Genomic DNA, 105,405 nt, shown 5'->3' on the forward strand with positions numbered 1-105,405 from the left:
GAGAAGCCATACGAGTGCGATTTGTGCGACAAGGAGTTTACGACAAGCAGTAATTTGAACAAGCATCGGATGATACACAAACGAGAGAAACCGTCTATTAGTTGCTCTATCAAACAAGAAAAAACCACTTGAATATAACCTAATATTATTTGGCAATTCGCTAGCATGATGTCAGATTTACCCAAAGGAAAAAAATCGATATGATTTTAAGGTGGTCGTTTGATGTAGCGCTTAGAAATTCTGAGATCTCCACATTACCAGCCAATCAGAGTCAAGAAACTGTGACGTCATAGAAACGTCACAGCAGACCGCGAGGCTACCGCAACTTTTGATCCATTCGGCGTCACCATATTTCCTGGCGACATTTAGTAATGGATATACTAAATTCAACTTCAGCTCGGCAACCACCATTGGTACAGTGGGAAGTTCACGGGACGCTTAAAACGAAGGTTATAAGTTCGAGTCCCTTCGAACCCGTCCAATTTTTTTTCCTAACATCTTCGTTTGAAAAATTTAATATCTTATTACATTTAATTTCTTTTAACCGTTGCACAGGATAAATATGATTTATTATATTATAATTCGCCACAAATTGTCAGATGCACGGGAATGGGTGGGGGGTTGTTCCCAAACAGCGAACTTGGCGATACAGGGGAATGGGGGGCCACCCCCGTATAATAAGTTATCGTTTATTGAATCACTATAATAAGTTATCGTTTATTGAATCACTATAATAAGTTATCGTTTATTGAATCACTATAAAAAATGTTTTCATTTTTTTTCTGATTTAATCCAAATGTGGTTCAGTTGCATCAAGTTGACAATAATAACGGCTCGTGAAGCTGGGCCCTGCTATTGATTCATAGAGTGCCGACCCATTCCTTTGTTATTGGTTCATAATGATAATAGATTCATTAGGAAACCAAACATAGAACTTGTGTTTCGGCAAGCCACTGTATTCATTGCATGTCAATATAATTATTATTATATAATATATATCATTATTATTATGATCGTTATATTATAGTATTGTTAAATTATATCATTGTAATATTATCGTGTGAGCAAATGAGACATAATGACAAAATAATAGCGAAATCGTTAATAGACGCTGGTGTTTGGCGATAAGTTGCCAAACGTAACAGCAGGAGGTGCACTTTACAACGTCACAGTAGTCTGATTCTGATTGGCTGATAATGTGGTAAGAATAAAAACTTAGAATTTTTAAGCGTTAGTGCCGTTTGATAAGTAATTTAAGAAAGGGTGTTTAAATATAATTTTTCCAATTGTTTAAAAAAATTTTTCAATATTATGGCCCTCAAGCTCCGAACACGTTCTTCAATTACGTTAAAATCTCTATCCCGTCAGAAAACTATATACGTTTTATCTAACCCCTCAAAGCTGCGATGGCCTCTTCCTTATTGATGAAATAATTTTCCCACCGAGCCAAACTTTCATGTTTAGGAATAGAAAAAAAAAAAGTTACATATGAGGCCAAATCTGTAGAATTCAATGGACGAGCAATAGGTGCAAAGTCTAACTCGTGTATAATTTTTCCATTGTAACGGGATGGATCTGTGAGATTGCCTTAGTGAAATAGAAGTTTATTTGTGCGCCAATCTTTGTCTTTTCACCCGCAGATGTTGTTTCAAATTTCCCAGAAGCATGACATAATATCCTCTTTATTATTGTCTGACCCTTCTGGAAGTAGTCTATGTAGACATTGCCTTGAGAATCCGTAAAAATTTCGCCATCACTTTTCCAGCAGACAAAACAGCCTTTGCTTTGTTTGGTACCGTTTCAGCCTGCTCCATCCACTGATTTGGCCGATGTTTCGACTCTAGTGTACAGTGGCAAATCCATTTTTCCCTCACAGCCAGAAATCGACGGCGAAAGTCTTTATGAGCCAATAACAAGCTTTCTTTTAAAATGCATTTTGCTTTCATTTTTGATGGATTCCGACACCCATCTCGTACAAAGAAAGCTTTTTCATTTTGATTTCTCATGGAGAATATTGTAAACCCGTTCTATTGTGAAATGCCCACATTATCAACTATCTCATGCACCTTGACTCTGCGATCTTTTCTGACGATACCATGTTTTTTTTTCACTGATTTCCAGGGTGGTGACATAAACTGGGCACCCAGGGCGTTCTTCTTTGGCCAACGTGCGACCCGTATAAATTCGTTGATCCACAAATAAATGGTCGTTAACGATGGTCCCATGAGCTTTGAATTGTAATTCAGCTATGATCAAGGCAATCTGCAACTCTAAACTGAAAGTGGTTCGATTCATACACATACATTTTCAGAATAACTGGAACGGCGCCAAAACATAAGCTACAAAGCTCTCTTTGTGCATTAAACTTGTTGTGACGGGTTTTGAAGTAATGATACATATATAGTTGTAATAATTTGAAACTGGTCGTGCTACTATCTCATAGATTTATCTTAACTTACCAAACTACCGTAGTATTTTCATTGTTCAAAAATCCCAACTTTGTTTTCAAAAAATCCCTCTTATATTTGTTTATGTTCTGTTTTTGGATGGAAAATCCAATCCACGCTGAACAGCACCACCTAGAGATAGACCTCTATCTCTAAGAGGTGTTGCGCTGAAGCTCTTTAGTTCTCATTGTCCAAGGTCGGCAGCAGTGTAATGCAATTTGTTCGAAAATCTGCCTCGGTGTTATAAGGGCTACTTGAAACCCCAGGCTGAATTATCCGCCATCTGTGAGCAAAGTATGACGTCAGTGTTATCGCTATAGCCAAGCGCTGTTCCCTGTTCTGCTATTTTTAATCATTAGACGTCACACGGACTACCAGTTTTTTGTTCTAAGATGTAGGACGATGAGTCAACCCTAATTTCTAAGTGTCTGAGGCATCTAGCATGGGTTGGTCTCAGCAAAAACATGGCTACGTCATTGAAAGAGATGCCATATTCTCTCCAGTCCTTGAGTGCTTCATGAAACACGAATAACTCTGACATAAATATACGTCAGGGCAACTAGTATACACACAACTAAGACTTCTAGAGGGGCAGGCGGATTATTCGTCTTCATCTCGAAGCGACAAAACCAGTTTTCTGTTCAAAATAATCCAGTTGTTAAAAAAAAAAAAAAAATAGCTATAATACACTGGCGTCGCACTTCGCTGAAAGATGGTGGATAAGTCAACCTGGGATTTCAAGGATCCCTATATATATAAATTGAGACCTACTTTTTTTATTTGATTTGCCTTTTTGTGTTCGAAATGTATTAAACGATCGTTTTATTTTCATAGCATTTCTTGCTTTATTTTTTCTTGTGTGTGTATGATTTAGAGTCTATGGGCACATGATGTTTCCATACTTGAAAAGCGGGTGAAAAATCGCCAAAATAAAGGGGCCATGATAAGTTTCCGATGACATCACATAGTCCAGTGTTTCGCAGTGTTGCGTCTCCTAGAGGCACCGCAACGAACTGAAGATATTTGTGTGTGTGTGCGTGCCCAGGGCCCTCTTAAGAGCATCATGAGGCCCCGGGCCAAGTGGTTTTTCTGAGGCCCTACCTGGTGAATTCTAGAAATTTTCAACCCGATCTCAGTTTTGTGAGGCTTCTCTTCTCTTGAGGCCCCCCGGGCCCATGCGTTAAGACGGTACTGTAAGTGCCTATTTATGCTTTGAAGACCACTTCATCGCGCGAATTTCTTTTCTGTCTGAACAGACGTATTGAAAATAAAATTTCAATACACAAATTATCTAATTAATTAGAATAAAAAAATTACAAAAATTTATGAAAATTGACCACACTGGCATCTTGGAATGAAATTTTGTTTTGGCGCTCTCCTAGAACATTCGATCAAGAGCCGCCACTGCATTCAACAAATCAATAGCGGGGACTGAGATCTCAGTTCAACTTCATCTGACTTAGAATTTAAAACTCGTTCTTTCGCTGCAGAAAGTTTTCGAGGGTGGAATCCTTTGTCACATTTTTAAAACGAAGGAAAAGAAATGGTGTTCGGATTAGATCTTTTTTGCTCCCCTTAGTCTAATTTTAGATGTGAAAAAGTATACGTGCAGTATATAGAGTGTTCGACGTATAAAAGCAGGGCCACAACTAGATGCTTGGTCACTCGGGGCAAGCGCACATTTTGACGCCCCCTTGCAATGTTGAAGGAGAGTTTTCAGAATGAAATTGGCGCCCCCTCGGGTCTAGCGCCCGCCTGCTCTCCCCCCCCCCCCCCGTTCGTCGTAGAGGTATGGTTCTAATTCAAAAAATGCTCAAAATGTGTTCACATCAAATCACTTCGTACCAGTTTCGAGAGTGAAAATAGTGTCTCATAAAAAAGTCCAAATTTTTATACGGTCCCCCTGTGCTCCAACTTCCAATAAGAGGTCCAAGGAGAGACAAGGCAATAACTTTCTAATTGGAAATTAGAGGACAGGGGAACCATATAAAAATTTGTATTTTCATATTTTATGACACAATGCATTTTTACATTGTATGCAATTCGTGCACACATTTTGAGAATTTTTAAAAAAATTAGAAACTCCTCCATGATGAGATAAAGGCTGAATTAGGACTTACAGGGACACCTTGTATAATCTATATATCTGTATGACAGAGGAAAATTTGCAGTGCATTCGTTATTCCTACACATAGGTGTAAGACAAAGTCCTATTTCAATGAATAGCAGATATTCACTTTATAAAATAAGTGTGCCCCATAGAAAGGCATACTTAAAAAAAACAAGTTTTTAAAGGGCCCCCCCCCCCTCCTCATAAAATGTCTCCTTTTTGACAGGGTGTCTTTCACCTCCGGCATATCTATAAATATTGAATTGGTTTTCTGTGTGCGTCTATCTGCACATATTTGTTCTCTCCATGGGCGGAGATAGATGACGCGGGGGGGGGGGGGGTCGACTGATCTTATGTATATATGAATTGTCGTCGTCATCATCATCATCTTGGGCCCCCCCCCCCCCAGACTTCCAAGTCTATCACCGCCTATGGTTCTCTCTACAAAAATCTACAATTTTGAACCTATTTCTGTAAAATTTTGCATTTACATGAAACTGGGCTCGACTTGAACGACAGGCTACTTTAAAGGTTTGTCAGAGCTGGGCAACAATGGTTCTCGGTCTCAAAAATGACTTTTTGAATGCTTACCGTGGTTTCCTAAAGCCCCAATCCCACGATTACTTGGTACGCGACGCAGGGCAAGATAATTTAAGTAAAAGATAATAAAAAGTGTTTGTTGGACATAAACCGCAAACACACACCACAGACGGCTTGAAGGAAATCCCGTACTTGTCCGGAAAAACGTCACGTCGGCTGTGGTTTTTGCGGTTTATGTCCAACAGACTTCTTATTATCTTTTACTTTAATTATCTTACCCTCTGCGTGGCGTACCAAGTAATCGTGGGATTGGGACTTTACGATAGATATCCTTTAGATAGATTTATCCGTTTACAATGATTGGCCACTGCTTCAATGCTGCCAAGAAAATAAAGAAAACCCGGGCAATTCCAAAAGGTAACAAACTACTTTTGACCGACACAGACCGCAAAATGGTTCAGGCCTTCAGAAATAGCAGACCGACTGCAAACCTTGCCCTCGTGGTAGCTCTGCTCGCTGTTATCCCATCGTAGGGTCCTTCCTGACGCGCTCATTTATTATTATTATTGTGTTGCAGTTGGTTTTTCTTGAGTTTTTTTTCGTGAAACACAAAAATGCACCTACTCTGATTAAAAAGAAAGGGTTAAGATTTTTCCAGCCGATGAAGAACGTAGCTAGAAGTGGACCGTGAACTCCAGGAGAGCCGATTTCACACCGGAAAAAGGAAGCTTGCCTGTGTGTGAAGTAAGTGAAATTCAATTATTTTATGAATTCAATTTTTTCAAAATCGTACGTGTGATAAGGATTTTAAATAAGAGCCAAATGAAAAAATTCAAATAAAAAAAAGCAATCGAGGTTAGCAGACGATATTTGGCGCCATAGTTTTGTGCTGTGTTTAGGCATAAGAGTTACGGCAATTTTAAAAAAGGAAATCATTTCCGGTTTTTTTTCCATTCCGTTTGCTTTGGGAGAAATGATGCATAAGTACATGATTATTGACTAACAGAACTTGTTGAATCTTGAATCAGGGCCGTCTTAAGAGTATCATAGGCCCCCGGGCCAAGTAGTAGAAAATTTCAACCGGCTATCATTTTTGTGAGGCCCCCCGGGCCGTGCCCATGCGTTAAGACGGCACTGGTTAGATAGGATTTGATTGAAATTATAGATTCAATTCATGTGGCTCAATTTATTATATTCATTATTAATATATAATATTGAATTATCTAGATCAGCGGTTCTCAATCGGTGCTCCGTGGCTGCTAGAGGAAAATAGAAAAAAAACAGTAAAACCTAAAATAATAAATATTTCCAAATAGTAAAAATAAATGAGAAGCTTTGATGAATAATTTAAAAATTGGCCTACGGGGCTCCGCCATAGAATTTTTTTACTTAATAGGGCTCCGCAAGTCAAAAAAGGTTGAGAACCGCTGATCTAGATCATCATTGAAATAATAAAAACGGTACACTTATTGTGTATAACGGCAGTTCTCAACCAGTGCTCCGCGGATCCATGGCTGCTCGAGGGAAAATATAAAAAAACGGTAAATTTGAAAACAAATTATAAATAGTTTTTAAATAATATAAATAAATCAGTAAATTTGATGAATAATTAAAATTAGGCCTACGGGGCTCTGCCATAGAAATTTTTTACTGAACAGGGCTCAGTGAGTCAAAAAAGATTGAGAACCACTGACGTATAACATTGGAATACAGCTAGCAATCAAAATACAAAATTGTAGGACTAAAATATCCTTTAATACGGCAGTGCTGGCTTGTATGCAGGGCCGTCTTAAGAACATCATGGGTCCCCGGGCCAAATGCTTTTTCTGAGGCCCTACCTGACAAATTTTCGAAAATTTCAACCGGTTCTAATTTTTGTGAGGCCCCTCTTCCCTTGAGGCGCCGGGTGGGCCCATGCGTTAAGACGGCACTGCTTGTATGTGATGCTTAAGAGATTCCTGTGAATTTGTTCTTTGTGCAAAAGTAAGAATAAGTTTGACTATGATGTGACATATTTACTAGCATTTACAATGCAACGTTTTTCCAATTTCGAAGCTGTATCTAAATTTGCAAAACAATGCTTTGTGTGTATCAAGTCCTGTCAGCTCTGCTTTGACTTGAAATATTCTTTAAAACTCTGAATTTATACAATCTGACCTAAGACATTTTTAGGTGGAAATAAATGAATTTAATTAGTGAATTAACAAATGTTGCACGAGAGTTTTCAATATGGGATAAACTTTTGGGTAGATTAGAAAATTTAAAATATCAAAATAAAGAGATATTTTGTACTCTGTAATTATATGATAATTAAAAATATAAAACAATTTAATCTGCATAGCAGTAAGTTTTTGTAATGTAAAATATCTATCAGGTTAAAAAAAATATTTGACCACATTGACAGTCAGTTTTTGGCTGTTTGAATACTGAGCTCGTTTCTGAGGTCAAAAACCTAACCTTGATCTCTTCTATTTCTGCATATATTTTGAATAAACAGCTCTTGATTTCACTTAGTAAATTGAACACAGATAATCAGTAGTTTAGAAAAAAATGGACCATAAAATTATATATTTAAATTTATTTATGCATATTTAAATTTATTTATGCATATTTAAATTTATGTCAAAAAATTATTATATTTTTTGTTTTAATGACATGTTATGTCATTATAGCAATGCTGACTTGCTTTACTATAATTTTCTTTCGATGTTTACACACATGCATAGGCGCCAGAACCTAGGGACTGAGGTCATTTGAGCTGCCCCCCACCAATAATTTCTGAAATAATGTGATGCACCTTCTTCATCCTACGTATGTGCTTGAGTCTCATATATACGAGACGCCCAGCACCCTTCAGCCACACCCTTAATGTTATTTTCATGTCGCTGCCTCGGCACGCATGTCCATGGTATTAATGCCCACGAACACAAAGACGTATGCATGTATGTCCCTTGTGCCAAAGAGATTAAAGATCTGTACCGCATGAATCACTTGGAAATATTTATAATATTCATGCATACATGTTAAGCAATATGAATATATCTGACATTATTTTGAATTGAGGTAAAAAAAAGGTTTTGTGTTAATTTTTTCATTATTACATCTTTAAAATAGGCACATTTTGAAGAAAACTATTTCGAGCTGAAAAGGCAAGATGACTGGAAGAAACTGAAGCAAACTGCTGCACCTACCTTGTTTCAGGTTCCCAACTCTCTCCAAAACCTCTCGCTCCACAACGAAAGAAGGGTATCAGCCTTCCAAAAGTTCAGAGCAATTATTTTGTAATTGTAATAGTAATATGCTAAAATAACCTCTTTTTTTTTTTTTATTCACACTATATGCATCACCAGAAAATGAACGGTTAACAGTTTCATCTAGTAATCTTCATAGATCTGAAACCGTTTGCCGATAATTCTCATTTGTAGGTGCTGCTAATTTGCATAATACTAACTACAATGAAGCTATAATTAGTAAAGAATTGCATTCTCTTGCATAAATGACTATAATAAATCAAATATTAATGCGAACTTCCTCCCAGATATTAGTTTTACGTACAGATTTTACAAAACAATCTCTTTATCTCTTTTAAATTATTTAATAGGCCTGTTAGTTTCACTTTCCCTGAATAATGTTTCAAACCTTTCTTTTACAGCATTAGGAAAGAATTAGTGAGCCCATTACAGAGGCAGGACCATTCACATCAAAAAGCTTAGAAGACCTCGAAGCTCAGCTTAGAAAGTTACAGGAAGAGAATGAGAAGTTGCAGGAAAATCTAGAGTGCATGGAGAGCAAGGTGGAAACATTCTTGTTGCCAGAGCAAGTGAGTATTTTGGGTAAAAACTGCTGCTCCATTTTTGAGTGGTCTACTGCACAGATAGAACTGGGTTTAAAATGTTTTGCTTTAGACAGACATGGATACAATTTCATGAGATCAACCGGGTGCCCTGCTCCTGCATATAGCACTCGTAATCGAAGAGTGGAGAGCATTCGGGTTGAGCATGGAGTGGTGCAAGATATTTTCAACTTATTGCAAACTAAAACCGGCAGTATGTCTCCAGCTCAAAAAGACTGTTCTTCTACTAGATGAGATGGACGTTTCGGGCGCACCTGACTTTGGTCTATCAAAAAAAAGTTTGTTTTCCAAACGACAATTGGTTCACCTGGAGTTGCTCTCATTCACTAGTTTTTGTTTTGAGGGGCAAGCAGATGCCATGGAAACAAGTAGTGGCTCATGAGGTGACTGGTCCATCAGTCAAAGAGATGAATTAAAGCGGGTGGTATTGAGTATTTTTTCAGCTGCAAAGGTCGTCGGCCTGGCAATTAGAGTCATTGCTTCTGACATGGAACCATGTAATGTTTCTCTTTGGAAATCATTATCCGTGCAAATGTCAAGGGATAATCGGGAGAATTCTTTCAGGTGGAAAGATGATGTTTTTGTCATAGCAGATGTTCCTCATTTGGTAAAAAATTGAAGGTGTACAACTCTTGAGACACTGCGTTTACTTACCAGAGTGTGTTACAGTCTGAAGACCTCCCTACTAATGTAGTTTCTGGTGGCTACATTAAGCAGCTTTGGCAAGCAGAAGTGAAAAAGCAAGGTTGCCTCAGATCTTTACATCATTTGAGCAATGATTAGCTTTTTCCTACACCACCATGAACGTAGCTCTAGCAGTGCAGTTAATGTCACTTAAAACTGCTTCTGCCCTTGAACAGGCACTGAAGCAATTGCCAGCAGCAGCTTTAATTGCCAAAGCACTGTGTTTGGCAGAGGTTAGAAGTCATTAAATACTGGCTTCATAATGTACACTCAGTCCGTCATCCATTTAGCTGAGGCATCCTCCTTGCAAGGTTATGATTTCCTTTTTTCCTGGGCGACTCAGCACAGATGCTCTTGAAAATATATTTTCACAAGTCAAGAGGAAAGCAGGACAGACCAACAGCTCTGTAGGTGAAGCGAGCCATAAAGGGATCTGCATCTCGCAGTTCATATCTGATAAGAAGCATACCAATTACTCTGCTGATAGTGATAGCTGCTTGGTTTCGTATGCCAACTGTGAAAGAAAAGCAAGCAGACCATGTTTTTGACACCAGTAAATACAGGTGAGCCCATTATTCCTAGACTGTCATCAAGCTAGAGAAATGTTCTATATGTAGTAGGTGCAGCAGTAACAAGTATTTCCTCAAAATATAATATTTGCTTGACAGCCATGAGAGAGACTCCAGGTAACGACTTATTCATGGCAATGATAAGCTTCTTGTGAAGTATGCAGATATGGGAGGCCTTATTACGCCATTAGAAGCGATTTTCCTAACATGTCTTGAAGTCGAACAAAATATTAAAGCAAATTATGTAAAGATACTCAATCACAAAAAATAAATAGATAAAGAATTTGTAGCGACATTGTATAAAGGATAGGTAGAGCGCAGGAGAAAGAAAAATTCAATGTTTCTATCTATAAAGAAAAGAAAAAAAATCCAAAAAGATTAACTAGTAATGACATCTGCTTGCGTAAAATCCTCCATTTGAATTCATCTTGCAGTGCTGTTCCAGAATCACTCCTCCATAATTGCTCTACTTGAACTGTTGCTCCTAGCTTACTTCAAAATTCAAAATCCTACACACACTCACCGCTGATCAGGATTTGCTCTTCCTGTACTACGACTCATGAATTCCTTAAACTACGCTGCTGCTGCTCCTTAAACGTTCCTTCTGTATTCATTGTATACAGGCGGAATGTTTCTTCTTCTTATTTATTCCTTTTAAATTCATAATTATGCACTACTCCAGACTCAATCCTTGATCTGCACTGATGTTCCAGAATTGCTTCACCCAATTTCCTTTAACATACACCATCCCTACACTAGAATTATTCCTCCTAGACTGCTCACCCAGCACTGCTGCATCTTAATCATTCCTTCTTACATTTATCATCACTCACTGCTGTTCCAGAATCGCTTCTCCTAAATTCCTTCAACAATCATTATCCTACACCACTGTTCTAAGGTCACTCCTCCAGCACTGCCGCTCCAAAAATCTTCTGGCACTGCTGCTGCAGAATTGCTCCCACATTCGTCATCCTACACTGCTGCGCCGAAATTATTCCTCGTAGACTGCTCATCCTGCACTGCTGCTCCTTAATCATTCCTTCTTACATTCATCGTCATGCACTGATGTTCCCGTAATCCATGCTCAACAAATATTTCTCAAATTTCTTTGAGAGTCAAATTTAACTTGTCTCTGCAATCTAGACATAAGCTGCATAGCATTCATACACTGAATGATTTGTTCTCTAGTGATTCTGAGGTAACACTGGTACAATATCATCAGAAATCCCTTTCATCTAAATCTTGTTACTCTCCAGTCTAGCCTGTCACATTTGATTGTTTACAAATGTTAAGGTTGAGTAGGTCATTGTGCCCGTTTGTGTGTTTCACAGTAGAGGTGGGACCAATATTTGGCTGCTATTCGACCTAGCAGAATAATGCTTAAATATTTGGCCGAATATGTGTAAATCCAAGTACATCAAACTAATTTAAAAAAATTATAATAATTGGAATTCCCTCCAGAAATTAAAAATTTACCGATTATTTCATTTTGTGGAGCACATATCCTTTCATGTGAAAGAGGTTATGTCAGGGTGAATTTCTTGGATAAGAAAAACATTAAACTGGGAATAGAATCCTGCTGCGATAAGGTGAAAAGGAGCATGAATTATACACAAGTTCACTAACTCAAAGATGTTACCTACACAAGATGTGTATATTAAGCTCAGTAGCTTAACCCGTCCAGTGTTGCTGACATAATATCATGTTGGAAGTTCTACGAAAGAAATACAAACACCATTTTTTGCTTGCCAAGTATTTGCGTCAATTTGAGATAAAAATGTAACCTTGAGAATTTTTTGTGTAAGTAGATAAAAACATGTTTTTCACTCGATCTTCTTTTCCCTTCGCTTGTCTTTGCTTGAAGTATGGTGCATAAGAAAAATTTCACAGAGATGATTTAAAACTGACTAGTGCCGTATCAAATTAGAAATGATATGTACAATATGCAGATGCTTGAAGTTATTGAAAATATTGGGCAGGGCCTAAACCTTTTTATAGGTACTATTGAGATCTTGGCATCATATATTGAGTGGGCTCGGGCTGATGGACAGAATGCAAGTCCAGGCTTACGATAATTCGGCATTATATAGTTTGCTAGCAATTTATTTGGCATCATATATTATCTGCCCATTATATTATACCTAATGCTGTAGTTTTTTTCGATAAGATAATGCTTGAGAATTAATTTCTGATTTTTTTTATTTGTTATATGTTCCATTCGTGTCTCATTTACGCATGGTGAGAGAATGTAAAAACTTGTGTTTAATTATTTGTGACAAGTTATTATAAAAAATTAATAACTGGTGATTACAACTAATTACTGGATTATCACTTTCACCATGACGTATTTATATGATATAATAGTGTATTTATATGATATAGTAGTGTATTTATATGATATAATAGTGTATTTATATGATATAATAGTGTATTTATATGATATAATAGTGTATTTATATGATGATATAATAGTGTATATATGCATTGGCGTACACAAAGAGGGGGGTTTTGGGATTCTAACCCCCACGCCGAGATTATAATGTTATTTTGCAGGAAAAACATAACCCCCCCCCCCCCCCCTGAGAAAATTCTGTGTATGCCTATGTATATAGCGCATAAATGATTAAACTATTTTTTGTATCTGCGCCTATATTTCATGCTGTCACTTAACTGTAAAAGGCTAATGATGTTTATATAGTTAACAACATAGATATACATATGTGACACAGTACAGTAAAACCAATTTAAATATACACGAGTGTATATTCATGTTTTTTATAAATTACTTTGTTTATAGATTTACATGTTTACTTTTCCTAATGAATTATTTCATTTCTTGGGAAAACTCACTGTTAAAACTGATACCAATATAATACTGGAAGAATAAAAATACAAACTACACCCCGGAAATAACAATAAAAACAAGTGAAAATGGTACAAAGTCAGATTTCAAGGTAGGGAGGAGCAGGCTATTGCAATGATGAATATCCACTCATATATATATCTCCCGATTTTAATTTAGCAAACCGTTTCGAAAACCTGTTCTGAAACCAAGAACAGGGCTGCAACTAGGGGGGTGTGGTGTAGCAGTAGTAGGTAGGGGCTCGGGGATCTTTATGCAGCCACCTCGTTGGGCAATTTGCCTGTTGTGGCGTTGTATTTGTATTTGTATTTGAAATGTAGACCCGAACTTAATCCCCTAGATACAGTGCAGAAAGCTGCTCTATTTCTAGATTTTGTGCATGGAAAAAATTACAGAAAAATATAGGGAGATGAACTTAGCTAAACTGCACTAAGTATTTTCATTGCATGACAATGTGGCACAAGGGTACCCCTGATTAAAAAAACAGGAATTATTTTTTGTATAAAGCCTTGAATTCTATGCCCTAATTGCTAGACGTACGAACATAAATATCTTTGGGCTTTCAACTTTACTTTTTGTATTAAAATGTTGAGTTGCTCATTTTTTACCAAAACCCATTAAATCTGTGAAAGAATAAAAATGTGTAAACTATATTAAGCAACATCATGCAAGTCGGAAATACATCCATATATTGTGCAAGAAACACAACCTTGTCAATAGAATTTGTTTTATTTAGTTGATGCTAAATGGTTGCTCTTTAGTTGTACATAAAGTGAATTGGGATACCTCTATTTTTGAGTGTGAAAATTAAAGTTTATGCCCCCTTATTTCCTCTTTTAATATCCAACTACATCAATTCATATAGGTTAAGTTTTTTTTAAAGAAAATTAATAATCACTCATGAACTACAATGAAATAATTCCACAGCAATTGAGGTACATTAGACAGGCAGATAGATGACTTGAACTTCAAAAAAAAAAATCGTAATATTTAGCACTTGTCAATGAAAAAAAATCTATTTTATATCTACATTTTTTTAATTTGCATTTGTTCTTTCAATCTTTTATAAGCTGCCGAGGAAGTTGTCACATTGGTTGCCTTGGATATGGTTTGTATGTTCCTCAAAGAAAGAGAGAAATATCAAGTGATCCAAAAAGCCTTGTATGCCAAGCACAACAAAAACGCAGAAAAGAAAACTTTACTCTTTTAGCAGGTTTTTACACCAGACCTGCCTCTTCCCCCCCCCCCCCCAGTTGCACCCCTGAATATCAGACCAATACTGTACTTAGAAGTTTCTCCTCATGTAATGCATACCCACAAATACATCTCAATTGGATTGTTTCTACTCGCATCGCTTTGGTTTTGTAAGGCTATGAAAGTCCTCTGGAAACCTCTTACAGTCTTTGATGACACTGCGGGTACTGTATAGCATGTAGCACATTCAATTGTCATCTAGCTTCACTGTTTCTTTTCCGAAAGCTTCATGCTGTCATCACTGTTAGCTCTCAATAGTTTCAGTTATTGCCATGTTTTCCATGTGAATATAAAGTAAAAAGTGGCAACACTATTGGCTCGGAGGTAAGACTATAATTATGAGTGAAAAAAGCCTGCACAGTTGGCAGTACGCCTCTACAGTGCCACTTTTTGTTCCTGTCCTGATGGCAGACACTTTCATTATTTCTCTAAATCAGAATTTCTTAACCTATGGTCCATGGGCAGACTTGATAAAATTATTCTTCCGTTGTAATTTATATTAGTAACAATTACAAGGGTTCAAATAAAACCATACCTTGATACATAAGTTCACTGTAACTCATCAAGGAGAATGTAGGAAATTGCAATCTTAAATGCAGGATATATCTAAATTTTGGCCAAAATCACTTTATTATTTTAAATGTAATTTGCTAAAGTTACTGACGGGTCTGGAAAGAAAGGGCTGCTACAAATCACAGTAAACAAAAATATATTTCACGGAAAAATATTCAAATGATCTCATGGCCATATAACATTAAGAATAAAATTGGGATCTTAAATAATCTGTAAAATATGGGATATCGCTAATTGTCATCAAACACATTTTCGGAAGTAGTCACAATCACCCCAATCGTAATTAAAATTTCAAAAAAATTAAAGACAAAACGTTAAACCTAGCAAATATGTGAGATGGATGTTATTTATAATTTATATCATGAAAATGCCGTTTGCATGTGTATTCATGACTTTAGTAAATATTAAGTATTCAAATAAGTATCATTGATTTTTTTATACATTTGTCCCGTTTTTCAGAATGAAAATTACAGAAAATGAAACGTTATACAGGACACAAGTGGTCCATCAAATAGTTTCACACATTTTACTGGTCCTTGTTTTCAGAAAGGTTTAGAAACACTGCTCTAGATTAAATCTGAGTGATAAAATCTTCATTTGGCAACAAGCACATTCGAAGGCATTCACTTACGAATGAAACAACGTGACATGAACCCCAGAACTCTACCGCCAGACATCCCATTATGAGTTCTCTTCCGGTCTGGTTGTGTGATCATGGAACAAAAGTAGTCTAAAAGGATCAGAAGTGAGCTAGTATCGGCATTAAAAAAATCATTAAAAGCCATTCTAAATTTCATACAAATGTGGATTTTTTTTCTGCTAACGAAACGACTTGTTCAAGGGGGTTTATTACTGATCTTTCTTGATGGCCACAGATGATGGCACGTTGAAAATTTTTTGTAGCAAACCTCACATTTTTATGAGTACGCTTCTTTCTGGTGTGTTGAGCTTTTTCATGGTTCTTTAAATCTGGGATATACTGAAATTTTTCACTGCACAAGCCACACTCATACGGCTTCTCATTGGTTTGGATTCTGACTTGGTCTGTCAAGTTCAAACGTTGTGTGACTGTTTTGCCACGAATATCTCTGACGTGAGTGATCCTGTGATGCTGTAACCCAGAGAAGGATGAGAATATTCTGTGGCAAATGTCACAATCATATGCTTTTTCGACTGTCTTATATTCAGTATGCAATCTCTGGTGCGCGCCCAAGTCTGAACTATATCGGAAATTTTCACCACAAAATTTACACTCGAATGGTTTTTCCCCTTTGTGGGTTCGAAGATGGGCGATCAAGTTCGAGCGGTGAGAGAATCTTTTGCCACAAATATCACACACGTGCGGCTCAGAGTGACACAATTTGTGCTTTCGTAAATCGGAGCTAGATGGAAATGTATCACTGCAAATGTCACACTCGTGCTGCTTCTGCTCAATGTGAATCTTCTTGTATACTTGTAAAGAAGAAAACGTTGAAAACTCGGTAACGCAAACATCATATTCGTGTGGCTTTTCTCCTTCGTGGGTCCGACCATATTCAACCAAGTGCGAAAACTGTTTGAGAACTTTTCTACAAACTTCACTCTCATGAAAAGTTTCCTCAGTATGTATTAGTTTGTGTCTCATTAAATTTGCGATTAGCGGGAATTTCTTATCACATAAGATGCACTCATATGGTTTTTCTCCAGTGTGGGTCCGTTTATGAACGACAACATTGCAATACCGTGCAAATCTTCTGCTACACATGTCACATTTGAATGGCTTCTCTCCAGTGTGCACCATGTTATGAGTCTTTAAATATGACCTACTCCTGAATTTTTTACCGCACAATTCACACTCGTGACGCTTTTTTCTAGTGTGATACTCATTATGAGAAATCAATTTGGAAAGCTCTGTGAATGTTTTGTTGCAAACATTACATGCTAAGGGCTTTTTCTCGAACTGATACATCTCACCAACAATTGTTTACCTGCGTAAGACAAAGCTTGATGAAAATCTTTTGTTGCAACTGTCACATTCAGATTATTTTACTCGAGTTTAGATTACTATATAATAATGCAATTTAATTAAGATTTAGTTTAAATTTCACCCCGGCAAAAAATAATGTTGGCCTGGCTCAAATTATTGCTGTGAGTATTTTAATTTGGGAAATTCTCGCATTGCAAACATCGGCCCACACCCGATAATAGACAGGCAATGGCCATTGACCTTACAGTATTTTCTTCACAGAAGATTCTTTTTCGAGCAGCACCAAATTTCACAGCACAACAGTTCTTTTACACACAACCGACCAGCACATGGTTCCCACTATATCCCAACATGGAATTTACACGGTTGATGAAATCATGCTGGAGAAACCTTCAGTTCCTTAACGGAAGGTTCTTGTCTGTGAAGCACCAAACTTGACCTTACAACAGTCCCCAGTCCCTTCACAGAAAATTCTATTGTGAGGAAGACTAAATCTGACTTCACAAAAGTTAATTTGCAGTATATTCTTCTCGGGTAAAATAGAAATTACATTTAATACACACTACAGTTCCTTAGAGGAAGACCCTGAAGAAGCCAGAACTCTCACAAGACCATCTTCAATAATCCGTCTTTGAAATCAACCACTCTTTCTTAAAACAAGATATTAATATATAATCAACTGTCGAGAATGGGAGTATCAGTTATCTATCCAGTGTGCATTCTTTTGATCGAAATCATTATACTGTGGGTGTTGTTTCTTGCAAGATGGGTAGACCTCTGCATTAGATATCTTCTGCTCTTAACGCAATTCTGGATGATGTCTTTCCAGTGCCTATAAAGTAAACAAGAAGTTTCATCATTAATTCTGTTCAAATTCGATCATGAATAACATTGCAAGGATAAATTCTCTTGAATAAAGAATACATCACTCAATAATTAATTTAGTAACCCCTGATCGAGTTTATCGATAAAAAGTGAAAAAAGTATGGGGCCAAGGACACTTCCTTGAGGAACTTTACTTGTGACGTCTGTCCAACCAGAGAATTCCCCATTCACCATAACTCGTTGCGACCTATCTCTTAAATCATATCTATATATATTTAATTAATCTATATATATAGCATCTTTTTATCAGCCACCTCGTTGGGCATTTTGCCTGTTGTGGAGTTGTATTTGTACTTGAATGGTAACTGTTTGATTAGAGACGTTATTAATGCACATTTTAAATCTGTAATATCTCTTATAAATTGGTCTAGTTCGAAATTCCATTTTGGATTATGGATGTTTTGACCTAGCTCTGGTTGGTCTCCTATATAACTTAAAGAAAATCAATAATAACTTTTCAGGGGATTTTAACGCAAAGATCGATCAGTGTAAGATTCACCAGGAGCAACCAGTATTTTACTTAGCAACTCCGAATGTCTGTCTGCGAGTTGAAATTTGAAATTTCATAAGTTGGGGAGTTTCCCTGAGTTCTTCATTACACACATTTAATTCATGTTACTGTTACCACCCAAGCAGCCGGACCACTTTTAACAGTCGTTTCGAAAGTGGCAGGACCATGTTTTTGCATTTAAGTAGCACCCCCCCCCCATACCTTTAACTTTTATGTTTGTACTGTTCCGTAAGCCTTAATGAATCAAAAAAAAATCTAGGTGCTAACCAAATATTTTATGTGAGTCAATTTTATTTGTTTTCGTTTGAGCTAGTAATCACACATATACATTTTTGGGCACCAATACTAATTTTTTAGTCACCACTGTGAACTGGCACCCGGACAAGCATACTTTTTCTTTCTCACCAAGCACAACTCAGGTCTATCACCATGGGCAGTTTACAACCTAGTGAGTTGTGCCGGAAGTGTAAGCGTGTGTACCTAACAGTCTAAGTGCGTATATAGCTGTGTTTGATTTTTCAGTGCTGCCATCTATATACAAATACAAATACAAATACAACGCCACAACAGGCAAAATGCCCAACGAGGTGGCTGATAAAAAGATGCCCATAAAAATATGGTTGTCATATGTTTCAAAAATACAGCAACCCAATTAAAAATGCAATTAACACAAATTACAAACAATATATACACATGATAAAATATTATACAATGCCCATAAAGAATACTTATGGTTGTCTTATTCTAAGAATGGATAGCTTCTCGATTTACCCCAACATGTTTATCGTATTTCTTTTTAAACGTGTCAATTGTGTTACAATTTACTACCTCCGGGGGTAAGCTATTCCATTTATTAACAACCCTATTGGAGAAAAATTCCCTGCGACACCATAACCTTGCATTGTCCCTCACCAATCGATACTGGTGTCCCCTTGTAAAAGCAGTCGATTGGCGGTGTACTAAAAGTTCATGGTCCATCCTATCCATCCCATTGAAAATTTTGAACACTTCGATCATATCTCCTCGACACCTGCGTTCATCTAATGTAAACATATTCAAAAAATGAAGTCTTTCTTCATAACTCAAGCCCTGTGTGCCAATAAGGACACGCGTAGCTCTTCTCTGCACCCCTTCAACCAAGTCTATGTCCCTCTGTAGGTATGGTCTCCAAAACCTTACAGCATACTCCAGTCCAGGACGAACTAAGCCTCGAAAAAGCGGAAGAATGACTTTAGGAGAACGCGAAGAGACCTTTTTGAAAATGAGACCAAGCATTCTATTCGATTTTTTGACAACCGCTGAACAATGTTCAGAAAACTTAAGTCGCTCGTCAATGAGAATTCCCAAATCGGTGACTCTAGTTGCATCCGGGATAGTGACACCATTCAACTCGTAAGAGAACCGTGGGTTGTTCGAACCAAAATGAGCGACCATGCACTTATCTACGCTAAACGTCATGCTCCATTCATTTGCCCATGCTGCAATCTTGTTTAAGTTGGTCTGGAGCAACTCCCTATCGCTTTCATTCCCGATTACCCCCATTAGCTTCACATCATCTGCGAATTTGCTAGTAATTCCATCGATACCCTGATCGAGTTTATCGATAAAAAGTGAAAAAAGTATGGGGCCAAGGACACTTCCCTGAGGAACTCCACTTGTGACGTCTGTCCAACCAGAGAATTCCCCGTTCACCATAACTCGTTGCGACCTATCTCTTAACCACGATTCTATCCAATTCAGCAAGTTGCCCCCTATTCCAATCTCGTGTAAACGCTTCAAGAGTTTGCCATGTTGGACCCGATCGAATGCCTTCTGGAAATCAAGGTAAACAACGTCGACATTTTTGCTCTTACCCAAAGCCTTAGTCACGTAATCATAGAAGCAAAGGAGGTTAGTTACACATGACTTCCCCTTCCTGAACCCATGCTGATTATCCGACAATACATTATTCTCGTCTATCCACTTCACAAACTGCCTTTTGATGATAATTTCCAAAATTTTCGAGAGGGAGCTCGTCAAACTCACTGGACGATAATTAGACACCACTTCTCTACTACCCTTCTTAAATATCGGAACAACGTTAGCCAGTTTCCAATCTCTCGGGACGATACCCTCAGCAACACTACTCCTGTATATCTGTGCGACTGGCCCCAACAATTCATTAGCACCTTCCCTGAGAACCCTGGGATAGATATCATCTGGTCCTGGTGCTTTGCTTGCACATACATTTCTTAGAAGATTTAGGACCTCCACGTCTTCCACTTGAATATCGTTGAGCGTTTTATTACCCCATGCAACACCCGTATATCGAATATCATTATCTCCATTAAAAACCGACGCGAAAAAGTCATTGAAAGCACTACACATGCCTACATTGCTCTCTACTTTTGAGCCTCCTATTGAGAGGGGGCCAACTGTCCCCTTACATCCATTATTGACGTATCGAAAAAATGATTTTGGGTCAGAGCCAATGTTATCTGCCAACCTAGATTCAACTTGCTTTTTACTATCCCTTATCGCTTTCTTCAACAGTCTTCTTTTATCAGTAAACAATGATAGGTCACCTCGTCCACTTTTATACTCTCTGAATGCTCTTTTCTTTTCAAGATAAAGGTTCCGCACGCTATCCGTGAACCATAGAGGGTGTGATGTACAAACACGCTTTTTTCGAACAAAGGGTATGACGTCGTGCAAAACAGAGGACAGCTTCGTACTAAATTCTTCCCATTGACTTACCACCCCTACTGATTCCAACCGGTCTTTGAAAACTTCCGCTAACCTTCTTCGCAAAACATCAAAGTCAGTTCTCCGAAAACAAGGAACCAGTCTTTTGTTATCAACCTTACCCGAGGAAAAGTTACAGAGAAATCTGACGATACGATGATCACTGGAAGAAAACTCTTCCCCCACCGAAACATGTTCAACTAGATCCTCAGAACTAGTAAGAACTAAATCCAAAATAGCAGTACCCCTAGTGGCTTCTGATACATGCTGATACAAAAAATTTTCGAGCACCAACTTAAGAAAGTCTCTTTCATACTGATTTCCAGATGAAAGGTTCTCCCAATCAATACCCGGGTAATTGAAATCCCCTAGTATGAGAACCCTCTTTCGCTTAAAATTATATATATTTCAGAAGAGAGTTATTGAATTTGTACTATTTGTGGACCTGTTGCTGTCTGTGGCGAGACCGGCTCGTATTTGCACCTCAAAGTCAGAAACCACAGAAAACCAACCACCACTGTGGAAACGGTGGGGCTCGAACCAGGGTCCCCACGATGCGAGTCTGTCGCTATGACCACCTGACTACCACAGCACCTTAGCCCTTACGTATGCCTCTCTGTCCTAGGCCACATTTTTCACGAGACCCAGTTTTGTGGTTTTAAGTGAGAAAACCAAAAAATTAAAAATGAACAAGAACTTGTGAATTATTCCAGCCTCTCGAACTGGAGCCCTGCGGGCCATGGACAGAACATCAAGAAAAAAAAATTGGATGAGCCCATGGCTATGAATTTGCCATAAGAGCTGCAAATTTAATTTCCATGGACATTTCATACCTAACACATCTGATGAACTGTCAAAATCTCGCCAAATTTGCGCGCCTAACATATTTCTCATTGAAAGACACAAAATTATCAATTTTAAAAAATGTTAATCGTAATATATTCATTTTAAATCAATATACACAATGACATTCTTATTTATCTAAATAATGTAATTTAAAGCATAACAAAGCAAAAACAGCTTCATTGGGAACGAAATTGTGCACCTATCGGTAGGACACTTCACGAAACAAAATATCCAATTAATAAATATTAATACAAAAAGGAAAAGGAAATTTTAACTTGTCTGTGTGTGAAAGGTAATCTTGTTACCTTTAATAACTGATACATTGCAACCAAAAGCACAGCAGGATTTCGGCATATCAAACAATTTCTTACACTCAGTCACAGGTGCCGGAACCTAGGGGCTGAGACCATTTCAGCCCCCCTCAATAAATTTTGTAAGACGGTGAGTCCCCCAATAATTTCTGAAAAAACAATGCAAATTAACCCCCTTCCTCTCCTGTGTACGTGCTTGAGCCCCATTTATATACGGGACGCCCGGCAATTTCCAGCCCCTCCATTGTTTTCCTCATGTGGTTCTTCTGCTAATGGTGGAAAGAGAAAAAATTGAACTGTTCCCGCAGGAGATCGAACCCACGTCCTTTCACTTTCCGGATGAACGCCCTAGACTACAGAGACAACGAATATCTCAATCTTCCCTTGGAGCTCGTGTGCACTGAACAGGACCATACTTTCCAAAAATATATCTTCGCATCAGCCAGCTCTTATTGTCAAGATATCCACTCGTCACGTGGTTAGGTGTAGGAAACAAAAAGCAACCCTGCATGTGCGATCTATGGTTATATCTATATGGTTGAGAGGTACACACATATCTTCCTATACATCAATAACACATGCTCATACACATAAAGAACACAACTTGAGTACAATATTGTTCGCCATCAGTTTTCTACAAGGCTAATCATGAATACTATCACCTGGGAAAGGGACGGAATTTTAGTCACTCGGCAGTAAAATATGGAGGCATCCTTGGATATCAGAAAAACCCTGATAACGTGAACAAAGGATAATAGATTTTCTCTCTCATATGTGAGCTGATAGCCTTTAGATCCGATATCAATGTCACCTAATTTCACGAAACTGTTTTTTTTTTAAATTGCAAACACATACAAAAGTATACAAATAGAATACACAATGAGACAATACACACATGAAATTGAATGCACACACACAAAAATGTTATCTATGTGGCTCCAAGGGAGCCTATGAGATTGATGTGTTTACACAAGCAAGAAAAATAAATAATTATTATACAGGATATCCATAATTATAAGTAGTATCCAACACTATTTTGAAGTAGCCTACAGGCGAAACCAGTCGTCAGAAAAATGTGAAATTTTGTGGAGGACTTTTCATGAAGTGATGGGAATTTGTTTCAAGGGAAAAAATTCTAGTTGCACATGTCACCACCAGAGGGCATTTCACTTTGACTACCTGTAGTAAACGTAAATTTATGTGATGTCATGCAGCAGCTGTTACAAAAACCTAGAAACATTTGCGGAGATCTTGTTTCTCAATGTGTTTGCTGCTCACAATGACGAAAAGTTCACGAGATCTCGTTTTCTTGGCCAAATTGTTTTACCAGAACAGCAATTCCGCAGTAACTGCTCTACGGAAATATCACTTGGAAGAGGAATCGAAAAGGTCCAATGAATGTTAAAAACCTTCGGAGTGTGGTAACGAAATTTTGAAACCACATGATCGTTGGCTGTTCGTTCTAGAAAACCCATTTCAATAAATGCAGTACAGGAGGTTTCGCTTCAGGTTGAAGAGGGGACAGAGCTTTAAATTCTCGTGGTAGCACTAGTGCCAGGCGTATAGCACAGGTTTTGGATAGACAAAGTTCAGTTGTCCATAAGATAACACGGAATATCTTCCGATATTATCCATATGCTGATCATTTTCCCACGCACATTTTGGTCAGCTGTAGAACATGCCATCCTGCAATTTCACATGGTATCTCAAAATGATGGCCATCATGTAGAACAAGGTTTGTTGCAGTAACAAACGTTTGCCTAAATGTGTCATTTCTTAATAAAACGCCCTTTGGTGGCGACATGTGCAACATTTTTTTCCCCTGAAACAAATTCCCATCACTTCACATGAAGTCCTCCATTAAACTTCACTTTTCTGATGACTGGTTTCGCCTGCAGGCGACTTTAAAATAGGGTCTTTTAATTATGGAGATGCCCTGCATATATATATATATATATATTTTTTTTTTTTTTCTTTTGAATATTTTCGTTGGTTTAGCTGTCAATTTGAACCAAAGTACATTACAACAATGTTATTAGCTTTTCTGTTTTCAAGAAGACAAAAAGTAATGAGATTAAAAAATATGAAACAGGTAATTGTAATTTTACAATTTTGAAAGTTTCGTAAAAAAGTTCGTTACTTTTATACATTGTAGGTGATTTAATGTACAAGACATAATTTATGTGTTAGTGTCTAGGTATGTTATTAACAGGGCAAGAAAATGAAATAAAACAATCGCAACATTTAATATTACTAGGAAAATGTCATTTTCATTATTTCAGACATTTTTACGTATTGATATACAGTCAAACCGTGTTAATGAGTCATTCTTGGGAGAGCAAAAATATGACTTAGTAAACGGAGTGACTCGTTAAACGGAGTGAGCCCTAGCTGTGCCAATTCCTGCCTGAGGACAATTGGGACTTCCAAAAAGTGACCCGGTAAGCAGAGTGACGTGCTAACCGGGTGACGCACTAACGAGGTTTGACTGTATTTCATACTTTTTGTTTGTGTTAGTTGTTTGATACTCCGAATGAAAAAAAATTCATTTTAGGTGCATTGAAAGAAACTTTTTTTGGGGAAAATTGTTTTCATATATACTTTGTTCGCAGACTAAATCCAAACCATTGATTCTTGTTGCTCGGAGAACCACAAAAACAGTACTTCAGGAGCAACCCGAAAGAAAAATTTTCTCTCTTACGAAATGTCTTTTCGGTACCCCTCTAGTGTATAAGGGGTCATTTAAGTATTACGTATCTGTGGGGGGGGGAAGGTGGTGGACAATGCTTGTATCATCAACCATCCTTTATGAAAATATGCAAAATATACTTAATGGCATCTCTCTTATTCGGTGTTCCAAAAACAAAAAAAACCTTTCGACCGTTTGTGGGCACCTGAAGTAACATTCAGGTAGTCACTCTACAAAGTGACTTTAGTGATCTCTAATGTTCCGCAGATCCAAGTGGTCTAGAAATGTCGCACATCACTCAAGAGATCCATAATGCTGCGGATCATGTAAATAATCTGGGAACGTGAGCAGCGGGTAACTTGAGTGAGACGTAGAACCACACTCTGGCTGCAGCTAAAGTGCTCTAAAAGTATGTCGTATGTTACTCAAGCGATTTCTAAATGTGCCACAGAGCGCTTAAGTGTTCTGGAACTGTGTCACTTAAGTGATCTGTGAATGTGCCTACTTGAGTGATCTAAAAATGTGCCACTGACCGTTCAAATGCTCTGCGGGGGGGGGGGGGCGGCAAAGAACATTTAGTTAGTATATATATGTGTGTGTGTGTGTATATATAGCCATTTCCAGGGCCACAACTAGGGGGGGAAGCAAGCGGTGTCCCGAGGGGGTGCAAATCTCATTCTGAAACACCTCCTTCAACATTACAGGGGGGGGGGGGGACGTCAAAATGCCGGCTTGCCCCGGGTGACCAAGCATCTAGTTGCGGCCCTGACCATTTCTAGTATATTTTCTAAAGCCAGAGTGCGGCAAATCCCCCCCACCCCCCAAATGACGGGCCTGGGGAATATTGGTTCTGGTGCCCACACACTAGGAAAAGGGGGTTTTCTTGTTTTTGACATTCCCAGTAAAGATACCATTAAGATTATTTCATATTTTACAAAGGGTGGTTGATGACGTAAGCATAAACCCACCTCCCTCGTCAGCAGAACTCAGCAAACCTCCCCCCATCGATGCTGAAGTAATATTCCAATGACCCCAAGCTAACATGTTATATGCCCAGAGTTGTGCCAGCACCTCCTAGAGATAGATCTATCTGTAGGAGGTACTGGTTGTGCTCGGTTTGGAAGAAACAAAGCGCTAAGATGTATGAAAAGAGCCTCATTTATATTTAGAGCACAGTATCAAAAACGTAGCTCACTTCTTTGCCCACCCACGTTCGGAAGAACTCCTCCTCCCTCTCAAGCTGCTAAGTAAATATAAAAAACCGATTAGCAGAAGACAGTTTTAAATTAATTGATTGCCATTTCAAGGCGGAGAAATATTACTTAAATATTAAAAATTAACGGGACATAATTAGTGACACTACAGGCGACCTTCATTTCTCAAACAAAAACGACTGTTCTCTTCACCCTTTTTTGCTCCAAGTGACGTCATATCGTCTGCTTTTCTATTTCTCAACGTGACCATACGTCCCGTATTTCTCAGTACAGTTTTTTTTGGCTGTCAACTTTTTTTGCAAAAATGTCCCGCTTTTTCAATGAAGCCAACTCAGTGGTGGATCCAGGCAGGGGCGATCGCCCCCCACAAGAGCCTTCAAACAAACATAACTCTAGTTACCTCACTTTTTATTAATCTTTAATAATTTTGAGAAAAACAAATTAATTAAAAATTTCCTTTTTCGCTAAAATTTGTGCACTTGAAGTTCGACTTTGAGCTTTCTTTTCTGTTGGTAAGGTCAAAAGAATAAAGGAGCCATGGGCAGAGGAGGGTCAATTTAGCTGTGTTACCGCCAAAGATAGTTTAAGTTCTGTAGGGCTTTTATGTGATTCAACCGTCACATTGCCTTTTTGAGGCCGGATCCGGTGCGCCTAAGGGCACAAGCATGGCCCCACAAGGGGGGGGGGCTGGCAGGACTCTAGCCCTAGGGCAGTTCTCATTTTTTGCTTTTTCAAGCTATAAATTAACTACAGAAGGAGCCCGTGAAAGATCCCAGCCTAGGGGCCCAAGTGCAATTTTTGCGAGGGAGAGGGGTAAAAATGTACACCCTTCAGTTTTTTTAGTAACGCACAATAAAGCACAAGCCATTGAATAAGATTAATCATCCGTTTCCAGCCGGTCTTTTTTTTTTGCTTCAGTCCTTAAACATGCAAGCTTGAGGTGAATTAAAAATTGGCAGGATCTTCGAAAAAAGCTATTTGCAGTAAGTGAAAATTTCAAAGTTTTAAAATAGGTGGGTTTTTGTGTGTGAAGAAAATAAATTCTACAACTCTTGTAGCACATCTGGAGTTTTCCCAAGGAATGAAGCTGCATTATTTTGCGGATTCACTGATAATGACATTAACAGGAGTCCCAGATGTGTATTCTCAGTTATAGCTGATGAAAGAGAAGAAATAGTAGGCCACATATGCTCGAGAAAAATACGGGACTGCCAATTACCTTAAAAAATTATGCTAAAATTAAGCAAAGTCGCCAACACGTGCTAAAATCGCAGAAAAGTCATCAATCGCGGGACATGAAGCGCCACTTCATATTGCAGTGAATTAAAAAAAAAAAGAAGAAATATCTGAGTTGAATATTCTTGTTCGTAGTTGTAATTATCGTAATGTAATTTTTTAGTTGGAAAGACGTCATTTTAATCGTTGATTTGAAGAATAAAAAGTCAAGTTGGCTCAGGCGCGGATCCATGGTGATGTTTTGGGGGTGGGGACGATTTTTTACAGTGGAGGTTTCGATAAGTGAGGCCCAACCTAGTGTCCGCAGACGCCAAACATGCTCAAAATATAAAAATTAATATATATTGAAAATTTATTAAAAATTAAAATTATTTATAACTTTGAATTATTTATAACTTGCAATTATTTAAAACTTTAAATTTAAAAATTAAAACTGAATTAACATTTATATTAATACAAATTGTATTTTTTTCAATAAGCAACACACTTATTTAAGAAATTACTCGTAGTAAACTAATGAATTAACTTTTTTTGACAATAAATTTGGACATTTGTTCCGGCTACCCTCGCAAAAATACCGTACGGAAAAAAGTTTGTTGGGCAGACTGAATAATCTGTTGTATTTATAAACATTGTAAGGCCTCTAGCCGCCTGGCAGTCAAGTGTTTAGGAAGCTAGCTTCTGACTTTGCAGGTCTGGGTTCGAATCCTGGCTCGGGCGTGGATGTATACTACCACTGACAAATTCCCTTGCCAGATCGTTTTAGCACGATCTTTCATGAGCTCCTTCATTTTTTTAGATATCTTAAGAATAGTTTAAGATATCTTGAGAATACGTGAGGATCACGTTAATTCTGATGTGCATTTCCAGCTAAAACAAGTTATATCAAGTGCAATAGTACGTACATGAAAAGTTTGCAGAGGAAAATAGAGTAGAATATTCGAAAGCATATGGGGAATTATTACTTTAAAATGCTGGGCGCGGTAGCCCAGGTCGATAAGATACTCGCCTAAAGTACCAAAGGATGTTTAGAGGTTTCGCGAGTTCGATACCTGGTTCGTCCTTGTCAGAAAACTTTCCTGAAAGGGGTACCACAGAAACGGTGACATGTGACCACAGAAAAAATTGATACCGCAGGAGTCCCCCCCCCCCATCGAGGGTGTTAGCACGCCAACCCCTCGACGAGTATAAGAAGCAAGCCTGCCGTTAGGAATCGACAATAAATTGTAGGTCCCGGTCTAATTAGCCCTCGTATGCAGAAAATGGCCGTGGTGCGACAAAAGAAAAAAAAAAAGATCAAATGAACTTTAAAATGCTCCTAGAATCCTGCTTCCTTCTCTTTTGCTTGATAAAAATTGAGGCTAACAGTTAACAGGACAAATCAATATACACAAATCAAAAATATATCCATATATATATATATGTGTATTCGATAAATATTTTTTTTCCAGCTTTTCATGGCAAAGTAGGTAGATACTTTCCTTATTAATGTATTTTTTTATCCCTGTGAAAGTGCTAAACGTTTCTCTGCGACGTTTTGATAACAATTCGCAAAATAATATGAATAAAATAAGGATCTCGGTCAACCAGAGGAAAAGAATTCTGAGCTACCTTCGGATACCAGAAACCTCGTTTAATAGAAACAATCCTTGATTACTCGAAGAAAAAAAATTAATACGAACCCCGGCGCACACAAAAACAAAGCAGTTATCAATTAAGTATGTAACGCGGACACACACAATTATAGTTCTTTACCCGTAACGGGTCGCACTGCGCTTGCGAAGAATGTACGTGACCGCTCAAACTTTAAATGGCCACCTGCTACCAGAAAAAAAAGCTGAACGTAACGCGGCGCAGCTTTTGCCTCTCGCATGCAGGTTCCATGATAAAACAGTTTCGGTTCAGGACAGTATAGTTTTGGTATCTATTCAGATTGTGCGTGCCTCCGCTGGGACTGGCCAAATAAGCTTCATTTACATCAGTGAAGGATCCCCAGGTGGGCCCTCTGTAGGCTCTATTTTCTCGTTCGGTATCCCATTTATTTGCCGGACGATTCATGAGGGGTACTCACTCTGCTTGGCTCGTACTTGATTCACATCAGCTCCGTACTTGCCACCCGACTAAAGAGACTTTGTTTTCATCCATACCTCAGGTGGGCTTTCTGTGGTCTCACTCAGTACCTTGTTTAGTCTTTACCCTTGATCTGCTCGGCGTATGCACTGAAAAGTTTGGGAACCACTGCTGGAAACTCAGGCGTCTACAGCTGAGTTCCGCTCACTTTAGCAACTTGTGGTGCTCACGAATACGCTTTAAAGGCTTAGCGATTTGTTTTGGGAACATTAAGCATTTTTCTTTCAATTACTCACGTTCCTGACAATTAATTTGTGTTTCTGTGAACGATTTTAGAAATTCAAAGAAAATTTCATAACCCACAAAATTTATATCCTTTCTTCAAATGGAAAGAAACTACTATAAAAACACTAAGCTTTTGCCCATTGATGGCATGTCTGTATTCACAAATAATGCCTTTTAACTTCTCATTTACGGCTTATAATTTTCAAGCAAGACGATAAAATTAAGAAAATTCATTAAAAATTTCCAGCTTTGTACACCCGATTTATATCAAAAAATTTTTGCTTCAGAAACCCATATTCTTTGCCTTCAAATAAAGCATCTTGTACTACTACGCATATAGACTCTCAATAATCCGGCGTTTTTAGGCCGGTTTTCTTCGAGCATAGAAGAGGAAAACATCACACACACACACACAGTGCATGTCTATGAGCAGAAGTTTATATTATTTAAATGGACTTTTTCAATCAACTTGAAATAATTCGATTTCGGTAACCCAGCACACTCTGGTGTGATATGTGCCAGATTAGCGAGAGTCTACTGTACTAATAATTCATACGTCTATTAGTTGCAGAAATACTCAACTCGATCGGCGTTCAGACTGTGTAATAAAGTCAGCGAGCGCCACTTGCAACAACTGTTGCAGTGATTAACCAAAGAATGGTTTTTTTTTTGTAGTTATTATTGTACTTTTTATCGTTCGAGCGTGACGTTGAACCTGCATTCGTTTTTTCGCGATTTTCACCCTCTCAACGAGATTTGCGACACCATTTTCCTTTGCAATTTTTGTTCCTCTCGATGCCTACTAACAGCAATATTAAATATAAATAATGTGTTGGGGGGTAAGATCGCGCAACGAATATCCGAAAAAAAGATTTCTTCACGCCTAATACAGTGGTTCCCAAAGAGTGCGTCACGAATCCTCTGGGGAGGAGGGGGCATATCACATCGATGGGTTAGAGCAGTAGCTCCATCCTTGTCCTGAAAACGTTTACAGGCGGGCGTATCCGTTTCTTTCTAGAATAGTCTTTCAAACCGAGCACAACTCAGGTCTATCACCATAGGCGATTTTCTACCTAGTGAGTTGTGTCCGATTTTTCAGTGTTGCCATTTATATTTCAGAAGCTAAGTGTGATGATGATTGCATATTTGTACCGTTGCTCTCCGTGGCGGGACTTTTCAACGGGAAGATCGGCTTACATTCGCGCCTAGAATAGTCTACAGCAATAGTGCAACTTCGGAGCACTAAATAGGTAAATTAAGCTTGAATTCCAACAGCTCCCTGCGATGTCTTTCAAAAAAAGGTAGCGACGTCCCTAGGAGCCGCGGTGAAGACTTTCAGAAACACGTTTTTCATGGTACCGTGTTTTGAAAGAAAGGAGTCCGTGCGTCTGTTATAGGAATCGTGTGTCAGACGATTTCTGTAACAGACTGAAGGAGAACCGATACGTATTTACAGCTGGCTCTCAAACTTCCCTCACCCGCGGCTTCCTTTTCCCTAGTCTAGGGGTTCTCAAACTGTGCGCCGCGGAGAGGTGGCTCCAGACCAAGACTTTTTTTTTTCGAAGATATTATTTATCAAACTGCTATGGGGAGCCGCAAAATAAGCGTTGATTAGGCAAAGACACGACGCGGGTGGAAAACATTTGAGAGCTCTTGTCCCAATTAGCGTTCGTCCACGGCTCCAGAGAGCAGCCTTAAACGAAGAACCACTTCGAAGCAACAAATATGCACATATGAATACCCAAGCTCAACGCGATGCCCTCAGGAGCCACGATGTACACTTTGAGAATTACTGGTATGCAAGAAACGAGCCGTCAAAACCAAGACCGTAGCGAAATGGGGTGGGAGATTTTTGGCTACGGGTCTGGTTTTGCTCACCAATAAGGTGTTAAGCGAGATGACTCGTTTTTTTTTTGTATCCTGTGTAAATAATATAACAAGTGTAAGATAACAGACGAGATGGCATGGGCCCCTCCCCCTAATTGCTTTTAAAATATACCTCCGTCCTAACAATGTATACGTTCATCCCCGTCTTAACGAAACCCAGAAACTTTCCTCCAACTCCCAACCCCATCTCGTCTGAAATCACCACAAAATTTGTTAATCGTGACTATTCCAGTTGTTCGGGGAAAATATGTTGTAAAAACTTTGTATGTTTTTTTTTGACACAAAATACAGTGATAGATGGACTTTTTCTCAGCCCAAGATATCAAGGATACATTTTATTTTCTGGATATTATGCTGTGGTGAACTCAGAAAGAAAAGTCATCTTGTCTCTGCCGGGACTCTCGAACCTAGGCCCTCTTGCATACCGGGCAAGCATGCTACCATCTACACCACTGGAGACACGACCCTGCCTTCCTTATTTCAACCTTCCTTTTCCTAAACCGTCCCACCTGGGGGCCAATTCCTGAAGTTAAGAGAGACTACTAATGTCTCTACTTCAGTGCCTCAAGCCACAGTGCGTGAAATAAGGAAGTCAGGGTGGTGTCTCCAGTGGTGTAGATGGTAGCATGCTTGCCCGGTATGCAAGAGGGCCTAGGTTCGAGAGTCCCGGCAGAGACAAGATGACTTTTCTTTCCGAGTTCACCACAGCATAATATCCAGAAAATAAAATGTTTCCTTGACAAAATGGTGTTCCGGACTCTGCCACGAAGTTGGACTGGAAGAGATCCCGGCAACGGGATAAGCCCAGTCGCAAAGTTCTGGCGTTCATTCATTCATATAGGTCCTTTCGTTTTCAGCGAGTAATCTCAGAAGCGTCTCGTCAATTCAAGGCAAGGGCCGTCACCCTCCCCCTACATCCTGGAGTAGGAGCCCCTAGGCTGGGACCTTTACCGGTCCCTTCTGTAGTTACGCGGGAAAAAAAATGATGAGAGTTATCCCGAGTTAGAGCCCTGCCCTTGTGGGGGTGGGGGGATATGAAGTCAGCAATGACGTTTATTTTCATCGAGTTTCCTGAAAAAGAAATTTCTCAGAATTCATTCATCGCAGTCAAGTCCAAAAAACCTTCAATTCAGTGATTTTCTTGACTTTTTTTTTAAGATTAACAGGGAAGTTTCGGACACAGAAGTATGGCCGCTACAAGGGCGGGGTTGACAAAACTATAACCCCGGAGCCCGGGAAAATTTTCGTGATTTTTTTTTTACTTCACGCTATTAACGAGCCCACAAAAAAATCTCGACTTTGCTAGTCTAAGCACACCTTGCTTACCGAAATGGAACAATCATCACAAGTGCCTGTTTTTTTCGACAGGGCCGCAACTAGATACTTTTTGCAGACGAGGCTAGAACGTATTTTGGCGCCCACGTGAATTCAGCCCTGACTTAGTTGTAGTCAGGGCTGAAATCTGTTGAATTTATCTTCAACAGATAAATTCAACCGCTTCATTGTGCATTGAGGATGACCTCGTGTGTAAAGCCGGGTTTTTCCTAGGAAGTATCCTTATTGAGCCATGTGAACCGAACTGGATCAGTCTGTTCTCAGAAGAGTAGGCATCAGTGAACGCTTCTTCACGATTATTAAGAATATGCATACTAAAGCTACAGCGCAAGTAAGAACAAGTTTTGGCCTAACTAATAAAATACAAGTAACCCGTGGAATTCTACAGGGTGAAATTCTTTCTCCTATCTTATTCAGTTTATATTTGAATGACTTAATTGAGTCTTTGAATAAATCCGATACCCAACCCCTATGGATCGGACAAGAAACAGCAGTCCACTGTCTCTTTTATGCAGATGATGCTGTTATCGCATCCGAAAGTGTGATAGACCTACAAAAGAAAATTAAAATCCTTTAACAATTTTGTTCAAAATATAGGTTAGAAGTAAATATTGATAAAACGAAGGTTATGGTGTTTCGAAGGGGTGGAAAGCTTAAGAAAACCGAAAAATGGAACTTCCGGGGAATACCCATCCACAAGTGTTGTCATCAAGGGCGTAGCGGGGGGGGGGGGCTCTTGGGGGGTCTGCCCCCCCCCCGAAATGTGAGAAAATGACCGAAAAAAGGGAAAAAGATGGCCAAATCCATTTTTCTGTCACTTTGGTCCCCCCCCCCCCGAACGAAATTTCTGGCTACGCCCCTGGGTGTCATCCTATACTTATTCGGGAATACCGTTTTCTTCCTTCGGAAAATCCTCATTGGCCAAACAAATATTTATTTCAAAGGCCAAAAATGCTATTTCTGCGATTTGGCCAGTTCTCACTCAAACTAAATGTACACCAATTAATGTAGCTTTTAAGTTATTTTCATCACTTGTGACTTCTGCTCTTTCATATGGCAATCCGATTTGGGTCACTGAATATATACAAATACAACGCCACAACAGGCAAAATGCCCAACGAGGGTGCTGATAAAAAGATGCCCATAAAAATATGGATGTCATATATTAAAAAAAAAAAAACAGCAACCCAATTAAAAATGCAATTAACACAAATTATAAGCAATATATACACATGATAAAATATTATACAATGCCCATAAAGAATACCTATGGTTGTCTTATTCTAAGAATGGATAGCTTCTCGATTTACCCCAACATGTTTATCGTATTTCTTTTTAAACGTGTCAATTGTGTTACCAATTTACTACCTGCGGGGGTAAGCTATTCCATTTATTAACAACCCTATTAGAGAAAAATTCCCCCCCCCCCTGCGACACCATAACCTTGCATTGTCCCTTACCAATCGATACTGGTGTCCCCTTGTAAAAGCAGTCGATTGGCGGTGTACTAAAAGTTCATGGTCCATCCTATCCATCCCATTGAAAATTTTGAACACTTTGATCATATCTCCTCGACACCTACGTTCATCCAATGTAAAAATATTCAAAAAATGAAGTCTCTCTTCATAACTCAAGCCCCGTGTGCCAACAAGGACACGTGTAGCTCTTCTCTGCACCCCTTCAACCAATTCTATGTCCCTCTGTAGGTATGGTCTCCAAAACTTAATTAACGACTTTAACGTAATTTTAAATATCTTCGCAAGAAAAATTAGTACACCTCCCGAGGGAAACACCAGGGTCCATTCTAAGATCAGAACTTGGTTTACCAAGAATGTCAGTCCTTTTTAAAAAACGTTTACTTCGTTTCCTAATAGGAATTTTGAAAATGCCATCAGGCAGACTACCGAAAATACGTCTAGTAGATTTGCTTAAACGGGCGAAAATATCCAATGCTAACAAACGTAATTGGGCAATATCAATCTGGAACATTTTTGATGACTGCGGAATGAATTTTATAAAGGAGATCCAGGACCCCTCTATACTTGAGAAATATATCCCACAAATAATTCAGATATCTTGCGACCAATGTATACAACATGATTATTCATATATTTTGAACCAAGCTAGTTTTCCCCTTAAACAAGATTTCGGTGTTGATAAATATTTATTATTCAATGAAAACTTAAAATACAAGAGAATTTATGCTCAGTTACAGCTGGGATTGGACAGGATCTACATCGGCGGTAATACACTGGCTATTTTTCCATCAATGCCTTGTACATTTTGCAATGAAAATGCTCTAGAAACTTGGGAACATATCTTCCTTTTCATTGTCGATCTTATAACTATTACAGATTAAAATATTTTGACTTAACTGCCCTATCACTAACAATGACAGAATTTCTTAAACAATACGAAACTAATTATGAAAAGTTTTTTTTTCCTTCCTGTCAGATGTAGTAAGATTTAGAAATTTATTTGAACTCTGAGGGATTTGATTTGTGTAATGTAAGTCGCTGGTCTATGGTAGAATCGGAGCGTGTGTGTGTGTGTGTAAATATGATTTGTGTATTCTTTGTATATTAATGTAAATCATAGTACCTACTGCATATGTAAATGGATCTAATGTGTGAATGTGCGTTGTAAATGGTTCTGAATTTTTTGTCACATGGCTGCTTTGCGAATGGTTTCTAACCATGAAATAAATATTCTATTCTAACATGGTAAACTCTTGAAGCGTTTACACGAGATTGGGGGTAACTTGCTGAATTGGATAGAATCGTGGTTGAGAGATAGGTCACAACGGGTTATGGTAAACGGGAAATTCTCTGATTGGACAGGCGTCACAAGTGGAGTTCCTCAAAGAAGTGTCTTTGGGTCCATGCTTTTTCACTTTTCATCGATAAACTCGATCAGGGTATCGGTGCGATTTTTGGCAAATTCGCAGATGACGAAGCTAATGGGGTAGTCGGTTGCTCCAGACCAACCTAAACCAGAGGGTGAACAATCCCACTTTGCTTATATAACGCCCGTTCCGTGCTTGTCGTTAGATAAGGAACTATCGTAAGGAACGTGCCAAGGAAAATTCCTTAAGCGGCACTCTCCCCTTTGCGTTGAGCATTGTCCTTAGGATCACGTGACGGGTTGCGGAGGAAAAAACCGGTCTTTCGTTCTTTTCTACGGTTCAGCTCACTATTCAACCAATCAACGTAAAGCAAAAAGTTTACAACTACTACTACGTAAAAAATCAATATTTCGTCAACATTTGTGGCAACGATTGCTTTATTTACTTTAATTTCGCGTTATTTTTGTCTTTTTTTACGTTGGATTGCGCACAAGTTTCCTCGTATTTTTAATAACTTATAAGATATTTTAATAATTTTCTTACTGGACATATAAATTTGTATAGAAAAATAGAAATTTTATATAAATTACAATTTTTTCTGAAAGATTGTATTTTTAATTTCTCATGACATTACATCATAGAGGTTAATACAGCAAGTATCATGCTCAATCATGGGGGAAAAATATTGATTTTCCAGGTCTACGAATTTAACGCTCATGTTTTAATGTTATAACGATTCTCACTTAGGAAAATGTATTGAGATTTCTTATTCTTCCATCAAGTCTTGTCATGTTGGAACTGTAGCTATTTGCCCCATATACATGTTCGGCAAATATTATTTGATACTATATATTTTGATATTACTAGAACCATGTCATTCACCATATCTCGCAATAAAATTTTAATTTCTTTCCAATCGTTTCATTAAATTTTTTTATCAACTGCAGTGAATCCCGCTTGTTTTTCAAGAAACACTCATGAGAAACTACGCAGGTAAACGCTTTGGACAGAAAATTTTGACGAGTCGACAAAAATAAGTCATTCTAAATGGGAATGTTGTTCGTTTTGTGATTTCAGCTGCATTTAATCAAAAATAATTATATAACTCTGGTTCAGATAAATCAAAATCAACATTTCATTCCACTGAGCTGGTTAAATCTTTGCATAGAAAACTGTTTTCTATGCAACTAATTCTAGATTTATTGTAGTACAAAAATGTAACATTCATAAACATTTTTTCTAATTATAATCACAAAGAAAACAAACTCATTTTCTGCTTACGATCATGGATAAATTTATTAGATAAATGTGTGAACAGTATTTCATACACATATATGATTGTGGCTGTGTATGAATATACATATAGGTGCTTAAAAAACAAAAATTTCTAGTTTTACACTCGTAAGCCATAACTTGTGTCATTGCATTCAACATCTTTACCTGAAATGAAAAGGGTAAATTGTATGATAGTTTCGAGTATTGAACTTTGTGCACGTCAAAAAATTCCAAAGATAAAAATGAAAAAGATTCAACTTACGGTATCTATAGTTTAATCTATCAGTACACTTCATGAGCACCGATTTCTGTCAACAGGCATGTAATGCCTTCATTTTGCGACTCCCGTTTCAGCAAATGGTCAAGAACCTAATAAGCATTTCAAATAGTATATAACAAAGGAAGGTTTTATTAGGGTTTTAACAAGGTTTTAGGAAGGTTTTTTAACAAAGAAAGAAACATTCATCTAGAAGGAAAGCATTCCTTGTACATATCCTGCAACATCTTTTTGATTGGCGGTCATTCAGGCTCTAGGAAAGGATCCCGCTTATAGCAAACAGGGGTAACGTGTTGAACTTGAGTTGAAAAGTCTTATACTTGTGCTTTCTCAAGTAACTCAAACTTCCTATGGAAGAGAATTCTTCCACTATGTGTTTTCAAAAACTTACAAAGCGCACTTTGTACTGAGCGGAGACTTGCTGCAGATTCTTCAATGAGAAAAGTTTCTATAAAATTTGTCTTGACTCATAGAGGTTTTTAAAACTTGGACCAAATAATCTCGGGCGTATCTAATTTCACAAAAATGCTTGTTATGCCGAAGGATATTTCTTCGAGATATGTAAATAATAGTACCATATTTCAATGTATCAGCGGTGTGATGGAATAAAATATGTTAGTTGTCAACTAAAACAATTTGCCAACAAACTGCTAGTACTACTAAACCACATATACAAGTGATGTAGTTCTGAGGAATTTCTAATTGACATGCCTTGGAAAGTGTTATGTGTATACATAAGTTTTTGTGTCCTTAGCAAATTAATTGCAATATATAAGATATGCATGTTTCATGCTCGACTTACTACCATCTATTTTTGATACTGAAAGAGATGATATGTGCTTGAATTTTTGTGCTCTAAGTACTATATTAAGGGTCAATCTGCTCTGTGGACAGATATATATATATATATATTATATATATATACCGTATATACTCGTGTATAAGCCGACCCCCCTACTTCAGGACCACCAAAACCGCAATAAATTGAAAACCCGTGTATAAGCCGACCCCAAAAAATCCGTGCATTTCAGAAAAAAAAAATTCTTATATTTCCATGCAAAATGAATAGCTTACGGAAATTTACAACAGAAAACGATTCAAACTTTTTAAACCGCTTCTTCTGAGTCTCCAAGCTCATCGTAATCCATCAGATCATCATAGAGGGTGCGGCATCGCCCCTATGATGGGTACGCTGTCATGGCCATTGTCACTTTCAAAAGAGGATATCATCTTAAGTTCCGTCCATCGCATTGCTAATGCAACACTTTTTGAAGGATCGGATGATAATTTCGGTGGAGACAGAATTCCACGCCTCATGTACCCAATGTCAGGTTTCTTCAAGGCACCACCTTTTGTGGTTTCTTTATCATCGGAACTCATCCACTCGATCCACAAATTCCTCAAACAGTCTTTGAAAGGCTTGTTGATGCTTACATAAGGCTTTACAATCGACGTTAGCCCACCTGGTATCAAAGTTAATGATGTTTTCGATTTCTTTGCCTCGTCTTTGACATTTTCGGGGGTTTGAACACATCCCACACCAATAATGCCGGTTTCTCGAACACTGCTACAAAAATAACTACTGATTGTGCGGGGTCGATATTTTCTCATCAAAAACTGACCCGAGTATAAGCCGACCCCCCTACTTGAGGAACGAATTTTTCCACAAAAAAACTCGGCTTATACACGAGTATATACGGTATATATATACATTTCAGCCACCACGTTAGGCAATTTGTCTGTTGTAGTCTGTTTTATGTATATGTATTTGTTAAACAGAGGAGAAAAAAATACACCTAGGAGCAATTACTAATGAATAACCTACCCTCAAGTGTCAATTGTACAATTTGAACAACTACATTGAACACTTGTAGCAGTGTTCCTACTTAATAAGTATGACACAGTAGTACAGACAATTATTTTCTGAAGTTTCTCTACAGACCCATTGATATCAAGAATTGGTTATTTATAATTTATTATGTTTTATGCTTATACAAATACAAATACAATACAAATACAACGCCACAACAGGCAAATTGCCCAACGAGGTGGCTGACTTAAGAACATCATGGATCCCTGAGCCATTTTTTGGAGGCCCTACCTACTACTGCTACACACATGCACCCCGCCCACACCCCCCCTACCCAGCGGAACCCCCAACGAATCGGTACATGCGGGAATGTGCATGTACGTGTAGTGAAACCTGACGAAGTTTTTTTTGTTGTTTCTCTGTAATGCTTTTTATGTGTAGTGCTGCCATCTGCCACCAGTTTTTCTAACTATGAGTGAAGTGTTATGATTGAATGATTTATCGTTGTAGGACTGTTTCTCTCTGTGGCGAGACTTTTTAATGGGGAGATCGGCTCGCATTTGCGCCTTGAAGTTGGGAACCACAGAAAACCAACTTCAGCCGACCACCACTGTTGGGTTCGAACCCGGATCCTCGCATCACGAGTCCGTCACTATAACCACTCGACCACCACAGCGGCCAATCTGGGGGGGGGGGGGGGTCAATATCTCATGGGGGAAATCAGCTGAAGGACCCCAAACTTTAAATCCTTCTCCACCAGTGATTTGAACAAGTTCATAAAACAAAATTGTAGAGGCCAATTTTAAATATTCACATTATTTAATGCAAATGACATATATTATATTGTATTCATAGGTGCCGGAACATAGGGGCTGAGGCCATTTGAGTCCCCCCCCCCCAATAAATTTTGAAAGAGGACTAAGCCACCCCCCCCCCAAATAATTTCTGAAAAAAAATGTACTACACCTTCCCCCTCCTGCATACGTGCTCGAGTCACATATATACGGGACAACCAGCAAGTTTCAGCCCCCTCAATGTTTTCATGTCTGCACCTCTAATTGTACTGTACAGTATTTCAAAAGATTTAATACATAACTGATAATATTGAACATTTTTCAATCTGTGTCTGCAACCAAGCTATCACTAAGAGTGCTGCAGTAATTTAATGATTACAAGTTCTGCAGAGAATGTGGACGTGGTGCATGTGTGGTTTGGTAGTGCAAATGAGATTTGCATGCAATTTTTGACAAAAGTATGTAAATTGGTCAGGCATTTCTAATTCTGGAGGGGGGGTGGGTGCCTTCAGAAAAATTACTCGGCCCGGGGATCTATGCACCTTCCCCTAGAGATAGTTGGTGCTGGTCTACGACACTCTTTAGATGACACGAAAATATGTGCTAACACAAATATAAAATGTGACCTTATCGATATAGTCCAAACATAATTCATTATCATGATACATGTTTTCCATGTTTATATATATACGGGGTGATTATAAAAAAACTATCCCGACATATGGGCCCCTAACTATCATACCATTCACAGAAGCTGAATGAAATTTTAGCATAAGGTATTTTGAGGTATGCGCTCAAGAATGATATGGAAAACAACAGTGTCACTCTAACAGTTACAATTACAGTGAGAAAATTTCGAAAATATCAAATGGCAACACCAAGTTTTTTGTATTGGAATGCGATCTCCATACTGAAAAACACTAAATAGCGTTGGAATGGCACCTGTAGCACGAAAATCTCTGGAGCTAGGCAAGGAAAAAGGACTTTGCCGTGCACCAGAGCATTAATGTTCGTTTCATTCGTCACACCGTTTCTTCGGCTGAGATCCCAGCCTGATTAGTCCTCCACAAGGGCATGTGGAAAATTTGTGAAACACAATCAAATGCTTTATTTTATGCTGCTTCTCTGTCCTTATTGGTTGTCCTCACTTTTAGCCTATCTACCGCCGGTGATTTTCATGCTACAGTTGCCGTTCGAACGCTATTTAGGGTTTTTCACAATGGAGATCACATTCCAATACAAAAAACTTGGTGTTGCCATTTGATATTTTCTCACTGTAACCGTAACTGTTGGAGTGACACTGTTGTTTTCCATATCATTGTTGAGCGCATACCTCAAAATACCTTATGCCAAAATTTCATTCAGTTTCTGTGAATGGTATGATAGTTAGGGGCCCATATGTTGGGATAGTTTTTTTATAATCACCCTGTATATGAACGAATTAATATTTGTGAATGCAGCTTGCATATATGATCATCTCCCTATCTGTACATAGAGCCGGAACTGGGGGGGGGGGGCAATCGCCCCGGGCAGCAAAATTTAGGGGGGGGGGCGGCAATTTTAGGTGGGAACAAAAAACACCGTTATAAAATGGTCGAATTTGAAAGTTGCAGAGGCGGCAAAATTATGTTTGCCCCGGGGAGCAAAAATCCTAGTTACGGCCCTGTGAGTACATATTATACGAAGTCGGTCGGTAGGATTTTTTCTCCCAAAGCCTCAATATTCAAGTATAAAGCATCAATATTCATTTAAAATGAGTGAAATGTCACGTTAAGAAAAATTAAAAAAATGGATTTCATAAGTTAACCCACCTTCCACTCAACAGCAACTCTTGTCTTCGTCTTTGGCTCAAGCTCCTCGCATAGCTGGCTGTATTTTTCGTTTAGCCTAAATATATTTTTTTTACATTAAATGCGTGTATCAAGCATTATTAGCGCGGAAAAACACGAGGAGAATTGTTTGAATCGAACATATATCTTCCATCCAAGCACACATCGCGCCGCCATTACAGAGAAAAAGTTGTCGTTACGAGCTAACGAGAGGTGCTTCTTTGTCGTTATCGTTATACAAGGAAAAAAAAAATCCTTATTTAGGGAAAGGGGAGTGCGGAAATTTTCCCTTTTTCGTTAAATGACGACAAACAGGGCGCGTAAGGAAAAAACTGGTTCTAAGGACAACGGGATTGTTCACCCCCAGGGTTGTAAAAAACCCGGTTTTTTTGGGCAAAATGGGGAAAATTGAATTTCCTATTTCCATAACCTCAAAATATCTCATTTAAACATGTATGTACATCCTTTATGAGTGCATCTTACATTATCTAAATATACATTTTTGGTGCGTCAAAAATAAAACCTTTAACTATGTATAACCAGAACCATTAAGTTTTTTTTTTTTTTAATCAAACCCAAACTTTCAGGAGCTGAAGTCACGTGCTTCTCTTTTTCTTGAATTCCTCACTGTTGAAAAATATCCCTGCTTCACTAAATTAAATTCTGAAATATTTTTAAAAGAACAGTAATAATTAAAAAATGATCTGGTTAAGACGAGGAGATAGCAGTTATTCTGAAAATCCATTACTCTTCAGGTGCTTTCCACTTGTCCAAATTAGCCGATTTCGGGAACTTACAACTACAGAATAACTCGAATTATCATTAAATACAAATGTCAATAATATAATATTATTATCACTTTATACAAGACAACCTGTCATGTATAGCAACAGACTTGCAGAATACCTTCATCTGGCTGACGATTTTAACAGGCCAATTTCCGGGGTCGGGCTTATATTATGAGCATCTTGAAAAATCAAGCAAAGGCTTATCTTCTGGTTAAGTCTTACATTAATAAAAGAACTATACTTTTTGTTCTGCTTCACTTGAGGGTGTTCGTTACCAATGTTCAATTCAACAATCCCACAGTTATTTTCTTTTCATTATAAGCTAATTTTATTTTTCTCTTTTGATATTTCAGTTATGAAAGTCTGATGTACCTGTATAAAACTTATAAAAAAGTAATGCAAACATGTAAATATATATTTTTTGAATGAAAATTCAGTTTACATACATTGGTTTACTTCTTCACAGAGGCTTCAATTTGTTTATAGAAGGATTTGTGTGTGTGTGTGTGTGAAAAATTATTGTGTATTATAAATAAGCAACAATTTTTTTGGGTATGTTTATCACATATTAGGTATAATACACGTATTACATATCTAAGTTCATGGTTACATTTTGTTTGCGGTTTCTTGTAAGACTTTAATATGTGAATCTCGTACCTAAATGCTTATATAAAAGTTAGAAGAATTATAAAAAGTGTGTTTGTGATTCCAAGAAATTATCACATTTTTTTCCCTAAAAAATCTTTTAACAATAATTTAAAACATACATATTCTAAACACTGCCCCATGCAGCAATTTTTGGAATACATAAACTAACCTTAAAATAAAATTTTAACCTGAAAGCAACACATTTTCCTCGAAAACAAACAATTTTCCTTCAAAAAACCCAGCCCGGGAGGGAGGGGGGGGGGAAGGGTATCTACCCGGGAAGCAAATTTGACAACCCTGACCTAAACAGGAATGCAGTGTGTGCAAATAAATGGAGCATGACGTTTAGCGTTGACAAGTGCATGGTCGATCATTTTGGTTCGAACAACCCACGTTTCTCTTATGAATTGAACTGTGTTATTATTAAAGATGCAACTAGGGTCACCAATTTTGGATTTCTCATTGACGAGCGGCTTAGGTTTTCTGAATATTGTTCAGCGGGGGTCGGAAAAGCGAATGGAATGCTCGTCTTGATTCTTTAAATGTCTCTTTACGTTCTCCTAGTCATTCTTCCACTTTTCCAAGGCTTAGTTCGTCGTGGACTGGAGTATGCTATAAGGTTTTGGAGACTACCTACAGAAGACTACCTACGGACATAGACTTGGTTGAATGGGTGCAGAGAAGAGCTGTCCTTGTTAGCACACAGGGCTTGAGTTACGAAGAGAGAGACTTCATTTTTTGAAAATATTTACATTGGAGGAACTGAGGTGTCGGGGTGGGGGGGGGGGAGAGGATATGATCGAAGTGTTTCAAATTTTCAACGGGATGGATCATGAATTATTAATACGCCGTCAATAGACTGCTTTCACAAGGGGACACCAGTATCGATTGGTAATGGACAATTCTAGATTGTAACTCAGGGAAATTTTCTCTGATAGGGCTGTAGCTATTCCCCGGCGGTAGTAAATTTTAACACAATTGACACGTTTAAAAAGAAATATGATAAACATGTTGGGGTAAATCGAGAAGCTATCCATACTTAGAATAAGATAACAATAAGTATTTTTTATGGGCATAGTCTTTAGTTTTTGTAGTTGCATTTTTAATTGGGTTGCTGTATTTCAGAAAAATGGCATCCATGTTTGTTATGGGCATTTTGCCTGTTGTGGCCTTGAATTTGAAGCTGTTATTTCCAGCTAATTATGGTCGGCGCCAGAATGTCCCTTTGCTCGAAGACCTCATGACGTTGAGACGGCGTCTGTTGAACCCCCAGAATAAGGAAGGTCACAGACCTCATGCCTGAAGTAGGTACCCCTCCGAAAACAAAGATACAGGAATTTTTTAGGGATTACGGAGTAGGAATTCGGGAGACTTGAAATTTGTGATATTCTACACGAAGTACGAAACTTAGTTCAAAAACACTTTAAAAAAGAAATTCCAAGGATTTTAATCAATTCAATTCCAACATTTTTAGGGATTTTCTTCTTGCAGACAAAAATCGACTTTCTCAAGAGGTTTCAGAATGGACATTTCTGTACCAGCATGAATGACCACTTGCTGGAAATGTTTCGTTGAAAACCTTGGATGGCGTTCTTTTTTGTGTTTGTTGACGTCCGCGATTGATCGAAATTTTTCATTGCAAATATCACACGTATGGGGCATTACTGCGGAGTGTATCAACCTGTGCCTCCGTAAATTGGAGGCCGAGGAAAATTTCTTGTGGCAACTATCGCACTCGTATGGTTTTCCGCCACTGTGAGTTGTCTCGTGTGCCTTCAGATCCGCGTTGTGTCGGAATTTTTCACTGCAAATATCGCACTCAAATGGCTTCTCCCCTGTGTGGGTTCGGAAATGGACATTCAAGTTCGAACGCCTGTTGAAGCGCTTACCACAAATATCACACTCACACGGCTTCTCTCCGGAATGAACCATCTTATGCCTCGGCAAACTGGAGCTCGAGGAGAATCTTTTGTTGCAAATGTCACACTTGTATGGTTTTTCACCGGTGTGAATCCGACTATGAATAACCAGTTCGGATCTTCGAATGAACCCTTTCTTACAAACCCCGCATTCGAATTTCTTCTCTCCAGTGTGTGACGTTCGGTGCCTTGTTAAGTCTGATTTACAGCGGAGCTGCTTGCCGCAAACATCACATTCATACGGCTTCTCTCCGGTGTGCGACCGTATATGAGTGATCAAGCTGGAAAGCCGAGTGAAACTTTTACAGCACACTCCACACTCATGCGGTTTCTCTCCCGAGTGAGACATCGTGTTTCCCAAATTCGAATTATTTCTGTATGTTCTGTCACAACCGTTACACTCGCATGGTTTGTCTCCGGTACGTGAAAGTGCAAATTAGTTGTTGAAAATTTTGCATAGTAAAAGTACACTTATGTTTTTTCTTCAGCGTGGATCCGATTACGACTCACCAAATTGGAATGGCGAATGAATCTCTTGTCGCAAACTTTCCACCGATATGGCTTCTCCAGAGTGCAATATCCGGAGCGTTTCTTTAAATATCGAGCCACTACTGAAGGGTCTACGTCAGAAGTCACAATCCCATGCCTTTGTCCAATACTTCAGTTAAGACTGGTAGCGCATCTTTTTGAAATAAGAGCTTCTCTGAATGTCAAAAGCTGCGCTCCTACCGTGAATAAGACTCTACGTAGTTTCACTATGATGATCCCGTGCCTTCCTGGATGTTGAACTGCAAATTCCTACCACATTCACGTAGTTTCTCAAACCGAAGTAGACTCTGCTGTGGATTCAATCTGCATTGTTATATATTTTATCATCTTTTGCATGTCAGTCTTTCTCAGAAGGAGACGGTCGCTGGTCACAAACCATCACTGCACTCAAATCGTCTCCAAAAATCCGATGATATGTGATTACTACTCATATTCAGACAAAGCGAGACGGATTCATCCGTTAACAAAATCCATGAGATTCTTCAATTGCCTGCAGAGGAAACAAAGCCTTTTGTTAACTTAAATTCGTTTACAGAATGGATCGGAAATGAATTAGGAACTTGTAAGAGTTCTGGAATTTTTGAGTATGTGTTTTGAAAATAATAGAATTGATTTTCCAACGAGATTTGAGACCGGAAATAATCAAAATATACGGTTAAAACGCAATGATATGCATCATAAGTTACTGTTACGAATCGAGTTTTCGTGGCCGTTGACGGTAAGTTCATTCTAGTCTGAACGTTTCCCCAGCCGACTAAATTCACAAATATTATAGAATACGTTGCTTAACGTGATCACATCAAGACTTGGGGCTTCTGATAACAACTGATTGATAACTATAACAAAAAGTCTTGGTTGGAAGAACCAAGACCATTTGTCCTGTTTGATGTAACAGGACAACTGCTTTTTCCTTCCCTAATAGCTGGTTTTAAAAATGTTGAGAAATCATGCCGTTTTTTTTTTTTTTTTTCCCGTATTGTTCTAACACCGGATTTTTCTTTCCTTGGAGATAAAAATACTTTTCTTTTCTATTCAGAAACTGTGAGGACTTGGAATGGAAATAAGTGGATAAATGTAGTGAAATGGTCTAATGAAATGGTCTTGGGGTCATGAACCCCAAAGCAGAATGTTTTGCAGTGTTCTGCAACAGCCCTCGGCTTACTGAAAATGCAGGTCTGCGTAAAAGGAAAGGGTCCCAAGAGAGGTGTCGTCCTCAAGAAATTGTGAAAGAAAATTAAGTACAAGCACCTCACTTAGAAACCCATTAAAAAAAAAAAAAAAATAGCGGCGGAATGCAATTATTAGAGCCTCAAAAATTTATTAAAATGACAACAGTTCACTACTCATCGCCCCTCGTGCTTCTTGACGTTATCTATAATTTTTTTTTTTCACTCTCTAGCTCTTCTTTTTCTCAGCTGTGCCTGATACTTAATTACAATCCTTATATTGTTAGCAACACAAGAGGCATTGGGACGCAGTGATTTGTTACTACGAGCAAGAAAGAGCAGAGCTTTTTTAGCTAAATTGAATTTCACCAAATAACCCACTAGATGCTTGTTAATTGATGCTACAGAGGACCCTTTGCAGAGTAAAGTGTCCTCTATAGGGCCTTTAAGAGCTCTTTGCGCTCCTCAAAAAAAGAGTTTTTCTGACATTGATAAAATAAAACAATGAAATTTAAAACAAGAATCGAAAAACCACCTGCAACCACGTGTGAGAATATAACGTAGGAATACAGAGAGAGAAAACCACTCAACTTCGCGAAATTTAAATTTCATTATGAGTGACGTAATGATTCATCACTCATTGCGACCAATCATGATGCGCTTAATTCCGCAGAGTGTATCTAGGACTGATCTTGTTAGAACTCCTTAATACACGTATATGAAGGCGTCTTAGATCTTGTGCTGTTTGAATGACGTCACTAAGGTTGCGGGATTTCAAAATCCATTCTTAGTATCATTAGCGTTCAAAATACTAATGTATTTACATTTTGACCCATAATTCCATCGGAATTTTTAAATATTTCTGTGCATATTTAAATGAGTAGAATCAGTGGTAATTTTTTCAAAACTTTTCGAAGACGTCACCTTGGGACCCTTTCCTTGTAAGTTTTGACGACGTGCTTGTCTCCCAATGCGACTCAGTCAGAATTTTTTTGCTAAATATCGTAGGAAACTGGGTACACAAGCTAGGATTGTGTACTCAGTAGCATTCATTAAGAAACACGTTCGAAGAGACCCTCTCGCGAACAAAATAAGTGGGTTTATACGAAATTGATAAAACTGAAAAATTATAGGTTGTTTTCACCCTTGAAGTGATCATTTTGGAGTTTCTCTTGGTTTGCAGAGGAAACCACTTTCTCGAGTGGATTTGGAACGGGTCCGTCGGTATGAGCAAAAATGATAACCGACTGAAAACGTTTTGTTGGAGGGAGTTCCGTTCTTTTACACTTATTTACATCAGCACGACATTTTCCGTTGCCAACACCGCTCTTCTTTTCAGAGTGTGTTGCCTTTTTGTGTTCTCGCAAATTGCAGGTCGAAGAAAACCTTTCATCGCATTTTTTACACTTATGTAGTTTTTCGCCGGTGTGCAATGTTTGGTGACTATTAAGATCCGTTTTATACCGAAACTTTTCACTACAAACATCACACTCATATGGCTTCTCTCCGGTATGGGCTCGAAAATGAACGATCAGGCTTGAACGCCGACCGAAACGTTTACCACAGACATCGCAATTATGCGGCTTCTCCGCAGAGTGAGTGATCTTGTGCTTTCGTAAATCGGAGCTGGAGAGAAATCTTTTTTTGCAAGCATCACATTCGTGCGGTTTTTCGCCGGTGTGAATTAGATTATGATTCCTCAAGCCGGATTTCCACGAGAATCTCTTGTTACAAACCATGCATGCATATTTCTTCTCACCAGTGTGTGACCTCCGATGCTTTTTCAAACTCGAGTTATTACGAAATTCTTTTCCGCAATCGTTACACACATGCGACTTTGCTGCACCGTGGATTCGAATATGAGCAGTTAAGGTTGAAAGCTGCGAGAAACTTCTACCACAAACATCACATTCGTACGGCTTCACCCCGGAATGAGTCATCCTGTGAGATCGTAAATTTGACTTGTATCTGAATTTCCTGTTGCAAACGTCACACTCGAATGGCTTTTCGCCAGTATGAATCCTCTTATGCATTTGTAAAGTCGAAAAAGTTTGAAATTTCGCATCACAGAGAGGACACTCATAGGGTCTCTCTCCAGTGTGGACACGAATATGAATAGTCAAGTGCGAATTGCGAACGAACGTTTTGCCACAGAAATCACATTTATATGGCTTCTCCCCAGAATGCAACATTTTATGTCTCTTCAAATCATATACACTTGATAATTTTTTCCCGCACAAATCACACTCGTGTGGTTTTTCTCCAGTGTGGCATCGATAATGAGCAGCCAGTGCGAAAGGCTGCATGAACGTTTTGCCGCAAACATAACATTCTAACGGTTTTTTTTCGGACTGGGACATATTATGCTGTATGGAGCAAAGCTTTATATAAGCATTTCGAGAGGAACGACAGATTCTAATTGTGCTGTTCCCACCACTGACAACTTCAGGGTATAAATCGTGATAGTGTTAACAATATTGAATTTAAACCTTTCATTGCAAACTTCGTCATGGCTTCTGAATGTTCTAATCTCATATCAACCTATCTTAGCAAACATCGCTTTTATACTATTTCTGTCCAGCGTTTTTTTTTAAAATCACAAATGTCATATTCGTAAAGCCTCCTTTTAAAAAGTATCTTCCGATTGCAAAACAGGAACTCAGTACTATTGACAAATACGACGTAGATACAGCTTCACTGTGATGATTTTGTATTTAGCCTACAACGCTACGAGTGAGCATAAATATACATCCATGATGTTTTCAACCAAAGATGTTTCAATCGGCGCGGTTTTCTTCTTTTACTTTGTTCCTCCGAAGATGATTCTTTCGTAGATGAACATTGCTGTCAAAGAAATCGAGACCAACTTCATTAGTCCAATGATGAGTAAGCATCTAAATAGTGTGTAGGATCCATCCGGTCAAACAGTTTCGGTGAAGTTCTTCGAACGCCTGTAGAGGAAACAAAAATCACCATCATCATCAAGTTCGTTGTTAAATCAAATTCATCTTGACGGATTGGATCGCATAGCGAATTATCAAGTTGAAAAAACAAAACGTGGAGTTTTTCAGATACATTGCAACTGACAACGCCCAGATATCCTGACAGAGGTGGTGTTACTTTGAAGGATTGCCATGCAAGTAGTATAGGCCACACTTTACCGCCGGAAGTGATGTCACACTTCCGTCGGAAGCGATCGCTGAGATATAGTACGAGGTGTCTTATCTCTATTGACTTCCGAAGTCTTAACCGAGGGGTCCACTGTTTTCTATTAAATGACTTCCGGTGTTTATCTCTACAGAATGCCGACATCCGATGTTTATTAAGTGACATGTGTTGTTTATTACTACAGAGTTCCGATGTCTTATCAGTATTGACTTCCGTTGCCTTATCACTATTGGTTAATGGTTGCTGTTGCCTTATCTCTATTAAGACTTGTGTTGTTTATTAAGTGAAATTTGTTTATCTCTACCGAACCCAAAGTTCTCTCAAATAATTCTAATATTCGTTGTCTTCATCGAGATTGTTCTAATGGTTATCTCTATAGAACCCCAAGTTTCAACTTCCAGTTTTCACGTTTCCGGTGAAGTCCCGACTTCCGGTGTCTTAATACTATTGTTTTATCTTCTTCTTTGATGACTTGTCTCTATATGGTAATTAGTGACTACGAATCATTGAGGACTACAGTACTAAATATTTTTGAGAAGCTCCTACACTATCAAGTGACCATATTTCTAAAAAACGCGACATTTCATTCAAGAGTGTTGCCATCAGGAAAGCATCTACGAGGGGTTTTTGTTCTAATTTCTGGTTTTGCCAGGATCATCACCTTCTTGTGTCTTTCGTTTTTCCCCAATGATATGTGTTTTGACGACGTTAGGTTACGACTTTAAGCATGCCTCTACGTGCCCTACACCCGTCATCACTGTTATTCACTTACTTACCCCTTTACTTGACAGTGTTCAACCAAATAGATTTTAGATGTTCTCTGTACTAGTTTTCCTTGTTTTACGAGAATTATTTTGCCAAATACGTGATCTGTGAAGGCATCCATATAAAGAAAGGATCCGAACATTTTTTGCAGTTCCTTTTTTTACCAAATTGATTATATAATCATTTCAAACGTACCCGGAAGACACGGGAACTAAGATAAACAGAAATAAACAACAAATGCCACGTAATAAACACCGAATGTCGGCATTCTGCAGAAATAAACACCGGAAGTGATTTAATAGAAAACAGTGGAACCCTGCTAAGACTCCGAAAGTCAATAGAGATAAACAATGGAAGTCGATAGCAATGAGAAAGTAGCAGTAAATAGCGATAAGATACCGGAACTTTAGAGATTAAAAAATGAAAACCGGAAGTCTTAATAGAGATAAGACACCTCGTACTATATCTCAGCGACCGCTTCCGGCGGAAGTGCAACGTCAATTCCGGCGGTGGTGAAGCCCATACAACTCACACATTAAATATCTTCTGGAAAATCAAATAGTCGCCAAAACGTGAAAACTGGAAGTTGAAACTCGGGGTTCTAGAGAGAAAAACATTAAAACCCTCTCGATGAAGACAATTTATATTAGAATTACAGTCGAATCTCGTTTCAGCGAACACTTTCTAATCCCCCAGAGTTTACGTAGGGACATTTTTAAATAACCTGAATATCTTCTGCAAAATCAAATAGTCGCCAAAATCTGTATTCGCCAAGTCCAAATTTTCGTCGAACGCAGATTTCAGTGTTGTATTGCGGACAAATTCCTGATTTTTTTTGCACTAGAACACGACATGGTAAACTTTAGGCTCTTTCGAAAACTGGTGTAAGGGGCCGTTAAAGTATTACGTCAGCAGGTTTTTAGCCATTTTGACGCCCTCTCCCCCTTATCAGCAAAATTTCGTCAGCTCTGCCCCCCCCCAATGCATATTTGGATCAGAGATGTACGGGGTGGGGAGGAGGGCTCATGCCTTCCCCCCCCCCCAGACGACCTAAATTTTATTTTTTAACGCGAAACATTAAAAAAAAAAAAATTTAAATTTCGCAAGAAAATACCTTTAAATGTTGATATAATCAATTCTTATTCATTTCAGTGCTATTCGAAGGTTAAGAATTCAAAATTTGTTTTAAAAAATTCGTTTCGACCCACCCTTTAAGCCATATATCAGGGATGCAAGTGCTCCTTATCCATTCTTGAAGCAGCTAACTTCAATTTTTGGAGGAGAAATTTTGAGAATGGAGCAGGACTAAAATTATATCTGCAATATAAGGAGTCATTTTTCTGTGAAGTGCCAAAAGTGGTTGGAACGAATTATTCTAAACAAATTTCCTTCACAAATTAAAGTCCATTTAAATTTTTCCTGAAGTATATGTCACTGCTAAAGCCATGGCCCCCTCAAAGGGGGGGGGGCTGACAGGGCTCTAGCCCTGGGGCCCGGGCAGTTCTCATCATTTTTTGCTTTTTCACGCTATAAATTAACTACAGAAGGGGCCCGTGAAAAGTATGACCGGGGGCCCCTCTCCAGGATGTGGGGGCCATGGCTAAAGCTATCAACACCATATTTACTTAAATAATTTCTCGACATAATAGCATGTTAATAGATAAAAAAAAATAAAATTGTTTTCTCAGCATAAAGCCTATTACAATATTTCCATACAAATTACGAGTTGCTTTCAGAAGTCCAGCATCTCAATGACAACTTCTTTCAAATTTTTCATACCCTTGAACAATAATGTTCTCTTGTCTCTTATTCCATTAATGCATTGAATAGACACATTTTTCACTGTTCAAGCAGACTTTTGTTAACATTGAACTCTCTTTCACTGTCTGTGTTACCATGTGCTAGGGATAAAAGAGCCTTCACCAAAACTGGCAAAATTTTTAACTTTGGACTGCTTTCAGAATTACAAAGTTCAAATATGTACGCCGAATGTCTATCTATTCTCTGAACCGATGTCACTACTTGCAAGTCTTTGCATTATAGTGCAACCCATTCATCACGCAGAGTTGATAGTTCTGTTCGTGATACAAGCTCCAACATGTTTTTGAAAGGTAGGATATTTATGTTCACGTGTGATGAGTTAATTGAAGATAGTTAATGTTGACTCGATGAGTTAATTGAAGGTAGTTAATGTTGACTCGATGAGTTAATTGAAGGTAGTTAATGTTGACTCGATGAGTTAATTGAAGGTAGTTAATGTTGACTCGATGAGTTAATTGAAGGTAGTTAATGTTGACTCGATGAGTTAATTGAAGGTAGTTAATGTTGACTCGATGAGTTAATTGAAGGTAGTTAATGTTGACTCGATGAGCTAATTGAAGGTAGTTAATGTTGACTCGATGAGTTAATTGAAGGTAGTTAATGTTGACTCGATGAGTTAATTGAAGGTAGTTAATGTTGACTCGATGAGTTAATTGAAGGTAGTTAGGAAAATTAAAATAGTATATAGATATTATAGTAGTATATGGCAAAATGTAGCGGAGAAGGAAGAAAAAGTAAGAGGCTATACAGGAGGTAAAAGAAACCTACGGTAGTACAAGAATGTAGCCATTGCGAGGTAGTGGTGAATTTTCGATGGGAAAGTTTAATCCGATGAGACAAGTAGATGAATTTATTGGAAAAGCGATATTTTGGAATGCTATATATGTAGACGTCGAAAATGTAATAAAACGAGACCCTAGTTGAGAACGACACGTGGGTAAAATATTATTCGTGTCAAACTAAAGACCGCGGCACTGGAAATCTTATGTAAAGCCGGGTTTTTCTAGGTGCAGGTTACCTGCACCGTGAAAACATTGATTGATTAAAAAACGTGAATTTCAGGTTTTTAACCAATCAGCGATTTCATGCTGCACGCAACGCACCGTAGAAAACCTTTTCCTAGGAAAACCCGGCTTAAAATAAGATAAGGCTAATCTTTGTCGTCGGTAAAATGCATTGATTTATTAAGGAATGTGCGTCTAGACTACTTCTATGGACGTGAAACGGATCTGAATGAAATTGGTAGGGTCAAAGGTTATGGGTGTGTGAGATTTACCAGAGAGGAAAGTATATAATAGCCAATAAAATAAAAGTTTCATTATAAAAAGTAGCACAGAGGGTAAAGAAAATAACAAGATGGGACGAATGGAAAATTTTGAAATAGCGCAAACAGGCGGAGCTAAAATTATGATTAAAATATAAAATGATTTTAAAGAGAAAAGAGGGGGGAGGAGAAAGCGAAGCTCTGAGTGGTATGGAGTTGAAGGGAGAGATAGAGAGGAACCAGAGATGCTATTCTGGAATGGGTTAAGTCATACCAAACTTCTGTCATGTTTGTAATTCGAGAAGTCCCGCATATCGCTATTAACTATAGGGTGCAAGTAAGTCTTTAATTCTGTAATTGTGATAAGTATGTAATAAATGTTTTATAAACGTTAGATGTTTTGATCTATTATTTCCGAAGTTCAATTATTTCAGATTAATTTAAATGTTTAACGGCCGAGATTATTATAGTGTTGTGGGTTGCTATTGAAATCGAAGGGGACCCAAATTCGGTAACTTAAGGTCACAACGCAAAATATCGTAAAACAGGAATGTTGAGATGGGTAACGGGGTACAAGTGTCAATGGACCACCCCACAATACCACATTTATATACAATAGGTATTTCTCACAGTAGTTATGTAAAATGAGCATGCTCTCTCCCAGTACAAACTTCTTCCTTTGACTATTGTTAAGAGCAAACAGATCCATCACGTGATCCAAGCCTCATTATAGATTTTCAAATTTCACAGTAAAAATACGTGTAACTGATATCATTACTTTTTTTTGCCGATTTTGCTTGCTTCATCAACTTGTTTAGCCTAACAAGCAGGAGCGTAGCCAGAAATTTCGTTCGGTGGGACCAAAGTGATAGAATAGTTTGACCATATTTTTCCCCTTTTTTCGGCCATTTTCTCACATTTCGGAAGGGGACCAGACCCCCCCCCCCCACTAATAAGCATGTGAATTTATTTGCAGAGCTGAAACCAAAAATGCGGGAGGTGTCCTGGGAGAAAACAGTATACGGATTTTATAGCTGAAAAATTAAAAGAATGTTTAAATGTTGTAAGGCTAGAAGAGATGTTTTAGAGAGATCATCCAACACCATCTATAGCAAAATGCCATCGCGCAATACTGGTGACGTCACTGAAAAAGGCCATCACCTATAGCCATTCGATTTTGTATGCGCCATCTTTACCCATTTTTGTGGAACATGCAATGGCTACAGGTGAGATTAGGGCAACTTGATAAGAACCCTTATTCTAGTGGCTATAGGTGAGATGACCTTCGGTGACGTCACGAGCTTCGCGCGGAGGCCCGCTTCACACAGACTAATAAATAAAAATTAGTCCACCAAAACTAATGTTTAGGGATTTGTTTTCGGTTCCAATGTGTATAAAGTAGCTTTTCCATATAATATCCCCTTATCGGGGCCAATTAGAAAGATACAGTGAAACCTGTATGAAAAAACGGAGCGTCAACAGACTGAAATAATGTTTTATAATGATGCACATAAAATCACTAATCATTGAACAGACTCATACAGTGTCCGCCTTAGATAGGTTTCACTGTATGAGATGCCAAACATGAATTTATGATTACGTATTTTTTAAATTTAACCTTTTTATTTGGCAGTGTTGCTCCCAAAAGAAACAAGGTATTTTATATTTTTCAAGCAAAGGTATTTTATATTTTGAGCTAGTTTTTGTATTGATGCTTTTAAGCAACTCCCAAACGTTTGATTTTTTTAATTGTGCGTTTAATTGTGCGTACAATCGCCTAGAGATTGCTCAAAAGTACACGTGGGCCTACGTTAAGCGAGGGCGATTGTTACCCCCTAGGATTTTGGAGTGAAATATCACGTGTGGATGAGGAATATTGATCTGCATTCCTAAACAATGATATAAAGTTACGTTTTCAAACGATGATATTTTTTACCATTTTACACTACGTAATTCATACAGTGTCCCACAATCAATGGACTCTTTTGAAAAAAGGTATAGCAAGTAAACGGTGACACTCAGATATTAAAGTCATTCTTGCGGGATATAAATGTGTGAATTTCAGATACCTCATTCATGTTGCAAGGGGATGTATCTAAATTTAAGAAAAATTAACTTTTTATACGGACACCTTGTGCTCAAAAACCCGATTAGAAAGTTGTTGCCCTGTCTTTCCTGATGCCAACAAAGAAAATTTCACATTCCTAAGTGCAATATTAGCAGAGATATTTGAACTCAAAAATTGGAGAAAAGTTGGGGGGAAATCGCTGTCTGTTAGTTTTTTTTTTAAAATTTCCTCCGATTTTTGAATTCAAATCTCTGCGAATATTGCACTTGGAAACGTGGAAGTTTTTTTTCAATTGGGTTTTTGATGACGCTGCCCGTTTGAAAAGTAAATATTTTTTTTTATCTCGATAACTATACAACCCCTTGCAACGTGAATGACGTTTATCCGAGTTGTACATGATATTTGGATAATTTTTAAAATTAGAAGCATGCTTCTAAGATCAACGCTTCACCAGTAAAATATGGCAAGGGGAATTAAGTTCCCAGGAGTCCCCTTTTTGTCAAATATTGGCTTCCAAAAGTAGAGGAGCGGTCGGTTGCTTATATACGGATAACATACTACAGTTATTAACAAGTTGCTCAATTCTTCGGAATATACGATGAGGGTGATGCAGCTAATTGTGACGTCAGATGAGAGTGATGAGGAATTTAAAGGTTTCTAGCATGAATAAAAAATATCTTTGATGAAAACTTTTCCCAAATTTTAAGTGGAAAAAATCTGAGGGTTCTTTATAAAAGTTAGCCCTTACATCGGCAATCCCGAGATATTTCGGCATTCCCGAACTCAGTTAGCTCGGAACAGAGAGATTTGTCTGAAAACATGTTTTCTTTTCCCTCCGTCATGTCAATCAACTGCCAGTGGGCGGAGCCAGCTTTTTTTCAAAGTTTGATAACAGGAGAGAGACGGTGCCCCCCCCCCCCCAATCTTTTTCGGAATTGCATATAAATATGCGTAGAAATAAATGATAGAAAAGATACAAGGTGAATTGACCTATTCTGCCAAACGAAAGGGGGTGACAGACGAGCCCAAGTGGATCATGAAACACCCCAGCAACTCTGTCCCATCTCCAACGTTTGCGAGATATAATTGATTGTGGGAAAAATATGTGTCAAGTCCTGCATTTGTGAAGTTTCTAAGAGACCTAGACGCAAACTAAACACATATTTGGAAAAATCCTATAAGAGAGCTGACATCATTTTCATTGAAATATCTGGATTTATTGGCGAAGTTGAAAATAAAATTGTCGCCAAAATTTTTCCTCGCCGATTATGCAAACAACCTTCTAGCTACAATCGATCAAATTTACCGAAAACTTGTGCATTGTACCAACTTTCGAAAGAGTCGACAATAAACCATATCGGTGTTCTGGTTCAAGAGAAATTTAACCTTTTGTTCGTAATACATCACTAAAATCAACGTTTGTCGAAGTTTTTATTCGACGAAAATTCGGAACTGGCAATTACAAATTTTGGCGAGAATTGGATTTTTCAGAAAAACAAATGATAAGGTGATATTACAGGATCATCGACATGAACAGGATATCTATATTAATGGCGAGCTTCAATCGCTGAGATTGGTAAAGTGAAAAATCGAATTGCCGCTAAAACCTACTCAAATTACTTCGACGAACGCCATTTCAGTGATGTATTGAGAACAAAGGACTAAATTTCTCCTGAGCCAGAACACCGATATGGTTTATTGTAAACTCTCTTGAAAACTGGTGCAATGGACAAGTTTTGGTTAATTTGACCGATTGTAGCCAGAAGGGTATTTGCGTAATTGACGAAGAAAAATTTTGGTGACAATTCGATTTTGAACTTGGCCAATCTTACAGGGCTTGCTAACCAATAAATCCAGATATTTCGATGAAAGTGATGCCATCTAACTGGAGTTTTTTCCGTTCTTTCCAAATACGTGCCTAGTTTGAGTGTAAAGAAACTCCACTTAGAAACTTCACAAATGCAGGCTTTTTTAGACTTCACACGTATTTTTTTCATAATCGATTATCCAACTCAAAACAGGGGATAGGACAGAGTTGCTGGGGTGTTTCATGATCCTCTTGGATTTACCCTGTACATACATGTTTATTTTCCTTGTTTTTTTAATTATCATTATTCTCGTTTTTGGGGGAAATACATTTATCCCACGAGATCGGAAAAACATTATTTTTGAAAGCAGGTGGCAATGTCTAGAAGGTTCAGTAACTTCCACTACGAGTTATAATGCGGATCAGGAAAATTTTAAAAACCGCTTAAAAGATTGAAATACAATAATCACTTTAAATAAAAAAGAAAATCAAAAAGTTGGAGTGGGAAAAACCCCCTAGAATCTCAGAAAAATCACAGACGTAGTAAAAATTAGGTTATCCGCATGATAAATGTTTTAAGGCTATCCTTTGGTAAGAAATATGCAAAAATGTTTACTTTCAAGTTACTGTACATTTGTCATTTTGTAGGTCAAAAGATGAGTTCGATAATACTTAATTGGCACATGCTAGAATGTGCCGTGCACCTAATCGTGAGATGGTTTTTAATAAGTGTTATGTGCTTGAAAAGTGCTGCCACCTGTCTCCCAAATTCGAGCCAGCACGTATTACGCGTGAATTTCAAATAATGTTGGCCGACGGATCTTGAACTAAAAAAAAAAGGAGGGGGTGGATTCTGTAGCAAATGAAAATGAATGGAATTAATTAAGCTGATGTCTCCAAAATTTATTTTCTTTATTAACGTAATTACGGAGAAAAAAAAATCAACTTCTCAATGATTAGGAGTGGATGCTTCCGTACGAGCGAAAATCACAACTTGCTGAAAACGTTTTGTTGCGAACTTCGGGTGCACAATTCTTTTGTGCTTATTTACATCAGCGCGACGTTGGAATTTTTCATTGCAAGTACCACACTCGAACAGCTTTTGTTTAGCGTGCGTGGTAACCTTGTTCGTCCGTGAATTGGAAGGATTTTGTTCACCGCAAATATCACTCTCGTGTAGTTTTTTACCAGCGTGAGATATTTTGTGCTTCTTTAAATCTGCGTTATATCGAAATTTTTCACTGCAAACATCGCACTCAAATGGTTTTTCTCTGGTATGCGTTCGGATATGAACAATCAGGTTCGTACGCCGTATGAAACGTTTACCACATACGTCACACTCATGCGGCTTCTCACCGGTGTGAGTCATCTTATGCTTTCGTAAATCGGAGCTGGAGGAGAATGTTTTATTACAAACGTCACATTCATATGGCTTTACGCCAGTGTGGATCCGACTATGAACAACCAAATCGGAACTCCACGTGAACCCTTTGTTACAAACCACGCATTCAAATTTCTTTTCCCCAGTGTGTGACGTTCGGTGCATTTTTAAATCTGAGTTATGTCGGAATTTTTTGCTGCAAACATCACACTCGTACGGTTTTTCTCCAGTGTGGGTTCGAATGTGAGCAGTCAGGCCCGAAAGAAGCATGAAACTTTTACCGCAAACTTCACACTTATGCGGCTTCACTCCCGAGTGAGTCATCTTGTGGGTTCGTAAATTCGAGATGGATCTAAATTTTTTGTTGCAGCAGTCACACTCATATGGCTTTTCTCCGGTGTGCGTTCGAATATGAACAGTCAAGCTCGAAAGAACCCAGAAACTTTTGCCGCAAACATTACAGGTATGCGCCTTCTCTCCCGAGTGGCTTATCTTGTGATATCTGAGACTCGAGTTGGAATGGAATTTTTTGTTGCATTCATCACACTCGTATGGTCTTTCATCAGAATGTGTTCGGACATGAACGTTCAAGCTCGAAAGTAGCGAGAAATGTTCACCGCACACATCACATGCATGCGACTTTTCTCCGGAGTGAGTCATCTTGTAATATCGTAATAGCGGACTTTATGTAAATTTTCTGGTACATATGTCACACTAGGATGATTTTTCACCGGTGTGAGTTCCTTTATGTATTTTCAAACTAAACAAATTTGAAAATTTCACATCGCAAAGGACACTCGTGTGATTTCTCTCCAGAGTGGATTTGACTATGCCTAACCAAGCTGCAGTCAAGAGTGAATGTTATGCCGCAGACATCGCATTGTGATGCGCGAACCCTCTTGTGGTTTTTCAGATGCAAGAATCTTTCAAATTTCTTACCACACGAATTACACTCATGTGGTCTTTTTTTTTAGTATGACATCGATGATGTTCAACGGATCCGAAAGACCGTGTGAATACTTTATCGCAAACGTCAAATTTCGAGTTCTTTTTCTCGGAATGAGACATGTTCTGCTGCATGCTGACAAGTTTTATATAAATTTTGAAATGAAAACATCATTATCAATTAGTTTAGTTAATCAACCACGCTGTGGTTAACTCCAGTACAGATTATGATAATGTTAAGACAAAATTTAAACTTCCCACCTATGAAAACATTTTTGCTTCGAATACGATTTTGCTCGGCGTGTTTCGATGAGTGTCACGTCCGGCAGCTCTAATAATCTTCAATGACAAACATTTAATTCTTATCACCCTACGAATGTCAAAACAAAAACAATCGACTCCATTACACTTGTATATGCTGATTTGTCTTCTATCTGGGGATGGCCCTTTCTCAGATGAAGACCATTGCTATCACGAATGAAATTCTGCCGAAATCATCTTCATTAGCCCAATAACATATGAAGTTTTCGAAATTCAAAGAAAGCGTGACGGATTCATCGTTAAAAAAAAATCCATTCCGATGAAGTTCTCCAAGTGCCTGCAGAGGAAACAAAAACATCCATCACATCATAAAGTCTGGTGTTAATCTAAATTCGTTTAAGAAATATGATCGGAATGCAAACCAACAACTCGTATTCAGATTTTGGCAAGAATAAAAACTGGTTTAATATTTTTCGACCCTAAAAGACTGTTCCCATGTTTCCTCCGTTCATTTTTTACAAACCCCTATGAATATGATAGTGAATATACCAGGCAATATCTGCATTTTCAATTACGTCTCCATCACAAAATAAGACAATAGAGAAATTTTCAAACAATTTTAATTATCGAAATTTTGAAGAAAACAAATTGTTATACAAAAATTCTCAAAATAACTTCACGCCATATCTATATAGTGTAGCATAAACAAATCTTGCTTGGATCAATAATTGGAAATAGAGAAAAAATACGGCCAGGACGGTAAATCCTAGCTCTGCTAAAAAATTTACACTATCAGTCAAGATTAAGCAGAAAATCGATTTAAAAAAACGTGTTACCAGTCCTGGCCAAAGTGACCCATTTAAAAGGTAGGAGTATGCCCAATGCTGAAAGCATGGTAAGGTTCTAAACCTCTCATTCGCCGTTCTGCATCGCGTTTCTACTCGAAACAAGGGATTTAAAGTTTTAAACATTGACAGATTAAATAATACACAGGGGGTGTACGAAGGATCAACCTTTGGAGAGGCCACAAAAATTTTTGTTCTGAAGAAATTTTGAGTTACAGCCCTTCAAAAAGAATTGAAGTTAACAGAAACTGATAAAAATAGCATATAAAAGAGATTTTCTTTCGATATCTAAAGTTTACCGAAACATCGTTTCTTTTTCCTAATTTCTGGTTGGCTTGAGTGGGGGGGGGGGACGAGCCCTGTGCCCCTCTGATAATACACATTATAATGCAAAATATATGTTTGAAAGGAAAAAAACACATTTGTGTGTATGTATTTTTCCTCTAGGGCTGCAGCTATATAGGGGTATTGCTGCCCTCCCCGGGATCCAGAACCTCAGGAATGCTGTGATAATTGCATCAGACAAATTCGAAAAGGAATCATGGACAATAGTGAAATTTAGCCTTTATGCCCTTTTCCCCGTGGGGCAACTGACACATACCTTTAAATTCCTCGATGCTTCATTTCAGAGAGACAACATTCGATCGTAAGGATGAATCAGTGTTTAATCACATGCCATGTTCTGTACAGTCTTCGTGTCCGGAATCAATTTGAACTGTTATGGATTGAATTTTAGCCTCACCAATAAAAAGGTTGCTTTTCTATATTAAGGCGGCTACTGGGATCAAGCACTCCCAAATTTAGGCAAGAAATTGTCCCTCGTACAAAGAGCAGCATGCGGAAACTATATAGAACTGATAAATACCGATGTTAACAATTCTTTTCTTTCTTAATATCGCGCATTAAAGATTTTTCATCTTGTGGGGGAGGGACGACTTTCTTAGGCGGATTTGGAGCGGATGTTACGGTAGAAGCAAAAATGATGACTCGTTGGAAAAGTTTGGTTGCAAACTTTGGGTGTTTTTCTTTTTTGTGCTTATTCAAATCACAACGGCGTTGAAATATCTCATTGCAAACGTTACACTGGACCAGTTTCTCTTTCGTAATTTTGTGCTTTCGTGAATTTGGGGTGGAGGAAGAACTTTCACCGCAATTGTCACCATCCTGTGGTTTTCGATCAGCGTGTAATGTTTGGTGCCTCCTTAAATCGATGTTATATCGAAATTTTTCACAGCAAACATCACACTCGTACGGCTTTTCGCCAGTGTGGGTTCGAATATGAACAGTCAATGTCGAAAGCAGCATGAAACTTTTACCACAAAGGTCGCACTTATGAGGCCTCACTCCGGAATGCGTCATCTTATGCACTTTCAAATTCGCGACGGATCTATATTTTCTGTCACAACAGTCACACGCAAACGGTTTTTCTCCCGTGTGGGTTCGAATATGAACAGTCAAGCGCGAGAATGACCAGAAACTCTTCCCGCAAACATTACACTCGTGAGGTTTCTTCCCAGAGTGATTGATAATCTTGTGAGTTCGTAAACTCGAGTTAGAGTAAAATTTTTGGTGGCAAATGTCACACTCATATGGCTTTTCTCCGGTATGGGTTCGAAAATGTTGGTTCAAACTCGAAGGCTGCGAGAAATTTTTTCCACAAACAGCACACTCATACGGCTTCTCTCCTGAATGTATCATTCTGTGATATCGTAAATGCGATCCGTATCTAAATTTCTGGCTGCAAACGTCACACTCAAAAGGCTTCTCGCCGGTGTGAATCCTCTTGTGTATTTGTAGAGCAGACGTAGTTGTAAACGCTGCGTCACAAAGAGGACACGCGTGGGGTTTTTCTCCAGTGTGGGTACGAATATGATTAGCCAAGGTAGAATCACGGGTGAATCTTCTGCCGCAAATTTTGCATTGATATGGCTTTTCTCCAGAGTGCAACCTTTTGTGGTTCTTTAGATGCAGATACCTCGCAAATTTTTTACCGCACAAATTGCACTCATGCGGTTTTTCTCCTGTGTGGCATCGATAATGCTCAACCAATCCAAAACGCCGTGTGAATGTTTTGTCGCACACGTCACAATGTGAGCGCTTTTTCTCGGATTTAGACATGTTTTACGTGAACCGAAACCCCAGATATTTTTGTAAACTTCACATTGGAATTGCACGGCTTTCAGTCATCCACGTCGTTTGGCGTTAAAAAGATATATGGCAACTACAACGTTTGCTATCAACTCTTTCTAGTTTCTATGTTCAATGTGAATATTCAAATCTTAGGTATGCTAAAATCTATCTTCGAAAGTACCATTTCTATATTGCACATGACAATTCTCATAATCTTTTATCTTGAACGTTTAATATGTAACACCTCTCTTTCAGATGCGAGTTTGAAAACGAGAATTCAGTCCTACTATAAATACGGCATTTATATAAATAATTTGATTATATATTTATATATATTTTCTTGTCATCTGAAATGCTGAGCCGCAAGACAAAAAGCACGATTTATACAGCTTTTTAGCACATCAGACCCTACAACCTATTCACACACACACACACTGCTGTTCTTTTTTTCTTCTCCGGATAACCCTTTCTTAGATGATGGTCACCGCTGGCACTAAGGAAATGTTGAGATCGCCTTCATTAGGTCAGTGTTGTATTGAATTATCCATATTCAAACAAGCATGACGGATTCATCCGTTTGAAAAATCCGTTTCGATGGAGTTCTCCAAGTGCCTGCAGAGGAAACAAAGCCTGTTGTTAACTTAAATTCGCTCAAGAATGGATGTGATACCGATTGGGTCGCTAGATCTATTTCAAATAGATCTAACAGTGTCTGTATGCATGTACAAATATTCTGACAAGCGTGTCCACAACCATACTTTCAAGCTAACATACACTCACTTTTCTAAATATATGCTGTACTTTTTCCATTGTTATGCATGTAAATTCCCCAATCCAAACAATACGGGTATGATAAAAGACATTTATTCAAATGATATTTATTAGAACATGTACTGGTATAATACGAGGAAATACGTTTTGTTAGAAAGTTCCAAAGCTACATAATTTGGATCATGAAACGTTCATTATATTCTGAAACACATTTTTTTTTTCCTTTCAAAATAAAAAAAAATATACTGCTCCACATACTAGTACAGTCGAATCCCGTTTTAACGAATACCGTTATAGCGAAAATCTCGTTTTAATGAACACTTTTCTAATCCCCTCAATTAAGTTTACATAGGAACAATGCTAGTTAACCTGGAATTCCCTTATAACGAAATTTCGTTTTAACGAAGTGATTCCTCCGGTCTCTTAGCGTTCGTTATAACGGGATTCGACTGTATGCCCAAAAAGTTCTAGAACTTTTTAATACAGAAGACTTTGTATTGGTTTCATTGGACGATTAATATACGTGGTTTAAATTTTGCTGCCCTGAAATAATTGAGCCTTCAGCAAATGTCCCACTTGCCCATGTGGAAATCGGAAGCTGCGTTATCTAGGAAGGAAGACTTCCGATATTCCTGATCAATATTACCAATCGATCTTAAATGCATCTCGTAAACATTCCTCTGGAGAACTTCCAATGAAACGGTACATGATGCCGGAATGCGTGTTCTGAGTGCATGCGAGACTAACATATTTATGTTGACAGAGTTATGTGTGTTGGGGGCCGTTCAAGTATTACCTAAGTAAATTTTTAGCCATTTTTTACCCCCCCACCGTCAGCAAAATTTCGTCATCAGTGCCCCCTACCTCCTAACGCATATTGGTGGGATCAGAAACGTACGCGGAAGGGGGGGGGGCATAAGGGGGCTCGTGTGCCTCCCTCCCACAAACGAAAAAAAATGTTTTTAATGCAAAAAATATTAAAAAAAAAATTTCGAAAGAAAATATCTTTATATGTTATTATCAATTTCTGTTAATTTCAATGCTATTTAAAGGGTAAGAACTCAAAATTTCTTTTTAAAAAATCCATTGCGACCCACCCTTTATGCCATATATTGTAAACCCTTGACCAGCAGACAAAATGTGGTCCTGAAGGTTATCTGATGTGGCTTGCCCGCCTCAAACCTAATTTTGTAAAAATGAACTTAGCGGTACATTTTTATAAATCGTTTAAATGATCCGTGGCACAATTCCAGAGCATTTAGTGGCCCATGGCACATTTTCAGATCACTGAAGTAGGCCTCAAAGATCACCTGGGTAACCCGCGACACAGTTACAGAACACTTAAACGATCCGTGGCACATTTAGAGATCCCTTGAGTGACATGTGGCAGTTTTAGAGCACTTAAGCAGTCCCCAGTGCGGTTCTACATCACTCAAGTTACCCGTATCACTTGAGTGATGCGTGGCACAGTTAAAGAGCACTAAAGCGTCCCAGAAACATTTCCTGAGCACTTGAAGGATCCGCGTAACATTTAGAGATCACTAAAGTGGCACTGTTTAGGGGACTTATCAATAGGGAGAATGTTAGTTCAGGGCCCACGAACTAGTGAAAGGTTTTATCCGTTTTTGGCGCACCGAGTAAGATGCCATCAAGAATATTTCATATCTTCATAAAGGGTGGTTGATGACGTAAGCATCATCAAAACCCCCTTCCTCCTTGTCATCAAAAGTTAGCAAATCGGAACTCCCCCCCCCCCATCGATGCTGACGTAATACTTGAATGACCCCTTATGTGCTATAGTGGTGCTGCCATCTGAATCTTGCAAGCACAATGCAGTAGCCACTTCCTTGACACATTTCTACTGTGTATGTGTGTGTGAGAGAGAGAGAAAAAAAAGCTTAAAAAAATTAGCAATAATAAAAATAGAAACAAAACTGAAAAGAAATCTAGCAACATGTTAATGCACGAAAAAATAAAAGCCTTCTCAACCATAAGAAGATAATGTTTATTCTTAATTTTATTCAACTGAAAACTCATTGAATAAAAGTTATGAGATAATCAGAGTCATCTTGATAACAATATATTCACCATTATTTCCGACTTTAAGTAACAAAACAATCAAACATTATTCATTTGTTAAGCGGCACTGATCTCTTCCGAACTATCGGAAAATGAAAATTTTATCTTATTTTAAAGATTAGAAAACACAGATTATTATAAATAATAATTACACAATATCAGAAAATATTATCAAAATCCTCATTTTCCTCATTGTAACATTGAAAAACAAAACAAGTTTTTTTTAGCAGTTATATGCTATAATCAATTTCTCAGCTTAAAATGAATGAAAGCAAAAGATCATCAAACTCTTTTGAGTCCTGCAGAACTTGAAGGAGTGTTTAAAAGCATTTTGATTGACATATCTACAAAGTTCATCAGGTATGTCACTGCGAGGATTACGAAGCTTCTTCTGCATTGGAAAAAAACCGCAGGAGAAATAGGTTTCTTGCACTGAATGCAGAAGAAATAGAACAAACTAATTTGTGAAAAATTACTTCATTCCATACTCATGCAACAGTAAGCTTAATTTACTGTTGTTACAAGAGGATTTCATCATTTATAATGTTAATGTATGTAGTATACGTTTTGAAAGGTTTTGGTTAATTGTATATTTAAATAAAACATCCTTTATCTATGTATGAGCTTTAAATTACTTTGATTGCCAAGAAATATAACCATTTTAAAATTAATTGTTCATTTGTATCAGTTTAGTGAGAAACAGTGTAGCAAAACCTTTTTTTTATGACAGCCATTAGGCTGTTCCAAAGTGGGGATAAATTCAAAAATACACATAAAATTATTTTTAAACCTGCTTAATTTGCAGGACAACTTAGAAGCATTTCAACACAATCACAGCTTTTTGAGATTTTCAGATATTTAACACATTCTTTCCCATCATATACAGGGTGGTAACTATCGACCATAATTACACATGTGATTCCTTGTGAAAAACTAATATAGAAAAGTTTTTTTCTGTTTTTCGATCAAACGAATATCATAAGTGAGTTATAAGCTTTTAAAATTTTGTGACGTGTCATTTTTCTAACGGTCAGTTATATGCCAAACACCGAACCAAAGGGCATTTCTCCGCCAGCAGCAGGTTGTCACTTCTTAAAAATGAACTGAAATATTCAATCCCATTAGAAGCCAAGTTCGGCCTTCTTTCACGATTGGCGCTTTTACTCTCAATGCAGTGTGATAGTATAACCTTGTTGTTACGTGTAATTATGTGTTAGTTTCATCCACTATATTGGCAAATTTATCACCAGATTTTTAATGTGTTAGCCAAATGAGATATACTTGAAAAATTTTTAAACCAAATCAATACTTTTTGCCAAAATGTGGTAATTTGTTCTCTTTCACTATCAAGTCACATGGGAAAGGTGCATACAGTGTGTTCTGTTTGCTACACGATCGTTTTTATCAGATTACATATTGATCAATGGAGCAGGACAATATTTTTTGAGTTATTTAAAATCTCATCGAAACAGTCATGCATGACTGTAATAAACTTCAAAGAAGATTGCAAAAATGGTATCTTGACGAAGATGACTTGTGAAAACACTAAAATAATAACAACGCTTCGATCAGAAACTTTCAATCAAACTAGTCATTTTATGAAATGACATATTCAAAATAATTAGTGGTTTCTTGGATGTTTTCTATTTATTATTGATCGAGTCACATTTTTATACCGATTTCTGCATGTTGCAATAACAATTTTTCATTTCCTTTTGACTGCAGTTGATTTTTATCGTGATGAAATATTAATAAATTTGTACTTTATCTTTTCACAGGAAAGATTTGGACTACTTTAAAATTTTTATTCCAGCCTACATGATTCGCGCAGAACTTAGTAATTTTTTTAAAATGAAGGTTTATTCAGGGGCGTATTTATTCGATTGGACTTTGATTTTTGTAGCGCAAGAACCAATTAGGTCAAACTGCGCCAAAACAAATGACCAATCAAAAATAATTGTGCTTGTTATGTCAGGAAAGGAGGCAATTGCCCTGGGACCCCTCTTAACAGAGACGAACTTCAGGATTTTGCCACCCCTTGCTCTTATATGTGTATTTCGTTTTTTAATTTTTTTATTTCAATCAAAAGCTGTGATGCAACATGTAAATCTTCCAGAACTTCTGAATTGGAACTGGAAAAAAAAATCTCATCTTAAAATTGTTGGAGATGATTTAAGGGGTGTCGTGACCCCTGAAGTCGAATTTTCAAACATGACTTTAAAAAATATTTCATTCAATCGTGAAAATCAGATGCAAAAAATTTCTTGTCAATTGGGTTAATTTTTTTTCAAAATAAAACTAAAAATTAATGAATTACAGTGTAAATGTGAACAAGAAAAAATGCTTTGAACGCGATTTTCACAAATTGCAGTTTTTGAGCTCATCCGTTTAAGATTTGAAAGAAACCTACTACACCAAAAATTACGAAATGTTGCAGAAATATTTATATGGCATTTTTTAGTGAGATGAATCTCAAACCTCGATGTTTGATCATCTGTTAAAATTTTATGAAGTTTAAAGTTTGAAAAAATGTATAAATTTTCAAAAATATGAGAAAATATTCAATATTTGTTTTAAAAAATACTAGGGTTAATTTTGAAATCCGACGTTCATTTTACTAAATATGGCAAGTGACACATTTGAGCAAAATTTCAGAATTTTCGGGGTGGCAGTAGATGGAAAATAAACTGGTTTACTTTCTCGATTGCATAGGGTTATATCATTGTGCAGTTCAAACGAACGCCAAGTTATACATTTGGTATACGTTTTTTGAATTTGGCGGGATTTTCAAGTGACGTCATCAATTTTTAAAGCGTTATAACTCATTAATTATGGGTCAAATCCAAAATGGAAAATACTTTTCCATATTAGTTTTCCACAAGGAATCACATGTGTAATTATTGGGCAGTCGATAGTTACCACCCTGAATATATTTTTTTTGAAAGCACGTTGAATGGGTATGACTGAAGTTTTGCAAATGCAGTTAAAAAATAATAAATCACAAGCTATTGTAGTTTGCTACACAGTTCCTGTTCAGAATTTAATCTTTCACCCTAGAAATAAGGTACCAAGTTTGAATTTTGTGAAAAGCCCCATTCATTCGTGACAAGAATCAGCACTATTTGCTACTCTCTGTAGCTGATATATTGAGTGCTATAGGAGAAACAGGTCACAGTTGCTACGTTAAATCTTTAAACTCTTTATGCAACTTAAAATTTCTAGTTATGTCAAGTATGCTTCTATCCACCTCATGGAGGTAGTCACACACAATAATGAAAAAACGCTGTGATTAAAAATGCATCTAAAGCATTTCAACTGACAATAAACCAAGTCCTGATAATAACCAGGATTGGTAAAAAAAAAAATAAAAAAAATAAACAGGTTTTTGGATAAGGTTATTTTCTAATCTTTTTATTAAGATAAATTAGATAAATGAGCGAGTAAGAGAGAGCAATGAGCAGATAAATAAGCGTGTGAGTTAATGAGCCTGTGAGTGTGTGGTTAACAAGCACACTACTTGCTAGCTTGTTACAAGATGCGTATAATTATTGCCTAATTAATATTTTAATTTACTAATTTTATAGATGCCATTTTGGAATATTTTCCCTGATCATTCGCTCACTCTGTCACTCACTCACCTGTCTGCCAATCAAACTTTCAAAAAAAGGAGAAATTAAATGGCCGGGTGGCTGGTTAAGGAGGCCAGATATCGTGTCAATTCTGCTTAACAGATTAGAATTGTTTAATTTTGAGTCTGAATGCATTTATTGCATGAAAGGATGATAAATGATTAAAGTTTAAATTGCAGAACAATGAAGTCTCTGATGTGATTTCAGTGTGTTTATTTCATTTTTTACATTTTTGTGTTCAGATACAAGAATGTGTGTGTAACTATAATTACACATTTCATGATGCATTAATCTCCCCCATACACATGTCCAGAAAATTCATCAACAGCAATTCCTCGCAAGGAAAATTCATTGTTGGATAAATCCACAGACAACAGCTAGTAATGAGTGAGTCAGTGAATGACTAGCAAGTTAGTGGCCAAGTGAGTTAGTGTGAGAGCAAGCAGAGTTGTTTGATTTAAACCACGTTGGTTTAAACCGAGTTGTTTTTTCAAAAATCAAATAAAAGTGGCCTGAATATAATTTTTTTTCCATGAAAAATATATTGGTTCATTTATTAGCCAAAATTTTTCATTCTCAACACATTTTATATTCTTGGGGTACATTATGATGGTGTATCTTTGACAAATTCATTAATAATGATATAAGGATTGCATTACATATGTAAATATAGTGGTGTATTATCTCACAGGTTTTTTTTTACTTCACAAAGAAGCAGCAACAATAGTGACACCATCTTGCTAGGGGCGCGCACACACACACACAGGTGATCTTATAATCCAATAAAGACACCAGCTGTCCCTAAAGGACAAAGACTAGTGTACTAGTAGTTACATTACCTCACGGACATTTTCATTCCCATAAGTAGAGATGTGAGGCGAGAATATTCTCCTGGATGTAAAAATTGGAGAATAATCGAGAATATATTCATTTTTCTTTTAAATAATTTAAATTTTTTATTAATTTCATTTATATTATGAAATATAAATCAGTTTTCATTGCCTGATATTTAAAACAAAGTAATTTTTGACATAATCACCCCCCCCCCCAATGACGACTTTTAGTTTGACAATATTCTCTTGGTCATGTGATGAGAGCAGGGTTGGCAAGGTTTTGGACAGTACTGTCCAAAACTGTCCTAAACTGCCCAAAACTGTCCTAAACTGTCCAAAACCTCCTATTTATAACTGCAAGTGAAAAACTTTGCAATTTGATAAAGAGGTAACTTCTATAATAAATTAAACTTTATATTATATAAATTATATTATATTATTAATTACATTAAATATAATAAAATTTTTAAATTCAAAACAGTATATGAAAAGGGTTGGAAACGAAGAGGAAACATGAAGAGTAAATTATTTTTAATTTTATTAATTTTTTGTCACTTTCTGAATGTTTTTTTTTATTTGAAAACAATACAGGGTGTTTCAAAAAGTTAGACCAAATATTAGAGAGGTAGTAGAATACCCATTTCAGTACAAGAATATTAATTAAGAGCCATGATTTTTTGCTGTGAGGTCAGAAATTAAACTGGCTAGAGGTGTGCAACAAGCACCCATTTTCAGGGCTCCCACTCGTCCTACTTTTCAGTAAAATGTCATACTTGCTCGGGTTTATCCTACTTTTTACCAAATTCTAACAACAAAATTTATGTAATTGATTTTAATTGAACAGGGAATCCTTGATATATTGCCAAATATTACAAATGTTGGAGATTACAATTAATGATTCTGCCAAAGCAGAAATTGTATCGCTTTAAAGGTTATTTGGGGATGGGGTGTATGTGGACCATTTGATTTATTAGTTTTTCATTTGCTTAGTTTGAGGGTTCAATAAGTATAGTAGTCATTAAAAACTTCTGCTGGTTGAAAAAAAAATAATTTTGTATTTATTATTCTTCATGGTCTTGGACAGTAACCAGCATTCAAAGTTATAGTGCAAATAGGTGAAACAACAGTTTGCATTACAAAGCAGTTGGATGCATAGGCCTATTCTAAGTTTGGTGATTCTGATGCTACCCAATAGCATTCAGTTGTCTTCTGTATTTTTAAGGCATGAATAGGCATAAACAATATTTACTAGAGTTGGCAAGATTTTGGATAGAACGGTAAAATATAAAATCGTACTGTCCAAAACTGTCCTAATCTGCCCAAAACCTCATATTTATAGCTAAGTGAAAAACTTTGCAATTCGATGAAGAGGTAACTTCTATAATCAAATAATAAACTTTATATTATATAAATTATAATATTAAAATTACATTAAATATAAAATTTTGAAATTCAAAACAGTAAGTGCAAAGGGTTATACGACTGATATCAGGTTATCAAAAAATTGAAACTGAACTGTCTTGAGGTTAGATATTAGATTTATGAAAACATGAAAGATACAAGAATGGGATAAAAAGTTGTTGCATGGAAATCAGAAAAAAACCTACAGAATGAAATTAAACTTACGTAATAATCGAGCACTAATAATCAAGCGCAGTTGCACCTTTTAACACTCGATATAACACATAACTAATTTAGCTGCCCTATCTGTGCCAAAATGATTTCTAAGAAACAAAATTTGAAAATATTCTTTCAATTCATGCATAACTTGGGCGACATGAAAATAAAAAAAACAATGTGTCAAAGACAGTCTTTTGATAAGCCTTCTTCCAGTGTTTTTCTTATTGAATGATAGAATTGCAATTGTATGAATTGTACAATTGTATTGTATTGATAGTATTGAATGATAGAATTGTAAATATAGCTTGAATTTATTTGGTAAAATATTAACTCCTAGCCTCATAACTGCAGCAATTTAAATTTAACAAAAACTTTGGGTCTTGAAGTCTTTTATCATCATAGAGGCGTAATCAGTGTTTGTGAAATTGTGTTTTGTTCGTCATGAGTAGGTGCTACATAGTGGCCTCATTTTCTTCAGATATATTTTCCTTTATTTATAATTAGTTTTTAAAAATTGAGAATGTAAAATAGAAAGATCAATTTAAAATTAAAAAAAAAAGTTTGAAAAGTCAAAACAGAACAATTTGTATCAAATAAACACTACACCATTGATATATATTCACATCATTATATTGCTATCTAATAAAAAATAATATTTATGTTGAGTTTCACAATAATGCAATGATTATAACTGTGACTATGCGCATTTGGTACCTTCAGTATAATATATTTTTTAAAGAAAAGTGTTTGGAGAGATTCGGCAGGGTTTTGGACAATCACTGTACTAAATACAGTACCTGCTTCATATTCATACATGAAAAATAAGATGTGGAGTAGAAATAACATTTATGACAAACTAAAAAACTGAAAACAGTGTTTATATTTAAACAGTTATATACGTGCTATTAATTTACTATCAGATTTCCAACTTAAAACCATCAATTTGGTGAAAGTTTACTTAGGAAAAAAAACAAATGACACCTTTTTGAAATATTTTTGATTTAGTTTTATTTTCTGCTAGTATTTTTTGTAATATGTTAGTATCATGAAAAAAAACAAAAAATCCAAAAGGTTTCCACATAACATTTTGAAACTTGGAGGTTTTAGACAGTTTCAGACACTTTTGGACAGTTTATCCCACGTGTCCTGTCCAAAACCAGTTTCGGACGTCCAAAACCCCAACCCTGGATGAGAGGTTTTAACAGTTTGGTTATGACTATTTTAGAAACCTTAAGATTAAAACCTTAAAAAATTATTTCAAAATTAGATAAATTTTCAGAAATAAGTTCAAAACAAAAAATTTAACCAAAGTTGACTGACAAAGGAAGTTATTCTTACACAATCACCTTCATTCTAAGATGATACAGAACTGTTGTTTTCTCCAATGTACATGCACTTACATTCTGTATCACTCACGAAGGACTTGTATAACTGGAGTAGTAGTAATAATAGTCCTTCAGAGAATATTCTCTGGAAGAACTATTAACTTGAGAATAATTCTTTAGTTATTAACAATATTTAAGTTTCAATAATATTCCCCGTAATTTATAAAAGTAGTCCTTGTAGAGAATATTCTCAAGGATATTATATAATTATATATTATAAAAATCACAGAATATTCTCATCAAGAACTTATAAGCATATTCTCAAGTTAATTATAATAGAAATTTTTCCAGAGAATATTCTCGAGAATTTTACATCTCTACCCATAAGAAGTAGCGCATCTCATACTGTATATCACCCAGTCTTAAAATTCAATAGTAGTTTTTTTACTTTCACCATTAAGCCTAGTAAAAACAGATTTATGAAAAATAATCAGCTATATACAGGGTGATTATGATTAAAGCTTTGATTCCAAAGCTATACAACAAGAACTACTGGTCAGAATGACTTGAAAATTTGCATGGATACTCCTGAAGCAATGGAAATTTCTTTGGCAAAAGAAAGGGGGGGAGAGTGGGGAAGTGCAAGTAGCGCGCAAAATATACAAATAAATGATGCTGTACTTGACCAACAGTAGACCTATAATCTATGTTGTACCACCACATTTCTATATTTCAACAGCATCAATGTGGATATAGCACACATATTCTATGGATAATGCAACTTTTATCAAGATGCACATTGCAATACCAGCAAAGCATCTGCTGAAGAACCATTTTGAAATAACAGGATGACACGCCACCTGACCGGCTGCCAGTTCACCTGTCCTTAACCCTTGAAATTCCTAGCTGTGGAGAGGTACCTCAAAATGTTATGAACAATGGTAGAATTGCAATCTTTAGTGAATTGAAAGCGCATTCACATTATGACCATGGCATACTCTTGATCTGCTGTTGAACAAGCATTTTTGTGCTTTCACCTCATAGCCAGAACACGGTGGACAACATATTTAACATTTTTTGGGTAAGTTGTAGTTATTTATTCAATTACTTTATTTTTGTGACGTTTCCATGAATTATGAAATTGTGCAATGCTAATTAAGTTATCATTTTGTCCTGACTGGCTGTCATTTCCATTCTGCAAGCAAATTTCAAACGTGATGGACAGTGTCCTAAATTTTACATTTCAAAGTTCTTCCCCCCCCCCCCTTGCCATACAAAATTCCATTCCTTCAGGAATATTCATGTAAATTTTCAAGTCATTCTAACAATCGTTCTTTTTTTTACAGTGTTTTGAAATCAGAACCTTAGTTATAATCACCCTGTATATCATAAATCATCGCTAATTAATCTACATTATTTATGCCTCATTAAATACATTATACTCACCTAATTTTATCACAGTTTTTGTAAAATAACCTTCCTAATTAAGCATACTGAAAGTAACTGAAGAAAACACCTTTATATCATATAGTTAATAGTAACATTAAGAGAGAATTTTCAAACACAAAGTATTCCATTGAGTTGAGCAAAAATAATTAAATTGCAAAAGTTGGTTTTTGTTGAAATGTAAGAAATATTTATTAATATGGGAATATTGTTAATTACATTAATAAACATTTTATTTTAATTATTAGAAATTTGAATGATTTTGCAGAAATTTTAATGTTAATGCTATTTAAACCAAAAAACTCCAGTTCTTTTACCAACCCAGAGAGCAAGTGAATGGATAAATGAGTGACAGAGAGAGCAATGAGCAGATAAATGAGTAAGTAAGGGAGCAATGACCAGGTAAATGAGCGTGCGAGTTAATGAGTCTGTGGTTAACAAGCACGCTACTCGCTAGCATGTTACAAGATGCATGTAATTATTAATTAATATTTTAATTTACTAATTTCATAGATGCCATATCGGAATATTTCCACTCATCATTCGCTCACTCTGTCACTCGATTGTTCATTCACGAACTCACTAGGTCGCTCACTCACCTGTTTGTCATTCTTTGACTCTATCATTGCTCACTAAGTTGCTTGCTCACTCTGTCGTGTCGAACTGTTGTCTCTGTGAGTTTTCTATAAATCCACACACACGTATAGTGTATCAAAACTTAGCATAGATTTAGTCCAATTACTGTGAAAACTAAATTTTCCCCTTTGAAGAAATTATCATATTACAATAGTGTGTCTCAAGTTGTCTTATACTGTAAAATATTCATGCACGAAAAGAACCGAGAAAAATCACTTAAAAATTTATTAAACCTGACTCACCTTTGAATGTGATGGCGTTGAACTACCTTTTCCTATGGACCAATCAATATATTTGCCCTAGTAAGTAATTATTAATCTATTTAGTTAACTATTTTATAAATATAGAACAGATATAATCAATTGTTGATTAATAACAGCTGATTCCATATTGCTTTAGAACGACGGAACGAATAATCAATAACAATATCTACTGTGACGCTATCAGATTTTGTCTTTTCCTCCCTTATGGCATAATTCGCAAGTGCAACGCCATTCCGCGATCACACGATTTTTTTCGTAATTTTTTCCACACAGCCAATCACGTTGCTTCAGCCTCTACGATAATTTGCGTAACTCTACGATATCTTTTTTTTCGTATCGGATCGCCGAAAAGCGGTGCAAAAACAAGGTAGTTCGTACAAAAACGCCAACTGGGGCGGAAATTGCTGTAGTTACGGGAGGCTGCTTTGTCTCCACTCCGCGCTTCACGCTACTATAGTCCGTTTCAGGTTAACTTTGCAGTGAAGGGGAAGCTACGAGGAAACCGCATCACTTGTTGCTATGGGAACGAAAGCCTCTTAACCAAGGTATCGCTGCGCGGTCTCGGTAAGGTCACTGAGCTATAAGCAAAGCGATTAAGATCTTTAATACAGCTTTGGCTATAAGTAGGGTGACCATACGTCACGTATTTCCCGGGACGGTCCCGGTTTTTTTCCTTTTTCTAGCCGTCCCGACTTTTTGACAAAAGTGTACCGGTTTCTCCCGTTTTTTACATGACGCCTACTTGGAGTTTTATTCTTTATTGAAGTCAAAGATTGAAGAAATTTTTGAAATAATAAATTATATTATGATAATTACAACTACAAATAACAACATTATTCTCCCATATTTGGCTTGGTGAACGTTTTATTTTGTGGAATCCACAGCAATTAGCAGTAATGCTTCGTTTCCCGCCATTGCGATTTTTCCGTAATTTCAGCAATATTTGGCAACATTGTTCACTTTTGGCGTTGTTCTTGGCGATGTCCCGTATTTTCCCGTATTTCGAATCCGAATGTCCCGTATTTCTTTCGAGGAAATATGGTCAGCCTAGCTATAAGTAAATAAATATTGTGTTCAATCAGAAACACTTTGAACAAACATTCCGCGCGGTCGATTCTCGCCCCAATCTCACTGAGAGAAATCTTTTTTTACGTGTAATTACGTCTTTTTTTAAACAATATGTATATTATGACAGCAACCTATAATTTTAAAATACAGTATGCATTAACCATGGCTCTCAAAAACTTGGAGATTTTTAATTCTTTCTTAAAACTATATGGGAAAAATTATTGTTAAATAAAATTTTTGAAGCCAATCAAAAAAAAAAAAAAAAAATTAAGAAGAAGCAGATTAACTCTGTTTTCACGTGTAAATGTAGGAATAGCACCAAATAATAATAATGATACGGAAAAGTTTAGAATTTTTTTACTCACTTTTCTTGCCGAAATTTCCGTCGCTCGATCCTTCCCCGAACGGTATACGTCGATGTCACTTGTTTTACGGATGATTCTTATCGAGTTTTATTTACAGCGAGTATTCAAAAACCAAGAATATACTATTAAGGAATGGAAGAGCAGAGAACTTTAGCGTGGCTATCTCTGGTGAAAATAAAGATACAACTGTCACATAAAAGATGAAAGCCCAAATCACCGTGGACCCCCCACTTATTTTATCTGAAGAGACACTAAAGGCAAGGGGCATCTGGAGAAACAGGTGGGTGGAAGATGGCGTCCGTTCGTGTGAGTGGAAGACTGGACTCGTGTCAACACTCTCCGTGATCGGAAACTAATACCATCCCATAAACATGGCAAAAAATAAATAATAAAAAAAATGACCACCAAAAACCAAAACTTCTGCACCCACAGAGGCACTCTCGTGAAAGAGAAACAAACACTTCTTGTAATCTATGAGTGAATATCTGAACTCACTGAAGCCTGGGAGAAAATAAAACTGATTGAATATTCGTGTTTATGTAAGCCTATAACTGTATAACTGCATGTAAAACTGAATGAAAACTTGTATCGTTATAGAAAATTCAACCAAATAACGATAAAAAAATATATATACAGTATATAATTGTGTAACGAAAAAAACCCGACAATGATATTGGCGGGGAAAATTTCTAGGATATCGCGCCAGAATGTCGTTGCCGTTGCTGTGGATTTTTAATAATGGTAACCAATATTTTTTTATAATTTAAAAATTTTAAATAAGTAAATACATATCGGATCAAAACGATATTTCTTCAGTATTTTTTTCAAAATTATAGAAAAAAATTGAAATATTCTGTATAAAGAATCATCGTAAACCTCCGATATACGAGAACTATATTTTGCGACGAAGGAATACACTCTCTACCTTTCTCTTCACTGCAAAATTAACCTGAAACACACTATAATAATGCGTGTTGTGAAGAATTGAAAAGTGTATCTCTGGTGCATTGGTTAGCGCACTTGCCCGGTATGCAAGGGGGATTCGGGTTAGATTTCCGGAGGAGACAAATCACTTTTCTTTCCAAATATCAGTTTCGGCATAACATCCAGAAAATTCAATTTCTCAAGGTAAACATTTCCACCGATGTTCCGCGAGACATTTCAAAAATGAAATCGCGCTATTTTGAATGCAATGCAAACGATTTTATTTTTTAAACCAACAAATTTATACACCGAGAGGCGAAACTGAAATATTCAAACAGCTAAATGCGGATCACGAAAATCTTTGCAAATTTTAGTAAAATATTTATCCACTTTATCAATGCATTTTTCGATAGCGAACAGAAAAATTTAGTATAAAAATATATTATGCACGTCAATAGTCATAATATTTAATAAAATATTTAAAAAATTGGGACTTCGGAAGAGAAGATACTATATAAAAGATGACATTTTCAGAACATTATCGGTTTTAATTTTTTCTACATGCTTTTGTTATAATGTTTAACTGATTTATTATATACTTTAAAGTCGGCAAAATATATCGTAAAATGTATTGCATCAGCAAAGAAAATGAAAAAGTTTAAATCATTCTCGGGCGAGAAGTAAAAAAAAAGTTGACTTCTCCAAGCAGGATTCGACCCTTAAGGCCCTCCTCACACGGGGAAACTAAAGTTCGGCAACTGATAAGAGAAACCGTTTCCTGAAGACCAGCACGTATATCGCTCTAGACGCCCTCACACAAAGCTGCATTTAAAGAGTTTCAAGCGGCTTTGCCCTCACACGAGGAAATTGGCGTATTGGTGACGAAATATCGAACGCGACTCAGTCACTTAAAATTTAATGCGACTGGCATGCTAGTTGCCGCAAACTTTTGTTGAAGAAACCAAGAAACCGCCTCTAGCATTCCTTCATATTTTCATCATTCGAGTAAATTGAAAATTAATCCAGAGTATATATAATTACCAGTTTTTGAAAGGATATAATGAAATTTCGACAGAATTTCAGCTCACGGGTAAATACACAATTTCTTTATTTAAATTGGTATTATTTTGAAATTATAATGAAATCAGGGGAGTCGGAATTGTTTCGAAACTGTGGGTGCTCGTCTTTAGTTATATATGGGAAATTTTAATTTCTGAATCAATTCTGGGGGTGCTCGGATCCATCCCACAAATTACAGTGGGTGCTTGAGCCAGGGCCATCTTAAGAATATCAAGGGTCCCCGGGCCAAGTGATTTTTCTGAGGCATTACATGCAAATTCTCAAAAAACTACTACTTATTTTTCTGAGGCCCGGGTGGGTCCATGCGTTAAGACGGCACTGGCTTGAGCGCCCCCGGCTATGACGCCACTGAATGAAATAGTAAACCAGGCCTGTGTCATTTCAACTTTTTTCCGGGGGGGGGGGCAATAGCTCCCTGATCCTCCAGATCACGGGTCTGGTAAACACATTGGCCCACCCGGGCACGCCCTCCCCCGGGGGCATTTCAAAAGATGGGGCATCATGAAAATTAGATCTGGTAAAAAATTTCAGGAGTAACCAAGTGAATTTGCCGAGTAGGGGCTCAGAGAAAAAATACATGGCTCGGAGGCCCATGATGCTCTTAAAAGACGGCCCTGGGTAAGCACCTCCAGAAATTTTCAAAATACCGTCTACTTTCATAACGTGTACCAAAAAAATCACGTGGTGCATAGGGATGGTCCCTGATTTTCCTTCTTGCTTGGAATGTTTAATTTAGGTCACGTACACGCACATCCGTGTGTGGAAGTATTCGGGGAAATCATTCCCTTAAATGTAAATAATTCAGTTGTTTGTCTCTAGTTATGCCTAGTTTATTTTTTACCTTTCGGAACCGTAACTTTCACCGTTTCATCTAATGAAACTACTCAAAATCTCCTACGTGACAATACTTTAACTAATAAACAATTAACTTATATAATAATCAATCCAACATATACGTGCCGACAGGCATACTTATTGAGGTAAAACAGAAATTTTATTGCGAATTTTTTTCCACTAAAATCACTCAAAGCAAATGAAATTATACTGAAGAATTACAATTTTTTTTTCTCACCATTTTATTTCCATTTCAAAATAAATATCTATCATATCATTTTGAATAAAGAAATTGCGTATTTACCCGTGAGCTGAAATTCTGTAGTAATTTCACTTTTATAATGGAAACTATTTTACTTATTTCTTTGTAACGATTTTCATTAATATAAATAAATAAATTTCGATTTTTCCTATCCCGGTTAACAGAACCGCAACTAGGGGGAGCAGGCGGGTTTCGTGTCCCGGGCGCTGGACCAGAGGGGACGTAAATTTCATTCTTAAACCTTACCTTCAAATTCGCACTTACCCCGGGTGACCCAGCTTCTAGTTGCGGCCCTGCCGGTTAACAAGATAGTACCGGAAGATAAGGAGAACTATAGACTGCTGTTTTTACTCAATTTCCCGGGTTTTGAATAACTTTTTAGTAGCACCGTGTGAGGGAGAACGGGCAACTCAACTCTCAAGTTGAGGCAACTCGGGTTCGATCTTAGTTTACCCGTGTGAGGAGGGCGTTAATCTGAAGACCAAGCTTGGTCTTCAGATTCACAGTCTGATACTTTTTCAGTTTCGTACACCACTTCAGTTGATGGCAAAGGTTCTAAAACTCATCACTACAAAAGCATATACGTACAAAGGTTTTTAACAGCTGGCTGATGCGAAGATATATTGTTCTGGATAATTTTTCACAAGACTTCGAGATTGTAAAACAAGAAGCGATTCGACGGACAAAATTTATTTACAGAACAGCAATTTACACGTATTTACCAGCTAATCAGAGAGCGAATAACTTTCTCGCAAAGTTCAATCACGACTGACTTTTCATCGAGTCTCTCCTTTTGTGATCACCTCACTATTTATAGCTCTAGTCGAAACTTCGAGAAAAAGAATATTCCACAAATTTATATTTCATAGTACCAGGTTTGTGGCGCCACTGTCTGGGGGGGGGGGGGGGTGGAACCCTCTGGAATGTTCTTGCCAACCCACCGCCAGTTCTCCACCAATCGCTCGTCCTTGCGCTAAACCGAAACCGGTATCATCTGCTGTTGACAACAGATTTCGATATTTAACAAATCACGCCATGTATCATCTATAGATCGTAACATTGCACCCTTTCATAGAATTGTTCGTCCCGATAATTCAGTCCTTAAGTCGGCGGGTCGCATTCAGTGTGGTAAGAGGACAGTGTTGAAATGGACCACCTTGCACTTCGAGGATGGTGTTTTCTGGATCCGAGCTACGACGTCGTTCAGTCTCTTCACGACTCTGTAGGGTCCTTCCCTTGACATCTGAAGTTTCGGGCACTGTCTTTTCCGGTGCTTCGGGTTCCAGAGCCAGACGAGGTCTCCTTCCTTGAAGTCACTTGAGACGCATCGTTGCGGTTCTTCTTCTTCTTTTTTTTTAAATAATGTAATCACTACGTATTCCCAAGAGATCTTTACGATCTGTCCAGAGAATTTGTTAGTGTGTTAGTAGACATCCATGCCCAAACCGGAATTCGAACCCAGACCAGCACAGTCAGAAGATGGCTCCCTAACCACTGGCCTGCCAGGCGGCAGTCCAGTTTTCGAAGCCGATGTTGATCCTGTCTCTGGCGATTCGATGTACACATCCTCGAGGCACTCCTGGAGTCCCTGGACGTATTCTTCAGGTGGAAGAGAAGCATCTGTCGGTCTCCGAAACATCAGCTCACCTGACTGGCGAAAGTCCTGTCTCATGAGCGATGGCGAGTATCCGGTGCTCTCGTGGGCGGTCCTCGATAACGGTCGCAGGATGTTCGGTGCGATTCTTTCCAAAGGCGCTTCGACGTTGTGGCGGTGAGGGCGGTCCGAGGTACGACTCGGATGTCCTTTGCGGGCGGCGCAGGCGTCGCAATTCTTGCACCACTCTTTGACATCGGTCCTGGACTTGTCCCAGTAGAATCGTTCACCGACTCCCTTTCACACAAGCTCTTGGTAGGATAAGTTGCCATCTGAACGTTTTCCCGTCCTCCGACTCCCATTTGCTGTATAGCACGCTATCTCTCATCTCCAGAGAGTCCCATAGCGCCCAGTATCTCTTGGTCATCGGACTGGAAGAGGTGACGTCCTGCCATGTTGGTTTATTCCCGGTGGATTTCTTTAAGTCTATAATCGATCGTATGTCACGATCTTCTACCTGGACCTTCCTGGTGTTCTCGTCGCTCCAAGGATCGTCACTTGAGACGTTATTCGCCTCACTATAGGGTTCACCGGTCCATACTTCTCTTCTGCCTTGAGGCAACGACGACGGTTCTGTGGACCCGGTCCTCTCGTCAGGGCGTCGGCATTTCCATGCGCTTGTTCTTTACGAGGCTGTGTGGTTCTCTTTATTCCATCTGACTCTCGTCAGAGAACAGTTCCGGTCCTGTCATTGGTCTTATCTGCATCGACGATGCACTTTTTTTCCGTCTCTGGAATGTCCGTCACTTTCCTTAGAGGTACTTCGTTACGTCCACATCCGAGCAGGGCGATACGTTCCTTCGGCGTGTGCAACTGTCCATTCCTCATGTCCAAGGAAAATACGTGTTCCCTCAAGAAGTCCGCTCCGATGATGCACGGATCCCTTATGTCTGCCACAAAGACGGTGTGTTGGTAGGTGACATTGGCGAACTTCAGTGAGACTTTAAATTTTCCATGCACGGTCATTTTCTGTCCTGTGATTGTCTGCAGCGTCAGCGATGGTGGTACTTAGAGAAGTCGTTGCTGGAATTTCCGAGCCAGGTCCGTCCTAATGATGCTTACGTTGGCTCCGGTGTCGATGACCATCCTACTCGGCAGTCAAACAATCTCGCTTCTTACGTGGAGTCCGTGGTCTCCTCCGTGCAGCTGTGAGACGTGGTACACTCGGCATGGCGCATCTTCCGTACCGGTAGCTGCGACTGAGCATACGCTCCGCAGGTGACCTTTTTCGTGGCGTTTCGAGCTTCCGAACTACTTGTCTTTCTTGGTCCCACGATCGTTCTTGGCACTCTTCAGGAGATCTTTCAGCTCTCTGATGATGTCCGCCATACAGTCCCCTGCAACAGCATCGTGGACCACTCATTGCTCGCGTCTAGAAGCTTGATAGGCTGCTTCGTACTTCATGGCGTAGACGAGGGCACTTCTCACGTCCTTGTACTTGCCCAGAGGCAGCGCCTGCTGATGTCGGGTCCTTGACGGAATCGACGAAGACTTGTAGGGTCAGTCCATCCCTCATGTCCAGCGGGCAATCGGGATATGCCAGCTGCGAGAGCCTCTCGATGTCCATGGCTAATTCTTACAATGTTTCCCCGCTTTCTGTTGCCTGGTCTTCAGTTGCAGCCAGTGGAAGTCCTTGAGGTAATTTTCGCCGAACCTCAGTTCGAGCGCATTCGTCAGGGCTGCATAGCTAGATCGGTCCTCGGCTGCGAGCGTCTGTGGAACCTCGGAAGTTTCACCTCGGAGTACGGCGGCTATGTGAAAGGACTTGTGTATACAGTCCCATCCATTTGCAGATGCGATCATCTCGAACTGGGTCCTAAAGATCGACCACGATGTCTTTCCGTTGTAAGTCGAGGGCTTGATGTTCGGCCGCATGACGTCAACTACGGCTGGCAGGACCGGGTGACCGTCCAGGAAAAACGTAGGTTCTTTAATTCTCTTTTCTAGCTCTTGTATCTTCGAGAGCCTGATTGACCGCGTTCATTTCCTGGGATAGTTCTTCTTTCACTGCAGCTACAACAGTGTTTATGTCATCCTTCACCCCAGCGATGGCGGTGGCAATGCCATCCTTCACGGCGGCGACATCATCTTTCACGTCAGTGATGGAGAGATTGACAGCAGCAATGGAATTGGGAGACATCGTCTTTGACGGCAGCAATGGAGATGGTGGCATCGTGGTCGGCTGATGTTGGTTTTCTGTGGTTCAAGAACTTCAAGGCGTGAATGCGAGCCGATCTCCCCTTTAAAAAGTCTCGCCACAGAGAGCAACAGACCTACAAACAGTACAAATGTAATTCAACCATAACACATCACTCACTTCTGAAATATATATAATAGATGGCAGCACTGAAAAATCCACCGTTACCACAGTGGTGGTCGGCTGAAGTTGGTTTCCTGTGGTTCCCAACTTCGAGGTGCGAAAATGCGAGCCAATCTCCCCATTAAAAACTCTCGCCACAGAGAGCAACAGCCTACAATGATAAATCATTCAATCATTACACTTCACTCATAGTTACAAAAACTGGTGGCAGATGACAGCACTACACATAACAAGTATTACACAGAAACAAACTTCACGCCAGGTTTCACTACACGTACAAGCACATTCCCGCCTGTACCAATTCGTTAGAGGTTCCGCAGAGGAATATGGACGAGGTGCATGTCTGGTTTAGTAGCAGCACTGAAAAATCAAACAACACTACATATACACTCAGACTGTTAGGTGCACGCACAGTTACACTTCCGGCACAACTCACTAGGTAGTAAATCACCCATAGGTGGTGATAGACCTAGACCCGAGTTGCGCTCGGTTTGAAAGAAAGATGGTGGCATCGTCTTTGACAGCAGCAATGGAAATGGTGACCTCGTTGACTGGAACTTCTCTTCGATGCCCGATTTCATCTCGCCCATCACAGACATCAGTTGATTCAGCTGTTCTCGCATTTCATCCATGTCCATTCTTCTCGTCTTCATGCAAGTTTTGAATTATAGCACCTCTGACTTCAAATTGTTCTGGATAATTTTTCACAAGACTTCGACATTGCAAAACAAGAAGCGGTTCGACGGACAAACAAATTTATTTACAGAACAATTTGCACGTATTTACTAAGTAAGTAAGCTAATCAGAGAGCTAGCAACTTTCTCGCAACGTTCAATCACAACAGATTTTTCATTCGGTGCCTTCCTAATCTGTCTAATCTGGAATCCCTCCGCTTGTGATCGCTTCACTATTTATAGCTCTGGCCGAAACTTCGACGAAAAGAACATTCTACAAATTTGTATTTCATAGTACCAGGTTTGTGGCGGCACTGTCTGGAGGGGCGGATCCCTCTGGAACGTTCTCCACCAATCGCACGTCTTTGCTCTAAACCGAAACCGGTATCATCTGTTGTTGCCAACAGATTTCGATATTTTTGAGAGCCGTAACAAATCGCGCCATCGGTCATCTATAGATCGTAACTTCTTTTTGGGAAGAGAGAGAAATTCAACTGCCCCTGCAGGGAATCGAACCCACGTCCTTTTACTTTCCAGGTGAACGCACTCGACTACAGAGGAAACGAATATCTCAATCTTTCCTTGGAGCTCGTGTGCACACCAGTTGAATTTTCTCTTTCCAAAATATATCTTCACATCAGCCTGCTGTTAAAAACCTTTTTAAGGATAGCGGAGAGTGACATCATCATCATCCTCGGATAAATTGCTATCTGTTGGCATTGTCAGCAACTGTGAGCTTTAGCCTGAGTTAGGTCCAACCGTCCATGTACTGTCCCGTTCAGTGCTCCAAGGAAAGATTGAGATATTCGTTGCTTCTGTAGTCTAGTGATCTAGGGCGTTCACCCGAAAAGTGAAAGGACGTGGGTTCGATTCCTCGCAGGGGCAGTTGAAAAAATTTTCTCTTCCCAAAATATATCTTCTCACGAGCCAGCTGTTAGAAACCTTTGTGTGGAGAGTGACATCATCCTCGGAAAAGCATACAGTTTTAGTGAAAAAAAGTTTCGTCTTTTTCCACCTTCACTGGCTACCATTAAACACGGAATTTTGATTTTTCCCTTACGTGAATTAAAATAAAGAACCTCTGTTTGGCTTACAGCGCGTTAATCTGTCAGAATACATTATTCCAGTAATTGCATAACGAAGCCGCCTTGAGACCAACAGATCGTACGATATTACGGTAGTGGGAATTATCGTAAACCAGGAGACGTGATTGGCTGAAATCATATAATTGCGTTACATTTGCGAAATTAGCACCCCGGACCAGAATGAGAGCTGAATAAACCCTTTAACCAGGAGCGTAGCCAGAAATTTCGTTCGGGGGGGGGGGAAAGACCACTTTCATTTCAGGGGGGGACCAAAGTGGCAGAACAATGGATTTGGCCATCTTTTTCCCTTTTTTCGATCATTTTCTCACATTTCGGGGGGGGGGGGGGGACCAGACCCCCCAAGTCTCCCCCCCCCCTCGCTACGCCCTTGCCTTTAACTGCCTCTTCCAGATGGCATGGGAATTCAAAATATGGGTTTTTCCCCCGGGTGACAAAGTATTTAGTTGTGTCCCTGCCTATGTGTTAAGACGATTTCAACAATATAGACTTGAGAAACAAAAATTCTTCAACTTTTCCCACCTTGGGTGGGAAATGTCCCACATTTGTTGGAAAAAGTATGGTCAGTTTAATTCTCGTTCAAAATTCCGCAATACGTATGCTTACTAATAGATGGCAGCACGTTGATTTTTAATGTTTGTGGAGGGAAAATTCTACTGAACAGGGAAAATTTCAAGGGAAATTCCGTACTAGTCGTCATCAACATCGGTCATTCCCTTCAATTTTTCGGTATTTAATAGTGACGGCGAATTTGTTCATTAGTGGATTTATTTGAATTTATAAATCTATCGATTTACTGCCAATAAAGATTTACATCATCTTGTTTCGGGTAAGATAACCCCCCCCCTCCTTTATAACTGTATAAATACAGTGGCTTTTTTGGTAAGCACTGGTGTGGTTTCGTGCATGTTTTGAAGATATTTTTGCTCTTCTACAAAAACAACGGAACCCCCATATAGAATGAGATTACCCCTCTCGCCCCCTTAAACATTGTTTAATTTGTTACATCCTCTAAAAATATATATATCGCCCCCCCCCCCCCCACAACAGAAGCGGAATGTGCAATATGTCCCCCTCCCCCAAAACAGAATATGCTGAAACAATCAATTCTACTACAGAACAATCTGGAAGAATTTCAAAGAAAAGTGTAGGAAAGACTAGCATGAGAATTTTTACCGCAGAACATTTCCAGTCAGCTGAGGCCCAGTGCCATCTTAAGGCATGGGCCCGGGGGCGTCATAAAAATGAGATCTGGTTAAAATTTCCTAGAATTTGCCTGGTAGGACCTCAGAAAGATCACTTGGCCCGGGGGCCCATGATGCTCTTATGACGGCCCTGCTGAGGCCTCAGTGCAGAACATTCTGCTTTGGGGGCAATGTCCTTGGAAAGGAAAAAAAAAGAATATAGGGAAATGATGTTTGAAAATGTTTTACCTATGTAATTCTATTGGTTGTTTTCCTAAAATGTTTTGTAATGTGTTTCAATATGGTTACACATTTGCGTTTGAGGCAAAACTTGGAGCAAAATAATGTATCCAACCAGCTGATAAAAAAAGGTAAATTTGAGCACATTTCTGCATGAGGACGATATGCAGTCAAGCTAGCTTATAAAGAAATCGGATATTACAAAGTATAGGGGTGTGGTAGCCAGGGTTTAAGCTACGGTCGCATTTTTCGCAAAATACGAAAGAAAATCGTAGAATGCGAAAAAAGTAGCAGCCACCTTTGCAAAAATGCGTACAGGAGGTACGCAACAAGACGTCCAACCATCAATCATTACATTAGCATTGCAGCATTTTGCTAAAGTTTTCCCCCCATTTTCGCTTTTTTGCGAAAGGAATTTTTTATCCAGCTTAAACCCTGGTGGTAGCCCAGGTCAATAAGATACTCACCTGAAGTAACAAAGGATGTTTAGAGGTGTCGCGAGTTTGATATCCAGTTCGTCCTTGTCAGAAAACTTTCCTGACACGGGTACAACAAAAACGGTGACGTGACGGCAGAAAAAATTACTACTGTTGGAAGTTTTCCATCGAGGGGTTAGCGAACCAACCTCTTGATGAGTATGAAAAAACAAGTCTGCCATTCAGAATCAGCAATAAATTGTAGGTCTTGGTCTAATTAACCCTCGTGTACAGAAAATGGCCGTGGTGTGACAAAAATGATTAAACAAAGTATCCAGAGGTGGATTTATGATTTTGCTGCCCTTCTTGTCTGCTTCTCTTGACCAGCCATTCCTCAAATTGGACACCCTGGGCTATAACCAATTTTGTCCCATCATGTCCGTCTCAAAGTCACTCTTTTGGTCACTCACATGCTTGCACACTCTCTCAATCACTAACCTGGTGCTTTGTTCTCTAGGTCACTCCCATGCTCAAACACTTTGTTTAGTCAGTCACTTTCTTTTCAACCGAGCACAACTGGTCTATCACCGTGGGCTGTTTACTACAAATTGAGTTGTGCTGGAAATGTGAGTGTGTGCCTTACAGTCCGAGTGTGTATATAGTGTTGTGTGTGAATTTTTAGTGCTACTAAACCAGACACTCACCTTGTCCATATTCCTCTGCAGAACTTCTGACGAATTAATACAAGTTGGCATGTGTTTGTAGTGGACCTGGCGTGAAGTTTTTTTTCTGTGTAACGCTTGTTATGTGTAGTGCTGCCTTCCATTTTTCTGACTATGTGTGAAATGTAATGATTGGATAAAATACTGTTGTACGTAGGGTTACCTGTCATTACAAGCGCCTTCCTTACGTTTCGGAAAATTCACCCTTCCTTTTCAGGTTCTGGAATTATTTTTCTTTTCTGGGGGAAATTTTTTTGCCACTTTGAAACATATATTTCTTCCCTGATAAGAGTATTTTTTGTATTTTTCCCCACATGTATTCACCAACAGCTGTCAAAATGTATGGCCTAGAGAGAAAACAATCGCTATCACCGAGCATGGCCCTTTTCCAGTGTATCTTCTGCGTTTTAAACGTTCTAGTAACAGCGTATGCATCTGCGGTTCAAATGGTTCCCTATGGTACTATATAACCACATGTTCCCAGACGAGAGACTTCCACTTTGGCCAACTGCCAGAGTCCAGAATGCTTGCTTAGAAGATGGGAATTCTAGACAGCCCTCTGAACTTTCAATGTTTGCAAAGGTTGATTCGATTCCTGGACCGCAACCTACATCTACCCCACAATAAGACACGAGCTGCGTGATCAAGGGGACGGCATTCGCGCTCGGAGGACCCGTCTTACGAGCCAACAAGAGAGGTAACACGGTTACCTATTAAAAAGTATAATTTACGGCCAAGACGACATGCATCGGTTGTTTCACAGACATCTAATAATCGATACAATTTACGCCCAAGAAGACAAGTGTCAACTGTTTCATCCTTTTCCGGCGGGTGTGAATGAAATGGAGATGCCAGACATATAGACATCAATTTATATCTTATTACAGCTTGATTGCCGAGATTGGTATATTCTAGATTGGATAAACTCACTTCCAGATTCTATCACATACAAGACAAAAATTATTCTTTGATTATTTATATAAGGACTATTACGATTACGGACTGATTATCTGTGGATGATGCTATATCATCACAATTTGTACGATTATTTATTCCATATATGTATGTCATTGTTATTTTCACATAAATTAATAAATTTCCGTATACACCCATCCCCCGGGAAAGCTTCGATATCTCTCTGAGATGGGAAGCGGGGTGTGTCCGGTCCTTCAATGTCAAAATTCATAAATTTTTTTTGTTTCTGCTTTAGAAGTGGGTAAAACTATTGTTGTGGCCGGTTTTATTTGTTGGAATAGTGACGCCATCTATTGTGAGAATTAGAATATGGGACTTCACTAAGGGTGATTGTGAAGACATCCTCCTTTCTCAGTTTTCGAATCTGGTAACCCTGTTGCTATCTGCGGTGAGACTTTTTAGTGTTGCCATCTATGTTTCAAATTGTGAATAAAGTGTAATGATTGACTATTTGTGACACTGTAGGTAGGGTTACTATATCTAAAGACTGAGAAAGGAGGATGTCTTTGTACACATCCTTAGTGACGTCACTTATCCCAATCTTCCCAATAGATGGCACTACTATTCCGACCAATAAAACCAGTCACAACACAATAATTTTTCCCAACTCCAAAACAGAACCACTAAAACAAGTAGAAACAGAAAAATTCTGAGAATTTCAATAGCTATTTGTGAATGTGTGTGGGGGGGAAAACAAAAACACTTGTATCAATGAAATATACGTTTCAAAGTAGAGAAAAAAATTTCTGAAAAATAAAAAATAATTCCAGAAACCTGAAAGGCAGGATAAAAAGGCAAATTTTCTGAAACGTAGGAGGACACTTGAAATAACATCAAAAAGGAGGACAGTTAGTATATATGTAACCCTATATATATATATAGTTGTAAGCCTCTTGTGCTCGCTCTCTCTCTGTCATACAATTTTTAATGGGGAGATCGGTGTGCATTCGCATCTTGAAGTTGGGAGCCAGCCTAAACTAACTTCAACTGACCCCCGCTGTGGCACCAATGGGGTTCGAACCATGTCCTTGCTATGCAAGTGTTCCACCAGGGGCGCAACTAGGGGGAGCAGGTGGGTCTCGTGCCTAGTGCGCAAATTTCATTCGGAAACCTCTCCTTCACCATTACAAGGGGGCGTCAAAATGCATGCTTGCTCCAAGTAACCAAGCATCTAGTTGTAGCCCTGTGCCTCACTATGACCATATGATCATTGAAGCAGCCATTGGTTGGTCACTGACTTGGTACCTTGCTCTTCATGCCATTCACATGCTCGTAATTTTGGTTACTCACTGACCTGATCCCTTACTCTCTAGGTCATTCACATGTTTTGTTCACTCACTGACCTGGTCTCTTGCTCCATGGGTAATTTTTTTGGCATATTCTTTTTTGGGGTGAACATATTTGATTTAGAAAAACAGATATTACTGATTCTTACCAAACATGTTGCCAAATGTCTGCAAAATTGCAAGATGTTGCTTCTAAATAACTGGTGAGAAATGTATCTTTAATAATCCTTAGTGAGAAATGTATTTTTAATAATCCTTGGTGAGAAATGTATTGCTGCTGCAAGTCTGCTAAAATGTATTTCATGGGGGAAAAATGAAGTTGGCAAATGTGAGATGGATATCATCATCATCATCAACCATTTTCAATCCACTGCTGGATGAAGGTCTCTAAATTTTTCTATTCTACTCAGTCTGATGCTTTAGCCATCCAGTTGACTCCAGCCACTTTCCTAATCTCGTCAATCCATCTTGCGTGGGGATGCCTTCTCGGACGTTTAACACCACAGGGTTACCAATCTAGAATACTTGTGGTCCATCTGTTGTTCCGTTTTCTTGCAATATGTCCAGCCCATTTCCATTTCAAACGTTTAATTCTTTCCATGATATCATATACCTTTGTGTGGTTCCTTATCCAAGTGATTCGTTTTTCTGTCTCTCTCCTTGTGAGCATACATCTTTCCATGATCCTTTGTGTTGTCTGTAGCCTTTGTATCGTCTTGCTTGTGAGTGTCCATGTTTAAGCTCCATAAGTCAGTGCTGGTAGCACACACTGGTTAAAAACTTTTTTTTCAGGCATAATGGCATGTGAATTACAGTTTTGGCCAAAAGTGCTCCATCTCCAATCCTGATCCTTCTGTTTATTTCATTAATGATTCCGTTGTCCATGATAATTTCTTGTCCCAGGTATACATAGCTTTCTACTTCTTCTATCTCTGTGTTGTTGAGCAAGATTGTCCTCTTCAATGCAAAGGGGTTGAACATAACTTTAGTCTTTTGCAGATTCATTTTCAAGCCCACATGAATACTTGCCTTTGCCAGTTCTTGTATCAGAGATGGATATATATAGTCAGAAAATTATAACATAATGACTATAACATAATGATTTCTCAACCACCTCGTTGGGCATTTTGCCTGTTGTGGCGTTGTATTTGTATAAATATCCATACAAGGTGACTTGCAAAATTAAGATTAACACTATCAACTAAATAAATAATAGTTAAAGCAAAATTTAAAAAAGTGGGGGGGGGGGGGCATTTTGATAGGGAAGAAATAGTCGTGAAGGCCAAAATATGGAAATGTTTCATACAGTGGCAGGACCGTCATAAGAGCATCATGGGCCCCCAAGCAAATCAATTTTTTTGAGGTGACTCCCCCCCATAAAAAATGATTGCTCACCAATTTACATGTAAAAAAATTGTGATGAAATTTCATTATTACGAGAGGACCCCTCTTTGACTGTGTTTGTGACCCCGAGTGGGCCCATGTGTTAAGATGACACTGTATAGTGGGTACACAATATTTTGATGTGGGACATTTGGACATCGGCTGATTGGAAGCTGCCATTCTGATACAGCAATTCTCAATATCATGAGAATTTCAGTAATCAAGTACTTGCTGTGCTCGCAATTTTATGCAAAAACCTAATATGATTAAGGAAGAACTTAATGATATTTTTATATTTTGCGTTTTTACACAACATATATTTTCGTATTTCTCATTGACATTTTTTTTGTGTTTATTTTTTCTTTCAAAAACGTGTTATTAAACGGAATGTGTAGTAATGAAGAAATGACGAGAAAAGAAATGTTGATGTTATAAAAATTAGTGATTAATAATTATTTAATAAATATTAATGAATAATAAACAAAAAAGAAAATAAATAAAATGAAATAAAAAAATTTAATAAAAATAATAAAGACAGACATTATGAAGACTAATGACAGGGCCGCAACTAGATGCTGGGTCACCTGGGGCAAGCGCACATTTTGATGCCCCTTTGTAATGTTGAAGGAGAGGTTTCAGAATGAAATTTGTGTAATATTAATGTAATGTAATATTAAATTTAAATAACAACATATATTTTCGTATTTCTCATTGACATTTTTTTTGTGTTTATTTTTTCTTTCAAAAACGTGTTATTAAACGGAATGTGTAGTAATGAAGAAATGACGAGAAAAGAAATGTTGATGTTATAAAAATTAGTGATTAATAATTATTTAATAAATATTAATGAATAATAAACAAAAAAGAAAATAAATAAAATGAAATAAAAAAATTTAATAAAAATAATAAAGACAGACATTATGAAGACTAATGACAGGGCCGCAACTAGATGCTGGGTCACCTGGGGCAAGCGCACATTTTGATGCCCCTTTGTAATGTTGAAGGAGAGGTTTCAGAATGAAATTTGTGCCCCCTCAGCATGGGTGGAGATTCAAGGGGTGCTGTGCATTGCCCCCACCCCCCAGCCCCAAAGCAGAATATTAAGCACTGTTCTGCGACGAGCCCTCAGCTAACTGGAAATGTTCTGCGGTAAAAATCCCTATTCAGGTAATAGTGTTTTTTTGCTCTTTTTCTTAAAACTCTTCCAAATTGTTCTGCAATAGCGGTAATTTTTCTGCGACGTATGTCACAGATTTGGGAAAATTCTGCTTTGGGGCCCCACGGTGTCAAAGTTGGAGTCAACTGATCAAATGTATATATGAATTGACATCATCACCACCATTCCCCTCCAGCAATAATAATCGTGTCCCCCAGACTTCCAAGTCTATCTCTGCCTATGCCCCTCAGGTCTAGCGCCCGGGACGTGAGACCTGCGTGCTCCCCCTAGTTGCAGCCTTAACTGATGATCCAGCTGATTGTGGACATGGTTACGAGACTACGTCCTAACAGCTGCTGCAAAAACTGTAACATGACTACCTAGGATCGCTTATAATTTCTATATTTTTCTTTAATTGTTTGCTTTAGACCCCCCCCCCCCCCCAAGGACTTCTTGGCTAACAGAAACCACCCGAGGTACCCACTGGCATTCTGGCTCAGGCCAGTCAAGTTTGATAAGTTTAGTAGTCGGGGAAAGGGAAATCGCGCGGCTTTTGAACGAGATCAGATGTCGAGCTGCCAATGTCCTATTTAAATTCTGATTACATTTATAGGGGATCCTGGCATCTAATATGTTACCTTCCTTTCCCTGTGGAAGGGTTTCATGGATTGCTGGTGGACACCCTGATATGAAGCATCCAGACATCCCTAGCACATTTTCTTGGGCAACCCAGATGAGAGAAAGGCCTTCAAGATGCGCTTGCTGCGTGGACCCTGTATATTAATGGAAACCATCGTAACAAAATAAACGCAAAATGTTTAATTAATCAACTCTGGTATTTGGTGATATGTTGCCATTTCATCTACAGAAATTTCCTTCAACAATCAACATTATGCATGCACATTTGGATTGTTTCTTTCAAAAATATGTAGGAAAAAACATTGGGGAGGGGGCCCCCAGATGCAGGAGCTTAAAAATTAACCTTTCATTCTGTTTTTCCCTTGCATCCTTGAATGTGTGTGAATGTACATACATAACATATAATACTAACCTTTTTTTTCCATTAACAGGTACACTTATACAGTCTTATCTGTTCAATACCTTCGGAAAGCATAGACTGAAAGAAAGATCCCCAATATTGTAGAGAAGCCAAGAAAGAGAAGCGAATACTGCGGTAGTTTGTCAAGCAAAGTTCGACAACTTTTGAATTGTGTGAAACCAATGCATCCTATTGTCTTCTCTCAAGTTTGCGGTTTATCTTACCTGCTTATAATATCAATACAGACAAACTTATCTTCAATTGCATCAGACAATGTTAGAAGATTTTGGCAGTGACTCTACTAATATATCATTCGTGACAGCATAAATTCAGATATTGATGATGCAGACTCTAAGTAATTAATTGTTAGATCCATAATAATCAGAAGTGATAATCTCTGCAGTTGAAGTCTCTCTCGCAATCACATTTAGGAAGGTACATTTGGGGGAAAAACACTATATCTGATTCTATCCAGAACTTGGACATAGGGTGAATAATTTGTTGTCCAAGCAATATTAAGAACATAATTTTGAAAGTTTTGATGTGGTAGTTTATGATCTAAAAAAGGACCAAAAAATATACGAGTAGGACATCTACAATGAACAACATTTGAATAGCTTTTCTTTAAAAAAAAAAAAACTGTGACATTTGCTATCCTAGAAAATCACTTGAATGTAAATTTTATAGTAAAGATTTTCGTCTTATGTCTAAATAAAAGAATCGCAAGAACTCTTGTTCCGAGCAGTACAGTTTTCACGATTCTGTTTCACATTAATAATTGTGTTATATTCTACTGAGTGTTCTTTATTGGAGAAGGAGACAACGTAATAGAAGTAAAATGTTTTCACAAAGCTCACCATTGAACGGTAACGAAAACAACAAAACTGCAAATAAGTCATTTGAATGTGAAGTATGTGGAAAAGGATTCTCGAGACGTATCTCTTTGATTGGTCATATTCGAATCCACACTGGAGAAAGACCATATGAGTGTAACGTTTGTAATAAAACCTTTTCAAGATATACCGGCTTACAAAGACACTCAAGAGTCCACACTGGAGAAAAACCATACGAGTGCGATATATGTGGTAGAAGGTTTCCAGTTAATTCAAATTTAAAGATTCACAGAAGTATTCACACCGGAGAGAAACCATATGTATGTGACGTTTGCAGTAAAACTTTTTCAAACACACATAGTTTGAACAGGCATAAAAAAGTCCACACTGGAGAAAAACCATACGAGTGTAATGTCTGTGGTAGAGCATTTCTGCAAAATCAAACATTAAAGAATCACATAAGAATGCACACGGGAGAAAAACCGCATCAGTGCCACATTTGTGGTAAAACGTTCCTGCAAAGGCATACGTTAAAGAACCACATCAGAACCCACACTGGAGAAAAACCGTACAAGTGTGATGTTTGTGATGAAAGGTTCTCGCATCACAACACTTTCAGGATCCATATCAGAGTGCACACTGGAGAAAAACCCTACGAGTGTGGTGTTTGCGGTGAACGGTTCCCCCAAAACAGCTTTTTAAAGAAGCACATGCGAATGCACACTGAAGAAAAACCTAAATGATTATGTCTGTATATATACTAAAGCAAAATATCGGATGAATAAAAATTTCACACAAAAAATGTGACAAAATTACGTAAGTAAAATACATTTGATCAAAAATCAAGGGGTAAGGCTAAAAGAAGCCTGAATAATCCTCTCGGTTCCTCCACCCCAGAAAGCTTGCCAACACATTCAGATAAGGGGTCATTCAAGTATTGCATCAGCATCGATGATGGAGGTTTGGACAATGCTTAGGGGCCATTCAAGTATTACGTAAGCAGATTTTCAGCCATGTTTGACCCTCCTCTTCCCCCCCCCCCTCCCTTGTCAGCAGCTTAGACTATTTCATATTTTCAAAAAGGGGTGGTTGATGACGTAATCAACCTTCAAACCCCCCTTCCCTCCCGTCATAAAAAGTCAGCAAATCCGAATCCCCCCCCCCTCCGATTCTGACGTAATACTTGAATGACCCCTTACGTCATTAATCACCTTTTATGAGAATATGCAATATTCTTAATGGCATCTTACTGTATGTGCCAAAAATGAGAAAAAGCTTTCGATACTTTCTGGGCACCTGAACTAACACTCGCCCTATTGATAAGTCCCCTACAGAGCCACTTGTGATCTCTAAATGTGTCGTGGATCCAAGTGATCTGGAAATGTGTCCGGGCTGCTTAATTGCACTGGAACTGCATCACACATCACTTTGTGCTGCTTAGTTCATTTTCACAAAACTAGGTTTGGGGGAGCAGGCCACATTTGGTCAGCGTATCATGTATGACTTGGAGAAAGAAATAAAGAAATTCAACCCCCAAGAGCCGCTGTGGTGGTCGAGTGGTCATAGTGACGGAATCGCGTTGCGATGTCCCGTTTTCGAACCCCCACCATCGCCAATGTGGTGGTCGGCTGAAGTTGGTTTTCTGTGGTTCCCAACTTCGAGTCGATCTCCCCGTTAAAAAGTCTTGCCACAGAGAGCAACAGGCCTACAAACAGTACTAATATTCAGTCACTTCACTTCTGAGATATAGATGGCAGCACTGAAAAATCAAATACAACACTAGATATGTACTCAGACTTACACTTCCGGCACAATGCACTAGGTAGTAAATTGCCTATGGCGATAGATCTGAGTTGTGCTCATTTTGAAAAAAAAAAAACCTCAAGAGTGAAATTAACCGAAATTTGTTGTAAAGTTTTAGAAAAATTGAATTTTTGATCGTGGGGAGATTATACATCTGATCCCACCAATATGCGTTGGGAGCAGTCAGAGCTGACGACAAAAAAATTGTGGACATAATACTTAAACGGCCCTAAGAATGAAGCTTCAGAAAATAAATCTCAAGTGAATAAAAAAGGAAAAAATTCAGTTGAAAAATTCCAAGAAAGTCTTAATGTATAGAAAATACTTTGAAAATGGAAGATTCAAAGCGCCTTTGTCCTTTAAACCCATCAATCCGATTAGAATTATTTTTAAAATTTTCAAATTAACTTGATTTATTTTACAAAACCGATTTGATCTTGCATATGTTATGCCCAAAGCCCGAAATCAGCCAATGTCCGAATTTTGGGCTTTGGCCAGCCAGTTTGGCTGGAGGCCATGCCTCCCTGGCATGATTTGGAGCCATCACCAATTTGACATTTTTTTTTTTTTGTGATAATTACGGCCACATTAGCTATGGCAACCCTAACGATATTGCATCCATGATAAGCAGTATGTTTCTTCTGCCGCTGTGGTGGTCGAGTGGTCATAGTGACAGACTCGCATCGCGGGGACCCACGTTCGAGCCCCACAGTCACCACAGTGGTGGTCGGCTGAAGTTGGTTTTCTGTGGTTCCCAACTTCAAGGCGCAAATGCAAGCCGATCCCTCCGTTAAAAAGTCTCGCCACAGAGAGCAACAGTGCTACAAACAGTACAAATATTCAGTCATTACATTTCACTTCTGAGATATAGATGGCAGCACTAAAAAAATCATACACAACACTAGATACGCACTCAGACTGTTAGGTACACATACTTACACTTCCGGCACAACTCACCCCAAAAGCAGAATGTTTTGCATTGTTCTGCAATCAGCCCTCGACTGACTGGAAATGTTCTGCAGTTCTCATAATAGTGTTTTCTACATTTCTCTTAAAATTCCTCCTGATTGTTCTGCGACATACGTCGCAGACTTCGACACATTCTGCTTTGGGGCAACTCACTAGATAGTAAATTGCCCATGGCGGTAGACCTGAGTTGTGGGCCACATTTGGTTGAAAAACACGGCTTGAAAAAAAAAAGTATGTTTTTTCTATCAAAATCAAATACATCAAACATTGGTCGGGATCTCCAGCTACTTTGTGAATTAACCAGCCACAGCCAGAATAATTTCTGAAAATCAGACTTTGGCCAAAACTCTTGACCAATTTGCAAAGTGGCCACACTTCAGCAGCAACATATATTCATATATATATGCTAACATCTAAGGTTATGGACCATATTTACGAGTGGAAAAAAAAGATGTTCCACTGAGACACAATGCTTGTTAAAATAATTAAATCACTGTTTAAAGCTTTCGCCGGAGTTGCTGTATTTTTTTTTATGATAGGGTATATGGTATGAATGGATGGTGCTCATTAATTCGAAAAAGATTTCGGAGACATGGGCGAAGATATGTGGGGCATCAAAGGTGGAGCACACTCTCAAAGCTTGAAGTGCGGCCAATTCGCAAATTAGCCAAGAGTTTTGGATTATTCGGATTACTGAATTACAGAAATGATTTGGACTTCGACAAGCCATTTTATGTGCGGTTTTGAGCTGTGAGGGCCAGCCAATCTTACGTACCGCCTGGAGGCTCGACAGTCACCTATCCTACAAACATGTTATTCCATGGAAATATTCCACTTGATGGACATTCCCCCGAAGCAGAATGTTTTGTAACAACCCCTCGGCTAACTGTAAAAAGTACTTCCAGATTGTTCTGCAGTAGCGCTAATTTTTCTGCGACGTACGTCACAAATTTTGGCATATTCTGCTTTGGGGGACATTCCCATGGATAGAAATGAGTCACCATTCTTTGATATTTGATAAAGAGGCAAAAATAAGCACCACTAAAGCCATTTTGTGAAGTGGCGAGAGATCCCTGACCAAAGATGTATGTGCTGATGTAAGATGACCTAGTAGGAGCCAAATCCAATTTTTTAGCCGCCAATGTGTGATATATATATATATATAGCAGCTGTATTGGATCAACTCCATGTGGTGAGAGGAAATTTGAGAGGGGAAAACCATAAAAATAATTATATGAACATATAGTATTTTCTGCCAAATTTTGGAGAAAAAAAAAAGATTACTGCATTGTAACTGCGATTTGATGGTTTGCCATAACTAATGTGGTTATAATTATTACTAAAAATATGCCAGCAACTTGATGATGATCCTGAATAATGTCTTTTGTTATCAGACTTTGGCCAGGGATAACCAGCCACTTTGCAAACTGACTGACCTATATCCAAAATTTGGACATTGATCAATGTCAATGGTTAACGAAATTGGCCAATTCATGAAGTGGCTGGCCCCATTATGAATTGGCCAATTTCTGACTTTGGCAGTAACATACGTGTGTATATGAACTGACATAATCATGCCCCCCCTCCCCCAGACTTATATCTCTGCCCCTATGTCCAGCAGGCAACCTCACTTTATCCTGTTCCTGTATTTGATCACTTGGGGAATTAGTGCGTTGGGATTGAATTAAAATTTTTTCATAAGTACACATTACTTTTGTTTCCCATGAATGGTTGGCCAGGCCTGTCATTTGGGGGGCAGCAGCAAACAAGTTGGAATATATATGTTGCGGTAAAAGCCAGATGGCTGGTAAAACCTAGGATTTACGGGGTGGGGGGGGGGGGTAAGACCTATACTAGATTTTACCAAAGCTAGTTGGTAAAAACCCGAAAAAAACTTGTAAACATTTTTATTTCGGACTGTCACTGAGTCAGCCTACCATCATGAACTAAAAAATGTTCCTGATGCTTATTAGTAATTTGACTTATTAAATAATGAGAGCTAAACAATTATAATTATTTAATAACTTTCTAACAAATGATGCTTGCTTATTAACTAATAATTATAAGCATTTAAGAGTGAAACTAAGTTTGTCACGACCCCATTTTATTAATTAAATGAATTAACTAAATAATTGGAAAATTAATTAACCTTTAATTATTAAATAATTGAACATCAGGAACCATTCATGATGGTCAATCGATTCATTGAAAATGGACTTTTTAATTTAGTTTGTATGAACTTTAAATCAATTAATAGATTCAGTATATAGTTTGCGTTGAAAACTAAAAAGTTCATGTTGGATAATTCATTTGTTAATTGTAATTATTAAACCAATATAATTAATTAATTAACACATGATAATCAACTGATTAATAAAAATGGGCTTTTTGACTTAGTAAAAATGAAAAGTTTACAAGTTTTTTTCAGGCTTTTACCATCTTGCCTTGTTTTACCAGTCTTCGGACTTTCATCGTAACATACATATCCAGACCTCTGAGTAATGTCACGCGTGGGGACCGAATAAAATGATTGTAAGTGGGGTGATTTAATTAACGAATTCCGATTTGTTAGCTATGCTGACTAAGACCTTTAAAAATTTGTGTTAGAGGCAGGACAATGTTAAGAATCATAGATGTTTTAGTAAGAACTTTATTGTACGTGCTACAATATGGGGCACTTTTTTTTTTATTACCATATGTACGGCACCTACTGGACCAAAAAAAAATCACAAATTTTCTTAGTTTGGCCAGGAATCTTCAGTCCCTTTGCAAACTGGCCGGCCAAACACAAACCACTAATTGTCGGACTATGGCCAGACTTCGGAGCCAGTTTGCGAATTGGCCACACTACGGAACTTTCCCCATAACATATACAGCGTGGCAAAAAGTCTAAAAACTTTATTCATAAAAACCGGAAAAATAACCAAAATAAAAACGGCATGTAGGGTTAGCATCATTAGGTCATGGGAATTTTTTTGAGACACTAAAAAAATCCCTCAAAAAACAGCCAATAGGTGGCACTGACATACACAAGTCAAAGAAAAGATACGTACATAACAAACAGAATGCCTCCAAATCGTTTATTACAGCAGTATGTGTTCCACATGACCACCACCACAGGGATAACACATTGCAGGCGAGTCGCAAATCCAGCAACGGCAAAGTGCAGCAGGTCCACATACTGTTTACAATGAACTGGTTGTGGATTAATAGTGCAAGTTCTTATAACTGTTTCATTTGCATATTTCCACCGAAGTTTCTCATACCAGCGCCACCTATTGGCTGTTTATTTTTTTCTGTTTTAAAAAAATTCCTGTGACCTAGCGATGCTAACCCTGCAAACCCTTTATTTTTTTTCCGGATTTTATTCATTTTCAAAGTTTCTACTGATTTTTTGCCCACCCTGTATATTGTATGTTACAGTGGAAGTGCATAGTCACCTATCATGTCAGCAAGTTTTGATATACTTCACTCGCACTTTCACCTGCGAGTATGCAAGGATCTGAACTAGAGAGAGAGATAGGCACCTCACCAATACTAAATTGATGTGTCTGTGCTGTGTGTCAATTACTACACTTTAATTTCTCTTCTAGGGAGGGGGCAGCTGCCCCCTTCTGCTCCTTGCTAGGTGCGCCCATGTAATTATGTATAATTCCTAAACAATTTTGGTATCTGCAATGAATATCGCTGAATATTTTCCTTTTGAAGTGATTTTTTTGTAGAGCTTTCAAAATATGTATTGTGAATTTTTGAATTAATGTTGATTAAATGAGTCAAAACAATGTACCATGTCTTATTGCATAATCATTACAATTGAATCAATGATTAATTTTTTTTTGGCATTATAACTTAAACTAAATATTGCATTTTAATACAGGGGCTTTTGACCTTTTGTGCCAAAGAAATGAAGACCCTGCCAATGAAATTAGACAACAGACACTTTCACAATATTATTCAATAATTTGAAAACGTTGCAAATATATTGTTATCTAAATAATTGATGAGCACTATCAATACTTCCTTGGTACTATGCATCTCAGCCAGTGGCGTCAGAGCCGGGGGAAACAGTGGGTGCTCGACTACTCACAGTATTTTGTATCACTGGATTGAGCACCCCCAAGATTAATTAAGAAATCAAAATCTCCCAATTAAGACCAGGTTGAGCACCCACAGATCTGAAACACTTCTGACGCCTCTGATCTCAGCTATCTAGGAGGTACTGGCACTCTTTATACAAAACAGTTGGAAGATATGCTATTTATGTACGTTTTATATTTTGAAAAGGAGTCAACCAAACAAAATGACATAGAAGTACTTAAATATAATCGCCAGAATCAATCAAGCTTATATGCAAAAAAATGAAATTTCTTCAGTTTCAAAAATTTTGCCAATTTTTCACTAAATAAATAAAACAAAAAATAAATACAGTCAAACACCATTGCAACGGCACCATCTGTCCGAAAGAATTTTGGCGCAGTAATGAGTTTGGTGTTAAATGGACCATATTGGAATATCATTTCAAAGAATCTATGAACAACTGCATCTCAGTGTTTTATTAGTGTTATTCCAATAAATATAAAGTACACTATTTTGTATGCATTCAAGTTTACGATCAGAAAATTCATAAAATTGTAAACACTGTACACACAACTACTTAAATATTTCTTGATAGAAACTTAACAGAAGATGAATCCTTTGAGATTTCAATTCTACGTAAATTTAGCAATGTGTTTTATAAGTACAAAAACAAAATAAACAAGGGAAATGATGGCAGCAATCCTTTTAGTCCGTATTGGTTTTACAATCACAAATTTCCTTTTTTTCAGATGTAGAAAGAAAAATTCCTTTTCTCATGATTTTAAATGAGTAAATCTAGGGAGCACGAGAAATGTAATGATCAATGAGTAAAAACAATGGAAAGAAAAATTCTTGGCAACCTTAAATAAAGTACTACTTAATTTATACAAAAATTGCCACGTTTCAAGACGGATAAAATTTAATTGGTCGAAGCGTTTCGGCTCTTCAATGGAGAGCCGTCATCAGGACCTCGTGGTCAGAATTCACACGAATGAGTCGTGTAGGGGTGATGTTTACATCTGGTCGTCCGAAGAGTTCGCCTTTGTATTTGCTACGTCTGAGTGGTCTTTGGATGCAAATTGGGGAGCCATCTGTTGCAAAGTGTTGAAAATTTTGTCTCGACTGAGGTTAATAAAGCCTGTCCAAGCTGACGAAATAGGTGGTTTGTTTCTTCCATCATTAACGAGGAAATTCTGGCATGTTCTGATGAAGTATCCCTCGAGAAAATTCAGTTCGGAATTATGTGTCGCTTTTTTAAAAACAAAGGCCTTGTCAAAATCAAAGTTGTGTGAAAGTTGCCAACAGTGTTGGGCAATAGCCGAACTATCCATCCGTCCCCCCTCAACATGCTTTTGGTGTTCGACAACTCGAATATTTAGATTCTCCTAGTTTGGCCAATATGCCCATTTTCGCAATTCTTGCATGGGATGAAGTAGATACCAGATTTTTTGGAGGGTGAGATAGGATCTTTCAGATGGGAAAAGGTGAGAATATTTGTTGGCTGGAATATTGTATGGAAGTCAAATTTCTTTAAGATAGAAGAGATAATGAAACTTGAAGAATGCCTTGATGTGTAGTGCTTCCATAAATTTTTCTAACTATGAGTGAAGTGCAATGATTGAATAATTGTACCATTTTAGGCCTGTTGCTTTGTGTGGCTAGACTTTTTAACTTGGAGATTGGCTGACATTTGCACCTTGAAGTTGAGAACCTCTAAGGGCAATGGAGCTTATAAAAACCAAAAAGGGAAACACTAGCACAAAAGCAACACAAGTGATTCAGCATCTTTCTGATACACATGTTGCCAACAGCTTAAGATTTGGCGGTCACAATTGCCATAATTTCATCTAGTACATCTTGCTTGAGAATGACTTAAAACTGTTAATATGACTAACAGTTATGTGTTATTATGTGTTTGTATCTTCAAATATTTGACTGACAGATTTAGGCGAGAATAATTACTATGCCAGTAGCAGTTAAGTTTGTTGATGATGGTGTTGGCTAAACACATCAGCAAATTTTGACTCGTGTTTGGAAAATTCACGGGGAACAATTCCCAGCTAGGAAAATTCACCAACAACCATCAGTTCCACATGAGTGAATGAACCAGTGAGTAAATGGATGAGCGAAACTGGCCTGTCACTAGAGCTAGCTCGTTCACTTACTCACAAGGTCACACTGTTCAAGAAGGGTGGGAGGTTGTAATCCAGCTTTCTTAAATCTGGAAAAGAAAAGACGGGTTTTTCTCCCTCGATTTTCCACTTTCTTTAACAACTTTAGTCACAATGTTGTACCCCCACTTCATACAGTTGAACGTCATACATATTTTGCTGAAAAATGGAAGCAAATGAACTTGTAACAAAATATTTCCACTGAATTATAATAAATTATGTATTTAAATAACCTCACCTTGCAATCCACTGCTGCTCTATATTTTATACACCAGCACAACGTTTCAACACTTTCCTGAAAATTACTAAACACGCATAACCTAAAAAAGATTTATAGGACTGTTCCTGCCTCTCTGCATATATTTCAGTCCCCAACTGATGGCAGAAGCTTCTGGGCTGAAATATTTTGTCCCTCAACTGCTTTGAAAAGCCTGGCAAAGTTGAAAGTGTGTTGTGGGACATATCTATATATATAAAATTGATTTTCTGTGTGTGTGTGTGTGTGTGTGTATGTTCTCTATACAAATCTACAATTTTAGATCGATCGTCATCAAATTTTGCATATATACCAAATGGGGTCCGACTTGAACGATAGGCTACTTTAAAATTTCGTCAGACCAGGGCAAATGCCCCAAATGGGCAAAAAACTGTCCGGCAACAATGGTTTTGGGCCTCAACAATCACTTTCCGAACGTTTACTTTGGTTACCGTGGTTCCCTAGCAATGCGTTTCAGACGTGTATATGCCTTTACAACGGTTTGCCACTTCTTTAATCCTGTTAGTATATGTATAATAGTTTATGCCTTTATAATGGTTTGCCACATTTTCAATATACTCTCAGTAATGAGGCTTTTTGAGTAGACGTCATAATAATCATCAGCATCGCTTTGAAAGTCAGGAAAAGGGTGATCCTCATAGAAATCAGTGCTAAAATTGTCGATTTTACTGTAGAAATGCGGAAATTAGTGGGATTTTTCTGCCCCATCAATAATTTTAAAAATTGTATTGAATTCTTAATTTTTGAAATATTGAGGTCGCTTAGACATATACGAAGCCCA

The 105,405-nt window shown here is 38.1% G+C and overlaps 3 protein-coding genes and 1 long non-coding RNA gene across 7 annotated transcripts; 2 read left to right on the forward strand and 2 right to left on the reverse strand.

Moving 5' to 3' along the window:
- Positions 1-5,412: 5,412 nt before the first annotated feature.
- LOC149068303 (uncharacterized) lies at positions 5,413-8,914 on the forward strand. Its single transcript, XR_016195214.1, has 3 exons — positions 5,413-5,841; positions 8,212-8,378; positions 8,750-8,914. It is a non-coding gene; the product is annotated as an uncharacterized LOC149068303 (long non-coding RNA).
- A 6,098-nt stretch (positions 8,915-15,012) lies between these two features.
- LOC149068304 (uncharacterized) lies at positions 15,013-26,200 on the reverse strand. The gene is made up of 2 exons (XM_089251745.1): positions 26,021-26,200; positions 15,013-17,691 (listed from the first exon to the last, which is right to left on the reverse strand). The coding sequence occupies exon 2, from the start codon at positions 16,839-16,841 to the stop codon at positions 15,687-15,689; it is 1,155 nt and encodes a 384-aa protein (XP_089107871.1). The 5' UTR covers positions 16,842-17,691; positions 26,021-26,200; the 3' UTR covers positions 15,013-15,686.
- A 17,694-nt stretch (positions 26,201-43,894) lies between these two features.
- Positions 43,895-76,241, reverse strand: LOC149068305 (uncharacterized). Of its 4 annotated transcripts, none has more exons than XR_016195209.1 (2): positions 75,789-76,241; positions 43,895-46,076 (listed from the first exon to the last, which is right to left on the reverse strand). XR_016195209.1 is itself a non-coding variant. In XM_089251740.1 (2 exons), exon 2 carries the CDS (start codon positions 49,110-49,112, stop codon positions 47,880-47,882), a length of 1,233 nt encoding a protein of 410 aa, XP_089107866.1. In that variant the 5' UTR covers positions 49,113-49,703; positions 75,789-76,241; the 3' UTR covers positions 45,384-47,879. The 4 variants fall into 4 exon arrangements, 3 of the variants coding, with proteins under 3 accessions (XP_089107866.1, XP_089107867.1, XP_089107865.1); XM_089251740.1 differs by having other exon boundaries at positions 45,384-49,703; XM_089251741.1 differs by lacking the exon at positions 43,895-46,076 and adding an exon at positions 58,452-60,569.
- Positions 76,242-86,757: 10,516 nt separating this feature from the next.
- LOC149068306 (uncharacterized) lies at positions 86,758-96,285 on the forward strand. The gene is made up of 2 exons (XM_089251759.1): positions 86,758-86,922; positions 94,526-96,285. The coding sequence occupies exon 2, from the start codon at positions 95,333-95,335 to the stop codon at positions 96,068-96,070; it is 738 nt and encodes a 245-aa protein (XP_089107885.1). The 5' UTR covers positions 86,758-86,922; positions 94,526-95,332; the 3' UTR covers positions 96,071-96,285.
- The last annotated feature ends 9,120 nt before the right edge of the window (positions 96,286-105,405 follow it).

Source organism: Pholcus phalangioides, unplaced genomic scaffold, assembly GCF_987345545.1.
Source record: "Pholcus phalangioides strain wild (caught in Gottingen) unplaced genomic scaffold, Ppha-v1.0 ptg000027l_1, whole genome shotgun sequence".
NCBI lineage: Eukaryota > Metazoa > Arthropoda > Arachnida > Araneae > Pholcidae > Pholcus > Pholcus phalangioides.

Coding starts and splice junctions, on each gene's coding strand:
- LOC149068305 (XM_089251739.1), bottom strand. CDS start 63,195: ATGTCTAAATCCGAGAAAAAGCGCTCACATTGTGACGTGTGCGACAAA.
- LOC149068306 (XM_089251759.1), top strand. CDS start 95,333: ATGTTTTCACAAAGCTCACCATTGAACGGTAACGAAAACAACAAAACT.
- LOC149068304 (XM_089251745.1), bottom strand. CDS start 16,841: ATGTATCAGTTCGAGAAAAAGCCCTTAGCATGTAATGTTTGCAACAAA.